We start from the raw sequence: 144,179 nt of genomic DNA on the forward strand, positions 1-144,179 counted from the left end.
TAAGGTCCTAAAAAAAGATGATGTAATCCAAAATCCTTATCAGTAGTCGTTATCCAAAGTCGCTTAAATAAAGCAGGAACTACTCAGTGAGTATCAATGTAGGATAAAATGTCACCACAAAATGGCTGCCAGTATCTGGGCATCCTTTATGTAGGGCTGTGACCTGCATTGTGACATCACAATACATGCAGGCAGCAGCTGGAGATGGCTGTAGCTTAGATCAGCTCTGGGCCCTACCTGCCACATTTATATAACATCAGTAAATGTTTGTGAAGACTGGTGCTTCCTTGGTGACTGCAGTTGCTGCTGCTCATGGAATACATAAATCCTAGCTCTGTTATCCACAACCAGAAGACGATGGGGACTCAGTTACTAAAAATGCAGCGGACAGTTATGACTATTTTAAGGTTTCTACAAGGCCTGGTTTTTGTATTGTATCTCGTCCTGTAACACGTCACACCATCAGTAGCAGCACAAATAAGACATTCACTAAGGATAAAGCTACTGCATTATAATAACACGCTTTCACATATATCTGCTATCATTGTTATAAATATACACTAAAATTAATAATAATAATTCCCTTTGTTGTGTATCAGATGTTCCCCACACCCATTGGGGCATGGCCAAATTAAACTTTTGTTTCACTTCATTGCATGTAATTTGTTAATGTCATAATCTCTTCAGTGTTCAGTGCTGTGTAATATGTCAGCACATTATATTTATCTTTTATTTATAAACACCTGATTAAGGCTTATTTATCTAATTAATGGACATATACAGGTAGGGAGTCTGATGTGGTATAATTCACTGTGTAGCCTGATAGCAGAACCTATGCTCAGGACCGGATTAAGGACTGTGGTGACCACTAGCTGAAAAGCTGAGGGAGCCCTCCAGTCTGCTGCCAGTGAGGGGTAACTGGCCCCATAAATGGGAACGTTATCCTTATATAAGCCAACTCATTATACATTGGGGATATATGTATATTGTCACCAAGATAGAATTGAGAAATGCTTGGTTTTGATCCTTTTTTTTCTACTTTTGAATGTGCACTCATATGTAGCTATTCACTGTAATATTTTTAGATTTTTTTATAGCATAATATATATTTATATACTGTAACCTTCCCCCCTCGTTTCTTTCTAACCTTATAACCCCAGCTCATTTAAACAAATGTGTAAAGGGAGGTATTTGTGTTTCTTGTGGGGGGGGCATTTGTGTTTCCAAGTTTGTACCCTTTTTATTTAACTTGTAAAGTAATTATAAACTTGGGAAAATAATTTGTAGTTACTTAAGAACTAATCATCAAATCTGTCTAATAGTACTGCAAGTTGCAATTGTGCAATTGGGGTGCTTTAGTTCTGTATTAATCCTTTACATGTTATCAATAAGCTCTACAGACCCCACATGGTTATCTCAAACACTATTATATATAATTTAATTATATAGGGCTATTTTTCTGAAAAAAATAGGTTTAGGAACAGTGGGTGGAACTACTGGGGGGAAGCTATAGAAAAACATATATATTAGCTATACATATATTAGTATTTAGAAAAGAAGGCACTCAAAAGGGACTTTAAAATGACACTTATCTTATAAAAAATTGTCTCAGGACATTATGTCATGGTTAATAAGAGGTTCAGAAACAGAGTTCGTTCTTGATCCTGCTGAAAAATATCACTGTCACAATCAGGGGTGTATCTAGGGATCCAAGCTCCCCTGGCAATGTAATGGACTGACTCCCCCCTGCCCCCCTCCTATGCAGTGCCCCCAGTAGTAATCCCCCCCATGCTGCATTGCCCCCAGTAGTAGTCCCCCCTATGCAACATTGCCCCCAGTAGTAGTCCCCACTATACAGTGGCCCCAGTAGTAGTCCTCCCAATGCTGCATTGGCCCCAGTAGTAGTCCCCCCTATACAGTGCCCCCCGTAGTAGTCCCCCCTATGCAGCATTGCCCCCAGTAGTAGTCCCCCTTATACAGTGGCCCCAGTAGTAGTCCTCCCAATGCTGCATTGCCCCCAGTAGTAGTCCCCCAATGCTGCATTGCCCCCAGTAGTAGTCCCCCCTATATAGTGTCCCCAGTAGTAGTAGTCCCCACTATACAGTGCCCCCAGTAGTGGCCACCCCCCCTGAATTTCCCCCAGTAGTGGCCACACCTGTACAGTCCCCCCAGTCATGGGCACCCCCCCATAAAGTGCCCCCAGTAGCGGCCACCCTCTATTTCATTGCCTCCCCCTACAGTGCCAGGCTTACACACACACAGAAAAAAAATACAACTTACCTGATCCCCGCTCCTGACGCGATCGCCGCTGTCCGCTCTGAGTCCGGCCTGCTCTTCTCCTGCATGGGAGAGACGTGCCCGAAGACGGAGCTCATTAGTGAGCTCCAGCTGGCTCCCTCCTCGGATGACGCAGCAGCAAAAGAGAGTCTGTCTGACTCTCATTGGCTGGCTGCTATTACAAACACACAGGCGCGGCTGGCGGCTATCTGTTTGTAAACTGTGTAGGGCAGACCGCTATCACTGCGGTCTGCCCTACACTTGTGGGGCCGGGGGACTTGTCCACCCCTTGGCTGTAGGTGGCACTGCCGGACGGCGCCCCCCGTTTGGTCGGAGCCCCTGGCGAGTGCCATCCTGGCCAATGGGTAGATATACGCCCCTGGTCACAATGTCAGATTAGATGAATAATCTGCTATATCTATTGTGGTGAGAGGGGTTGTCACTCACCTGAATTGCCCACATTCTAGTGGGATGAGCTCTCTCCAAGGGAGAGGAAAATTTAACCAGCACATTGTACAGTCACAATAGAAGTTTGGAATTCTGGGTTTTCTGGGCTGCACAGCTCAAAGTGGAGATATGGAACGCCTTGTTTTCCAGGTCACCCAGAGCCAGCAGGAAGTCAGCAAAACAGGAAGGGTTTAAAACTCTCACACCCCTGTTGCTCATTGCTCCTGATGCCGGACAAAATGGCCAGGCAATAGGCCAGGGGTGGTGGTTATCAATAGGGTGCCAGGACCTGGAAGGTCCACAGACATTAGCACAAAGAGTGCTGGGACATTTACTTTTATTTGCTTGTTTTCTGTTATGTGCCTGTGTGTATCCAGGCCTATGCTCACGTATGCTACGGTGCAGTGTCTGCTACCATAAAAAGAATGAACGATCAAGACGCCAATCAATTTAGTTAGTAAATCAGTTTATAATATATATAAAAAATTTAACAATAGCAGCAATAACATTAAAACAAAACTTCATATAGATTCATCTCCTATTGTTAGTAGCATATTTAATAATAGCAAACCACTTGGATATAGTTCCTGTATATTGCGTGACCTGAGAAATCCTCCTCAGTCTAGACTCTCCGTGCTGAATAGTTTAATGCACATGTATAAATTGTCCGCATGGGGACCTCACCATATCATCTGTAAGGAGAAAACAAAGTCTGCTTCCTGGTCTCCAGACCTGTAGTAAATAGCGTCGCCTTGGATATAATACTAATACAGAGAGGAGAGGGGTGGTGATAGAAGCCAATAAGAAAAGCAAAGGAGAGGGGTGGTGACAGAAACCAAAAAGAAATGTAGAAACGGATCGTAGATCCGTAACTTATTTAGGATAGAGAGCAAACAAGCCGAGATAAAATAAACAGGCGGCCGACGGTCATACTGTGCAGCGCTGCATGAATTCCGGAAACCAGAATGGCGCCCTCTGTTCATTTTGGCGCCCGAAGCTCATGCTCCACTGGAACCACCCTTGCTACTCCCCTGTATACAAGTGTCACCTATCAAATTAGGTGATAATTGTGTACAGGAGATATTAGCTGTCATCATATTGCGACAAACACATTTTGGGCAAAAAAAAATGCCTGGCGCTAGTCTCACAGGACCTAGTGACTAACTCACAGCAGGCAAGTCATGCTGTGTGGTGTATTGAGGCTATATGTAATATATGTATGAACACACAGCTGTACATTTTGCTCCCCCACCCAAAACAAACAAAGAACAGCTGTCATGCCTTCAGCATAGTGTTTGTTAATCCATCTCACTTCTGTTACACTAATTCATATTAGCAGCCCCACCTAGTGGTCAGGACAGCAGCAGCTTAATTCGGATCGATTTTGTCTTTCCTAAGATGCCTTAGCAGTCTAGCAATTCATTCTGGGCTAAAGGAGCTGTAAGCAGCCCTTTCCTATTCTCACATGGTCCCAGGCAGACATCACCTCATGTGCTCAACCTGGTATAGGTGAGTTTCTAAGCTTTAACTGTGCCATCATAGATCTGCTTAGCCAGTTACGTATGTTAGCTGTACTATGTCACACTGCAGCCTACACTTTGCATACTGTATAATTTCATGCTGTTTGCATATTCCATGTTATGTATATGTTTGCCTTGCATTTCCATGTGCATATTGTAGTTGCCTTTTATTGTTTATATTTACAGTTTTATCACACTTGTTCATACGCACGTATCTGTGTACATTCATACAAGTTCCTCTATTGAATAATAAACTCCATACTTCAGATCACATCTGACTGGATTATTGGAAGATAGAGTATTGGTTATGCTGTCTGCACCAAATTTGTCAGACACTTAGTGAGGGGCACAACAACAGCTGTCTTCAAAATTCTTGCCAAGGCCTTTAGAAACCTTTAAATTTGGAGAACCCACGTCTGACAACACTGTAGTCAGGCGCCACTGCACACACTCTCAGTCAGTGACTGAACGGGACAGCTGACATGACCAAGACAAGAAGGATCACGTGAGCCTCAGTGGACCATGTGGCAGTTTACCAGTTACCAGATTCTAATTTTGTTGTATTCCCAAGATTAATGTATATAATTAACATATATTTTTACTGTTTTATTATTGTATATAGACCCTTTTGGTGGAACCTGGTTCAACTGCACCAATTGCAGTATTGCACCAAATTGGTCCATGGTAATTCCGGCAATGAAAAATTTCGGTGGTGCCTCCCATCCCCTGATGCCCGAAGCATGTGCTTATTTTGTTTAATGGTTAATTCAACCCTGTAAAGAGATAAGGTTTTCATGCCAATTGCTGTTTATAGTCCTTACGTGAAGATGCTATTCACATTTTTTTTTTTGAAGATGTTGTTGTTTAGGACCTTATTGGAAGATGTGATCCAAAGTCCTTAGTGGTAGTCATTATTCAAAGTTGCTTAAATCAAGCAGGAACTCCTCAGAGAGTATCAATAACAGATGGTATTGTCAACAAAATGTCACCACAAAATAGCTGCCAGTAGCTGGGAATCCTTTAACCACTTGCCTGGCATGGTTGCAGCAGATGCGACCAGTCAGAAACGCCCAGTGGACAGCTGCTGGAATATAATCTTCCAGCACCTGCCCATCTTAAAGGGACCTCTGTACCTCCAGATGTGCCGATCACTGATCGGCAGCCCGGTGGCACCCCTTCACCCGGTGGCTGCAGACAGAAGCAGCCGCCGGTAAATCCAGTCTGTCCCGTCACTGTAACCAGTGGCTGCAGAAACAAGCAGCTGCTGGGTTGAAGTACTTGCAGTGGAGCCTCTCCACATCTAGCCGGCCCCCTAGTGTGTATACTCAGTGGCTTCAGTGGATCAGCCGCGGGTAAAATCAGCCATCCCTCTAGTGTGTATACCCCCGCTGGCTACAATGGAGCAGCCGCCGGGAAATATTGGCCAGCCGCCTAGAGTGTTTAACCAGTGGCTACACTAGAGCAGCCGCCGAGGAAATGTGATGAAGGATCAGCTCTGCTCCTGGGTATGCCCGGCTGCTGCTCTTCTATGCAGCCGCTGGTATAAGGGTAATGTAATGTGACAGGGAACCGGGGGTTCAGTGGTGGGTGGTTGAGCCGGGCTGGATGATCACTGCAGCAGTGATTGGCACACACTGACAAACTGGCAGGGAGAAATGTCAATACAGTTACAGTAGGGATTGCCATCAGTGTTATAACCATCGATAGTTACCATCAATGTGTGTAACCAGTAGCCTGAAACCATCAATGGTTTTGCTCATCGACGGTCAGCTCTACTATATTAGTCAGTGGGTAGTGCTGGTGAAAAATAATTATATAATTATATATATATATATATATATATATATATATATATATATATATATATATATATATACACACACACACACACACACACACAGTGTATATATATATATATATATATATATATATATACATATATATATATTTTCTTTATTTTATTTCAATCGATATTAGTATCGATGGTACCATTTATCCTTTGATTATGGTGAACCCCTAGCGATCAAGAATATCGATACAGGACCGCCGATTCAGAATGGTTAGATAGTTGAAAGTTCAAGTTCATGCACAGTATACCAGTTATAGTATACTATTTTTATTATATATTGCGCTTAAAAAAATATTTTTTTTTATAAAATTGTGTTGGATAAGTGTTTAAATAGATGTTCTGGACCTAATTCAATAATAAAAATACCCCCGACAATTTCCGAGCGGTTTTTGTTAAAAAATATTAGCCAGTTAAGTCGTTAAATAGGGCTGTAACCTGCACTGTGACATCACCACTACTAGGGGCACTGTATAAGGGTGCACTACTGGGGGCACTGCATAAGGGGCACTACTACAGTGGGCACTGTATAGGGGCACTGCATAAGGGGCACTTCTACAGTGGGCATTGGAAGAGGGGCACTACTACTTGGCGCATTAAGCTGCATGTGGAATGGAAAGGAATGTTCCCAGAGTGATGAGAAACAGTGGTGTATCCTATTTCCGTGCCCCCATTTTCCAGTGGCCATGCCCACTTTTTTGTCGTGCACATCTACTTAGGGGAGGCTCCATTTTTTTTACTTGCCCTGGGCGCCAAATACCCTAGTTACGCCACTTGTGTAGTTACCGTGCGTGTGGTTGGTATGGTGCATGGAGAGCATTTAGGGCCTGCCTCCCCTCTGCAGACAGTGACAAGGTGGTACTGAGGGGACACATGTACCGGTGTCCCAAGCTCCTGAGGGGCCCAGCACACCTTGCCTCCCCCATGCAGTCAGTGGCCGAATAGCCAGTAGGCTGATCAGGATGGGCCGGGATTGAGTGGCACTGCGGCGACAGTAGAGGTGACATCTCCCAGTAGTCCCTTCTACTAGAACTCACCAGGCAAGCAAGACTGCTGAGAAGGAGAGGGCCCACAAGTGATGAAACCGTGCACCCACAAGTGATGAATAAGAAAAATGAAATTCAGGAGGCTGTAGAGCAGTGGCTGCCTGTGTGTGTCCCTTTGTACAGCCCACCCTCCACAATGGTACTCCTCTCTGACGGCACTTTTCTCTTAAATATGGCAATGTTTTAGATGCAACAATTTTTTAATTTACAGTAGATATATGATTTTCTGCACCACATAAAAACCTCACAGTGAAAATTATGTTTTTCCTCAATAAGTACATACCAAAGAGTAACAATGACACGCGATAATGTATGACTCTAATATATAATAATAATAATGCTTTACAGTGATGCATAACATTGGATAACTGTTAAGGTGCCTACACACGGAACGATGTGCTCAACGATGCCATATCGTGAGCAATTTACCTTGAACTCTCCCTGGCAGCTTCTCGGCACTCCAGGACATGATGTGCAGCAAAAGCTACATGATGTGACACAAGATCTATCGTGCACGATCTAATGATTTGCATATAATTAGATTGTGCACAATAGCAGACAGATGCATGCATGGATCAAAGAGATCCGTGATGCATGCATCTGTTTGGAAAAAAAAATAATACATAGATGCATGGACGGTTCAGTGAGAACCGCCCGTGCATCTGTGTAAAATAAAAACAAGTAAAAGTGAAAATAAAAAAAATGGCGTGCCCCCCTCCCCCCTCCAAAGCTCAACCAGCTATGAGCTTTGGAGACCCAGTACTGATTGTGCTAAATACAGGGGACAAATGATGTAGGGGCCCCCTGTGTTTAGCACAACCCGCACCGGCTTTTCAGAGCTAGCCCTGGTTGTCAAATTACAGGGGACAAACAATTTAGGGGTCCCCTGTCTTTAGCACTACCAGCACTGGGCTCTGAGCTGGTCCCAGTTATGGAAATATAGGGGACAGAAAGTGTAGGGGTCCCTTGTATTATCCACAACCAGCACCAAACTCTTTCTAGAGGGGGAGTAATGCCACAGCTAGTGGAACTCTTTCACCGGGTTCCCCGGCTAAAGAATTACCCCTTCCATGGGGAACTGGGGACCCTCCCAATAAAAGGGTCCCCCTCTCCAGGGCACCCCAGGTCTAGGCTGATAGCCTGGGGCTACCCCCTGGCACCCTTGGAGCGGTGGGTGCCGGACAGATAGTGTTATTGTAGTTGAAAGTTAAATTTATTGTCATTTGCAGTAAAACTACAAGTCCCAGCAAGCCTCCCCCACATGCTGGTATTTGGAGAACCACAAGTACCAGCATATGGGGCATTACGGGATCGCTGGTACCTGTAGTTCCACTGCAAAAGTAATATTAAAATAAGAGTTATAGTAGACTTACCTTTGTTAACTTTTTTTCTTCGAGGTCCATAGGGCCCCGCAGGGATACCATGGGGAAAATGTAGTTGGAGTGATCCAGGCACCAAACAGTTAAGCTTTCAGCTCCCACGATGCCTCAGGTCCTCCTCCACATATACCTCGCACCTGGCCATGGGCATTCAGTTTTGTAGACAAACCCAAGGCAGGAGCAGAAAGAGGAGAAGGAAGGACAATGTACACCAGAAACACTGTCAAAGAAGAGGGAATTAATGATCATGAGAAAAAAAATTAAGCCAGGTGCGTCAGTGTGGTTGACCTGTGGATCCTATGGACCTGGAAGAAAGAGATTTAACAAAGGTAAGTCTACCATAACTCTTATTTTCTTCTTCAAGGTCCATAGGGATCCACTAGGATACCATGGGGAATGTTCTAAATCAGTTCCCCTAAGGGTGGGGACACTCCTGAGCAGAAAGGAGAACCTGCTGCCCAATAGAAACATCCTGAGAGTCAAAGGTGTCAAAAGCGTAAATCCTGAGAAAGGTGTGGACAGAAGACCACGTGGCCAGTTTGCACAATTGTTCAGCAGAGGCACCACACTGAAATGCCCACGATGGTCCCACATACAGAGTAGAATGTGCTGTCACAGTGTGTGGAACAGGGAGATCAGCTTGCATGTAAGCCTGAGAGATAGTTACACGCAGCCATCGAGCCAGAGTCTGTTTGTTCGCTGGCCAGCCTCGTTTGTGAAATCCATACCACACAAAAAGAGAGTCTGATTTTCTAAAGGAGTTTGTACGATCCACATAAATATCGAAAGCACGAATAACATCCAGGGAGGCTTCACCTGCTGAGAGGTCTGAAGACTGGAAGGCTGGAACCACAATCTCTTCATTCACATTAAAATGGGATACCACCTTCGGAAGGTAACCCGCTCGTGTACGGAGGACAGCTCTATCCGGGTGAAAAAAAATCAAAAAGGGGAGCGACAAGAGACTGCTGCCAAATCAGAGATTCTGCACGCAGAAGAGATATCATGGAGAAAAAGCGGCTTTGCTGTCAACCACTTAAGGTCTACTGAGTCCAGAGGTTCAAATGGAGAAGCCTGTAGAGCCTTGAGGACCAAAGACAAATCCCACGGTGTCACCGGAGGGACAAAAAGGTGGCTAAACTAGGAGAACACCCTGAAAGAAAGTTCTAACATCCAGCAGAGAAGCGATCCTTCATTGGAACCAAACTGACAGTGCAGAAACCTGTACTCTCAGGGTGGCCAGGTAGAGAGCAAGGTCTTACCCAACCTGGAGAAATGCAAGTACCCGGAAAACCCTAAAAACCTTAGGGTCATACTTTCTATGGGAACACCACTAACAGAAGGAGTGCCAAATTCTGTAATAGATGCGGGCAGAGGATGGCTTTTGTGCCCTAAGCATCGTCTGAATCACAGAGCTAGTGAAACCTTTGGCTCTCAAGATGGAAGACTAAAGAGCCTTTCCGTCAAAGACAGACAAGGTAGGTCTGGATGCAAGCAGGGACCCTGCGCTAACCGATATGGCAATAGAGGAAGAGGAAACAGAGTGTCTATGGATAGACTACATAGGTCGGTGAACCAATGGTGCCTGGGCCAAGCAGGAGCTACCAGTATTACTCTGCCTGAGGCCCCTTTGCAGGAGGGAAATCAGAGGAAAGAGGTACGCCAGTTTGAAGTCCCACCTCGCTGCTAGTGTGTCCATGAAGGCAGCTGAGGGAGTCTCTGGTCCTGGACCCATACCTGGGGACCTTGTAGTTGTGACATGAGGTCATGAGGTCTATGTCTGGTAGGCCCCATCTGTTCTCCAAGAGTTAAAAGACTCCGGGATGGAGAGCCCACTCTTCGGCGTGTATGTCCTGACGACTTAGGAAGTCTGCTTCCCAGTTGATGACTCCAAGGATGAATATTGTGGAGACAAGATCGAGGAAGATGACGTTCTTCCTAAACCAGAATGTTTGTCACTTCCCTCATGGCTGCCTGACTTCGAGTGCCTCCCTGATGATTGAGGTTAGGCTAATGTGGTTGCGTTGTTGGGCTGGATCTGGACCAGCCTACCATGGAGGAGCTCCTGTGCCTGAATGAGCGCTTTGTATACTGCACGAAGCTTCAGGATTTTTAAGGGCAGTTGACTTTCCCGAGTCGTCCATCTTCCCTGAAAGGTATGATGACCTGTCACTGCACCTCATCTGCGAAGACTGGCGTCTGTGGTGAGGAGCACCCAAATTTAGGATCCAGAAGGTGTGACCCTTGTCCTGAGACCTTTGTAGCCACCATGAGAGAGACAGCCGAACCTCCAGAGCTGAGCATATTCCACCATGTTAAAGATGGACACCATGGACCTCAGGACCTGTATCGCTGAGTGGATAGATAACCTTTGATTGCGAAGTAATTTGCGCACTTGCAATTGTAGGGCCGAAATTTAGTCTCCTGGCAGAAATACCCTTTGGGCCTGAAAATATGATTGCACCCCAGCTGTACCATCCGCTGTATTGGAGAATGGGAAGACCTTCTAATTGTTGATCCAGCCGTGCATCCTTAGGCAGGCAATGGTCAGTTGGAATTAGTGTTCTAAAACAGCTGGAGACTGTGCCAATATCAGGAGGTCATCCAAGTATGGCAGTATACTGACTCCCTGATGCCTGAGGTAGGCTGTCATAACTGCCATTATTTTGGTAAAGACCTTAGGGGCCGTTGAGAGACCAAAAGGTAGTGCCTGAAATTTGTAATGTTGCTGCAAGACAGCAAACCATAGAAATAATTGTTGAGATGGCGTAATAGGCATATCCTGAATGTCCAGGAAAACCTAAAATCCCCAGGTTCTATTGCCAGCACAATTGACCAGAGAGTCTCCCTACGAAACCAGGGCACAGGTTAAATGTGTTGAGGGTTTTCAGATTCAGAATAGGGCGATAAGATCCATTTGGTTTCGGAATTAAAAAACAGATTGGAATAACCACCCCTTCCTTGCTGTGCCAAAGGAACTGGGATTATCAGCCCTGAACACAGCAGGGAGTGACTGGCCTCCTGAATGGCCAAGGCCCTGATAGAGTCTGATGGGGGAGTTGTACAGAAAAACTTCTGGGGAGGACGCCTCAGGAAGGTGAGGGCAAAGTCTTGAGAGACCATTTCTCGGACCCAGGCATCTGTTGCAGTTTGACACCAGGTTTTAGCAAACTAAAGAGGTCAGCCTCCCACCGAGATCCCCCAGGAGGAGGCCGGTCCCATTAGGCAGGAGGTTTGTCATCTGGCTTGGAAGCAGGACATCTGACCGACCAAGGCTTCTTGGTTTGTAGCTTGGTAGTCCTGTGAGTAATAGATTGTCTGGAAAAAAGCTGTCCTTTTGTGCTTCCCTGAGGGAAAAAGGACCGAAAAGAGGACTGCCTAGGCTTAAAGGTAGCTATTGATGGCTGCCAAGTAGATTTGAGGCTGCCGGAGCAGCCACTATCTTATCCAATTCTGCCCCAAATAGTATGTTTCAAGAGAAAGGCAGGGCTTCCAGAGCCTTCTTGGATCCCGCATCTGCTTTCCAGGACCTTAACCAACGGACTCTATGAGCAATTTAACCGAAGTTGCTGATACCTTAGAAACCAGAATTCCCATCTCTATTGCAGCTTCTCCCAAATAATAAGCCGCATCCCGTATATGGAAGATATAGGTCAGCTGTTCTCTGCCAGCATCTGGTATAGTATCTTCCAGTGCCCTTGTAAATTCCTCAATGGTTTTGGATACCTAGGCTGCAGCCATAGCCGGTCGGGTAACAGCTCCTGACAAAGAAAACACTGATTTAAGACAGAATTCAAGTTTTCTATCTGTGGGATCCTTAAGGAAGGATGCAGACGGTATAGGCAATGTAGAGTTCCTGACTAAATGTGCCCCCTGAGTATCCACAGTAGGAGGGACTTCCCAGGTGGGAGAGGGTACAAAGATGCCAACCTTTTGTAACATGGAACCATTTATCAGGAGTATTCCATGCTTCCCCTATGAGTTCAGAAAGCTGCTCAGACTTGGGAAACGCAGCCTTAACCATTTACTGGTGTTTAAACACCGGAGCCTTAGATGTAATTTAGTGGCTACCGGTCTATTTGCCTGCAAATTTTGCTGACAGACAGCCGACAACTGAGCCGTACTCTGACTTGAGTGGCCATAAATATCCATCCAGGAAGGATGTATCAGGGGAATAAACATAGCAGGCTGTAACTGCTGTGGATACCCAATAGCGGGAGGCAGCATGGGAGAAGCCAACCAGTCCACTAGCTGCATCATGATACAAGGAGGACGCCCAGGGTGGCTCCTGTACAGGGGCTTGTAGACTGGACTGGAGAGGTGGTATTTTATAACAAATAGCATCCAAACCATCCTGTATGAAATTCTGAGGGGACAAGTCTGCCAAACAGGATCTATATGTAACCAGCACAGAGACATCAGTCTCTGTTTAGCCTTACCTTTAAACATAAATTAGTAGGTATAATGGTAGCAAATGCAAATGTGACAGCCTTCACAAGTAAATGAGAAGTACAAAAGGAAATAAAAATACCACCACACACCTGTAGCAAAGAGTTGAGGAGAAATAGCAGTGACAGTTATAACTGACAGTACAGAAAATAAAGGCAGTATATCAATACAGCAGAGCCAGCAGAAGTCACATACAAATCATATACAATATACTTGCAATGGGCTCTGAATCAACTTCTCAAAACACAAGGTTTGGTAGGATTTGAGTGCTGTATAACCTGTCCTCTGGGGAGAGGTATACAGGGAGACTAGACTCAAAACCTCCTAATACCAGCAGCTTCAGCAGAGCACCGATAATGGTCGCTGGGCGATACAGAGGAGGGTAGTAGAAGCAACCCAGACACGCAAAAACCTCAGCTGGATCGGCGTCTGGACTGGGGGAAGGGCTGCCGGGGAAAGCTCATCTCCCCTATGCTGTATTAACCCCCCGGGTGCACCTGGCTTTATAAACATGGCCGCCAACACTTTCCCCGGCGCCCAACTCACTTGCCCCAGTGGTATAGTGTGGGGAGCGGATGCACCGGTCGCCCCACTACAGCAACCTCTGGCAGGTCTCCAAATGCTGGAGGTATGGACTGCCACATAGTTCCCCTCGATTGGGGAATCACCTCTCCTGCGTCCGCGTGCTTCCGGCTGCAGTCCAAGGTGCCAGCATTGTCTCTAACCAAGCTCCACTGGTGCCCGCCGAAATCACCAGTCCAGTTACTGGTGTTGCAGCAGCACAGGTGTCCATTAAGACACTTGGCGCTGCTTACTCTGAAGTAAATATAAACTAAATAAAACCTAAAGTCCCCCTCTTGTAGAGCTGTGTCTCATTCTGCCACACCAAACGAAAAAATGAATGCCTGTGGCCAGGGCGGAGTTTATGTGGAGGAGGTTGAAAGCTTAACTGTTTGGTGCCTGGATCACTCCAACCACATTTCCCCCATGGTGTCCCTGTGAATGAAAAAAAATGACTGGTGCGCTGTCGATAACTCCCAATACCAACTGTGTCTGTAGCAGCTCACAAGTGGGTTCTGCACCTCACAGGAAAATGGAAAAAAGTAAAAAGATGTAGATCGCTAAATACTAACACTGTTGATGAGTCCAATAATGCTCTTTTAATTAGTACAAATGAAATTCTAAACACATATATAATATAAAATACAACCAATGGCTAAAATCTAAGCCTAAATATAAAACAGATCAATGTGGGGTTATATTCTTATCCTTAATAGCGGCAAATCTCAGTTCACTGGAAATTAATTTGTGCAGCAGCCAAAGTGAATCACAGAGCAACATATGTCCTTAAGGACATATGCTGCTCTGCGAACTGGGATTTGCCGCTATTAAGGACTTGTAACATCCTCTGAGCTGTTCATTAAGCCGCTGGCATTATCCACCGCTACTGCCGACTGAGAAGCTGTAGCTTGCCGTGGCCCGTCAGCTACGGGTGAGTGGTGAACATCCGGCTTCCTTTGAGGCTCTCCCCATCCGTGTGATCCTCCGTGGTTGCCGGCACCGCAAGACACTGGGCGGCCACATCACCAGAACGAGTTCTGTCAATACGGCCCCACCACTAATGGATGGTTGCAATTAAGGACCCACACTTTAATCACCATACAGAGTGCACACTCTGCTGCTCTGGAGATAACGAATTTACCTCTCCAGCAGATGATAACAAACATACAAGTGGAACCAGCACCCTATGGGACCCACCACAAGCGTTAATTGTCAAAGAGCGGTAAGAGACTATACATTGTATTTTCTATACCATCACCGAGGATTTGTATTCTTGTGACTCAGTTCCTATTGCTTATAGACTGCACACTGGACACTTATATCACATTGGGGTAGATGTATTATAGTGGCACGTTAAGTGCCGCTATAACGCTTCCTGCTTCGCCTCTTTACCGAGGCGAAGCAGGAAGCACTACCGGTGAGATGTGTGAACATCTCACCGGCCGGAGAGGAGGAGCGTTAACTCCCCCCTCCGGCGCTACCCGCTGCAGACCACATCGCATCAGCCTAGCGCTGATGCGATGTGTGTCAGGCCCGGCCGGCTCCAATGACCATGCGTGGGATCTCGCAAGTATCGCGAGATCCCTGCGTGCAGCCCTGGAGCCGGTAGCCACCACAGCAGGGACAGCGCTGTCCCTGCTGTGGGTATAGGCTAACGCCAGGCTGTAGCTGTCGATAACGACAGCTACAGCCGGCCGAACGGTCAGACGATCTGACCGTTCGTACATAGCCCAGGCTGTCGGCGCTGCTATCTTGTAGATAGCAGCGCCGATAATGACAGGGGCGCATAGCGCCCCTGTCATTTACCGCCCAGACCCCCGATCATACATCGGGGAGAAACGGTATCAGCGCACTTAACGTGCGCTGATACAGTTTCTGGGCTTCATACATCTACCCCATTGTGTCAGCCTAAGGATATCAACCCACATTGATCTGTTTTATATTTAGGCTTAGTATTTAGGCTTAGATTTTAGCCATTGGTTGTATTTTATATTGCATATATTTGTTTATAAATTTCATTTGTACTAATTAAAAGAGCATTATTGGACTCATCAACGTTGTCAGAATTTAGCGCTCTACATCTTTTTACTTGTATCCCTGTGGACCCTGAAGAAGAAAAACACAGTACACACACACTGTGAAAGTACAAGTATATTAACACATACATACACAGTCACTATCTCACATATTCACCTAGTATCCCTGAAGCCATTCATGTTCACTTCTCCAAGTAGTAATCCACGTGTACCTGTAAAAAAACAAATTCCATAGTCACCTCTCCCTATGCATGGATCACGTTCTCTTCTTTCCATGTAGGCATCCATAGGCTTGGCAAAACAAAAAGTAAGTAGGGTACTACCTAAATGACGGCTCAGTAGCAGGATTTCACTATAGAGGCAAGCCTTCTGCCTCTCAGCCAATGACTTGTTCCCACCTTTGACTTCAATGGTGAGAACCGCTAAGGTAACTTAAGGTTACTTACGCGGTTCTTACCATTGAAGTCAATGGTGGGAACCGCTCATTGGCTGAGAGGCTTAAGGCTCGCCTCGCTCAGCCAATGAACGCTCAGGACCGGGATGTCTATAGTAAAATCCTGCCGCTGAGCAGTCATTCGGGTAGTACTGCACTATGGATCACATATAAAATTATTGTTATTAAGAATACAAAGTTTGAGACAGATACACCCTGCTGCCGTCCTAAAAGTAGTAGACAAAAAAATAAAGAAATAAGACAGCGTGGTAAGAGTAACTATTAGTCCCTTAATAAATAAATATGAATATAATCCAATTCAAAAATTCACAGAAAAAATAAAATGCGGATGCGCTAATATAGCAATTAAAACAATAGTATAAAATAAAAATAATAATAACAAAGTCCAATAAGCAATAATATGTTGTCGTGTTAGAAGGCAAAGTAATAGCCAAGCTGGAAGGAGTACCGTATATACTCGAGTATAAGCCGAGTTTTTCAGCACAAAAAATGTGCTGAAAAAGTACCCCCTCGGCTTATATTCGAGTCAAGTGTAGCGCTGACAGGACGGAGTTCGGTCAGCGCTACACACTGCCAAACACAGAGCCGCCGGAGCCGGCTCTCCCATGCAAAGCGGCCGGAGGAACGGACAGCGGCGGGACCAGGAGCGGGAGTTTAAGGTAAGTGTTTATTTTTTTTTATTCTGTTCACGTCTCTCTCTACTAGGGGGGGGGGGGGGGGGGACTACCGGGGGCACTACCAGGGGGCGATGACTACAGGGGGCACTACCAGGGGGCATTATCAGGGGGCACTACCAGGGGGCGATTACTACAGGGGGCACTACCAAGGGGCATTATCAGGGGGCGATTACTACAGGGGGCACTAAAAGGGGGGATTACCACTGGGGGAACTACAAGGGGGGATTACTACAGGGGGCACTACCAGGGGGGGGATTACTACAGGGGGCACTAAAAGGGGGGATTACCACTGGGGGAACTACCAGGGGAGGATTACTACAGGGGGCACTACCAGTGGGGGATTACTACAGGGGGCACTAAAAGGGGGGATTACTGGGGGTACTACCAGGGGGGGGATTACTACTGGAGGCACTGAAAGGGGGGATTACCACAGGGGGCACTACCAGGAGGGATTACTACTGGGGGCACAACCAGGGGGAATTACTACTGGGGGCACTACCAGCTGCTGCCATTTCCCACACTAGGCTTATACTCGAGTCAGTAAGTTTTCCCAGTTTTTTTGGGTAAAAGTAGGTACCCCGGCTTATATTCGGGTCGACTTATACTCGAGTATATACGGTATCTGTGCTGCTGCACCCAGTTTAAAAGTCCAATAAGTATAGTTTTCTAACACTTTTCTTCCTTAGAGGGATTTAATAGGGAATACCCACTGCAGGCGATGGGTATTACTAACCATCGAGAAACACGTGCAGCAGGACCGGACTCACCCTCAGCATAAGGCAGTGTGTCTTTTCTCCGCAGTGGGGGAGTAATATAGGAACTTGGAGCAGTCTGAATCCCATATCTACAGCGGTGAGTGCTCGCTATCAGTGAGCCTATCGGGGTTCCCAATTTATTAATAATAAAGGAACATTCTCCTCCTATACTCAATACCGGAGTAGCGATATTAACACTTGTTCAGCCGGATGCAACACACTCCATACACCACTGATTGGGCAGCACAGACGGTGTAATGGTTAGCATTACTGCCTCACAACACTCAGGTCATGGGTTAAATTCCCACCACAGCCCTACCTGTGTGGAGTTTGTATATTCTTCCTGTGCTTGCGTGGGTTTCCTCCGGGTACTCCGGTTTCCTCCCACACTCCAAAAATATACTGGCAGGTTAATTGGCCCCCAACAAAAAATTAACCCTAGTGTGTATGTATGCGTATGTGGTAGGGAACAAAGATTGTAAGCTCCACTGTGAATGGCCAAATATTCTCGGTCAAGCGCTGCGAAATATGTGTGCGCTATATAAATAACTGGTAAGAAATAAATACACCCTGCTATATAGCCCAGAGCTTTAACAATGGACAATAAGTGATTCAAAATTACTATACATACTTGCTCCTTTTAACAAAACTGGAAGAATTATTTGCTACTCTTTATATTTGAACTCTTGTGGATACAAATTAATGTTACACAAGTCGATACATCATTGCGGCTGTAACCCAGGACATTATGAGCTATTTTCTTGCATGGGACTATCAGGAGCCGCCACAGCGAGCCTTTTTCAGCTCACTGCATAATAGCTCTGCCTCTTCGCTCCAGCTTGTAATACACTCTCTATGGTGCTATTCCTAAACTGAACTCCCTGCTTGGGGAGATTTTTCTTTTTAGCTTCTTTGTACTTATTTTCCTGCAGTTTTAGTGGCCTATATGGAACATTATAATTTTTTAACTTGATATTTAAATTTTGTTTAAATTATGCTAGTGATAAACTCCTGTCATGACCATTGTGTATACTGTAAGGGACATCTGTATATTATATATTTGTTAACATATTTTATTAACGGATTTCAACAATATAACAAGTACTAAAAACATGACTTGTAGATCAATATCATAAATATCACAATACAGCAAAACGTTGCAATTAGGAATTAAGAGATAAATGAGATGATCAGAAAGTCATATGAGATGAACAAATATGAGATCCATAGGGGCATATTCATTTAGCCGCAGGGTTTTCCCTGCGACTAATTGCCGTCCAAAATCCCTGCGGGACAGGGAAAAGCTATTCAATGAAATAGCCTTTTTCGTAAAATCAGGACTCTTGCACATAAACACATTGATTCCGCGTAAACTGCGGACTCAATGGGTTTTTTCCCCGAACGCCGAGGTCGATTTGGTTGTTTTAACGTGGATTTTACCTCGCACCTCCATGAGCTGCGAGGTAAAGTCCGACTGCAGGGACTCGTGCGCAGGGTTTCGGGGACTCCCGCACGAGGAACACTTTCTAGGAAATCAGATATTTTTACAACCACGCTGGAAAAACTTGTAAGATGTAAATTGCTCTGAATGCAAGTTAGTCCTTTTCTATTAAGCATAGGCAAAAATAGGAGTTAATACTGATATTCTGTTTTCTCAAACTTTGTAAAATTTAAAAACTGTTGCTAAATACATTGCTGACCTTGCTTGTTATATTATTACTAGTCTATAATAAAAATAAGAACCACTTACCCACCACTAATTCAGAAAAATAGCTGTAGCTGCACAGAGATGTCAGGGTTACGGTGACTGAACCTACTACTGATATGGAAGGGGATGAAGTTGAATTACCAACCCGCACAAAACCGGCGCTCACAAGCCCAGCGCAAAAATCCCAACAAGGGTCAGGATCCTGGCTGCAGAATCTCAGCGGGTGTGATAACGAAAGGCTGGGTGGGTACACACCTAAAGATTTTCTGTCCAACCATCCAACTAGTTGATTGGTTGGAATGAAAATCTGGTAAGGTATGACAGCAAATGACAATCAGCAATTTGCTCTCAAACGCCGGAAAATGGGCAAAAACTGTTTGAACAAATTGTTTAGACCAAACATTTAAAAAACTTTTCTGAACGACTATTTTCATCTGTTTTCTGGCATTTAGGAGCAAATTGCTGATCATCAGTCCCACTCCCATACATTACCAGATTTTCATTCCAACCAATCAACTAGTTGGATGGTTGGACAGAAAATCTTTAGGTGTGTACCCAGCTTAAGTATTAGGCACTAAGGGGAGGGTTAGGGTTAGACTGTGGTGGGGGGGAGGTTTGGCTGTTGGTTGAGGAGAGTGTTAGGGTTAAACTGCAGGACCAGAGGGCTAGGGTAGGGTTACCTTATTAACCTGCAGGCGTCAGCATTTCAAAAGTCGGCATACCGTCGTCGGTATTGTATGCACTCGGGTTACCTACCCAACCCATATGGAAGTATACTGCCAAGCTGAAACAGTATGTCCCCTCCAACAACAAAACAGTGATCATATGCCTTGGGCTCTCCGAATTTTGAAAATTACACATAAAATTCCACCACACTTCTTTTTAGGTCCAAAATTAAGTAAAAATGGTTATAATGGCTGTCAAGTATCACAAATATTTGGGCTTCTCCTACTCTTGACCTCTTTCTATTTTATCCCCCAATAATCCCCTGGATTTCTTGGGAGTCAAGAGTCCAGATTTATTTTACCCACAAAAAGATGTGTGCGCGCCAGGAAGTCCTACACAGCTCCGGGCACTCTGATTAGTGAACGGATGGCGCTGTCAAATTGCCTGCGCTATTCAGAGTCCCTCAGCTGTAAAGAAATTATAACTACTGCAGGACAAAAGGTAAGTAAATATATGTATAGAATATACAACTCCAGCCAAAGGGTCAGCGAATAAACAAATGTCCACAGGAATTTATTCAAGAATCTGGCAGGCAGGAAAGAAGCTACCCACCCTTCTATTTATACAATACTTGCTACCACACTGCATTGAACAATGCGGACACTTATTTCTGAGGAGCTCAATGACTGCAAATTCCTTCAATAAGCCCGCAGGCAGGATCGGTGAGGTAGGGTCTACTCTTCCTGGAATCCATGAGAAAGAACTCAAGTGGTTATAAGTTCCTATCAAATCAATTGGCTGCATTTCCATAAAATATGGTTGTATCAATTGTGAGCAGTGATGGGTTCACCATCTCATTTGTACAAAGAAAAAGAGTAAAAATCATTTTATAGATGTGACAGCAGAACTGTAGAATGGTTTTAGATTTTTTTTATTTTTAGCTTAAAAGAAAGTGAGGCAGAAATAACAGTCACAATAACTTATATAAATAAGAGAAAATGAGAGAACGGTATAAAAAAAAAATATATAATAAAAAAAGGGAATAGAGGAAGAAACCCAACAAAGATTATTTTTCCTGGTTAGCACCATCTTAAAGAGCAAGAGCATTGAAATAAAAAACAAAAACACCACAAAGCATGAAAACGGAAAGTAAAACTAATCATTTTACACAAATAAAAATATATATATTTATATAAAACAGCACAAGTATAAACCAAAATTAAAACAAAGGAAAAAAAAATACATCAAGGGGCCACGGTCACATCTAGTCAAACTTGTCAATACTCCCCTATCACAAAGACTTCCAGATATGCAGGTGAAATAAATTTACTTTTTCCCCCAATAAAAACTTTATCCCTAATAAAAAGGAAAAGATATAAGAGTTGGTTTTCTGCTTCTGGATCAGTGCATTAACACATTGCTAGAATATTGATTAGTGAGACAGGGATGTGAGGTATTTTCGTAACCTGTGAGTCCCCCCTCACCAGTCTTCCTGCTGTAAAGGACATTAAATCTGCTGGTGGTATAGATGCATAGTAAAGGGGCAGCCCAAACAAGACAAATAAAACAAAACATAAGAACAATTGCAAAAGGGTAGCAACAGAGGAAGAGCAAGTTTAGGACCCTCCACAGCCAGGGAGAGAATGAGGCAGAGAATGAGGCAACAGTTCTGCAGTATTTGATGACCTTTACCTCTAAAGTCATAGGCATCAAGACTAGTATGTTGCTAATACTTGGGAATTTTGAGGCTCAAGTGGAGAGTTCAATGTCATTCTAGAGGAGCAACCAACAAGGTGATGGAAAAGACAAGGACCCCACATAGAATAGCACCCACAAGCAACCGGCACTGTCCATCTACTTCTGCAGAATTGGTAAAGGTGTCCGGTAGCGTGAAACATTAAGGGGATGTAGGAATGTTCTATTAGCCTTGGCTACCACAGGATGACAGGCTGTCATATAATGAATCACTCAGGGATTCAGAGTTCTCCAGTCCAGTCTGACTCTGCTCATTGTCTCGAGATTTGGCTTCACTTGTACCCTCATCACCAACTTCAGAGGTGCTAGGCGTACGGCTGCTCACGCTGCCTGGGAAACAGAGGGAGGGATGTGGATAACCAGACATGTCACAGTCCCTGTCACCTTCTGAAGGGATCTACAAGACAAGAAAAAGTAAGCAATAAATTGTTAAGTATGAAGTAAATAAACATACATTTTACTTCTTTCCATTACATAAATTATATCCAGATACAACTTCCAGTTTTAACAGAAGTCTCTCCTACCTCCCTCTTTTTCAGATTTGATCCTAAATTTTTGTTTTAAGAACTTTATTTCAATACATAGCACCCATACGGTATGCTTATATGACCTGGTTTGTGGCTATTAAACATTTGTATTTTGAAATGTACTGTACAATGGTGCACAAATATTTTCAATATGAAAAAAAAAACAACATATGTAGCTTGAAGGACTTTGAACACAGAGTAATGTGTTACTACTGCTCTCCCTTCCATGTACTGTGATTTTCCGTACCTTGCTGTTCCTCTAAGCTGCTTGACCATCTTCCTCCTTTCATCACCTTTACCTGTACCTCTTCACCTTTTGTTCCTCCCCAAATCCTCTACATTTTCCCTCCTCATCCCAATAACTGCCCCCACCATATCATACTACCTCTTCCATTACCTCCCCCTCACGTACCCCACATCCCATAGTATGCCTTCCTCATCCTACCTCACTGCCCACAATATGTTCTTCTCTCAGCCCTGTCCCCACTCAATACTCACTCTCTGCCTCTGCCCTTTTTTCCTTCTTAAATCTTGCCCCCTACTTGTGTACCTTTAAATCATGTGAATCTTATCTACATCTCCCCATTTCGCTTTCTCCTGTGCTCGCTACAATATTAGATATGGCTGCAATAAACTGGTCTCCATTTACTATCTCTTCACCTCCAATTCTCTTAACTCTCTTACCAGCACCAAGACCTCTCTCTTACTGGGGGGTCTCACCATTCACCCAAACAGACATGGAGGCCAGCAAAGCAGCAATATAACATCCTACTCTCTCTCCACTGCTGATTCTCCTGGAGCACTCTTTCCTTCACCTCCTTTTGGGCCCACTCAGTTTGCCTCTTCTATCCAGTCAGTGTTGCAGTCATCTACATTCCCCTTGACAGGTCTCATCTTCTTACACTTCTGCGATAGTACAGATTTTTCAGACTGAGCCTTCCAGTTATCTGGCCACAAGCTTCTTTCCTTTAACCTCTTCTAACTTCCTGCACCACTCCCAGCACCTAAATCCTCCCACATACACTAAAGCTTCATTTTGGTGACCTTGATCATGCAATCTAGAGTAATCTTCCTCACTTGAACTGCTCCTTCATCCTATAACTGCTCTGAAATGCACCAAACAGAGGGTCTCCCAGTATAATTTCATTCTTACAATAGCTCTTGACCAAGATTTCCATGACACCACTCACTCTCTGGTGATCTAACTGAAACCATGAGATTCCAAACAGATTTGTTGATCGCACTAACCACCTTGCGCCACTAGAGGAAATACCACTGTAATACTGACTCCCTTCTGTTCAAATTAATTCCATCATTTTACAACAAACAAACCTATTTCGAGTCTCTAATTTCACCTAGCCTTAGATTATGACCACATGTCATCTAGAAAATTGACACCTTGCCCTACAAGACCCACCGGCTTTACTCCCCCTCCCTCCTCAACACACCATGTGTTCTTTAAACTTGTCTCTGGGATCAAGGTCCATGCTCTCCTGTTACCTTCTTGCTCCACTTCTTGACCCCTATCACCTCCTATTGTACTCCAAATTATATAAGCACCTCTTCTACAACCACCTCACAAGCTTCCACTTCATTCACTCCTACCTTCACCCACTCATATCTGGGTCTGTAAATTTCGTTCCACAGAAACTATGTTTACTAAAGTCCCCAATGATCTTCTGACAAATCTAAGGGTCAGTTCTCTTCAACTTCCTGGATCTCGCTACAGTTTTTGACACTCCATTGGCCTTCATGATGTCATTTTCTCCTGGTTCACTACGTTTCAATGTAACCATTCCTACTCTGTTCCCTCCTATCCAATCTACCTGTGGGGCCCTGTAAAGCTGTCATGTGCCATCTGCTCTTTTTTCTTTGTGCATCTCCTCTCTAGGTGAACATCTTTGGTCTCCATCCCAACTTCTATGCTGATGACACTCAAGATTACCTCACCTCTCCCTGATCATTTCCCCTTTTCTCTTGTGTATCAAGCCATCTCTTTTTCTAGAGTCTCCAAACCTCCCCACATTTCTTTACATGAACAAAACTACTGTACTGGACCGGATCTGAGTTGGACGTATTAATAGATACAGATGCATCTGACAAATTTCAGCATACTGCGCATGCACCAAAGAAAGAAATCAATGACTGCGCAGGATCAGCCATATGCTTACTGATGGAGATTGCTACTACTAATAAAGTGAACAGTTTGTCTACAGACCACACTTTCCTAAACTGGGCGGTGACTGCGCATTGCACGGAACTCTTCTGTCTCGTGGGAGTGTTGTGGGCATGGAAGCAGGCTTCCTTCCTTGAACATACTGTATAGTGTGTAGATGCAGATTACACATCTCTTTCAGATGGATCTTTTGCACCCAGCATGGGGCTGTTGCAAGTCCCAATAATAATGCTGATAGAGGCGGCTTTGGATGCAAGAACCGTGGACGAGATAGGCTTCCACGTGCAGCTGCACAGATCTTTAGTATACAAAAGAAGATTCTGGCATTAGCTAAACTAATGCACAGACTGCCATTATACGGCAAAGCAAGCACAGTTGTGCCAGACTCCGAATCAGGCCCTCCTATGTCCTTCATGTCTGGGGGTAATCCTCTGATAATTCCTCTCAATCTCTTCCCACTCCAGTCTCTAGCCCAAGATTGCTGCAGCTGCTTTCAAAACATCGCCAGTTTTAAACACATCTTCACTCATCACACTACAATCATCTGGACATTTCACCTCCTGCTCTAACATTGTTTTTAAAAGAGTTTTAAACATTGGAGTCTCTCTTTTTACCTATCCTAATACCTTCTCCCCCTCCCTGCTTGTCTTGCTGGTGCATACTGTTATTAATTTATATATATATATATATATATATATATATATATATATATATATATATATATATATATATATATTTATTTTAAGTTTTTTTTTTTTTCCAAGTTTTAAATATTATTTTACTTAGCGCACAGTCACCTTAATACCTTGTTTAGATCGAACTACACTGAGCTGCTTACATATACACAGTGTAGCATACTAATATCTACATCACACTACAAAAACCTTTTTTCGCTTTCGTCTGGGCTGGGGGACACTGGACCATGGGTTGTATATGTAGGCTGGAAGGCGTGGATTTGGCACGAACACTGAAATCTAACACTCCTCCCCTCTGCTACCCCTGACTTCAGTGTAAGTTTAGTGCCTGTGGAGAGAGGCCCGTTGTTTCAGGGCTGCTATGCAGCCCTGTTTTAGCTTAGGGATGTTTTTCTTTATTTGTAATGTTATGTTTATTTTTTACTCTAGATACTGTGCGCTGCTTATAGCAGGACACGGCTGGAGTGTAAAGCGGCGGTGAGAGCCGCATCTAAAGGGGGGATGGCGCTGAGGGCTTCCCCCATTCCACACACTTCGGTCTCTGTAGAGACCGTCTGGGTCTGGGGATAGCGCGCTGCTGTTACCTGGTTGAAGTGTAGGCAGTCAGCATGGTCCTGGATGGCGGGTGCCATCTTGCCGGCAGCTCCTGTGGGGAGAGCGCCGACTACAAACTGACTGCAGGTGAGACCTACAGCAACACCACACTGGACAAGCTGATCTTGGACCTGATTAGTGCTTGGATGGAAAACCACCTGGGATACCAGGTGCTGTAGGTAAATGCGAGTCAGTCCTTTCCCCACTGAAAGGAAGGAGCAGTGAGGCTCGCTTCAGTATGACGAGGGGGGAGGAGACATGGCTGCTGTTTCCCCCGGCTCTTCAGCGGCAAAATGCAGGCTCCCAGGCATAGGCCTGAACAGTATGGAGGGAGGACAGAGCAAGCTCCTTCCCCTCTGCAGCATACAGCTAAGTAGTTTGCAGTATTACTGTAATCTGTTCTGCTTGGAATGTTTGCATATTTATTGCCACTGGTTATATTTATTAAAAAAAAAAAATGTATGTATGTATGAATGTATGTGTGTGTGTGTATATATATATATATATATATATATATATATATATATATATATATATTTTTTTTTTTTCCTTTTGTTGTTTTTTTTTTTGCGGGCTGACTGCTGTGCCAGGACAGCACAGGAAGGGGGGTGCTCTAATGACGGACAAAGTCCACAAAGGGCCAGAACCCCAATGTGGCTATATTTTTTACATGTGCCCAGTGTCAGGCTAAATTGCCGTGAGGACAACTAGATGCAGGAGCTTTGTTTATGGACTGTCAGTTGGGGCCTACGTGTGCGCAGCCAGCTGGGGGAGCCACTCCGCTTACGGAGGAGCCGGCATGGGCTCAGACTATGAGCCGTTCACTCTCTGACCTGGTGACGTTGCTCCGCCATAGAGCGGAATTAGCCCAAGTAGCGCCAGCGCCTGTTTTGCCCTCACCGCCTGCTGTTGCAGGGGGTGGTAACCAGGGTCCTGATCCTCCTTGGGTCCGTACCATGAAGCACTCGGCGGTAGGGTTGAGAAAGTATTGGCCTTTATGGAACGCTTCTTTGAGGAGTCTAAACTACGCACTACGCATAAGCGGCCTCCTCCATCCAGTGTCTTGTTGGAGTCAGATCCCGAGGGGGAGGAAAAAGAGGCGGAGGGTGAACTCCAAGAGGAGGTTCTGCCCGACGAGGAAGGTTCAGACTCTGCGTCAAGTCAGGGCGTAGAGGACCTTATTATGGCAGTACGACAGTCTTTGGACTGTCCGGACCTTGACGCCTCAGCTAGGGCGGAAGGGCCGTTTAAGCGGAGGCGTAAGAGGGTCGTTTGTTTGCCAGTGTCTCAGAATCTTTCAGATCTGGTAGAGGAAGCCTGGAAGACCCTGGATAAAAAGTATGCTACTTCTCGTAAATTTGGAGCCCTTTATCCCTTTCCACAGGAGCAGGTCGCTAAGTGGGAGCTGCCTCCAAGACTGGATGCGGCTGTGGCTCGTTTAGCAAAGCACACGGCTCTGCCAGTCCAAGAGGCGGCCTCCTTTAAGGTTCCACTGGACAAAAAATTTATAGGGATACCTTAGGAGTATTTTTATGGGCGCCGTAGTGGTTATTTGCCCATTATTGGCATCTGCATGGGTCTCTCGAGCCATGGAGAAATTGGCTGACAAATTACAGGCAGGCCTTGCAGATGACTCATCCAGAGAGGACTTACTGGTACTGGCAGAACAGATACGTGCGGCTGCAGACTGTGTGTGTGAGGCCGCACAAGATGGTGCGCAAATTTCCTCTAGAGTCTCAGCCACGGCAGTCGCGGCACGCAGAGCACTCTGGCTTCACGCCTGGGAGGTGGACGCCGAATCTAAACGCACTTTAGAGTCTCTGCCTTTTTGTGGAAACATCCTGTTCGGTTCTGAGCTTGATATTATTATATCCCAGGTGACAGGTGGAAAGAGCACTTTTCTGCCTGTGGTGCCCCAGAAGCTAAAGGGCTCACGTTTCCGAGACTTCCATTCTTCCTTTCGAGGAAGGGGAACAATTAGAGGTCAGGGGGACCGAGGACACTTTTCCCAGTAGGGGTTCTGCCCCCAGGTTAGATTCTCCGGCACATTCAGGCGCCCGGGTGCTAGGGCATCTGAGAAGTCAACTACCTGACAGGATCTCAGCCCATTCGGTCTCAGGGAAGGTAGGGGGCAGTCTCCTTTTCCGAGACAGGTGAGAAGCTTCGGGAGTAGATGCCTGGGTAAGGGACACTGTCTCCTGAGGTTATGTGATCGACCTAAGGGGGCAGCTGCCACAACGTTTCTTCGCTACAGCATTACCCAGGGAGCCGGAGAAGAAACGGGCCTTAAACTAGGCTACCAGTTCCCTCTGTTCAGAAGGGGTTATAGTAGTTCCTGTTCCACAATCTCAACAGGAACAGGAGTTTTACTCCAACTTGTTCCTAGTCCAGAAATCCAACGGCACTTATCAGCCGATTTTGAATCTACGTGCCTTGAATGCCAGCCTGTGGTTGGATCGGTTTCACATGGAGTCGCTCCAATCAGTGATCCAGGGTATGTCGGCAAACGAGTTTCTGACGTCTATCGACATCAGAGATGCATATCTCCACATACCGATTTGGGCGGGGCATCAGTCTCTACTCAGGTTCGTGGTCGGAAGAGCCCATTACCAGTTTCAGGCTCTGCCGTTCGGTTTGGCTACAGCTCCGCGGGTCTTCACAAAGATCATGGCAGCAATGGCAAGCTTACTGCATTCCGAGGGAATAACGGTGATTCCCTATTTGGACGATTTGCTAGTAAAGGCGGATTCCGCTGCCAAACTTCAGCTCCACCTGGATCACACGGTGCAGGTGTTACAGCATCATGGGTGGATACTGAATCTCGAGAAGAGTCACCTCAGGCCGTGCCAATGTCTGATGTTTTTGGAGGTGATCTTCGATACAGCACTAGAAAGTGTTTTCTTGCCTGATCCCAAAGCCCGGGCCCTTCAGGACCTTGTCAGGAAAGTGCTGTCTGCCCCTCGGCCATCAGTTTGGCTGGGCATGAGGTTATTGGGCACGATGGTCTCTACCTTCGAGACCATCCAGTACGGCCGCTTCCATTCACGGATTCTCCAGTGGGAGATTCTCCGGAGTGGACAGGCCGCTCAGACGACCTTTCTTCTCAGTTGCTGGTTCTGTCAGACAGCACTCGTCAGTCACTTCGCTGGTGGCTGATTACCGGTCACCTTCTCCAGGGTCAGTCCCTGGTGACTCCCAACTAGATTATTGTCACCACAGACGCAAGTCTCAGAGGTTGGGGAGCGGTGATGGAGAACCTCTGTCTCCAGGGGACCTGGTCGTCATCAGAAATAGGTTTCCCAATAAATATGCTGGAGCTCCGGGCCATTTATCGGGCACTGTGCGGGGTTCAGGCCCTCCTGGCGGGCCTACCAGTGAGGATCCAATCAGACAATGCCACGGCATTGGCATATGTAAACCAACAGGGCGGAACCAAAAGCACACTTGCCATGGCAGAGGCAAGTCTCATTCTCTCTTGGGCGGAGACGTTCCTCCCGGCAATTTCAGCAGTCTTCATACTGGGGGTGGAGAATTAGGAGGCAGACTACCTCAGAAGGACTACATTCCTGCCAGGGGAGTGCTCTCTCCACCCGGAGGTTTTCCAGCAGCTGATCCAGAGATGGGGGCTGCCGAAGGTGGACCTGATGGCGTCTCGCCACAATTGCAAGGTCCCTCGATTTTGTGCAAGGTCCAGAGATCCTTTGGCATTTGCAGTAGATGCCATGACAGTTCCCTGGAGCTTCCGTCTGGCATACATTTTTCCTCCAATTCCCATGTTACCAAGAGTACTCCGTCGAGTCAGGGAGTAGCAGGTTTAAGTCATCCTAGTGGCTCCAAACTGGTCGCGCCGGTCGTGGTTCACCACGGTTCTCAGGCTAGCCGCAGGGCCGGGTTGGAGTCTGCCTCTGCATCCAGATCTTCTGCTACAGGGACCATTTTGTCACGAGGGCCTACCTCAGTTGACTTTAATGGCCTGGTTGTTGAGCCCGGGCTCTTGAAGGCCAGGGGTTTTTCCCCTTCAGTCATCAGGACCATGCTCCGGCTGCGGAAGCAGGTTTCCGCGCAGAACTACCACAGGGTTTGAAAAACCTATATTGTGTGGTGTGAGCAGCGCGGACTACATACTGCCCAGTTCCGCCTGCCAAGGTTTTTAGCATTTCTGCATGGCGGTCTTATGGCTTCAATCTTTGAAGGTACAGATTTCAGCTCTTTCCATTTACTTTCAGCTGCGTCTGGCTCTCCTCCCAGAGGTGCAGACTTTATTTTACAGGGGGTCTTGCGAATACAGCCTCCGGTTCAACCACCAGTAGCGCCATGGAATTTGCCCGTGGTTCTGTCGGCTCTGGAATCCGTGGACCTTCGGTTCGTAACGTGGAAAGTGGTTTTTCTGATGGCCATTGCCTCGGCGGGTCTCTGAGTTGGGGGCCTTGTCCTGCAAACTACCTTTTCTTGTTTTCCATGACGATAACGCTGTGCTCAGGACGGTTCCTTCTTTTCAACCGAAAGTGGTTTCATCTTTCCACTTAAACCAGGAGATTTATTTCTCATCTTCAGAGTCCTCAGGGGACAAGGACGATCTGTCACTGTTGGATGTTGTCAGGCCCTACGCATTTATTTAGACAGAACTTCGTTCTTACGTAAGACGGACTTTATTGGTTCTCTATGACGCCCACAAATGGGGCTGGCCAGCCACAAAACAGACCATTGCAAAATGTCTCCGCTCAGTGATTTCAAGGGCTTACTCAGAGGTGGGGCGCCCGGCACCAGCTAGGGTGTTGACTCATTCCACTAGGGCCGTGGCGGCCTCCTGGGGGGCGCGTCACGGGGCCTCGGCTGAACAGGTTTGTCGCGCAACTAACTGGTCCTCTGTCCACATTTGTGCGGTTCTACAGGTTTCATGTTTTTGCCTCCGGGGACGCCCATTTTGTGAGTACAGTTCTCCGGTCGGGCAATCTGAGCATACCCTCCCATGGGGGCGGCTTTTGAACATCCCATGGTCCAGTGTCCCCCAGCCCAGATGAAAGAGAAAATAGGATTTTTGGGTACTAACCGTTGAATCCTTTTCTCTGAGTCAGGCTGGGGGACAGTGTCTTCCTTCCCTCACGTTCAGCGGTATTGAGTATGAATTATAATTTTGGGTCATATTGACCATCAATTTCATTTTTATTTTTCAGAGTGACAGTGTCACTGAGTATTGCTTCTCCTTATCAGGCACTTTTGAAGTTGTACTGAAGTCAGGGGTTGCAGAGGGGAGGAGTTATAGATTTCAGTGTTAGTGCCAAATCCACGCCTTCCCAACTACAACTCCATGGTCCAGTGTACCCCAGCCTGACTCAGAGAAAAGGATTCAACGGTAAGTACCCAAAAATCCTATTATTCTCTATCTCCACTCTGACTTCCAATACTGCAGCATACTCCTGCTTAGACTCCCTTTCACTCTACTCTCACTACTTCAATTATTCCACAAGACAAGACTATTCCTCTCTCACCTCACTACTGCCTCCCAGCTTGACCAATAACTTCATTGGCTCCCTATCCCTAAGGAATCCAATTCAAACTACTCACCATTACCTACAAACCTCAGTCTCTCCTTCCCCCTCTACAAATATTAACTTAATCCATTCCACATTCTCCAACACCCTCTCTGCCTTTCAATGACTGATGTCTCAATTCCCTACTGATAACTACATCACAATCCCACTTCTCCCATGCCTCCACAAACCTTTGGGATGCACATTTAATCCAATAAGACACTCCAAAACCACCTAAAGCTTTAAACACTGCTTAAAGTCCATCAGTCTTCCTTCTAACTCCAACCCTACCAGTCTTCCTCATAACTTCAACCCCGATGGCCCAGACTACTCACATTCTCACTTTGTGTCACCCAGTCATGTCTTGATATTGCTCTTCCACAATAGAATGTAAGCCTTCCTTATGTTGTCTTGTCTGCTCCCATCATGTCCACCTGTGTGCCCTTGTCTGGCTCGTGCATGTTCAATAAGACATCTGATAAATACCCTACCTGTTACTTCTTTTGCACAGTTTTATGCTTCCTGTATGTCCAGTACTGTGTCTGTTAGTCCTCTAGGTCTTTGTTATAAGCTCTACTTCCCCACTGTATGGCGCTGCAAATCTTTGTAGCACCTTATATGTAAAGGATTCTAATGGTCTGTATTACACAGTTAGGGGAAGGGGTGATTCAAATCAGTGTGATGTGCCACCAGACATCACCATAATGTCTGTCGGGTCACACGGCACGCAAATTGCGCTCAGTTAGCAAATATACTGTTTCCAAAGTGCCTTTATAGTTCTGGAGGCACTTTGTGGCTATTGTATAGAATTGAGTTCAGTGGCAACGCAGGATTTTGAAAGGGGGGTTTCCAAATCCTTGGTTACCGGAACCAATGAAAAAACATCTGGCCACAATAAATAGACAGACAGATAGAAACAGCTTACACAGGATTTAGGACCACTACAGTAAAATATACCACTCAGCCTATGACGGGGTACACACACACACACATACACACACTGACTGACACAGACACACACCTCTATCACTAAAAAACATGATTACAGCAGGCAAATAAATACAGCCAGAATGATTTATTAAAGACCTTCCTCCCCCAGTAGTGGTTACCCCTTTGCAGTGCCCCCAGTAGTAGTCCCCCCTATGCAGTGCCCCCAGTAGTGACCCTTATATAGTGCCCCCAGTAGTCCCCCCTTTGCAGTGCCCCCAGTAGTAGTCCCCCCTATGCAGTACCCCTTATATAGTGCCCCAGTAGTAGTCCCCCTTGCAGTGCCCCCAGTAGTAGTCCACCCAGTAGTGTCCCCAGTAGTAGTCTCCCTATTCAGTGCCCCCAGAAAAAGCCACCCCCCTATAGTGTGCCACCAGTAGCGACCCCCCCTATACAGTGCCACCAGTAACGGCCACCCCTCTATACAGTGTCCCCAGTAGCAGCCCCCCTATACAGTGCCCCTAGTAGCGCTCACTCCCCTATACAGTGCTCAAAGTAGCGGCCACCCCCCTATACAGTGCCCCCAGTAGCGCCCCCCCTATGCAGTGCCAGTGCCCCTTACACATACACACACAAAAACCAAAACACAACTTACCTGAATCCCCGCTCCTGCCGCGACCACCGATATTCGCTCCTCCCGGCCCACTCTGCACTATTGGAGAGACGTCATGATGTCTCCCTCATCAACCGCTGCAGGAGAGCCAGAAGAGCGGAGCGCATGAGTGAGCTCCAGTCGGCTCCTTCCGTGGAAACAGCAGCCAATGAGAGTGTGTCTGACACTCATCGGCTGCTAAAATAAATACATCGCCGAGTAGTACGAGCGTACTACCCGGTGCCGGAGGCGGTGTGCTTGTTTGTGTGTAGTGCGGACCACACTCACTGCGGTCCGCACTACACTTAGTGATCGGCGGGAAGGGGGGGGGGGGGGATTATGGAAACAAAGAAACACCCCCTCTGACGCGTCTAGAGTTGCCCAGCTTAATGTTTGTTTTTTTTTACATTTAAATTCAAATCAGTTTTACGAAAAACGGCGGTAAATCATTATATAAAAAGGCAGAGTATATTGCAATATCTGTCACTACAAGTTCCATTTAAGAAATCACTTAAACCCAATATGGTTGTAGATTCAGAAACATCAACAGATTGCACTCAGGGTTGAGTATGAAATCCTGGCACTTGGGATGCCACCTGTCAATAAACCGACAGAGGCTTGCTGATGCAGACAATCCTGACAGAGGAACCCTGCCCTGTTCACCCCCTAACCCTGACCCTCCTTTCCTGTATCTTAACACTAACCTTCCCTACCCCGCCCCCTAACCCTCCCAGTTACTGTCTAAACCTAACCCTCTCCCTTTACTGCCTAACCCTAACCTAACCCCCTTAATGCCTAACGCTAACCTTCTCCCCCAGGGGTGCCAAACCCGCCCCTGTCCACAGCCTAACCCTAACCTCCCCCCTCTCGCAGCCTAACCCTAAGTCCCCTCGTGGTGCCTAAACCTAACCCTCCCCCCCTGCAGCTAACAGGTAACCCGCCCCGCTATACTTACCATCGGGATGCCGGCTGTCGGGATTCTGGCATCAGCATTTCCACTCATGTCAGGATTCCAGCGCCGGTCTTATGCCCGTGATTCAGGATTTTGGCATCCCGGCCATAGGTTTCTTAACTACATCCCCTCATATACATTGCTACACATGCTCATTAATTTGTAAAATCAGGTATTATAATACTTTATTTAGATGGTTCCACAAGGGGTGCACAGTGCCTTAGAATGTACATAAACAAAAACTGTATGAACAAAACAAGAAAAAAGTGACTTACAGTATAGAACATTGCGGGACATGGACATGGGGTATAAACATTGCTGCATCAGCAGTCATAATACAGAAAAAAGAAGCAGGGCGGCATAAACCCAAGGGTTTGGTGCCGTTGTAGGCAGTGGTGAGGAGATGATGGTATAAGTGATGGAGAGAAAAACACATGAGGGACAAGGACACTACTTGTGAGAGGTTACAATTTAAAAAGGAAAATGCAGACAGACGGGGGTTTCACAGGGGGGAGAGACAGTAGGCATGGGGCAGTGGGTTAGGATGAGTCCTCGAAGGCTTTGTTGAAGAAATGGGTCTTGAGAGCCAGTATGAAGTTTTGTAGAGAGGCGGAGAGAGAGAGAGTTCCAGTGGTATGGAGCAGCAGGGGCAAAAAGTCAGAGGCAGGAGAGGGAGCAAGTAATCAGTTGAAAGGAGAGGCAATATTCATTTGAGGAGCGAAGAAGCCGGTTCGGGAGTGTAAAGGGAGATAAGATCAGAGATGTAAATAGGAGAGGAGTTAGCAAGGGCTTTGTACTTTACGGCCGTATTCAATTAGCGGCGAAAAGTCGGAATCCGTGGAAAAGTATCCGGATGACGTCATTTCGCCAGGTGGAAAAGTATTGCCATATTCAATTGCAAACACTTTTTGTGTACGCAAAAACGCAAAGCAATGTAATAGGCAAAAAAGATATGCCTATGAATAGGAGGGCGAGAAGAAGTGCAAAATCTCTATTTTGGGATGCAAAGGTGGGGAAACCACTCTGCATCCTTGGGACAGCCCCCCCAAAGGATAACTGCGTCAAAAAATCCCTGTAATAAAATGTGGAATACCCCAAAAAATGACTTTGTACCCTAACTTTGTACTTTTTGCCCCCATTTTCAAACTTAAACAAATAGCTAAATAGACTTTTGGGGGGTCTGCAAGTATGGAGGTGGTGTTTTTTGATTGCAGGTGCTTACAACTGTTATGTTTTTCACAATTTTTTAAACTTCACTTTTGAGACTTTAAAATATGCTAGCACCCATTTTCACGTACCCCAAATTTGACAGGACAACTTATTTTCACGAAAAAAACCTGCTTAATGCTATTCTTCACCATTTGTGCAAAAATGTAAAATTTAAGCAAATGACTGCCAAAAAAAACCCCCAAATAGCTTCAGTAGGGCTAATCGGGGACTTCTATATTGAACCCCAATGTTAGTGCATCTTTTGGGGGGCCTCAGGCTTAAATCTCCATATTTGACAGCACTTTCTGTAGGTTTGTGTTTCTCTGGCCCGACTTTTCGCTTCCTTTGGAATTGAATACAGCGAATAGCGGGGATGCGCCCGATAAGTTTCCGCGGCCAAAACACGCGATATAGGCGGAAAGTACTTTCCACCATCAGCGGCGAAATTATCGCGGCTAATTGAAAATGGGCCTTAGTGTTAGAAGTTTGAATTGGTTTCTGAAAGGGAAGGCGAGCCAGTGTAAGGCTTGTAGGAGAGGCGAGGCAGATGTAGTAAATTTGGAGAAGACGACGAGCCGGGTAGCTGCATTGAGGACAGATTGCAGTGGAGAAAGATGGGAGACAGGGAGGCCAGAAAAAAAGGTTACAATAGTCCAGTCAGGAAATTATCAGTGAGTTGATGAGGGTCTGATCCTGGATATATGTTTGAGGTGGAAACTGCTCGACTGTAAAAGGTACTAGGTGTGTGGTTTGAAGGAGACGGAGCAATCAAGAATGAATTTCAATATATCATACTTGCAGGCTAGAGGAAATGGTGGTGCTGTCAATAGATAATGAAATTGAGGTTATTCGGAAGGATGGGAATATTATCAGCTCAGTCTTAGACATGTTAAGTTTAGAAAAGAGCTAGGACATCCAGGAGGAAATAGAGAGACAGCTGGAGATATGAGTGAGGAGAGAGTGGGAAAGGTCAGGGGAGGAGAGGTCTGAATGTCATCAGTATAGAGATGATATTTGGAGGTCAAAAGAGCTGTTGAGCTCACCTGAAAAGTATGTATAAAGGGAGAATAGAAGAGATCCAAGATCATAACCTTGGTCGACACCTACTGGTAGAGGAAGTGAATGAGAAGTGGAATCATGAAAGAAGACATAGAAAGAACATTCAGAGAGGTAGGTAGGCAGCCAGGGAAGTGCAGTATCAGGCAAACCGAGGAAGTAAAGGTTTCAGGTGGAGAGGGTGGTCCAAGTATAACAGGATGGTTATAAAGGTGCCAGAAACCATGGTTGGCTGAGGATGTTGGGGGAAGATGGTGGAGTGGGCGTGAATGGAGTTGTGGTGACAGTTCTAGTACTATATTACATTAAAACCTTATTATGGTAGCACCTGGGATTAAGGTCAATTTCCTGTGTGCATTCTGATACGACTTTACAAGGCTGCACTTAAGCCCATCTGAAAGCTATCCCTCTGCATCTCCACCACCTAGTAAGTCTTAATGCAAAGTTTGTTTTTGCGACTCAATAAATTTATGTACCGCCATGGCCAAAAGTTGAGAATGACAGAAGTATTGTTTTTCACAAAGTCTGCTGCTTCAGTTTTTATGATGGCAATTTGCATATACTCCAGAATGTCATGAATAGTGATCAGGTGAATGGCAATTAATTGCAAAGTTCCTCTTTGCCATGACAATGAACTTAATCCCAAAAAAACAAAAACATTTCCAATGCATTTCAGCCCTGCCACAAAAGGACTAGCTGAACTCACGTCAGTAATTCTTTCGTTAAACACAGGTGAGAGTGTTGACAAGGACAAGGCTGGAGATCACTCTGTCATGCTGACTGAGTAATGGTGCGTACACACGGGACGATCGTCAACAATTACGATATCGTTGTTCGATCTCCTGAGTGTGCTGGATGATCGATATCGATCACCATGTACCTACCAACAACTATGACGACCCGCAATCAACGATTGTGGATACCTATAGTAACTTGCTCGATATCAAGCAAGTTGACATGCATGCACGGGCGATGGTCGATATCGACCATACGTGCCCGCGCATCGCAGGTCGTTGGTGAGTTTGTAGAGTCCTAAAAATTAAAGATTTAAATGATAGCGATATCGTTATCATTCAAATCGCTCATTTATATCGCTCCGTGGGTCTGCACCATTAGAACAACAGACTGGAAGCTTTAAAAGGAGGGTGGAGCTTGAAATCATTGTTCTTCCTCTGTCAACCATGGTCAACTGAATGGAAACATGTGCAGTCATCATTGCTTTGCACAAAAAGGGCTTCACAGGCAACAAGGCTATTGCTGCTAGTAAGATTACATCTAAATCAACCATTTATAGGATCACCAAAACTTCAAGGAGAGCTGTTCTATAGTTGTGAAGGCGGCTACAGGGCGCCCAAGAACATCCGGAAAGGACCATCTCCTAAAGTTGAGTCAGCTGCGGGATCGGGGCACCACCAGTGCAGAGCTTGCTCAGGAATGGCAGCAGGCAGGTGTGAGTGCATCTTCCCGCACAGTGAGGCGAAGACTTTTGGAGGATTGCCTGGTGTCAAGAAGGGCAGCAAAGAAGCCTCTTCTCTCCAGGAAAAACTTCAGGGACAGTCTGATATTCTGCAAAAGGTACAGGGATTGCACTGCTGAGGACTGGGGTAAAGTTATTTTCTCTGATGAATCCCCTTTCAGCTTGTTTGGGGCATCTGGAAAAATGCCTGCCCAGAGAAGGAAAGGTGAGTGCTACAATCAGTCCTGTGTCATGCCAACAGTAAAGCATCCTGAGGCCATTTATATGTGGGGTTGCTTCTCAGCCAAGAGAGTGAGCTCACTCACAATTTTGCCTAAGAACACAGCCATGAATAAAGAATGATACCAAAACATCCTCCATGAGCAACTTTTCCCAACCATCCAAGAACAGTTTGGTGATGAACAATGCCTTTTCTACCATGATAGATCACCTTGCCATAAGGCAAAAGTGATAACCAAGTGGCTCGGGGAACAAAACATCGAAATTTTGAGTCCATGGCCAGGCAACTCCCCAGACCTTAATCCCATTGAGAATTTATGGTCAATCCTCAAGAGGCGAGTGGACAAACAAAAACCGACAAATTCTGACAAACTCCAAGCATTGATTAGGCAAGAATTGGGCGCCCATCAGTCAGTATGTGGCCCAGAAGTTGATTGACAGCATGCCAGGGTGAATTGTAGAGGTCTTGAAAAAGAAGGGTCAACACAGCAAATATTGACTGTTTGCATAAACCTAATGTAATTGTCAATAAAATCCTTTGACACTTATGAAATCCTTGTAATTTTACTTCAGTCTACCATAGTAACACCTGACAAAAAGGTATAAAAACACTGAAGCAGCAAACTTTGTAAAAACCAATACTTTTGTCATTCTCAAAACTTTTGGCCATGGCTGTATACTGTAGTAGTAGTTGCAAAGTGAAGAGGCTGTGGAACCATGGTTAAAGTGAAAAGTTACTGAAGCAATGCTACCTCTACTTTATCAAATGGCCTTTTAAATGTTCAGAGGTATGTAGATACATTTGCTGCAACCCATTTATTCATGGAAGGTTTTTAAAATAAACACAATATTTTATCAATTTGTCCATCCAGTAAAGGGGGGAGATAATTTCTTTGGGATTTGCGTTAGTCAAAACTATTTGGAGCAGGTCCGTATAAAAACCTTCTACTGTGTGGGTAAGGTGTGGCATCTCACTGGAGAAGGACATGGTAGTTGAAGTAGTGCAAGGGAACGGGGACTGGGTTGGAGCGAAAATATGCTACAAGTTGTTAATTCTAAACCATGGTTCAAACCTAGAAAAACTACTCTGTAACTTGAACACTCCTTGCAGACATTGGTTAAAACGGCAGTTTCATGTCCAGGAAGAACAGAAGGGGTTGTTACTGCGGGAACTGGGACATTGAAAATCATAAAACATTCTATAACTATTGTGAAAGTAACGGCTAGAAACTGCACTTTATGGGGCATATTCAACTGGGTGCGAGGTTTACACGAGGTAAATAACCTTGCACCCAATTTTGGATTACCACAGGTATGCACGCTCCCGATACCCTATAAAAAAAAAAATGGTGTTTTCAGCTCTGAAAAGCCAGCGCCGAGTAAAAAATAATAAATTACACTAAGCTGCCCCAGGGTCTCCATGGCTCCCGGTGGCCTATCCTCCATCTTGTCACTGGGGAGGGAGTTGCTGGGAGTCCCAGGGGCTGCTGGGAGATTTAGGTCTCCCTGCGCCCATTGCAGGGGGGGAGCATACGGGCACACACACACTTGACATACTCACCGCTGCTACAGGAGACTGGATCTCGACGTTGGAGGGAGAAGACAGCTCTTTGGAAGGGGAGTATGACTGACTAATTAAGCAAATTGGAAACTTCCCAAGTAGACATTAGGAGGGGTGCCGCTGGCGTCCCAGAGCATTTTCCTACCATTTTTGCTAAAACTGTGGATTTTAGGAAAAATTGGTCGTGCTCTGGAGGTGCGCAAAAAAACCTCCCGATGCTCCAAAAAATCAAATACCCCGCAATAATTGAATAGCAAAAATCTTGCACCTTCAGGCAAAACTCTGCGGGTGCTGATTTTTGCTATTCTCGCCCCTAATTGAATATGTCCCTGAATGTAGCAAGGAAAATTAATCAAGTGTCAAGGCAAGTTATTGTTCTCATGCCTCCCATATTGGATTTGTATTTATTCTGGGTGCAGGCAGGCGGTGGTGCATTCAGAGCATATGGTCACTCCTGCCGTACCAATTTCTTTTCTACTCAGCTGTGAGTCTAACTAAACCTGTTTGAATTTTAAGGGGGTGATATGGATGGAGAGGGGTTGGGTATGAGATGCCGCCGGTCAGAATACAGACAGCGGCATCCACGCAGTCAGAATCCCAACACTACAGGGTAAGGTCCCTAATGTTAACCCTTATCCCTAAACCTCTTTCTTTGGTGCCGAACCCTAACCTCCCTCTTCCCGCACCCTAAACCTATCCCTTCCCTCCTTAGAAAAAACCCTAACAAGTTCAATTATAGCTTTTTCTCATAGGTTTTCTTAAAAAAAAAAAGTCGGTAATACTGGGTTTGGGATGCGCTTCGGGGTGGTGGTGGTGTTGTGGGATATAGGAGAGAGAGAGGGGGAGGGAGAGAGAGAAAGAGAGAGGGAGAGGGAGAGCCTCCATTATTTCTGTTCTACCACAACACACAGCCATCTGCTCCCCCCAACCTCCCCCCGTTTTTTTCCCTCCTCCCTCTCCCCACCAATACACACACACACAACCAAGGAGCGCACGTACCCTCCAATCTTAACATATCTTTCTTAAAAAATAACCCAGGGTCTTAATACAATTAGTTCAGTTGACCTATCAAGTAGAAGTTTCCTTTATGTCCCGTACGTGACATGGAATGTTCCTTTTATAATGGGTCCCGATGAATTTGACCTTTTTTTTGGGGGGGGGGGGGGGGAATTTGTCAGTTAAGTGGTTAAACACATGACATGCCATTGTAATAACTTCCATGTAGATATATTTATGGCATACTTGCCAACTCTCCCTGATTGTCAGGGAGACTACCAGAAATAGTAGCAATCTCCCTGACTCCCTGAAGAGTCTAGTAATCTCCCTGATTGCACCTTGCCCCCATTATGAAGCGGTTATATAACAAAAAAAACAGAGATCTATACATTCAAATGGCATCATTAGTATCATTTCCCTGCATTGGTTATAAGGCATAATGATTCCTATGGCTACATGCATTTTTTGAAAAGTATCAGTGTGTTTTCATTAACATGTAGATCTTTCCAACTGCTTTGGGGCTCATTTACATTTGTATGTAAATTAATTTTATGACACGCCCCTCAGATGTATCAGTACACGCCCACTTTAGCGCCGCACTCATGGGTGGTGCTTTCCCAATCTCCCTGAAATGCTTTTTCTAAGGTAGGCAAGTATGATTTATGACAGCCCATATATTCTGGGAAAGTTTAAAAAAATAAAGCATCAATAAAAATAATTACTTTTTAATTGAAACGGTTTTCCCTGATTAGAACAGACAAGGTTCTCTGCGGTAACAGAATGCTCCCTTATTTCCCGAAGGTAAATTGGAGATGTGATTATCTCTGCATTAACACTCCGAGAGAGTAATCTTGCTCACTTCAATGTACAGCCCCCCCCCCCCCCCCCCACCACCCCCACCTGTCTCACTTATTAATATAGGTAGTGAAGCAAACACAGAGCTAAATTGATTTGTTAGAAGATTTCTAACAAGGTGATTGAATATACAGTGATAATCTCATTATTGCCACCAAGTGGCAAACAATCCAGAAACGGCAAATCACAATACAGTACTGTAAGTACAACATTGTGCAACATGGAAAAAAACAACAACATATTACACAATTTTTTGATTATTAATGGTATAGGCCTTATTTATCAACGAGTTGTATCACTCAAAAGGAGTGATAAAACTCTCTGCATATGATAAATGGTGCTCCAGCCAATCAGCTCCCAACTGTCATTTTCCAAACAGATGACAGTTGGGAGCCAATTGGCTGGAGCACCATTATCATACACAGCAAATGGTATCACTCGTTTTTAGTGATAAAACTTGTTGATAAATAGAGAGAGTGTCGTATTTTCCTATTACTAATTGCATGCTGCAATTTCCTGCCCAACCTAACAGGGGCACTTTACTTAAGTTTTACTATAGCATCAGCCACAGTAGGTCGACAAAAGTGAAAGTAGCTCTTCGAATGAGTCATTACTAGTGTTGCCTGGAAAGTTTGTCTGTAATACAGAAGACAAATTGCTACGTAAATTACAAAGGCAGGAGTAGCACGGCTGCAGGAATTATGCTTGATATAGGTTTACAAAGCTTTCCTTGTAACTGTTATGCTGACCACTACTTAACTCTTTGAAATAAGTATCTCTAAACACAGTTATATTGTTCCAGAGTATCTGTTTTTAATATAATAGATGTCTAATGTTATCAAACTGTCAATATTGGCATTAACCACATAAAATGATGGAATTAATTTAATGATTATGTGCATAGTGCTACTTATTTATAAAGGATAGCCTATGAATATGGAAAAGGCAGTGATGCAGCAGCTCTGACAGTTAAGGGGGGGCCGCGAATCCAGGCCCAGGCAATTAGTACCCGCCCCCTCCCTCCTTTCTGCGCCTCTGGGTATGTAATTGTAATGTATTATGTGTAGTCTGATAGCAAAAGTGGAACCCTGGCCCCATGCTGGGTGTCTCTGATGGGTGATAGCATATAAAGGATCAAAAGGGGGCTCTGACTATGTATAAGAGGGCATAAGGGGGGCTCTTTATCACAGTGGAAAGAAACTGGACTAAGATCTGACAGAAAAATGGTTATAGGACTGCAGCGGTTTTGGCCACGCACCCAACCACTCCCCCTGGTCACGCTCCCTGTCCTGAATTTAAAAATGGTAATCCTAGTGCAGACTTGACAATGGTTGTCTCAACAGTGTGCAGACGATGGGTACATTTTAATCTTTGGCCCTGTGGAACCGTTGTGGTATCAGTGGTTTGTCTGGCCACCTTCCAATTCAGCTAACTAAATGTATAGTATTATTTGTCTCAGAATATGAAAACAGACACAAACAATAGGCAAGTAAAAGCCACCAAACATAGCGACTAGTTTAATTATTTGCGGTTTAACATGGTAGAGCAGTGTGCGGGGTACCTTACCTCTACCAGCTCATGTGCTCTAGACCGGAAATTCTCTGTAGAGCCAGTGCTGACCTTGGCATTGGGAAAGGTCCAATTTTTGCCTTGTTGGGGCAAACTACGATCCCTATTGGAATCTGCATGAGAGGCAAACAAACAGTTAACAAAATATCTTTAAGTTGATGGATAAAAATCTACAAATATATTACTGCCTAATAGTTTAATAAGGGTAGAAGGGGGTATTTATGGATGAGGCTGGCATTCCTATCATTGACTTAATTCCTATTTTGCTCTAAATGAACTACCTAATCAGGAGTTAACTCTTATTGGTACTATAACTCTTAAATTCACTCCCATCACTGAAAAAGCTACACTACTAATACCACTACTACCAACTGTGAAAGCCAATAACTGCAACTACGTTTAGACACTTTAGAACACATACCATCTCTATACACCCGATGACCTATAGTCGGCTCAGGCTCCAATAGTGCATGGAATGCTGGAACGCTCTGGTGCTGTCCAGACTGCAACATGTCTTCCACACCTCGCATGTCCCTCTCCAATGTCCGTGCCCTTCTGGGTACCTTGGGAAAAGCAGAAAACCTTCCCACTGGAAGGACAGATGGGGAGTCTAGCTTAGGTTTTAACTTTGGGGTGCTTTTGTTTGGAGTCCCACCACAGTAATCCGGTGGAGGAAATGTCCCAATGCCACTGTCCAGAGTCCGAGTGAGCGAGTCACAAGCTGCAAAAGCGAAGTGGGGGGGTTAACAGAATAAAAATTAATGTAAGGGACATAAAAATTGCATTAAGGAAAGTGTACACTGATCATACAAAATGTATAAAGATGGAAGGAACAAAAAAAAATATCATCATCCCTTACGCCTGATATAGGAAAGGTTTTTAAAGGACAATGAAGCCCATAATTTAACATGTTCATATACAGCGTATAAAATACATTGCTAATTTCTGCCCCAGCTTTCTACAGCTATGTAAAATGACCACTAAAATGTAAATATCCAGATATAAACCATGAAGGTAAACAAAAAATACACTGTACAGAGTAAACCTACCATTCCATAGAATCTCTTTTATACATCAGTCATCACTGTATAAGACATTTCTGTTATATAGGAAACTTTAAGGAAGTGAGACCTACACCAAACTTATAATTCAAACAGCAAGCAAAACAGATGAGTATAAACCACTATTTTCTATATATTATTAAGCTTTGAAACACACATCCTTTTATACACAGTCCGTATGAGAAACAAGGAGGCCAGTGGCAGAACGTCAGAACTTCCTTAAAATGCCAATTATAAGGTAAACACTTTGTTTAAATAAACAAAGTTGATGAGGCAATAACATCTCCAGGTCCATCGGACGAAAGCCATTACAGAAAATCATTTGTGTCTTTAAAAGCATAAAAAGACCAAAATGGTATTTATCACTGAAAGTGAATTTGTATACAAAGCTTGTATTATTGTATATGCTAGATATGAAATGGACTTGCACATTGTATTAAAATAAACAAAATTCTAGGGTGGATCCAGAGAAGGCCCAAAAGTTATAAATATTAATCTGTGGAATCCGGCACTTACAAAGAATATAAAACAGTAAATGAGAAAATAAAAAGATACCTGCAAAGTGCTGGGAAGTAATAGATTCAGAAATTCGTTCATCAGAAGGGAGAACCACTTCCCTGTTCTGTTGGGAGAAGGTAAAAGGTTTGGCAAGTTGTAGGGCATCCACATCAGTACTCTACAAACACCTAATAGAAGCGTCTTCTAATTCATGCACTTACCTGATCCATACTCTTCTGCTCACAGCGCTGCACATGCGTGACCATCCCATTCCTTGGGGAGCGAAACGGACGCGCTTCCTTGTTCTCCGGTGATAACCTAGGAAAGTCCCGCAGAGGTGGTGCCTTCCCTTCTAGACGCACTTCTAAAGGAGGATCTTTGCCATCCACCCTAAATAGGAGGATTATGGAGTTACATAAGATGTAAAGAATGTGTTGATATTTAGACCTCGTTATCCTTATTTAGTGACTATTCCTTCATACGTGGTTATCATGGTTCTGGGGTGTCTCTAGGACTACTTTATTTGTGCCAATGTAACCCCAAATATTTGCAGTTCCTCAACCTGAATGATCAAAGACGCAGGGAGTCCAGCTGTGGTGAAAACAGTTTGACCCACCACAAGTAGCATGCTGGAACTTTTAAAAGTAATGATATTGCCAGAATGAAAAATGGAAACAATAAGGCATCGCTCCATTATACGGACAGCGCTCCACATGCCGGTAGAGAGAAAGTCATCTGTAACTGTAGAATACCTTTCAGTCTAACATTTGCTTTGCTTAATTGTACCTAGGACAACATGGTCAAACATATACCAGATCAGGGTTCCAAAACAGTGTTCAAGACGCCTAAAATGATCATGTTTTGATTAGCTCCTCAATAAGGCGTGAATTCATATATTTTTAGTCCTTAATAATCATACAATCACACATGGGGAAAATCCTCAAAACATAACCATCTGGGGTAACTTGATAAACCCCATGATGGACAGTATAATAACAATCTAGTCCCACTAATTAAGTAAACGCAAATGGCCATGTTTTAAGGCCATATATATCTGTAGAAGCATGTTGGATAACTCATTGACCCAGTCATATAGCTAAATACTGTATTTTAAAAATCTAATTGAAAAGATTTTTATTAAAGTTACATTATATTTTTTATATAAAGTAAATACAAAGAGAAAATTAAAAAGTCAGCATACGGCACAGAGATTTTTGTTGTTTTATTGGTGTATAATAATTTAGATTGAATTCTAAATGCTCGTCAACAGGGGAGACCTTAATAAGTTATTAAGTAAGCCATGTCACACTATGGAGGTCTGCTGTGTGATTTAGTGTAAATCAGTATTATAACGTGGCATGGTTTACAATTAAATTGCTAGAAGTGCACAAGTCAGTACATTTGAGTTCAAAAACATCTATATAATTAAATCTAAATAATTCTTCAATTGTGCCTTGCTGGGTAGAATCACTTTCACTATATAAAAATATTTGTAGTCTTTTTTTGTAAACAACATTTTTGTACAAACTGAGAGCACTCACCTATTCAAGAGCTGTTGCATAAAGTTGTCAGCAGTCAGGGGTCTTGTAGTTTGTGTCTGATCTACAGACACACCTGTACGACTCTTGTCATGAGAGAGACCATTGATGTAGGCCCTTTCCTCTTGAAGAGCTTTCCGCAGATCCTCCGCTTTTTCCATCAACATGGAAATATTCAGGCTCTCACCTTTGCCATCCCTAGTCCGAGGGGAGCCACTTGCAGCTCTCTCCCTCTTTTCCTCTTTCACACGTCCAGCCTCAGGCCTACGGCTAAGAGCCGGGAGCTTACTTTTCTTTAAGCCAAACCAGCTTGCAATACCACTGGAATTGCGTTGCTTTGGATCAGGGGCAGGTGTACGATGTTGTTCCTGCAACCTTAACATGTTCTCTTTAATGCCCTTCATCACTTTTTCTTCAATGGCAGAGTGCAAGACACTCAGTGGAAGACTTTCTGTACCCTGTGGGCCTGCACTGCGGGGACAGGCATACTCTTGGCATGTGCTATTTTTCTTTCCTGCACCAGCAGACTGCATCCTCTGTTTGTCCTCAGGCAGCATGGGTTGACGGGGACTTGGTCTCAGCTCTTCACTTAGGGGTCGAGATACAAGAGGTTTTGCAGTTGCCTTACTTGGAGACTTAGCAGGTAGTTTTGTTGGGCTGCCATGAGGGCTACGTGGAGACTTGTTTGGAACTGTTGGTGCTCGAGATAGATTACGTGGACCATGAGGAGAGCCTGGTGGACAGTTTGAGGTGGGCTGTCGAGTTCTAGCAGAGTCAGATTTTTGGCCATGGTATCTTGGTGGATAACTCTCAGTGGAGCCAGGCTCAGGAGTCCTTAAACTACTCACACCTAGGGATCTTTTCATAGATGGCCGTAGGTCAGGGCCATCAGTTATTACTCTAGTATTCTCTATCCCTGCAGCTGTGATCTCAGTTTGTTGGTTATCTGGGCCCCTTAGCTTTCCTAATCTTTCTTTGAATGGGATATGTCCAATAGACTCTGGAGGTTTTCTGGAAGTTACATGCTTTCTAGTGAAAGGTGTGCTCATCTGACTGTGATGATCACCAGAACAATTTATTTGGGAATGAACATAAATTCCAGGGGAACAACTAGATGAGCACACTGCCCCAACCGCTTTGGGAGAATCCTCCAAATCATCAACAGTTTGGCTGTCAGTGGGAAGCTCTGAATTTTTAGCAGGTATATTTTCATAGTCATGTGACTTTTTGGTACAACACTGTAGCCCAGGTCTTATTATTACGTTTTCAGACCTTTCACTTTGTCCTTGCCTATTGGCTTCAGAAGGTATTAATTCAGAAGGAGAAGGCGGAGCAGTGTCTGCTTCTGGAACAGGCAACTCCTCAGCTGCTTTCCTACTGAGACGTGGAGAGGGAAATACCTCGTAATTATTGCTCCTACAAGGAATTTTGGAGGTTTGAGTGAGCTGAGGACTGAGCCTCAGGGAGTTTGGACTCTGTAACTTATCCCCTGAGCTTGGCATCTTCAAAAACTTGAGAAATTTTGCTGGAGACGGGATTTGAGGTGTCCGTGGCTCAGAAGAAGGAATAAGTGCATCATTTGGATCAGGACAGGAGGGATTAGAAACCACTAATGAGGACTGAGAATAATCGTTTTGTAACTCATGGGATGCACTCTTGTGGGTTAATCCACTTGTATCTCTTGGTAAACTGGCAGAGCCAGCAGGAGGAGGAGGACAAGGAGAGGCAGAGGCATCAGAGCCACTTTCTGAAACCAATGGTTTCCCCGGAGAACAAGATACAGAGTCCGCTCTCTCTGAAACTGCTGGTGGGGTCACTGGAATATGCTGACTATCTACCATATCATGAAGATTTCTGCTATAACAGGTTAATGCGTGAAGATGCCCAATGTGTCCCCTACTAAAACCAGTTCCATCAGAATGGCCCTCAATAGGGCCCCTTTTATCACCTGCTCCACGGGAGCACATACAAGGTCCCAAGCCCTTTGATAAGTCTGTTAACGGCAAATGCTGCCTAATTTCACTCAGTGGAGGAGGCGGTTCTCCAATATCCTCATCTGAAGAGGAAGAACTTCCCTCAGCCTGCCGTGTTGTTTGCGGTGTGTCCTCCCCTGCTCCAAAACCAAGGTGTTCTCCTCCTCCCTCCCCAGGGCTACCTGCTGGTGGCTCCCGCTGTATTGGCTTCCACTTGAGCAACTCCTCCCAGCCACTCTGGGCCAGGAGTAGGCAAGAGGCCCAAGGTTCATCTCCACCATGTTCTGGAAGAGTCAGGCTCTCACCATTCACGTAGTCCAAGCTTTGGTCTGATCTAACTCGCAAGCCATTCCCACTAGTTGATGGAAACCCCCCAAGCAACATTGGTGGTGCAGTGCAGGTTGATCCAGACTGAGAGCCTGTGGCCTCTAGCCTCCGTAAAACTTCCAAGATTTGAGCCTTTTTCCTGAGGAATGGAGACATGGCATCCAGAGGGCGACAAGATGTCTGAGCTCGTCCAGAGCGCAGTTTTTCCTGTAAATCAAAACTAAACTAATTACAGAACACTTGTAACCCATATGCAAAATGTTTCTTACCTAAGTACAAACTATATGTTTATATTTCTGTATTTTTAGACATATATATACTCAAACTAATGCCATGATTTGCAAATGTTTCAGTTGCCTTAGGTACACCAGTGTTGCATTTGTTTAATAAAATTAATTAAAAAAACTTCATGTGAAAATAAATAAAAATGTTTTGAGATTGTACATGCATTTGATAAACCTATGAAATGAGATATACATGTGAGGGATGTGCACTTGGCATATAAGCAAGCTTTTGCATTAAGCCCTCAAGACTGTCAACTTCACTTTGCTCCAGGTGGCCGAGCTACTATTACAAAAATCTGCTAAAACTCAAAATTAGAGTCTCCTGGACATTGCGGAAGAATAGTCATTTATGAGTAAAACATGCTTAGGCTGTGAATTCCACAATCCGTCTTAAACTCCACTCTGTTCATAGGAACGATGTAAGGAAAAGTGCACCTCTCCTGCTTACCTCTCTCTGTACAGCACATTGCCCCAGAGGAAGGGAGACTGAAACCCTTTCTAGATCACCTCCTTGAGAGTCAGAAAGGGCCTGCAGTGGATGGAGCTGAATAGAAAGGAAAATAAAAAAAAACACAACCCATTTACTATCCATAAGTAGACTCAAAAATAGAGCGAGAGTAAGCAAGAGCACTAACGTACCAACAGCACACATGTACGTGAGAGCTAGAGTATGTGATTGTATCCCGAGCTCTACAATAACACAAAATGGTTCGTTCTCATTCTCTTTCTACAATTCTAAATTGTTAAAATAGTTCACTTAACCTTTCAATGACACTGACGGAATTACATATTGAATTTTGAATACCCATAAAATTATGTGTCTACATTCTGGTGACAGGAAAATGTAAAATGCTAGGATATACAATAAGGAAAGAAAAGACACTGGAGGAGATGCTGTATTACCACACATGTACGCTACATGAAAAGAACTCTCTGTGCCTTGTACGTATCCTGTTTCCCATGGTTACAGTTCCTACCTCAGGGGATGATCCCGAGGAACGCTGCAGCTTCTGGTGAAAGAGGTCATTTAATGCTCTGTTCTGACGCTCAAGGTCAAACACTCTTTTTTTCAACTTAATACATTCTTCCCGGAGATCCTGGAGAGAAATTAGATTTTATGGTTTACAAAACAGGGAACTTCAAGTTGCAGAACAAACCAACAGACAAAAAGGAAAACTAAATAGATTTGAATGAAATAAGTATCTGTAAAAAGAGTTAGGAATAGAAGTCAATTGGCATATTCAGCTTGACCTTAAAAGGGATCGGGCACACTCATACATATTAAATGGACAAACAGAAAAATGGAGATTAGTGTAAGTAGACACTAGTTCTGCAAAAATGCAATCTGGCAAACAAGTGCAAACTACACCATGCAGCAAACATGGAAAGGCAATAATGGAAAATACATGTGTACCAATTGGAACCACCATAATTGATTATGGTGTAATATTTTTTTTTTTGGGGGGGGGGTTTATATAAGAATGCATTGATCAAGAATAATTAAAGACACAAGCAGGATTGTCCACTGGGTCAATTTGAGATGAGTAACAACTTCCTAACTATAATAGGCACGTCCAATCAGGTGTAATTCCTTGACTTCTGCATTCTTAGCAAAAAAGATCAGTGGGCCTGATTCAGCATGGATCGCTATTCTGCTTATACGCACACAACCGCGTTGCTATTATCAGCGGTGATATTTAAATGTTTGCAATCACATTGCGATCGCAGCCTAACATAAGGACGCCCACTTCCCCTTACTCACATCCGTATACTAGGGCAACATAGCGAAAATCAATTAAATCAGACCCAGACGCACAGTTAAGACAGGTCAGACCGCACTCAGGAATTGCTAACTTCAGCGCATGCTATGAGACTTCAGGAGGCGTCTGGTATCGCAGTGGCTAATTTATGCATGCCCATGCAACGGTGTTGCAACGCAGTGGCACATCTGCGTTCGCCCGACCACCCACCCCGTCATCACTCACAACGGCACTTCCTGTCACTCTGCGCAGCCTCTGCAATCGCAGTTCCCATCGCAATTGCTAGTTTGCGCACTTCGATGCATATGCATGCGCAGAACGCAGCAATAGACAGATTGGGTGCGTATTAGCAACTGCGTTCCTTGCTGAATCAGGCTCAGTAACAGCAAAACGGCAATAAATGTGTGTACTCATCAACTATGCAATAAAGAACAGGTTCGGAACATGTGATATAAAGAGGTCTTTCCTACGTTCCCCAGTTACTTAGGGGACCCCAGCACCTAGAAGAAAAATAGTGCCCTTCAACTTAACTGCATATTGATACTTGTTCAGGGATCAATCACAGTTTTCAGCTACAGTAAAAAAAGAAACTAATGCATATATACATTAAACAACAGTGTCAGATTGGGGGCAATTCAATTAAATGCTATGTTGAATAGCGCCGGGTTCCTGGAGCTATTCAATTGGCCGCGCTATTAACCTGCGACTAGAGGATTTCTGCTCGCACCCTCCTGAAATCCAAATAAACTAGTGCTGCGATGCTATTAGTGGGTTTAGTGCGTGCGCTAACAGCATCTCGGCCGGCATTTTTGATGGAGAATGCCGTTTACTACGACTAAACACCCATCATTAGGCGATGTAAACAGCATCTCTCAACTTAATTCAGCGTGCGATGGGGACAACTAAATAACTGTGGGTACTCATTCTCTGCGCTTTTCAACATCTAATTTAATTGATTTGCCCCCAATTGATGAAGATATACAGTAGTTAGTACACTATAGTGTGGGGCAAGGTTATTAGATACTGTATGTAACCCTGATAGTTGTTTGTGACTTGGGCAATGGCGTAGAGCTGGCAGAGGACACGTTGGTCTAATAAATACTTTGCTTTTTGGGCTCAGTAATTTTTACTTACATTTAGTCAATAGTACCAGGTAAAACCCTCATTATACTTGTGAGTATTCTGCGTTATACGGTTCTCAATTATTTTACAAAATGGCGACTAGACGAACAATGAGAAACATTTTGTCGGGTAATTGCGTAATAAGTGCTTGGACAAAGACAGTGAAATCAGTTACTCACCTTTTGATTTAAAAGTGCCTGAACAACGTGGTTTGCAACCTATAAAATGCAATATTATTATTGTTATTAAAGCATTATTTAAATAAAATGGAAAAAAACAGATCAAGAAACGGTCACATAGTAATCAGTATCTTATATTCCCAAAGGCACTTATTAGAATATATACAGTGACTGTTTTTTGCCCACATACCCAAATGTAGATGTTCTGTCTAAGTGCCTTTCCACGTCTAAATCTTCATTAGCCATAAAACAAATCTCATTTGGATTATACATCATATACTCAATCATAAAACAAACAACTTCCCAAATTAGTTTACCATATTAATGGTAAAAAAGCATTGAATTGTCAACTATTCAAACAGTCAGGCTACCCATTTATTACGTCTGACTGACTATGGTAGGTGGGTTACTATCAACTGAAAGGGAATACCTACCGAGCCAATTAAAAATGAAGGTTAAACTCAAAAATGTCAGTTCAATGTCCATTATGAAAAAAGGATTTCACATGCAACTTAAGACCATGAAGGTTTCAACGTCTACATCCCCAAGTTTATTTAAGCTGTTCTTTCATCATTACGTCATGGGACAATCTTGTGTTCGTCTCCAAAGACTTAATACACATAACTAGGCACACAGCTCTTAAGTCTTATCTACAAGATTTGAATACCGAACGAGATTTCTGACATTCCACATGGGTGACACAATAATTGAAGCCAGCCGTGGGCTGTGAAATATTTGCATTCTCGCAGCTGTCGGTACAGAGCTATTTCAGTGTAGACCTCTGATTGAAAGATAGACCCTCACGTTTTATAGGCAATCCATTGTAAGGATTGCCCCCCTGGCAGCACTCACTGCTGGGCTTCATTTCACCGCAATACAGTAACAGTCACTTCCGTTACAAAGGAATTAAAGAAACGTCTCCTAAGGTTTGTCTACCGTCATCCTACAACAGGCCGGGTGTGTGAGAGATGTTTCTATAGGACATGCATGGCTGTCGTATTACAATGAATATTCAATCAAGTAGTGTATTCAATCATTAAAAAAAGAGATCACTGATCCAGAACAAGCACAACAACAAGACTCACCTCATCAAGGCAACGCTCATACGTTTCCCGCTGGGTTTCATTGGCTTGGGCAAGAGTGGTGTTTTCAGCCTGAAACAGCCAATAGTAAGCATTTATAACATACAGTAAGTCAGGTAAAGAGAGACCTGCACCTATGTTGCGAGATAATTGTATTTGATCAGTAAATTCTAAAGCTGCATACACACACAATGATTTTGTTACCAACGATTTTATGAACGATTTTCTGTCAGATTATCTGTCAGATTTTTTAAAGTGTAATGAACGATTTTTTTGAACTACAAACGATTTTTACATATTCCCTTAATGAAAATTGTTGAGTTGACAAGTCTGACTGAACTACAAACGTGAACGCGCATGAATGATAATCGTTCATCGTTTGACTCAGAAAGTGAACGATTTTTCAAACGATTATCGTAAAACTGTATCGCTTAACGATAATCGTTCAAAAAAATCGTGTGTGTATGCAGCTTAACTTTTCAGCGAACAGATAGCATAAAACACAGTTGGACGAGACGCACTGCGCATGGGTCCTGATGGTTATCGCAGGGGAACACAGATGAAAATTATTGCACGGATCTCCACACAATATCGAGGCGTTTATGGTTGGTAATTGGGGGGGGGAACTAACATGAGAGGGCATGCCAGAGTCGGCGACTGCGTCTAAAGATGCAGTTCCACTGAGACCAGTAGCCATGACATTCTGCAATGTCCGATGGTCGCCCGATGGATCACAGATAGGTGTGCCTATGCATGCACATCCGCTTCTGGAGGACGTGTCAATAGGACGCCCATCTGACACGGCATTAACATAAAAAATTGTCGCAGTCTCTACTGCAAATGCGTCCACACACGGAATCTACCATATACAGCCCTAAGAGACACTTTATTTAAAAAGTTTTCGCCCAGGGGAATGTGCAACAATAAATTCAGACAACATACCAGCAATCTGAGTGTGATAATACAAAGGTAACTCAATAACATGGACAGTAAGTAATATTACATTGGAATGTAATCCAGCATGCAGCACTCATTTTTGACTCTAGCTAATGGTGACATAGATCTGCATTACTGCCACTCCTCCAATAGGCTGGCATGACAAGATGCCTAAATCTCTAAAGCTTAGTACCCTCCTCTGTCTGTAACTACACGCATAGAGAATTTCCCATTTTTTCTATTTTCTATTTAAAAATAAGCACATTGTGGACGAATTTGGTGTTACGGTCACAATCGGATTCAAACGCTATCAGACATTAATATGTAATGTTTATACTATGATACATTCCTCTGTGTTTCGCTGGTGAGGTTGTTTGTTATAATTGGCTAGGATGTAACATTATCACACCTATTATACACTTCTTCATTGGGAACGCTGCTAATAATGTGAATAAACAAAATCTAGTGTGACTTTTTGGAACTTCTGAAGTAACCTTTTAAATTGGAGGGGTGGGGCAGAATCCTTAGCACAGGGGTACAATTTGGAAGATATCTCCTAAGGATTACAGGTTCCCTGTAATCTAAATGTTTTTAGTAACTGCAGCTTGTGGCATATATATAGGCAAGTTCAGCCCTGATCCCAGCATCGCTCTCACCTCAAGTTCCCGCAATCTCTCCAGAAGCTCCTGAATGACCAGCGGCTCAGACACCCCTCCACTAAGAAGACGGATTTCTTCCTCAACCTCTGACGTCATTCTCTACAAGGAGGAGTATACCCAAAGCTGAGAAGTGACTGACATTTGACATATGGCAAGCACAACATCATGAGCAGACTCCAAAACAAAGGCAGCAGACATTTAATACAGTCAGAAATAGAAAACAGTAGACACACACCCATTAGGACACAGACACAAACGCTGGTCTAAGAATACTAAAGACCAAATACTACACTGTGTTTACACTTCTTGGGTATAAATTTCCTGCCATCTGCAGTCTGGCGTCTACAATCAGTGGGAATAAAAATGAAGGAAACATTATATATAACTGCTATTTAACAGTAAGACAAATTCCTGGGCCTTGTCTGTAGTGGAGTGGGCTACAGGGCCTTAAAAGCAGATAATACAATATTACAACGTGTTTGCTATTAAATAATTAGGCCATCAAGGAGACACAAGAGGTGGGCGGTATGGGGTGCAGTGAATTGCTTCTTCCCAGCGTCCCCATGCCCCTGCTGTACACTGTCGCGATTCCCAGCATTGTACAGCAGGCGGCAGCACCATATCATATCTGGGGAAGTGGCCTGAGAACCCCAGAAAATTACAAGTCTCACGTCAATAAGGGAAAAAGTGGAGAAAATAATAGTTTCAGCACTGGAACCCCAATGTGCTGACTAATGGCTAATGGCACAACAAGATGTTACTTAGATGATAAAAGACACAACACTACTAGATTGTTGATGATATCCATAGTTAGCAGTTTTGAAAGTATCAACTCCCGAAACAATCAACTTGCACCCATGTATCAAACTGCAGCTTCTACCCTTGAATTTGAAACAAAAAAACTATCTGCATGCCAATAGCATACTGAAGGAATACATTTATAATTTCAACTTGCATGATCTCATCAAGGACAGCGAGAGAATCATCTGGTTATTGTTCCTAGTGCTTATAAAGCCATGTGATTCTAGTTATAATAACACTGCGTTTCTGCCGCTCTGTGTATGTGATGTATATAAGATTACAGCTAGAGGAGTGCTGTGTGCAGAAAAAAAGTGTGCACAAAAGTGTCCATTTATATAGCATTAGAATAAAAGTCACTGCATTGCAATACTGCAGTAAGTATAACTTGTCATTGGGTTCATAGGTAACAATTCTTTCATAGAACCAAAGAAAAGCATCGTGTTGGCAAGAAGATACAGTAAGTGCAGAGACTTTGCTGCACTAAGCGCACAATAAAGTTGACATTTTGGATATATTTAACAAAATAGCAAAACAAAGAGTTTGATTATGAAATGATTTGCAACTAGTAGGTCTAAAAAATACACTTCTGGCACAACATGGTTATCTTCTTAGTGACAGTAGGTGACTAGACATCCCCCATCTGGTCTGGATTATGGAGATTAGGTTATTCCCAGTACGCCCAGTATACTATATATGTATGGCGTGTACATCTGGGGGACTTTATCTGAAGCTCAGAGACTGAAACATGTCACCCTGCGTGTTTTCAAAAACACAACATCTGGGGGTAAAACTTTTTATTGCTCTCATGGTCTCACCTCATTTGTGATCTCATACCCGGGAGCTGGATATGTAGCAGGTCCACAGCATGTCACCCCACCTGCACAAAAAGAACAGACAATAACATAAGCACTCACTTATTCTCCCAAGAGAATCATTAATTAGATGGTGTAGTCTTTATCTCGGATCCTCAGCAGATCTCACAACCTCTGTTGGTAGAAAACCATTAATTCAGGAGCCAGAGGTCTAACCCTAGTACATTACTCCTTAGAGAACCTAATCACATCTGCTAGGCAGTGGTTATGACCTCCTTATTGATGGGTGAGCTTTACGCTCTCTGCACAGCACACTGCACAGTATTACAGATCTCTGCTTCTGGGTCATTCAGTAATTAAGTATTTGTCTCTGTATAGTGTATAACAACTTGACCAGTACAGCCAAACAGGTTATCTCGCTTCACCCTTGTGCTCAGAAGGGACACTGCCTGTATAGACTGATTTAAATCCAGCATATAGAAGAAGAAAAAAATGTAAACCCAGTTTATACTTTGCCATTTAAAAGGCAACAGCAGATATGAAATCCACAGCGGTGCTGCACTCCAGGCATAATAACAGATTGCACTCCACCAGCATCAGGTCAATGTTTCAGTGCACTGTCATATAAGCACTGTCATGTTGATGGTGGAGTGCAATTTGTTAATATGCCTGGAGTGCCGCAACGCAGTGGATTGCATCTATGATATTCCTGTGACGGTACCCGGCCAAGTACTGCTTGTGTATGGAGATTGGCAGACCTTGTGGATTGTATATGTATATATATATATATATATATATATATATATACACACACACACATATACATACATATACACACACACACACATACATACATATACACGCACACATACATACATGTACACACAATGTTCCAGTTAGGCTGTTCTAGAGGGGCACCGTGCCCTGACCGATTTTAAAGTGGCAAAATGTGCTCTGCCCTTATAGCGGCACCCCGCTAAAAGAGACTGCCCTGTGCCGTCCCCATATGCGGGGTTCAGTATCCTGTGGCTGGAAAAAGTTGCAGGTGAATAGAAGCCATGAAATGTGCACGGCATCTATTCACAGTCAGGGGAGAGTTTGGGGGAAGCCCAGCACCTCTGGAAGTGCTGGGCATGCCCCAAAGACTGACAAATTGGGGGACGTGTCACGAGGACACGCCCCCTCTCTGGTCAGCCATGCTCTCTTTTTGGGAGCATGTGCACCTTTGGCGCTCACAGGGAAGCCCTACCTTCAACTCAGTGTCTGCCCTGCCTTCGATCGTGAACACTAATATACATATACATTTCAATTTTCTTTTTTTTTTTTGCATATCTGTACCTGAAACCCCGAGATGAGGCATCTAGTGCAGTGCTCCTGTGACACCAATGCTGTGTCACGCATGAGCAAAAGGTACACCACCTGGCAGGTTGAGCGGTTAGCCACTGCTTGCTGCTGCCGGACAGTACTGACCTAAGCAATGTTCAGCTATTTTGGGAATTTTTTTTTTTTTTTTGTTAAACAGGCCCCCAAAAAGATTCTCTAAAGCAGTTATGAGCAGCAATAAATCTGACTTTTCCCCCCTATTGGATGAATTGGTCCAACACTGTTTCACAGGCTCCCAAAAGGTTTTCTTATTGTTATGCCAATAAGTATGTATGTACTGTTTTTACGATGGAGTGCCTTACTGCTTTATGGAATACCTCTCAACTACCTATCCTTCTTCAATGTACTATGACCCTATTTTATCTGTCCTCTACAAATCCGTATACAGTATATAAAGCCCTCTCAAAAATATATTAGGGTCCTAAATGCATAATATTATAAACACATGAACATACTTGCATCAGGGTTGCCGACATTTGGCTCCCTCCTTCCGGGAGGGAGTTGTTGGGCAACCACACGGGGGGCGTGTCGTGCCGAAAAGGGGGCGTGTCCTGGAGCATACCACGTGGTTTTGGCGTGGCATAAGGCGTGACAGCGCGATCGCTTCAGCGTGGCGCTGCCCCCTCTTCACAGTGCCGGCATTATGATGATGCGATTTGGCATGGTTTTATACAGCCAGCTCGCTGGGGGCCTGGGGCCGGGAGGCTTGCCTGCCTTTCCGGGGGGTCGGGAGTGGCACCCAATTTTCGAGAGGCTCCCAGCCGAATCGGGAGGTTAGGCAAGTTTGACTTGTATACCTAGCAACAACGGCTGAAAGTAATTAAGGATGTGGCATGTTGCTATGACCATGCCCAGGATAGTGTTTTTCACATAAAAACACCCCGTAAATTGGGATGGCGGTCCTTGAAATCCGAACAGTCCCGCTAATAAATGGAGGTCAGCTGCTTACCTCACAAACACTATATAGGGCCTCATTTACCAACAAGTGATAAAATTTGTTGCGTATGATAAATGGTGCCCCAGCCAATCAGCTCCCAAATGTCAATGTCAGGTGACAGTTAGGAGCTGATTGACTGAACACCATTATCATACACAACGAGTTTTATCACTTGTTGTGTATGATAAAACTAATTACTAAAAGAGGCCCACAGAGTTTGTGGAATGTTATTGCATGTGAAACTATATTGGGCCTATTTATGAAGACCGTTCTACAAAAGTAGCTTATGTGTTCTGCTGCTGCAGCCGGTGCTCTGACTTACTACACAAGACAACTAAGGATATGATTTCCTGCTGCATTAACAGACTATCTCAAGGTGACGAGGGAAGAGAATCATATATACAATGCCTTGCAAAAGTATTCACCCCCTTGGCTTTTTACCTTTTTTGTTACATTACAACCTATAATTTATTTTTTTATCTGAATTTTATGTGATGGATCTGCACAAAATAGTCTAATTTGGTGAAGTGAAATGAGAATAATATATACAAAAAAGAATCTTTATAAATAAAATACTGAAAATTGGCATGTGCATATGTAATCACCCCCTTTGCGATGAAGCCCCTCAAAATTTCTGGTGCAACCAATTGCCTTCAGAAGTCACATAATTAGTGAAATGAAGTCCACCTGTGTGAAATTTAAGTGTCACATGATGTCAGTATAAACACCTTTTCTGAAAGGCCCCAGAGGCTGCAACACCACTAAGCAAGAGGCATCACACCATGAAGACCAAGGAGCTCTCCAAACAAGTCAGGGACAAAGTTGTTGAGAAGTACAATTCTGGGTTGGGTATAAAAAAATATCCAAATCTTTGATGATCTCCCTGAGCACCATCAAATCCATCATCATCAAATGGAAAGAACATGGTACCACAACAAACCTGCCAAAAGAGGGCCGCTCACCAAAACTCACAGACCGGGCAAGGAGGGCATTAATCAGAGAGGCAGCACAGAGTACAAAAGGGTACCCTGAAGGAGCTGCAGAGTTCCACAGCAGAGACTGGTGTATCTGTGCATGTGACCACAATAAGCCGTACACTCCATAAACCCCAGCTCTATGGAGCGTGTGGCCAGAAAAAAAAGCCATTACTTAGTGATAAAAATAAAAAGACACTATTTGAGTTTGCCAAAAGGCATGTGGGCGACTCCCCAAATGTATGCAGGAAGGTGCTCTGGTCAGATGAGACTAAAATTTAACTTTTCATCCACCAAGGAAAACGCTATGTCTGGCGCACACGCAACACATCCCATCACCCCAAGAACACCATCCCTACAGTGAAGCATGGTGGTGGCAGCATCATGCTGTGGGGATGTTTTTCAGCAGCAGGGACCGGGAAACTGATTCGAGTCGAGTGAAAGATGGATGGTGCTAAATACAGGGATATTCTTGAGCAAAACCTGTTTCAGCCTGCCTGTGATTTGAGACTGGGATGGAGGTTCACCTTCCAGCAGGACAATGACCCGAGGGCATACTGCTAAAGCAACACTCGAGTGGTTTAAGGGGATACATTTAAATGTGTTGGAATGACCTAGTCAAAGCCCAGATCTCAATCCAATTGAGAATCTGTGGTCAGACTTGAAGATTGCTGGAACAGTTTTGCCTTGAGGAATGGGCAAAAATCCCAGGGGCAAGATGTGGCAAGCTCATAAATGATAATAATAATAGAGACTTATCCAAAGCGACTTGCAGCTGTAATTGCCGCAAAAGGTGACAAGACAGTACTGACTTTAGGGGGTGAATAGTTATGCACGCTGACATTTTCCGTTATGTTGTCCTAAATGTTGTTTGATTCACAATATAAAAAAAACACAACTTCACAGTTGTAGGCATGTTCTGTGAATGAAATAATGCACACCTTCAAACAATCCATTGTAATTCCAGGTTGTGAGGCAACAAAACATGAAAAAGGCAAATTGGGTGTGAATACTTTTACAAGGCACTGTAAATGTTCAAAAATGTATTCTATGTCCCTGTTCCCTAATCTAAATGTGGGGAACTCTGTTCCGCTGTTTTCCGGCTGAAAGGAGAAAGAAAAGCAGCATATAACTGAATTTAGTTGTGTGTTATGATAACGTCTGATGAGGAGTGGGAATGCAAGAAACCACAAGAATGCATATCTTCTCTAAACAATCTAGTGTCCCTCTTTGCTCATTTGAAATGTTAGATCACTGTACATTATGTGGCTGTGCATAGTATGCAATGTTTTTGTTAAGATGCCTGTAGAAGTCTGACAATTTTACAGGTGCAAAATTGAAAGTGGCGTGGAGGGCCACATCCAGCCCTTGAGCAACCATATGGATATCCCTTTAAGTTGCACGAATGTGGAAATAACCTTTCATTTTAAATAGAGAGAAAAAAACTGCTATGACAAACACATGAATGTGCACGGAGTAAGTAGCCAGCCTGTGAAACATTGATTCCTCTAGCTGCTAGGAGGTTAAAGGAAAGCAGAACTGTCACTTGATGACCTGGCTCTGCCCTTCCATCAATTGGTGCAATTAAGAAATAGAACACTGCATTGCAGACACCCTCAGCACATACAGTGCTACACATCACAGGCCAGCTTCGGGGAATTGCTGCTGTGCATATTGGAGTAATGCAGCGTGCCGGTAACATGAGGACATTCAGAGGAATTGCATTTCTACTGGATCCGAAAACTGCATGCAAGAAGGGGTATCACAGGATCCCCACCCATAACAGTAACCAACTTCTGTGCCTATGGATATAAGCATAGGAACAATATCTATGGTAGCGCAATTACATTATCTAGACAGGGATGTAATTATTTAGATTGACAAAGCACTTATGAAGAAAACTCTAATCTGTCCTTGCCTTCATTTCTCATAGTTAAGTGAATTGATATCCACTGTACCCTTTAACACTGGTTATGAACACAGCAATTTAGTCACCCATTAGTATGGTCTTTAAACAATTTATTCTGATTTAGGAGTATGCATACTTTCCCACTCTCCCAGAATGTCTGTGAGGGTTGGGTACGGGATGCCAACACTCAGGATTCTGGCGGTGAGAATCCAGTCACCAGCATCCCAACAGGTTTAGGCAAAAAAGACACCTGCCGGTAGACTAACCCTACCCATAAAAAAACCTACCCCTCCCTGCAGCCTAACCCCAATGCTTACCGTTGAGATGTTAGCGTTTGGGATGCCGACGTCGGCATTTTGACTGGTGTCGAGAATCCGGTGCCAGCATTCTGAGCGCCAGGATATCAACTACATCCCATCTGTGAAACTCATGAATTTCAGGGAGCTCTCCCTGGAGAGTAGACCAGTATCCCCAGAGAAAAGGACAGTATGGAGGCTCAATTAAGCGATTTGTAGTTACTGTCGTCATCGTGGCCCCACCACCCGCAGCCAGCAGAATGCTACAAATCACCTCTTTCACCTTAATATCACCTTCCGTGATCTTCTGGAGAGAACATTACAAGAAGCAGGTAGGTATATGACCTACTATCAAACAATTATCAAATCTGGTAGAGAAAATTAGTTTGTGTTTTGCAACTGCCCTATTAACATTTTAAGACAACAGAGGTACTTTATGAAGTCAAAATTTGGGTGGTTCAGAGGAAAAACCAGCCAGTAGTACCAGTAGCGTAAGTTCATCCCAGACGTCCGGAGGCAAGTTACAATTTGGTGCGCCCCCCCCACTAAAAAAATTAAAATACCATGTATTGGGCAGCCATGATGGTACACTCTGGGTACATATTTACAGCCCTAAGTGGGGTGAATATATTTTGGGCAATGGAGGAGGTGCCTGGGCAAACATTTGTGGAAGACAGAGGCTTTGGCAGCAGGCAGGGACTGAGAGTAACTGCAAGCTTATATAGTGTCTAAAGACTAAAAGAAAAATTGTCCAATATTTGCACCATCATGTGTGGCATAATGATAAAATCAGATTTCCAGCGTTTTAGAAAGTAACTAAATCTTCACACATAAAGATGACCACATTTTATAAAGACCATTAAGGAGAAAATAAAAGCCAGTTTATTGAATGGTGCAGCACAGCAATAGTCTAAGGCTGGATTATGACTGAACAGTACACTTGGCAATGCTAGTATCTTCCGAGAGCAGAGGGTACCTTGAAGAACCCTGGGCACAGCAAATAGGTGCACAACAAAGGTGCATCATGTGTGCTTTGTAATGCTGGCCATACACTGACGCGACCTATCAGATCAGATTCACGATCTGACTCCCCAGAGCTCCCTGGCAGTCCCAGCAGCAAATTTGTTGTTTACTTAGCACACGATCTGTTGTATGATCGATCCTGCGCATCACGTGCTCATCAGGGAAAAAGTCATTGAAATGACTTGAATGGACGCACGGTGCATCGCATGCACAAAATAAACGGTACGATCTGCATACGATAGGATGGAACATATGTGCTGCACATCTGATCATACGATCTGTTTATAGGAGCTGTGGGATCGTATCTTACTCCAAAAATACACGATTTCCACAGGATCCATCGTAAGCCAGCATAAGCCGCTTCTGTCATGCATGTGTTTCTGGATTCATACAACTATTCCCACCTACAAATTAGAAACTGCAATATTATTCGTCTAGTCAGATAGCAGGAAATATTGGATTTTGAATGCAACACAAACAATGAATACATACATATTTTACAATATAATAGCAACAGAATTAATGAATATAAAAAAAATCGGAGCATATATTAAGTAATCATGCATTGACAACCTGTGGATTTCAGCAAAGAGTTGGCTAGTGACAGGTTGTCTAGCACTTAGGAGCTGAGCGGAGGGAAGCGGCGATCTGGCGTGACATGCAGGTATCTCAGCCAATCACCAGAGAGCAACAGAATGTGGATGGGGCTTCGGTGACAGTGCGTGATGTTTATGTGAAGGAGATAAGATGATTAGAGTGGGGGCCAGGCACAAGGTATCTTGATTACACTTGAAATAAAGATAGGTCATATATATTTTACACTAAATTATATGGACCATATATATGTTTATATTTGTTGTTGCCTACTGATAGTATATATGTGTCAAATGTAATTTAATATTATTATGGAAATTATATATTCACTGCTCAGCTTTGGATGCAAGACTTTTTAGATGCCATGACATGATGTTTGTTGTTGTATTTTTATTTAATAAATTTTAAATAAAAAGACATGGATTTAAAAATGATAGAATTGAGGTGTGGCTATAAATGCTATACTGCAATGGTTACCTATAATTATGGCTAGCATGGCTGCAAAGAGGAAACCTCAGTGACTACGAAATACAGGTCGAGTCTCCCATATCCAAATTTCCGAAATATAGAAGAATTTTGGCATGACAGATAATGAAACCTTTGATTTTTGATGATTCAATGTACACAAACTTTGTCTAAGGCACAAATTATACAAAAATAATGTATAAAATGACCTTCAGGCTGTGTGTATAAGGTGTATATGAAACAAATGAATTTCATGTATGTACACAAACTTTGCTTGAGCCACAAAATTATTGAAACTATTGTATAAAATTACCTGCACGTGTGTGTATAAGGTGTATATAACACAAATGCATTCTGTGTGTATATTGGGCTCCCATTCCCAAGATATTTTATTATGATATGTAAATATTCCAAACTACGGAATATTCCGTTATCCAAAATACCCCTGTTCCCAAGTATTTTGGATATGGGAAACTCAACCTGTAATGGCAATCGTTAGGGCTTGGTTGGCAGGAGCCTCAGTGACCAATACAACTCAGCTTCATGAGCAGCCAAACACAGAGCTTTTTTTCCTATGAAAAAAGAAATATACCGGCAATAACGGTAGAACAACTTCCAGTTTCAAGGAAAAAAAAAAGAAACCACTACTACTGGATACCATTGTGTACCATCATATAATGAAGGGGAAAAAAAAGAGCGGACTATTGACTGAAAGTAATGTCACATGGAAATTTGAGGTAAAGTCATGAAAAGGGAAATGGAGAGATGAAGTAAATACTCCACAGCACACGTGAATTACTACAGATCAATTGACAAAGTTTCAGCCTGTAGCACAAGTGGCCAGTTTTATTAAAGAGCAGTCTAACATAGTAATGGGGCTCATACATCAGCAATCAATGTGGGCAATTCCCCGTTTTGCAGGGGACTGTAAAAATATCTTCAATGTATGGGGTTTACCGATTGCCGATTCAGAAGTGATCAGAATCAGTAAATCAGATTGTGCAACACGTTGGATTTCACTTGCTGTAGATTGCCAGTGTATCTTAGCAATCAGCCAATTTGCAGACCGTTACTAATAAAATGATGATCCTTTCACGATTGGCAGATCTGTTATTTGCTGAAAATGATCTGCGAATCACTGAAAACTATCTGTGATGTATGGGCGCAGATTGGTGGATTAGGGAAACAACGCAGAATAGTTTAATCGTTATTTTCTGATTGCTGATGTATGGGCCCCATTAGGTGGCAGTGGATGACACAATTAGACCTGGCAATGCACATTTGCAAATGCAGCGGTGCAGAGAGCACAGGCAATGTACTACAGAGCAGTGGAGGAAGGGATAGTATTAATAAAAGTGATGCATCTTTTAGCTAACAGATGAGTGCTTTATAGTCACCTAATTTTGCAGCATTTATTTCGCAACAGGAATGCCAGTGCCACCTATCCATAGAACATGTGTGGTCACCCAATGGTTCGATGAACATGACCGTAATGTTATCCATACATCATAGGCTTTTCAGTCACTAGACCCAAACTCAATCCAGCATTCTGGAATGATGCCAGAAACCGTATTTTCCTCCATCATCAACCAAGTGACAATGGATGTCTCGTCCCTCCTGCCCAATGCCAGGACACATACAGGATGCACATGGTGGCAGCAACAACTTAGTGATTTCCCGTTGGGGTTTCCAAATTTGTTAGCTACTTGTACGTTCACGTAAGTCATGAAAGGTTTCCAATGCCAGTTTTAAAGTGCAAAGACACTACTGATACATTAATCTAAATTGAGCAGTATTTTAGGAGAGAAACTGAAGTGTATATATTGGAAGGGCAGGTAACTAAGGGAGGATGTTTGACTTTGATGTGACATTAACACTTTTGCCCCATTGCATTCTGCATAGCCCAGAGTTTCCCAAACTAAAGACGCACATTCACTTGCCAATTTCTATTTGCGACTGAACGAGAACAATATCGTTATCATTCAATCGCACGTGAATCGTGCATGAATCAAGCACATTAATGTCGGAAACAACCAGCGATGCGCGCTCCCGCTGAATCATTGTCCGAACATGCTGTACAAACTGACGATAAAGTCAGGTTGAGCATGGCAGGGGATGATTGATGTGCCTGCACTGAACGTTCAGTCACATCAATTCACGTACGCACATCACCGACTGTGAAACGACTGCACGATTACAATGTCGTAATCGTGCAGTAGTTTTTTGGTCTGCTAGTGCATGTGTGCCTTAAGGGGTTTATTTACTAACCCTTGGATGGAGATAAAGTGAACGGAGATAAAGTACCAGCCAATCAGCTCCTAACTGCCATGTCACAGGCTGTGTTTGAAAAATTACAATTAGAAGCGGATTGGTTGGTACTTTAGCTACGTCCACTTTATCTCTATCCAAAGTTTAGTAAATAGACCTCTCAGGCCTCAAGGCACCCTAATAGTTCAGGATTTAAGGATATCAATGCTTGTGCACAGATGGTATAATTAATGTTCATTCTAGCACCCTGCAGTTTATCTGTCCTGTCTGGAGTGTCGCTCAATGCTCTGGTGCTTCTAGCACACTCTGAACTGTATCTCAGTCTGCATCAGCTAAGTATGCTAGAAGCACCAGAGCAGAGAGCGACACCCAGAGTAGGAAAGAGGAACTGCACGGGTTGTGAGAGGTGAAGGGTGCTAGAATGAACACTAGTATAATCAAACTAACCTAGGTACTAATTAGAAATCGCCTGTGCTTAAGCATGAATATCCTTAAAATCTGGACTGCTAGGGTGCCTTAAGGACTGAGTTTGGGTACTACTTGCACAGCCTGATTAAACAATGTTAAATATATGACCTACCAGCTATCAGTCACGGAGTGTAGTTACTATGCCTACAACCGGGACGCCGTGTTGAGATGCTGATGCCAGAATCCCAATCGTAAGTATAGTGGGGCCGGTTAGGTCTTAGCCGTAGGGGGGGGTAGGTGTCACGGGGGGGTGTTAGGGTTAGGCTATGGGAGGAGGTTAGGGTTAGGCACCACTGGGGGGGGGGGGGTTAGGCACCAAGAGAGGAGGGTTTGGTTTAGACACCAACGGGGATGGTTAGAATACAGCAACAGTGGGTTAGGGGGACAAGGGGGGGGGTGACCATACTTACATCGGGATGCTGATGTCGGTATACTAACAGCTCACATCTCGAATGCCCGGTATTTCATACTCAACCCATCAGTCACATGCATTGTATGCAGGGGTGCTATTCTGGTGTGAAAGCTGGAGCACAAAGTGATTCTCGTATCACTGCCACAATGAAACAGGATAATCCAGGAGTTAAACCTTCCATCCCCAGTACATTCATAGCTGAAAACATTTGTAGGACGTTCCCACCCAACGCTCCTGGGTAGGTGAACCTATACATGTAACTGCTCAGCACTGCACCGCTCAACATGACTTTCTACTGTTAAGCACCAACTAATTTGCTGGTGTTACATAAATGGAAAGATGAGGACAACTGCACATGGACACACTATATTTCAACTACAATAAACATTTCTCCTTAAGTTTTAAAATCCTATAATTATATATATACACATACATACACATACATACATATACACACATACACACATGAGAACAAAAAATGCCAATTCTATTCAACATAGAAAAGAAAATAAACTGTACTGTGCAGTTGTTCAATATTTTAACACAATAAAAAACCAGGACATTTCCAAAGATAAATAATCTAATAATGTACATGTACAAATCCTTAAAAGCTGGGACTAGAAGTCAAGGGCAATATGTACACGAAGGGCTTAGTTTACTGCAGTGTCCTCAAAGGACAGACTTTTCAGACACTGCTAGATACCAGTCACAAGATGCTAGGTTAGTGCCATCAGTGAGACTCAGAAACAACTATACTTAACTAAACAACTGGTTTAAAACAGCAATCACCAACTGCACGGTCTGCAACCTCTGTAGAGCATCTCTGTAACTGCTGCAGAACTGCCACCAACCCTATGCAGCACACTACCCTGGGAAAGCCTTTGCACCATTAATCAAAGTAAAGTTGTTACATTCTCCTGTGAAATGGTCCTGTAGTTACTTCCAGCTGCATGCTGCTGTGAGACTCTCTGCAAGGCAGGAGACAGGGATGCTGGTTACTGGGAGGCGGAATATGTGCTACATTGCTGTGACACCATTACTGCTGACATAATCATAGTATTGCTTAGGCACTAACACATTAAATCACTGTCTGAAATGTGCAAAGCTCTGCAACAGATGTGCAGCTCATACCGAACACCCTAAAGTAGTACATTCAGCACAGTAAATTATCACACAGAACAGATCCACTAGCCCATTCTTCCCTGAACACTGCAGATCTCTAAACACAGTAATAGTCATAGTATTTTACAGAGACCTCAGCTTTATAATCAGTAGTAGCAAATGTACATGAGGGCAAAGGAGAAGGAAAACCCTGTCAAAGTCAATAGGCAGACTGCTTAATGAACAAAAGTACCAAAATGCTACCTTTTCGGTCATTTGGACACCAGCAACATGAACAGAATGAAAAATAGTCTGTAAACAGACACATACACTAACAACTGACCATGTGCATGCTGCATTGTAATTCAGCCAACCAGCAAGTGGGCACCTGATCTGTTACCAGGCACTGCCAGCCTCTCCATCCTGCTATACTGGAGACGTGGAGCAGGTACAGTCTGTAAGGTCATAACCACAATGGTTGGATAGTTATATAAAATACATTTAATAAAATTATCCACATACAATAAACAGACCCTATAGCAAATTACAGGAACCAAAACCCAGGAGAGAAAGCATAATGTGATATTCAAGCATTTTCTACATTTTAGATATTCTCTCCCCCTTTGGCACTTCAAAAAAACATACAAATAAAAAGAAAATGAAGAAAATTAAACACAGCAACCAAGTAGTGACTGCAGGGAAGACTTCAATTATAGTCAAACTTTTCATGTTTACAGAATCTGGCATACCCTAGAGACAGAATATAAAAACCACACACAGTATAGCATTGTACTGTATACTATAGGATATAGATTATTTGCTCCAAACCAAAAGGCTTCTTTTTGCTGCAACATTTCAGTCTTATCCCGTCAGCAAGATTGTGCATAGATTAGGTAATAAACGTTTACACTGAGACAGCCAGTAAGAAGATATGGTTCTCTATTACAGGCAATCTTTCAGCACCACAGACTACACAGGGTTCTGCATACACAAAACACATCTATCTGCTAGTTGCTCCGATTTATCGGGATAGATTCATCCAATAACAAAGCCTACAAGGCCGACAATACACAAAAGAAAGTTTTTTTACAATAAATGATAGTCCCTTTTGTAAAGTATAGCAACGTAATCGCTCTAGAAGCATCATTACAGCACAAATATCCACCACAGAAGTTGGTAAGACAACACTTGTATACACAGAATTCAGAGCTGACAGATCTGTACTGAGGAGATGATGCAATGATAATCCTGTGCTGCTGATGGTCTTGTAAAGCCACAAACAACCTAAAGGAAGCAAATAGGCCGAAAGGCCATTGCCAACTCACCTATTCTCTGCCGCCTCCTTTGCTCTCACTTCATGGAAGCTCTTAGATAGCCGGCTGCCTTGGTTATTGTGCTGCATTGTTAGCTAGCACAGGCGCAGCGGGGAATTAGGGAGGGGGATGTGGTGGCAGGGGGGGGCCAAGGCTGAATCCCTGCCAGGATCAGCGTGTGCTCATCCCGGCCTCTAGCTCCTGTCCCCCTTCTCCTCTTCTATGATGTAAAAGGAGGCCCACGTCACATACACACATGCACTGCAGCCTGCACTCCCCCTGAGGGAGAATCCTTATTACCTACTCTCATAATAGCAAGTGCTTTCCCTTCTGTCACACAACAAAGAATAGGGGAGGCCGGCCACATCAGGAAGAGTTTTCCTGGTCAAGGTCAGGCCCTTAACATGGCTCTGTAACATAATCCTGCAAATCTTCAGTATTATATGCACTTGAAGATAGCTGCCTGCTTTTAAGACCGAAAAGTATTCAGGTATTAAAAAAAAAAAAATTATATATTTTTTTAATAATGTGTTTCATAGAAATCACGTCACCATTGTTGCATACACAGCTCTATTACTATTCCGTGCAACTTAACTTTTTATCATACATTTGCCGCAATAATTTCTAATACAGCCTAGGTTAATAATAATTGGGGGGCAATTCAAAAATGTGCAGTGCGCCCATCACCTGCACATGGCGCAACAGCTTTCCACGCACTCTTATGGGGGCATGGAGTAAAATTCACTGTGTAGGGGCGATGATGGGTACCGTTGCTGGCATTTCCACAACATCCCAATGGACCATTCCCTGTATCCTAACTACATATACCATAATTGATGAAACAAAGGGGCAATTCAATGTAGTGAGAATCTATGGGCACTTGAGGGCTACAAATGCCTGTTACTTGACAGCTAAATAAAGAAACCATAATAATCTCATAAGATTCACAATGCAAATCTCAAAAATATCATTAAGTGTTTATATAAACGAGAATTAAAATAAATATCAGAAAATAGTATTTAGATATATTTAAAAGAAACAAAAAATATTAGAATCAAGAAAAAGGATACGTGTTATGTATACAACAAAATACATGCATCAAAATATTATTTAAACTCAACACCATAATGCTCAGAAGGGGTTTTCCGTTTGATTTTCATACAAGAGGATACTTGGGGGAAAACTGCAGCTGGGACTAACTTTTCCATTGTGTAGTTCCAATTATTGTCCTTTGTCTCCTTTCCCATGAAATAATGTAAACAACCCCAACAAACCCGAAGAATGTATTTTACCATAATCTAACCCTGGGTGAGGAGGTCTTTATCTGACCTACATCAACATGATCACATTTCGTCTTTTAATAAAATATACAGTGAGCATGACACATACAACTGCTAGTCCTAAACATCCAGCAATGACAACAATACTCAAAACGTATTTACTTGAATGAATACAGACTGGTGTAATTATATACAGAAGTGCTCATTTTACACTATGCCGCTTATAAGGACAGGTACTCTGGTTACAGCCTAGGGACACCACCACCCCATCACTGCTGTGGAGTATAAGAAACAGTTACAGTTCTCTCAATTACCATTAACAGGTTTGCATACAATTCATTTCCCCACTTATATCAAGGTTGGTAAATGTTTTCTTTCCGGTAAATGCAAATTTTATCCACTAATTGGAAATCTAGAGGCAGCTTCTTAAGGCTTTTCAGCAATGAACGTGTTAAACAAAAAAAAAAATAGTTCTCTTAGTTTTCAGTTTTAATAGAAGATTCCTTGGCACCATAGTAAAAATTACACCATAGTAAAAATGACATTACACTCAATACGTAGTATACCAGCTAGAAATGTGCAGCCTCTAACAATACAGGGGTCAATGCGATGTCCACTTCACTGTGCACTGGAAGCCAATAAGGGACAGAGCCTTCACCTCATTCATTTCACCCTGCGGCCTGGATGTACTCACAGGCAGCAGCTGTGCATCAGTTATGTAAGGCAATACACCCCTCCTCCTTTACCTCCAACTGAGCTGAAGGATTCTTCATTACATATAGGACATGTGGGGACCCAGCTGTACATCTGGAAACTACCAATCCCACTGCACCTTTGCTTAGCATCCATGTGTCTCACGGTTAGAACTCAGGCAAACACACGTGAATAGTCATTCAGGCACTAACCATTATTTATGCAGACATGAATCTGACAAAATATGTGTAGATTTGTAGAGACCAAAACCTGCATGATCACCGAATAGTGTTGCACGCAAGTCTGCTGCAACTGCACACATAGCGCATCTACAGAACTAAATGCGGTTATGCAGAATTGTATGCCACTGTGTGACTACACCACCACTATCCATAGCTTGGTTTTATAGCCATTATCATAACCAGCTCCCTTGCACTTGCCCTAGCCCAGGGTGCAAGAAATCTGTCTGACCGCTGCGTACGCACAGCAGGGGATACGATACACGCACAGCAGGGGATACGATACAGGGGTCTATCCATGAAGTTCTGCAGTAAAGGATTGTTACTTATCACTATAGATCGCATCATTTTGATGCAATCTATAGTTTTTAGATGTAGCAATTCATGTACCCTTACCTGTTCTGCGATGAGATGCGGTATCTTGAGGTACGGCGATCAAGTCTTCTCTGTGGTAGAGATGGCTAGTGAGTGAATGTCTCGACACAATGACTCAAATCATTTAGATGTTTGAATCACTCAAGTTTGGTCGTCAAGACAGCCGCCTCTCTAGTCACTATAATGTCAGTCAGTATCAGTCTCCCTCAGGAACGCGTGATTGGGCGGCGGCGCTCCGGGTGACACCCCTCTGGGAGGGAGCAGTGAATGATGCTGCTCAGGGTTGCTGATACAGAATGAGGCCCCCATTTATCAACGATGCATAACCCCTTTAGTGCTTGCCAGGTTTCCGGATTTAACAAACAGTCGTAATCTAAGATTACCGCTGTTTGTCAAGCATCGCTCTCGCCATCTTTTAGATGGCGAGAGCGATGTGGGCCCTTGCCTGCAATGGAGACCCAGTGGGGCCTTTCCAGCTTCAGCAAAGCTTTCCAGGCACTGCCGGGTCCCCGTGTCATACACATGTGCAGATGGGCCGTCGCACATGGGCATAACACTGGAGCCCCGTAGAGGACCTCGCTGGAGGGGTAAGTATTGTTAAATACCAGTAAATTTTTCATTTGTATCACAGCGACACTAAACGAAAAATTTCACTGGTGTTTAATATCGTTGATAAATGGGGGCCTGAGGGCCTGATTTATCAACAAGTTTTGATAAACATGTTACTTATGATAAATGGTGCTCCAGCCAATCAGCTCCCAACTGTCATTTTTCAAACAGATGACCGTTAGGAGCTGATTGGCTGGAGCACCGTTATCATACGCAACGAGTTTTAAAACTCAATCACTGAAAAGAAGGTACTGAGACTAAAGAGCCGACCCACTCCCAGCGGTCTGAGTCAGTCCCTCCCCGAGTCCCAGCCCTGCCCGCAGTCTCTGCACTCATGCACTGCAGTGTGTAGTCTGCAATCCAAAAGAGCCACTCCACTGAGCCGAGTCATGTGGCTCAACTCAGCTCAGTGTATGGCTTTACCCAATGACTACTCTGTGGTTACTGTTGTCATCTGCATACTGTGAATGCTCTGGCAGCTCCTAGGAATATTCATTGCACCTGCTTGCAATGGGTGATGGGATACAAAGTGGCGGAACCTAACGCAGAGGTCGGCCTCAAGGACAGGTAAGTAAACCACTTCCATGTCCCTTTCAAGTGAAGATACGCACACTCTGCCTTCCTCAGGTGGTGAACGCGGTACAAGCTCTTTTATGAATTGCACTAACCATATAACTGTATGGTGATGCGATACACACATGAGCAGGTGCCCCGGCCGCTGGAGAAGTAATAAGCTTCTCCAACATGCACAAAGCATAGTAGTGTCCTGTGTTCAGATTAAACAGGACACGTCACTGATACATGAATAGACCCCACAGCATACTTGCCTACTTCTCACGGGAGTCGCGGGAGCTTCCCGTTTTTTGGGTAACCCCCCGCTCCCCCTGAAGAGTAGGCAGATCTCCTGCATTGCGCCCACTTCCTAGTGAAGTGGACAGGATGGGGAGACTTTCCAAGAAATTCGCAGGTCCGTAGGGAGGGGGGGACTAAATGGCACGAAACCCCCTCCTCACTGACCCACGAATTGCAGGGTTTTCCTATAAATGGGGCGGAGCCTAATGATGGCAATAATATGGCCCCGCCCCCTCCCGGAAAGGAGTCCTTAACTGTCGGTAAATATGCCCCACAATGCACAAACGTGCAATGTCCATCTGCACAATGGATTTGGGCACAACTGTGCATCAGCCCCCTTGTGTCTACTCTGTGTTATCACTAGTGATCTAAGATTACCGCTGTTTGTCAAGCATCGCTCTCGCCATCTTTTAGATGGCGAGAGCGATGTGGGCCCTTGCCTGCAATGGAGACCCAGCGGGGCCTTTCCAGCTTCAGCAAAGCTTTCCAGGCACTGCCAGGTCCCCGTGTCATACACATGTGCAGATGGGCCGTCGCACATGGGCATAACATGGGAGTCCTTAACTGTCGGTAAGTATGCCCCACAATGCACAAACGTGCAATGTCCGTCTGCACAATGGATTTGGGCACAACTGTGCATCAGCCCCCTTGTGTCTACTCTGTGTTATCACTAGTGAGCTCGGAGTCTGCAGCTGGCCCTCTCCACCATGTCAAACACTTCTCATTCTTTTAAATAAATGTATCCAAATTAAATTTTAGGCTACTCTGTTCAGATCATATCATGTCAGCAAACTAATGTAGCAGTTGGGACCACACATGTACAAAATACTTTATATAGCTGCCCCCTCAGAATAGCAGGATCATTTCACCTCCTACCTGCGTCCCACCAAAAGAGAAATCCACAAAAGTAGACTAAACATTCAGTGTACCTACTTGTGTTATTAACAAATAGATATGTTATAATATTCTTAGGACTTAACCACACAAAGTGGATTATTTTTATTTATTTTTTTTACATTCGCCTCCAAGCCCTGTATATTATTGGTGTTTCTATGAGCAGCAGTCATGGATCTGCATGGAGCTATACCTTTTATCCTTCTCATGGAAGTTGAAACTTTACATCACACTGGGCAGTGTTTAGGTTACCATCTGGCCGGTAAACCTGGAGTTACCCAATTTTTAAGTGACAAATTAATCTGCCAGGACACATTTCTCTGCCAGCAGATGGAAGTTTCCTCTACTAATGCATTACTGCAGTTATATTAATAAGGAAGCAGTTTGCCATTAACCAATCGCAGGCTGCATCCAATTGGTTATTAGGACAGAAATCACAGCTGGATCTCTAGACAGAGCTCCTGGCAGCCAAACCAGGTAAGTGAGGATAGCAGTGTAAGCAGAAGAGCCCTAGGGGTATATTTAGTAAAATGCGGGGTTTTAGAAGTGAAGATGTTACCCATAGCAACCAATCAGATTCTAGCTATTCTATTTTAGAAGGTGCTAGATACAGGTTAAGTAGAATCTGAGTGGTTCCTATGGGCAACATCTCCACTTCTAAAAACACTAACTTCAGTAAATATACGACCTAATCTGGCAAAATGACATCTATATTTATCAGGCCCCACTGATAGCTGTGGCTACCACAGCAGGGCCCAATTTAAGTCTACATGGGCCTGGAGCTGAAAATAATCAAGAGCATATAGCACAGGTTCTCAAACTCGGTCCACAGGACCCCAAACAGTGCATGTTTTCCATGTCTCCTCACAGAACCATAAGTCAAATAATCAGCTCCACCTGTGGCTCTTTTAAAATGTGTCAGTGAGTAATGATTACACCTGTGGAGCGGCTGGGTGACCTGAAAAATATGACCTGTGTGGGGTCCTGAGGACCGAGTTTGAGAACCAATGGCCTATAGTGAGAAGTGGAGGAGTTGTGATCGATGCTGTGTAGGTGTGGTACGTGCCATCTGGGTGCATACACCCTCTGGAGGGCCATTTATTGCCCACCCCTGCTCTACACTGTCAACCCCAATGTCTCCCTAAATATAGTGCCTTGCAAAAGTATTCACCCCCCTTTGCATTTTTCATGTTTTGTTGCCTCACAACCTGGAATTAAAATGGATTGTTTGAAGGTGTGCATCATTTCATTCACAGAACATGCCTACAACTGTGAAGTTGTGTTTTTTTTTATATTGTGAATCAAACAACATTTAGGACAACATAACAGAAAACTTCAGCGTGCATATCTATTCACCCCCCTAAAGTCAGTACTTTGTCGAGCCACCTTTTGCAGCAATTACAGCTGCAAGTCGCTTTGGATAAGTCTCTATGAGCTTGCCACATCTTGCCCCTGGGATTTTTGCCCATTCCTCAAGGCAAAACTGCTCCAGCTACTTCATGTTGGATGGTTTCCGCTTGTGAACAGCAATCTTCAAGTCTGACCACAGATTCTCAATTGGATTGAGATCTGGGCTTTGACTAGGCCATTCCAACACATTTAAATGTTTCCCCTTAAACCATTTGAGTGTTGCTTTAGCAGTATGCTTCAGGTCATTGTCCTGCTGGAAGGTGAACCTCCATCCCAGTCTCAAATCACAGGCAGACTGAAACAGGTTTTGCTCAAGAATATCCCTGTATTTAGCACCATCCATCTTTCACTCGACTCAAATCAGTTTCCCAGTCCTTGCTGCTGAAAAACATCCCCACAGCATGATGCTGCCACCACCATGTTTCACTGTGGAGATAGTGTTCTTGGGGTGATGGGATTGGGATGTGTTGGGTTTGCGCCAGACATAGCGTTTTCCTTGGTGGCCGAAAAGTTAAATTTTAGTCTCATCTGACCAGAGCACCTTCCTCCATACATTTGGGGAGTCGCCCACATGCCTTTTGGCAAACTCAAAATCGGGTCTTCTTACTTTTATCACTAAGCAATGGCTTTTTTCTGCCCACTCTTCCATAAAGCCCAGCTCTATGGAGAGTACGGCTTATTGTGGTCATATGCACAGATATACCAGTCTCTGCTGTGGAACTCTCCAGCTTCTTCAGGGTTCCCTTTGGTCTCTGTGCTACCTCTCTGATTAATGCCCTCCTTGCCCGGTCTGTCAGTTTTGGTGGGCGGTCCTCTCTTGGCAGGTTTGTTGTGATACCAAGTTCTTTCCATTTGATGATGATGGATTTGATAGTGCTCCGGGGGATCATCAAAGATTTGGATATTTTATAACCCAACCCAGAATTGTACTTCTCAACAACTTTGTCCCCGATTTGTTTGGAGAGCTCCTTGGGTCTTCATGGTGTGATGCCTCTTGCTTATTGGTTTTGCAGTCTCTGGGGCCTTTCAGAAAAGGTGTGTTTATACTGACAGATCATGTGACACTTAGATTTCACACAGGTGGACTTCATTTCACTAATTATGTGACATCTAAAAGGTAAATGGTTGCACCAGAACTTTTGAGGGGCTTCATAGCAAGGGGGGTGATTACATATGCACATCCCAATTTTCAGTATTTTATTTATAAAGATTCTTTTTTATATATTTTTTTCTCATTTTACTTCACCAAAATAGACTATTTTGTGCAGATCCATCACATAAAATTCAGATAAAAACCCAATTAAAAAGCCAAGGGGGTGAATACTTTTGCAAAGAACTGTAAGTAATAGCAGAAAAACTGCATCATTTTGTCAGGAAAATATAAACACAAATTTAAGATTATGATTTAATGTGGACTGTGGGGCAAGCTGGGCGGCTGGTCATCTTGACATCATGATGATGGACCTATTTTTATGTGCAGGCCTGGAGCTGTAGTCCCGTCTGCCCAATTGTGAATCTGGCCCTGCCCTCGTGCCTAGCATGGAGAAGCTAGTTATCAAATATTTAAGAAAGAAAATGGCGGTACATGTACCACCAGTTGTCCCGCTATGCTAAAGACATCTAAAGATAACCACAGCAAAATACAGTACAAAGGAAAATTTGCTTCATTAAAATTATTTTTTATTTAAAAACAATTTTCTTAAAAATGTATTTGTATTTTATCATGAAAGTGCAAGTGGAAGTCCAAGACCAGGCTTCCAGTGGAGTGTGCATGTATGACCTGGCAATGACCGTTCACACATGTACAGAAGGTATCCCCACCAGTATCGCTCATCTGCCGCAGTGATTTTATTTTGATAAATTGGTCTGAAAAGGTATTTTTTTTTCAGCCCATAATAATAAATAGGCCATAAAAAGAGGTTATGTACTGTGCACTGGTCAGATTTAAAGGACCTGCAAAGCCACTAAAAGTTTAAAGTGTAAAGATGTATCTTTGGTAGCGGATAGATCCCCATCAGTAGATGTACCCCAACGTCATCAGTTACTGTCAAACGTCATTAGTAACTATCCACGTGGACATAGAGGGGGAATATAAACCATACCCAAAGCATGGCAAGCCAGTGAGGGGACAAATTTCTTCTATGGGTGGCCTTTATGGGCATGGAACCGCACTTCCACCCTCACTCCATGTCACTTCCAGGTACATCTACTGAAGGGGATCTATACACTACCAGTTATCTTCTCTCCACTACAGATAGCCGATACACCTCTCAAACCATTATGGCCTTATCCAGGTCAAATAGCACAGAATACAGTCATCATAGTGACTGACTTGACTCCCAGTTTGAATCCACCAATCTACTCAAATGCCCAGTGATACAGACAGGCAGCTGTAAGAGGAGATTTACCACTTTGCCGGTCAGTCTTGGATTGACCTGCGCACATGTTTCCAGACTTTGGGCCTGATTCAGAGCCGTTCGCTATTTGTGGTCGTTAGTTCAAAAACAAGGGGTGGCTATTCAAATGATCCGTTCGCAAATTGCAGTCTGTTCCCACCTCTAAGTCTGAACGAGCGAGCAAAACATACGCTCGTTTATTTGATAAAAACGCCCCCTGGCCGCACGCACCATACGTCATGTCCGCTATTTATTAGATTAATCGAGTACATCGTATGAACTGCTCGCTATTCTTGTGGTTGGTGTTTTCAACCGCTATTTTGCGAGCAGTTCTGAGTTAAAAAAAACCAAGTGACGTGGTCAATGACGCTGCTGTATTAATTATGCACTCCCTTAAAACGCCCGTTTTGACCTTTAAGCACGCCTGCGTTCGGATCTCCACTCCCCGTTTTCAAGCACCTTCCCCTGTTACCACCCACATACGCCTCATTCTGTCACTCAAAATAGCAGGCCCTCGCTATATTGCGTACCAACGATTTTCGGCCGCACTGACTGGTTCGCGCATGCGTACTAAAAACCGTACGCATGCGCAGATGTGCGAACATCGCTCGGAACGAGCGTACTGCCGCTAGCGAGTGGCTCTGAATGAGGGCCTTTGTTCCTACATAAATGTGCAGTGTAACCTGAAGCCCCTGACTATGGCTTCCAGATGCAATTTTCAGATAGACTTCTCTATGCTTTTGCATGGGGAAGCTCTTGCTGCAGAAATATCTTCACTAGCGATAGTAGGTGACAGGTCTTCTCCCTATCCTTGAAAGGTTATTTCCAGTGATAACAACCGTTTTCCCTGGAGAATGGGGTTTTCTCCTATTCAACTATAGGCACAACAAACACAAAGCTGTAACAGTTAGTCGCATACATTGTGTCCTATTTATCCCTAGACCATCAAAAGAGATTGATTACAGACCTCTTATTCATGGATCTTTATTTTCTAACAAAACATATAAATGGGGAACGCACTGTGTGTAGATGGAAACCGTTAACAACGGTTTAGTGAAATCAGAATTTAAAGTGCAGGATGTGTGCGATTTGGACGGAAGTTAAAATATAAAGAGGGATACTATTGTCTGCCAACATCCGCTACATGAAGAAGATATCCTTTGTGTTACAATATACCAAATGAAAAGTGGCTGAAGAATAACATGTGACGTTTTACTACAACCGGCATTCAGGTATTAATAGATCGGTTTACAGGACAATGAAATACTTCCTTTTTTGGATCATGTAATGTCCTAATGGTCTATTAAATTTCTTCCTTATGCTGCAGTGCAAAACTTATTTACTACCTACTTTTATTTTGTTTTTAGACTTTTTTTCTGCTAATTTAAAATTAATTTTCATCTCGACAATAGGCTCTCCATGTTGTCTTCACAGGGCAGGGAGCATAGTAATATGCCAGCCATGTTCAAAGCAGACCATTCTGGACTCCTGGATTAGGGAGGTACTTTGAGATGCATACAATTCTAACAATTAGCTTGTGCTAAAATTGGCTTATTTTCATTGTATAAAGCACATATGTATTAAAAATCGCAGAAGTTGCAGATTCTGCTATACTTCCAACAGGATATTACATTGTGTAGAGAATTGGATCTAAATTGAATCTAATGGGTCAATTTATCAAATGGAGAGAAGTCCTTTTTTTTTTACCACAAAAAGGGCTCATTATCACTGCTTTAAATTTACCAAGAGGCATACTGTAGAGCAGTGGTTCTCAAACTCGGTCCTCAGGACCCCATACAGGTCACGTTTTCCAGGTCACTCAACAGGTACACAGGTGTATTCATTACTCACTGACATTTTAAAAGATCCACAGGTGGAGCTAATTCTTTCACTAGTGATTCTGTGAGGAGACCTAGAAAACATGCACTGTTTGGGGTCCTGAGGACAGAGTTTGAGAACCTGTCCTGTAGACAAATTCTGAGTTTTCACTGTAAAAAAAAAAGCCTCCATAATGCCATCTCAGGATGAAGTTATGCAGTCTTACCTGCTGCCGGAGAGGAGAATCAGCAAGGAAAATAATCTTCCTCCTTCATCTCCTAGAGGCTGCAGTCTCGCTCCTCCTCTGGTTTTGTGGCCTTTCTGACTTGCTGGTGGTGTATATTCCAGCACCCTGCACCTGTCACAACCCATGCAGTTCCTCTTTCCTGCCTGGGGTGTCGCTCTCTACTTTGGTACTTCCATCACACTCTGTCTGTATCTTAGCAGTTTGTTGCATCAGCTGAATGTGCTAGAAGCACCAGAGCAGACAGCGACACCTCAGGTAGGAAAGAGGAACTGCACAGGATGTGAAAAGTGCAGGGTGCTAGAATGAACACTAACATGCGGAAACTAAAACAAATCGCCTAAGGGGCGACTTAGCACAACACCTCTCTGGAGGTTGAAATATTGATATAGGCTATATAGGGAATGTGATGCTGCAAAAAGTGGTGAAATTAGCAGTCCATTACTGCAGAAAAATAGCGAATAAAGTAAACCCAAAATACTAAAGATCTCTCTACACAATAACCAAACCCAGGTTACATTTAAAGTAGTTTTCCTATGACAACTGAATTATATAGAGAGCCCATGCAGTCATTCACTAATATCCAATATACCAAAGTCATAAAATAATTTTTTCCATAATTATTCAGGCATTATGCTGCAATTATTAGCTAAACACAACAGAAAGAACATTAGATGTTTGTTTATAGATGTAGATCGTCCTTGTAAACCGGCACTGCTTTAGAAAAAACAACACAAATTACAATTCCACAGTGAACAAAGAAGGACAAATTAAGTTGAAATGACTGTCCTATGCATGTGACTATTTACTGGCAAGTCATACACCAAACTTTCTTTTGCAAGGAGTTCACAACTATTTGAAAGGCAGCAAGTCCTTTCATACAGCACATGTTTGGAAGAATGCACGATAAAGCAATTATAGAGATTAGGCAGCTTTCCCTGCTTATTTTGGTTTTATTTATCCAATTGTTAAATGTAATATTTATTAAGATATTTGGGGAGATGTACTAAGCCTTGAAAAGTGATAAAGTGGAGAGTCATAAAGTTCCAACTAATCAACTCCTAACTGTCACTTTACAGGCTGTGTGTAGAAAATGACAGGAGCTGAGTGGTTGGTACTTTATCACTCTCCACTTTATCACTTTTCAAGGCTTAGTAGATCTGCTCTATTATATTTTTCCATAAAATTCAGCCGGACATTTTTAACTATCATATGAATGGATATATGAGAAGCTTATCTATGCTACCCTTGGCATGTACCAAACTGGCATACATGATAAATACAGAACTGCACGTCAAACTGTACCCATTCCACGTGGCAACATGCCACCAGCACAGCCTGCAGTATATTACAAATTATATTGTGCCAATACCGGACTATAACAAGCTGTAGGTGTGCACCCTGATTCTACAATTCAAGCAAAAATAAAACAATTTATATGGATGATGGGATGTAGGCAGGTAACCAGATCACCAGCCTGGATTGGGTATAATGTAAAATTCTTTTTACAGTTTCTTGGAAAGTTTTTCATTGTTATTTTAATTTGATCTCACAACTACAATAAAATAACCCAGGTTTCTGTAGTGAATCTATGCTATCAGACGTGTGAAGAGACTCTTTCTCCTGCATTTGGTAATGAAGGTTCAGGCTGGCAGTACAGAACCTGAGTCTGCAGTGGACTGCAGGGCAACAGACAATCTCAGCCGCATCCACTCTCAGCTGCATTGCGTGCCTTCACTGACTGTATTGCTGTATTCGCTCAGGCATTTACAATTAATAGGGACTTCCCATAGCAAGGATGAGGCACAGGCAGTGGGGGGTGCGGGTGAGAGTAGTCACTGCCAACACAGGCTATTTTTAGCTGCAGTTTTTTTCTTATTTTTAATAAGAAGCAGCGCTCCCTGTCCATTATACAAAAATAAACAGGCTTGCTGATTAAACTTTTCAGCACATTTTTTTCTTTTATTTGTTTAGTTTCCATTCCTAATGGTCTATTGTATCACTTCTTTATGCTGCAGTGTGAGACTTGTTTACTACTTTTTTTTTTGTTTGTTTTGTTTTTATAAGTTTCAGTCTTTTTCTGCTAATTAAAGTTAATATTCATCTTGACAGTAGGCTCTCCATGTTGTTTTCACAGTGCAGGGAGCACAGTAATATGCCAGCCATGTTCAAAGCAGACTATTCTGGGCTCCTGGATTAGGGATGTATTTTGAAATACATACAATTATAACTGATCGGCTTGTTCTAAAAAGGGCTTATTTTCATTTTATAAAGTACATGGGGGCGATTCAATTGTTTTTTTTAGTAGGCGCGTGAATTAATAGGCGCCCAATGTAGCAATTCAATTGTTTTGAGAGCCCATTAATTATAATGCTTGTCGTACCTAATTAGACCGAGTTTAGCCGTGTAAAACGGCTGGTTAGGTAGCCCAAACAGCGGTTAGGCCACCCAAACCACAGACTTATTGCACATTTCTGCTCACCACCTCAGGAGGTACGAGCAAATATACCAGCGCTGGGGGCTATCGCACATGCACGGATCACCAATTTTATTGCTCTGTCGGGCGCCCATTAGTCAGAGTAACTGGCAAAAACAATTGGATCGCCCCATTAAAAGCTTTGAATTCTAAGTGTAAAGAACAGAAGCCATCTTTTCAACCACCAACACACAAGACTTCCATCAGCTTTCATGTGAATCAGGGGTAGATGCATTAAGCCTCGGAGAGTGATAAAGTGGAAAAAGGTAAAGTACCAACCAATCAGCTCCTGTCCTTTTACAAACACAGCCTGTAAACTGATAGTTAAATATATCTTTCTGGTGTGTACCCCAGCTTAAGGGATCATCATTTAGTAGAAATAGACAAATGCCCAGTATTTAACCCCACACACTTCATGCTTCTTTGTAACCTCCTCTACCCCAGAAATCCCCTTTAAACACCTCCTGCCTTGGCCGCAGATTTTCCACCTCAGTCCCAATTCTTAAACATTGGGTGTCCTAAAATTCCCACAGAGTGTGCATCGAGGACTAGAAGTCACGCTATATAAGTTACTATTATGTATCCAGTAATACCTGAATTATCCATTAGGCAACATACACTCATGCCTAGGACCCAATGAGGATTGGCTTGAATACTCCAAATATTTTTCACTTTTGGAGGAGGAGGAAAAGGGGGTTCAAAACGGTATCATGCCTAGGTCCCAATAGCATTTGAATGCTCTGCTAGCTGCCACTTGGGGTGCAGTGTACAATGTGGGTCCACAGAAGAATTACCACAGGTGAACTGTAAAAGATGTAGCTCTATAAAGACATTAGGCAGTAAACATGGCTTCATTAAAAATGGAAGTATATCCACTCACAATGGAATCTGCCATATTGCAGTGCGAACCAATATTACACAGTGCAGCTCGCTGCAGCACATATGGGGACCATTACACAGGCAGACCACAATTTCCAGCAGTCTCTGCAGCTACTGAAGAGGTCAGCAGCAGGTCACATGACCAGTGTCAGATGGTCAGACACGTGACAGCTGGAAAGGAGGAGCAGTTACTCAGGGAGACTCTGAGGTGATGGGTCAGAGAGGAAGATGGATTCCGTATAGCTCTGCCTACCTGAGACAGCCAGGATGGTATAAAGTGGAGCCGCAGTGACAGGAGATGCAGCAGGAGCAGCGCATCCGCAGAGTGAGGAGGCGGTCCTAAGTGTCGGGGCAGCCTGACAGAAGGTGGAGAGCCATGAGGCAGCCTGTAAGGTGCCAGAGACAGTCCCCTGATGTGATAGGTACCCAGGCAGCTGGTTATAGCGCTGCAGACTCTGTGTTCAGCATATAGAGCAGGGATGGGGAACCTCAGGCCAGGGGCCATGTAAGGTCCGAGGAATAATTTGGTCTGGTTTTGAGCTTTTTTCTGCTAGCCTCATCTGGCTAGCAGGGTGCCTAGAATGGCACCCTGCAGCCAGATTCTATGCAGCAGTGCCGCCTGGAGCGACATTAGGCTGCCCTTACAGCTCCCCATTGCTGTAATCACCGACTGTGAACCCGCCCCGTGTGGCATCACACGGAGGGGACGTGGCCTGCAAATAATGTTATATATATCAAAATGATATAGAGCATATGAAGGGACTAGTTACACTTGCACAGAACAATATATGAAGCACACTAAGAAGATAAAATATAAATATATGTAACTGCCACATGTGAGGATCGAACCGATCCTGGGAAGATAAGTATATGCTCGTTTGGGGTGCTCGAGGGTGGTTACCTCCAATACCTTTAGCAGCTCCCGCAGCCAGAATAATTGGTTCTAGAAGCGCTTATGGACACATAATACCGGGAAGATAATACCTACCTGGAAACTAAGATTAAATAAGGTGACTACAATAGATATATATATTTTCTACTGCAGTATAAAAACCATTATTAAAGTTATTTGGTTCCACTGGCAAATGATAGAAGTGGTTCTGTATAGCATATTGAAGAATAGTGTCATGTATGTTATATTATTGTTTTGCATAAATTGGTGAACATGCAATGTAATTAAATAGTAAAGATACATTTATTTGTGTTGAATTCTAAATTTGCGTAATACCTGTGACTGACTTAAATCTAGAGACTAAGATCTAGTAGGGGAACTTGCCTCTCTGAAGAGAATTACCGCTGTTAGGAACCTGTAAAGTCACTAGAGATAGTGTGGGTTCTTGGGGATTACCACATAACAAATACATCACACAGAAAATGCAGCCTCAATAGTGTGCAGATGACAAGCAATTGTTTTTGCATGTCCTACTGTATCTGTATTTTGTGTCCTGTTGCGCTTAAAAGGGGCCTATTTATCATTAAATATTTGCAGTATATTCCCAGAAAACACTGGTTTTCAAGGGATACCCACAAACATTTAGTATCACCCCAATGTATGAAGAAGGGACCGCAGCAGATATCTCCGATATTTGCTGTGGTCCCCCCATTTCCGTCAGCATTTGCAAACCCCATAGGTTTCCATGGGGTATGGGATGCGATGCAGTCAGATTAACCAGGCTCCCGCAGCAGCACCTAACGCCACCTGACGACGGGGTTGTGCTGCTATAGCTTATTGGCTACACTTAGTAACATTTTCCAGAACCCTCCCCAGCAATGGCCACCATGAATGAGTGGACAGTAGACCATGTATGCACAAAAGTCCAGGCACAGGAATGAGGAGACAGCTGATGTGGCCTCTTCACTCTGAGCACGTTGCAGAGATGGGCTCCTTCCAGAACCCCTTTCCCTGCATGTGCTATTTCATACATCTGGGCTGTATAATTGCACCCTGCAATTCGATTGTGGGCGCTAATATTGCTCCCAGATTGCATTGCAAATGCGATTATTGATAAATGGCCCCTAAACAAAAAATAGTGCACTAAGAGAGCAGAGTTGCACCCATTTTGTTCTGCTACCTGGGGGAGTTTCTCATATAATATTTATATATATACATACATATACACACACACATATACATATATATACATACATACACACATACACAAGACAATCAGTGCGCTTCAATAAAATGAGTGCCAAATGTCCTTGAGACAAGAGAAATGTTCTGTTTCAAACAAATTATTGCGTAATAGTCACTCAGAATTCCTTCTATATAGTGGAATAAAGCAAAGATGATATGAATCGGCGTCTTCCCCAAAAAACCCGCATCCTTCCGGGGGTAAACACTAACAGCAAAACAGAGACAGGGAGCGCCACATGGCGCTACCAGAGACATCGGCACTCGAGTAAATAACGTCACATTAATCTATGTAAGTTACAGACATTTCGAAAGCCCATTTATTAAAGGGCCTCGAAACATCGGTAACTTACCTGGATTATTGTGATGTTATTTACTCGAATGCCACACATATATATATATATATATATATATATATATATATATATATACACATACATATATATATACATACACACACATATACACACACAAACACACACAGTACCAGTTAAAAGTTTGGACACACCTTCTCTCATTCAATGGTTTTTGTTTATTTAAATTATTTTCAACATAGTAGATTAATACTGAAGACATCTACACTATGAAAGACCACATATGGAATTATGTTGTAAACAAAAAAAGTGTTAAACAAATCAAAATATGTTTTATATTTTAGATTCCTCAAAGTAGCCCCCTTTTGCTTGGATGACAGCTTTGCACACTCTTGGCATTCTCTCAATCAACTTCATACATACATATATACACACATTAATATACACACTAATCTATATATGTATATATATACATACACACACAAACTATATATATATATTAATTTTACAATGATACTTAAATAAAAACAACTACAGTTACATTGGTGAATTAAATCTACAATGACAAACTTCACAGTCCACAAGAAACAAAATCTGCTTTCAGCAGTGGAGGTGTTAAGAAAACCTGGCATTTCAATAAACATATAGAAAAGTGTTTGATCTATACAGCCCCCTCTTGAAGAAACAGGAAATCAGCCAGGAAAGCTAGTACCATCAGGACAGGAAGTGGGGTGCTGTCTACAGAGGAAATGGGAGCCAGAAGTGCCTTCGAATTTATCCTCTATTAGGAATGCTATAGCAAGCAGGCACGGGGCTTGTAATCCATTGCTTGAGGCTAGAATTCACAAGCCATGTAATACATCAAAGACTACTCTGCAATGGTTTATACAGTTTTTTCCCACATTGTACAGACTATTTTTAGGTGAACATTATTAACAATAGCAAAAGACAAATGTGCTGTTAAGAAAAGAATGAGCCTAGCGTCACAGATCATTTCAATATATTCATACATTTCTACAATTAGGAAATATAGATGCTGACAAAACTATTTTATAGCCGGATTTATACTCCTATTTTATAAATTAGGGCTGCTTACTCGTTTTCATCAGCAATTTATTTTTTTTTTATTAATTTTTAGTGATTAAACCTTTAATTTTGCCAAAACAAAGTGTAATATTTTCTACTGTGAAGGACTTTGGATATCAGCAGATTATACAAAACAACCAAAAACAAAACCATAAAACAATGATTAGGATGGCATATTTTACTACTTACAAAACCTTAGATTTTTATTCCTGCTATATTTAAAAAGGCAATAAGAGTAAATGCAAAATCAGGCTTGTATTACATTATTATTGCCCTTTTCAATTTGGCTGAGAAAATCAAGGGTTTTGTAAATCCACTGCTTAGTAAATATGCCCCTTATTGATGTAAAAGTAGGCGCTACCAATGCAAGCTATGATTAATATAGCTGTATAATAGACACGTAGAAAACATTATTTTCAAAATTGGCCTCAAGGGGAGAATAAGCTCAACATGTACATACATCTTACATTGCTTCATCTAAATACACACGTGACGTTTGTACTACATTTATAAATATAATGGGCAGCCTAAACAGTCTCTTACATCGACACATCCATGTAAACATATTAATACAATAATAACGTTTCAACGGGTCTGAAAAAGATACAATTTCACAGAGGATTGTGACTTCAAAGGATGTGTTTTCTTTGATGTTTATGAGCCAGTTAATGGCAGGAGCCAAGCAGACTGTTGTTCCCTGGTCGACGATGACAGTTTGTATGAGTTTCTTGCTCTATAGAATACATGCTCTAACTTTCCATTCACTAGCTACAATGATCAGGACAAAGACAAACAAAAACAAACCCACACAAAAGTTTTATTCACCAATTTAAAAATAAATACATTGCAAAATAGAAAAAGCTGCAACATGTTATAGAAAGACTATTTGCTATTAAAAAGAAACCATACTAAGGGGTCGATCCAATTAGTTGCAATGATGTCGCCCACGCGAGTCATTGCGGCAAAGGGCGCACTTTACGGCAGCCCGAATTCACAGAATTTTGTTCGCAGCCCCGTAGGGCTGAGAGCAAAATTCCGCGAATTTGGGCTCAGAGCGGGCCGTGAAGGGTGCGAGATGCTGGTCCGTTGCCGGCGTTTTAACGCCGTTGCAACGGCAACTCGCACCCTTCGCAGCTAATTGGATTGACCCCTAGATGTCTTGCTAATTTGTTCGTGATTATGCCTCCATAAATAAAAAAAATATATACTGTATATATTATACATACACACACACACATATATATTTTTATTTATTTATTAAGTTTCTTATATAGCGCAGCATATTCCGTTGCGCTTTACAATTGTCAACATTGATAGAACAAAACTGGGTAATAACAGACAGATATATAGGTAGGAAGGCCCTGCTCGCAAGCTTACAATCTATCTATATCTATCTATCTATCTATATATATAGCGTTCCCGCTAGGCTGTTTTAGCGGGGCGCGGCGCCCTGCCCTCTTTCTGGAAGGCAAAAAGCGCCCTGCCCTAACAGCCTGCGGGAACCGTCTTCAACCGCGGGTCGCAGTGTCCCGCGGGTGAAGAAATGTGCGTTGACCTGGTCACCGCCGGAGAATAGACGCCCCCGGGCGCATGCGCCCGGCATGTATTCTCCCTGTCTGCAGGGCTTGGGGGCTGCCTGGCGTGTCCGTAAGTGCCGGGCACGCCCCCAAGAGTGACGAAAAGGGGACGTGTCTTATAGACACGCCCCCTTTTCGATGACCACGCCGCCTTCGGCGCGCACACGGACATGCCCTCTCTAGCTCAGGCGCCCTGCCTCCCACCGGGGCTAGAGGGAACACACATATATATATATATATATATATATATATATATATATATATATATATGGAACCATACATTTGCTATGTTAGCAACATTAAAAGGTAAATTTGATAATCACTCTAGATGTACAAAAATACAGAGGATATAAGTTGTAGGGTTACTGTTAAGCTGGGTACACACTGGAGCGATGTCGGGTCAATATGCCGTTTCGTAACGACATATTGCCTACATCGCTCAGTGTGCACGCATGATTGCGCGCTCCCACTTGTCGCTAGTGATGGTCAATGGTCATCCGTGCTGCACATCAAACATAGCGAATTTGCTAGCAATTTTGTGCAGTGTGTACGGCAAATCGGATGACAATGATATGTCAAACCGATTTGGCATCATGTCTTCATCCCAATGACAATTGTTCTAGTGTGTAGAGGAGCAACGATAAATCACTAGCGACCAAACAATACGCTATATAATTTGGTCGTTCACAAGATTGCAGTGTGTGTACGCTCAATATCGCTTGTTCTGGGCTCAAGTAAAATGGTCGGTAAAGTCGGAACAATTGCGGACCGCTCCATTGCAGCCACTGTTAACCCATGTTTCCTGTGCATAATGGGCACAAATAATCAAATTCAGGCTCTACAATACATTTCCAAGAGATAGCAGCTCATTTTCAATTATTTTGTAATGATCTTGTCCGTGGTTTACAGAAGTCTGGACAAAGGCGACGTGTCCTGTCACATACAGTTTAAAATAAAAAATACTAAAAAGATGGGTAATTTTAGTGAATGAAGTCATTGATCAGAAAATCATTGTAGGGCACAAACCATAACACAAGTATAATCTCATGTAAATTGTATAGAATTAGATCACTGCAACTGTGAAATTATTAGCCTCTTCTATCTGATCTGAAAGGCATAACTTCTACCTTTTTGAAGACAAATAAGTGTTGCTAAACCTTGTGAGTAATGTTCACCTTTACAAACATTTAATTAAATGGCAATCAAAATTAATATTTATTTTTATTTATTTTTTATCTCTATTTTTCAAAAGGTAGATAAACAAATAAAAAAAGCTAATAACATACAGCATTGAAAAGAAAAACATTTAAAGACATCAAACTACCTTGTTTTCTTGAATTTGGTTTTAGATAATTTATTTTTTAAAGGACACATTATTTGATTATAAATATATTAGAAACGGACTGTCACAGCACCTAAAGGTCAAAGACAGGTTACAAATGAAAAGCATTATTTGCTCTACACAGACCACAAATCATTGATGCGGCAAATGTTATTTTTAATTAGGTTAAATAACATCATTACTGCAGATGTGCGATTTAAGGAGGGTATTCGTCAAAGGTTGGAGAGAGATAAAATTGTGATAGATAAAGGGGTAGATGTACTGCCTTGGAGAAAGAGAAGTACCAATCAGCTCCTAACTGCCATTTTTGAAACAGTCTCTAACATGATAGGAGCTGATTGGTCTGTACTTTCTCTCTCTCCAAGACTTAGTACATCTCCCCCACAGTACCAACCAATCAGCTCCCAACTGTCATCCAGCGGATCCGCCGCCCTATCCGATGATTCGTAAGTACAGTACATACACACTTACCAATCGTCGGCCCGATGTTTTGTACCTAACGCCACAACTGGGCGGGCATTTACATATGCCCGTCCAGTTGTGATATCAGTCACCGCCGACCTGTACAGCAAATGTATGGGCGGATGGCTGACCGCCCGTATACACACCATGGTGTGCAGATATAAGTGCCACAACGTTGTTCACAGACATATAGTCAGCCAGTGTTACCCAGCATTCGCAAGAGAAACTTAATTTAAAGTTCCCAGTTCCATTGCACGTGTATCATCCAGCAATGTTATGTCATACATGCCGACTTTCTGGCAGCCCCTTCCAAGAGAGGGGGCTGCCAGGTTGGTGCAGCAAGGAGGGTGGCCGCCCCGGCTGAAGTGGGAGCGGGGGCGTGTCCGCGTGGTCACATCATCGCGGCCCCGCCCCCCACTTTATAATGCCAATATTATTGGCATTACAAAGCAGGGGGCAGGGCTATGATGACATAATTCAGCGCGATCCGCATCATCACCCCCCGAACCGCCCACTTTCATGTGCGGTCGCAGGGGGTCGGCGGATGAGGCGGGAGACTTGCCTCCTCTTGGGGGGTGTCGGGAACGGCACCCGATTTTTGGGAGGCTCCCGACAGTCCCGGGAGAGTAGGCAAGTATGGGTTATGTATGTGTTAAGGCAGCAAGATTGGTGCACGACACAGTAAGACTTCCCCTGCCATCCAGTATCACTCAGTTGCTGTAGCGAAAAGTAAATTGAGTCTTTAACAGATATTCTCCTGCAGTGATAGAAAGTCTATGTCAATGTTACCTTATAGTAAATAAGCCCGTAAACTTTTCTAAAAAATATATAAAACACAAGTTACGGGGCCTATTTATGAAGCACATTTTTTATAAAATTATGCAGAAACAGCAGTTTCTGCATCACAATGTATTTCTGCTATGTACTAACAGCCTAATGCAGGAGATTTAACAGAAGCCTTGTGCAAAAGGCTTTTTAGCGCTGCATTATCATTAATAGGGAACTAAGGCCCTCATTCAGAGCCGTACGCTCTGAGCAGAGCGTACGCTCTGAATGAGGGCCGGGCTCCATGAAAATGGAGCGTCCTCCTGGACGCTCGTATAGCTGTGGGTCACCACCCACAGGCTATACGAGCGTGCCTTGTGATGGCCGCGATGGTCGCGACCATCGCGACCATCGAAATTGCGAGCCGGAGCCTGCGGTTGAGGTTTTCAACCGCAAGCTCCGGAGTGATTTTGGCTCTATCAGAGCCAAAATCACTCCCACTGACATCACTAGTGATGTCAGTGGGCCGGCTTCTGACGGGAGGCGTTCCCGTGGGAACGCCCCCGTCAGGGAGGCACGTCCCCGACACGCCCACCAAAGGGGGCGTGCTGTCAATCAACATTGACAGCACGCCCCCTTTGATCGGACACAACGAGCGAAGGACTTTCCTTCGCTCGTCGCGTCTGGCGCATGCGCACGACGGAGCTCCCTCCGTTGTGCGCATGCTCAGTCCATAACATCGACCCACTTGCGAGCGGACAGCCGCTCGCGAGTGGGTCTGAATCAGGCCCTAAGTTCTGACCCCTATGTACCAAACTTTTCGGAGTTTGTTCCTTTTGATTTACACCATCCTCAGGTGGCGTAAACCGCTTTATGCCTATCGAAGAGTCTTAGGATTCCTCTCCCGCAGCCTTCGACCGGCTCCCAAATCTGACCGTCTGCACACGTGTAGTGTCATGTTCCAGCGGAGGAGTCTTTCACAAAAGCCTTCTTCTATCATGCCGTGGATGGAATTTGCAAGAACACCGATTATTGCTGCTGCTGTCCCTGCGAGTTACAGTTAGTACACAGCCGGGGCATTTTTCTAAAATTTAAAGTCAGTCGTGAGATGGACCATTAATAATCGTGGCAGTGCTGCGTTTATTAATACATAGTCTCCTAAATATGTCACTATGTACATTTTACACTTTTATTTGAAACTGAAATAAACTGAAGCCAGGCGAATTCTGTATATAAGGCCCTTTGAGTTTTTCTTGGCAGCCATCGGTTATCCCTTTCTTTCAGAAAATCATGAGTGCGGACATCTGTGAAGCTTTTAAGTACGATCTGCCCTGTGCATTCACCTTTGGGAGATTAGGTGTCCAGAAATATGGACTAAAGCATGCATGACTCATCAGATTCCCTGAAGGTAAGCAAATAAAATACAGATAACATATAGGAACAGAGCTGTAACAAGACCTTTTGGTGCCCTGGGCCAGAAAGAGCATTGGCGCCCCCCTATTTTTCAAATAGAGGCATAAGACAAGCAACAGAAAAAGGGGTGTGGCCTCAAGGGGTACCCATCCCATTGTACCACTGTTATCCAAGTGTCACACCAATGGGTGCAGTGATGATACACAATAATTACGCAGTATAACTCACCAGCTCTAAATGTAGGAGAGCGCTGGTGAAGCTGCACCTGCAGCAGAATTTGTCCATCAGAACAACCGTGCACAAGCCTGGAGCCGGCAGTGTAGATCACCGACTGAAGGTACAGAAAAATTGCTACTTGTAGTGTATATGCAGCAAATATCAGTGTGGGGAGATCCGTGTATGTACCTTGTGCCGGTAGCTGAACTCACCCACAAAGGTGCTTGAGGTATGCTGGTAACACCTGGGTCGGGAATCAGTGACCATGTTCAGGGCTGCCATCAGAACTTGTGGAGCAGATAACTCCATGTGTAAGGTGGCTGACTGCCATGTGAGAGGTAATGGGTTTGAGTCCCGAGTATGACAGTTACAGTATTTTGAAATGTGTGTGTTAAATAAGAGAGGATTTGACAGAAGGTGCTTGGGGAGGAGACCAGATGGAAGAGGGGTCGGCCAGGGAGTAGATAGGGGCGACCTAGAGATGCCAGGGATAAAAGAAGAGGAAGCTACAAGTGAGAAGGATTATAAATAGAAAATTGACAGGCCCAAGCAGAGCCCCCTGCCCTATGGTGCCCTGTGCCATGGCACGTCGCACCACCCTAGTTACGGCCCTGTATGGAAAGTAACCATAGAGTAAAAAAATCCATTAATAAATTGTGTCCAAAATGTTTATATATTATCGTCTTGGCATTGCCTGCTCTTTGGGCTAAAGTTTGTCACACACAGTGATTTTGATGCCACATTGGAAAAAAAAATCACTTCCTGTGGTTTTCTTGTTGGATGCTGTAGCTTTCATTATTATACCTTCATCATTCAGCCCCAACGCTTTTCACTTCACGCTATGCTGAAAGCAACTTGTAGCTGTTTTATCACTAATTAGCACATAGGCGGTAGGCTTGGCTTACCTATGCTAACGGAGTACATGAAGCACAATATATCACCAGGTGAGACAAACCTGCTGAGTAAGTCTCATCTGGATACACAGTGGACCTATACACTCACAGGCTCCAAAATCCCTCAGAAAGTTATTTTTCATTAGAGCATGTCTTTACGCATAGTATAAACATCAGCATTGAAAGACAAACAAAAAAAGTAAAACACAAATCACTTAATAACCAAACTGCATCATTCTAACATCTGCTGTTCTCTTGGCTCCTTAATAAGTGAGCTCATCCCCCATGTTTTCTTTCCAGTCATTCCTAAGCCGACCACATGACAACACACATTCCCCCACACAGATTGCACCATCCCCTTCAGCACCACACCCTCAAGTTGGATGGAATAATAAAAAATAAATACATTCTATAAACAGTCATCATCTGAATACACAACTAAATTGTGTGTTTTTGGGGGGGTTTTTGTGTCTGAAATAGAATTTGAAAGCTATTTTTTAAAATGTTCTAAATAACATATATAATATAATGCTGGAATTATCCTTCTGCAAGTCTTTACACAATTCATACAGCAATTTCCATACTTTTCTGTTTAGCTGCAGAAAAACAAACAGAAAACCTGGGAAGTATTCCTACTGAACATTTATATACTGCTTCAACCAGCAGCCTGATGCCTACTATCTGACCATTTTAGAACTTTTCTCATTGTATTTATATGCTTTATTAATCTTTACTTTGGATAAAACAAACTGGGTGTTCTATCCTAATGAAAAGGGGAGTTTGAGTCAATTAATTTACATTTAAATATTGTCATGTGTGTCATTCCTTATAATATACAAGTTTTGCTAATGAATGCTAGTCCGTACAGTCTCCCCCATAATCAGCCTGTGAAGACATCCCTGAGGCATGGCTACTATACTAAACAAAAAATGTATATTCATATAAATCTTCATTTAATTTTTTCTAGTGTAGATGTACTGTACATGTTCTCATTTCCACCACCCCAGAGTTTAACTCAGAGCCTCAATAAATTGAACAGCCCACATACTTTGGGCAGTATCCAATTAGCCCCGAAGTCCGCCCCACGCCGACACTTATCGGGTTTTTTTTTTCGGCACCTAATGTGTTCTGTGTAAAAATCCACGAAAAAGTGCCACTTTTTCGCACGTGAAATGGTGACAACACATAGGTCCGTGAACTTAGCACCGATCATGTGTGTTTTTGCGCAAAATAGGATAGGGAGATAAAAAAAAAAACCACATTGCCAAAAAATCCTTGCTTTTCACCATTCACCGCTAATTGGATACCCCCCAATTTGAACTAGAACCAGTGCTGGAAGGTCTGCATTTGTATGCAGATAACCACACACATATACACAGGCCAACAGTGGTTATCAGACGACCATATAAAGAAGCCGGGTGTCGGGATGCCTTCTGTCAAAATACCGACAGCGGCATCCCGATCGTTGGTATCCCAACAGGGCTCGGGTAAGTACATCCTTCAGAAACATCCTTCAACATCAAACTCTAGTTACTATTGTATCTCCCAACACCGGCTTCTCAATGATCACATGAAGTTCGCATTACAGGATCTTTAGATCAATATTACAGCCAATTTAGACACTGCCTCTGGCCTTCCTGTAGGATGTTGTAGACCTTACTTTCATGAACATAAATCCTTACTTTCCAAGAAAAATAAAAAAATGTATGTATAGTAAATGCTTTCCAATTAGGCTTTACTCTGTATTATTGTGGTCAACATTTTTGAAAACGGCATAACAGGCCATCATTAACTGTATCCATCCTGCAGTTCTAAAACTGGAAAACACTAAGATTCCAACAACCATTCACATAAGGGTCCAAACTGAAATACAGCCTAGAACTATCATGTTCTACGCAATGACTGCCAGGAAGGGCCTGTATAGTGCCAAATGCCACATTAGCAAACCTGTCAAGTTTCATTGATAATCAGATTAATTCTAACATCTCCAAACAGTGACTAACTGTGCTCCATTCAATTCCATATCCTACCATATGATATTCAAATGCTACGGTTGACTTCCATCTATTTCAACTGAGTCATCTCCCTTCCACATATAGGAGGCGACAAACTGGCCACACGTTACAATCCGATCATTCAAAGGATGTCGGACTATAGATTTACATGAAAAAGTTAGACACCAAATGTTAGACAGACAATGGGCCAACACTTTTTAATTTTTTAGTGTTCGGGTAAAAGCCGGTACACACTAGATGATGTCTAGTCTGTACCGACATCGTGCGCGACGGGACACGGAGAGTTAGGGTTAGGCACTAGAAGGGACGTTAGGGTCAGGCACCTACCCTGACAGTTAGGCACCAGAAGGGAGGTTTAGGGTGAAGATTAAGGTTAAAAAATAAATAAATCATGTGCCGACCATTTCTGTGTTCACTATTTTCATGTCGACATTTTAAATCTGTTGACGATTTGTACCTGTCAACCTTTCATGTCGACCTTTAGTGTGTCAACCTTTTGTCTGTCTTACATCTGGTGTCGATCTAGACATTGTCAACCTTTTTCATGTAGATCTATTACATCACACCCTCATTCAATCTGATTGACAATTCAATAAGAAACAAAGACCCAACTTGTCTGGATGACAATACATTCAATAAAACAAAATGCAATTGGACAAAATTCAAAAGATCTGATCAATTTAGGTGGAAATGTTAATCTATTACAATCTGATTCAGGTCTGTGCATTACGAAAGCACAATCAGGTGGGAATTCAATTGTTAGCGCCCACGGTTGCTACTAATGGGTGCCTGATTGAGCGATTCTGTTGTTGATCTGTTTGGGTGAGAATAGTCATGGGAGCACACATTTTTGGTGAGCAGAAATGTGCGATAAATCCGTAGTTTGGGTGTGCCAACCTGGACTTTAGATGGGTTTAGCGGTTTTACGTGGCTAAACCCGGTCTAATTGGGCACCACAAGCAAGATATTTAATGGGCGCCCAAAAACAATTGTATTGCTACATCAGGCACCCATTAATTAGCCCAGCAAAAAAAAAAATTATTATTGAACAACCACCCTACATTGTGCATTCACTAAAAATAACTTTATGGACTTTTAGAGAAAATTGTAATTTAGGAAAAAAACAGTGTTACTTACAGTCTGATTAACAATGATCAGATACTAACATGTGTCACAATTGAATATTTATGCTATTGCTAAATACAATCATTGACAATAAATTAAATGACCTCAGTTTTATCTCAACTATAATGTCGGTCTTGTCTTCCTTTGCACAATAACAAAAGTGTCACCATGTATGACACATGTCCTTGCCTACTGAGCCCCACCCCACACATGGTTTCACTTCAGCATCCCTCCACAGGCTTAGCATGGACATGTATTATCAATGTCTATCTGTGGCATAAGCTTGTTTGGCCCATGGTAAACAAATCTATATTTTACTCAAATGTACATTATGTGAATGCGACTATTTCATGTTGCCCTTATACACAGTCTATGAATGTTGATTAGGTCATAATTACTTACTTAATGCTATTATACAATCCTTGGATGATTTTCCTACAACAGAGGGCACAGCCTGATACAAAGCAACCTGGTACCTTTTATAATGTAAATATTAAAATAGAACATGTAAATCTAAAATTTATTTATAGAAAATTATGGTTATCAAAGAATGAAAAATTTTGAAATCACTGAGCTCCCACACAAAAGCTCCTTTTCTAGACATGGGCTTTCTCTGGGTGGCGTTAAACTGTTATGCAGGACTGAAATGGTCAGAGAATGGGATATCCACATCTCACAGGAAATGATACGGGGTACAATACAGGGGACATCCTCTTGATATTTGGTTAGAAGCTATGGAGGGTAGGGGCTGGTTATTGTTGCCTATATCATGGGCTAACAAACTCAGGGCCTGATTCAGACCCGCTCGCGAGCACTGAGTGCCTGCAAGCGGGTCGATGTTGCCCAAGTGCGCATGCGCAAGACGGAGGCGTCTCTGTCGTCCGCATGCCAAGCCGTCGTTATGGGTCGCGCACCAAAGGGGGCGTGCTGTCGATGGTGATTGATTGCACGCCCCCTTTGGTGGGCGTGCCTGCACAGACAGAGGCGTTCCCATGGGAACACCTACCGTCTGGGGTCGGCGTGCTGATAGAGCCAAAAGCACTCCAGGGCTTGCTGCAGAGAGACCCTACCGCAAGGGTCTCGTCGCAAGCCCGATGGTCGCGATGGTCTTTACCATCGCGACCATCATTTTGGCCGCTCGCTATAGCTGTGGGTGGTTACCCACAGCTATGCAAGCGGCCAGGAGGCCGCTCCAAAAAGTAGGAGGGACCGCCCTGATTCAGAACGAGCGCTCTGTCAGAGCGTCCGGCTCTGAATCAGGGCCTCGGTCCTCAAGTCACCTTTACAGTCCAGGTTTTAAGGGTATGCCTTCATAAGCACAGGTGACTTAATACCTCAGTCACTTTGATTACACCATCTGTGCACCTGCATCAATAACCTTAAAACCTGGACTGTTAGGGCACCTCGAGGACTGAGTTTGGGAAATCCTGGCCTGTATGCTGGTTTCCTTTTTCACCATTTACTACAATCAAGGTGCTGTGCATGACCTCTAATATGCACAGGTGTAAGAAACGGACAAGTAAACCAAAGGGAATAAATATAAGGAAATCAAGAGAGTGCTTTTATGTACGGTGCTGGCTCGTACTCGGTCTTTACCCTATTAATAGTTACTGACAAAGCGCCTGTCTGTAATAAGCCAATGATGTGGCAATCAGAGACTCAGCTTCAAAATTTCCATGTAACGATAGAATCTTAGCAACACAATGGGGCACATTCAATTGGGGGCGAGGATACCAAGAATCCTGCACCTGCGAGGTTTATCCTGCAGGGGTGGGATTTTCGGTATTCAATTAGGTGCGCGTTTTTTTCCTATTTTGAGCGCTGGGAGGGTTTTTTTTGCACACCTCTCCTGCAGCAGCGGTGAGTATGTCAGTGTGTGAGTGTTTGTAAGTGTGTGTGTGCGCATGAGTGTGTCCCCCCCCAGTGTGAGTATGCCCCCTGTAATGAGCGCTTGGAGAACTACATCTCCCAGCAGCCCTTGTGCCTCTCTGGAGATTCCCAGCAGCCCCCTCTCCAGTAAGAAGATGGAGGGGAGGCCACCGGCAGCCACAGAGACCACCAGAGACCCCCGGGTAGGTAAGTATTTTTTTTCTTCTTTTTTTTTTTATGCGGTGCGGGGTTTTCAGCTATGAAAACCCCGTAACCACTTTTTTTTTTTTAAATTGGATACCGTGGGTATCAGGAGCGCGCATAACCGCGGTAAAATCCAAAATTGGGTGCAAGGTTTTTTTTCTCGCTAAAACTCAGGCCCAATTGAATATGCCCCAATATATTCAACCTAGACAAATGCTATAACTTGAACACAAACTCATTGTCACAGAACTTGTAGATTCCTATTACCTCTAAGTGTAGCACAACGGACACTAAAGCCGCATATTCACTAAAAGATATGGGTATGCAACGACAGTCAGCAAATGTACAGCCCATCAGCAAATGTATACACACTTAACGATGCCGACCACCGACGTCTGGGGGGGGGGGGGGGGCGGGGACATGCTGCATTCAGCAGCATGGCATCGCTTACAATTTGGGCTGCACGTACAGCCGACTGGGGATATCGTTAACGACCCGCGGGAGCGCGCATCATTCGATGTTCAGTTTATACACTGGACGATTTGAACGATATATTTCGTTGAGCGATATCGTTAATTAAAATCGTCTAGTGTGTATGCGGCTTAAGGCCCCCATGATACTAAACGAAAAATTGCACTGGAGTTTACCATCGTTGATAAAAGGGGGCCCTTAGGTATTTACCAATACTTACTCCTCCTGCGAGGTCCCGCAAAGTAATGCCACGGAATGAGAAACGGACGGCTTTACTAGCCTGGCCTGTACAACCATGACTACTGATTGTGTGTCGGGTCATTTTTTCTAGCATAGTCACAGGCAGAGATGGAGAGTAGTACAGTTTGCAAGTATCTTCTACTTTTAGCTTGAGAAATGGCACTAGCCGATTGTAGTCTATACGTTACTATTTCCAGAGACCGCAGTACAAACACCATTGTTATTTTTCATATTTACTCTGACTAATCTCAATAATAAAGTACACATCTGTTTTAATGCTAAACATTAAGACTTGACAGCCTTTCCATTGTAAGAGTATTCAGCGAGAAGAGATTCCCTGCAGAGAGTGCACATAGTTGTTGCAGGAAGATCACATGATAGCATGGAGTCAAGCATCGCTATTGTTTTTCAGAGGCGCACAACTGTATCTAAACACTCCAAGGAAGCAGTTTATTTTGATATTGTTTATTTTAAGAAAATGCATTTGTTCGTTTAATTCGGAAATTTAAAAAAAGCCATTTTAATTTAAGACGTCTGTCTGAGACTGGTTTTATATTATGCTCACATCACTGCATTGTGGGGACAAGAAACACAATAGTTCTGTTTATAGGAAGAGTATTATATTATTAAGCTGGCCACACACTAGACCAACTTACATCCAACCAGTCAACTTGTTGATTGGTTGGAATGAAAATCTGGTAACGTATGGGAGTAAATGATGATCAGCAATTTGCTCCTAAATGCCAGAAAACAGATGAAAATGGTCGTTCAGACATTTTTGTTAAATGTTTGATCTAAACTATTTGTTCAAACAACAGTTTTGTTCCATTTTCCAGCGTTTGGTTGGAAGGAAAATCTGGTAAGGAATACAATCAGCAATTTGCTTCCAATCAACTAGTTGGCTGGTTGGACAGATAATCTTTAGATGTGTGGCCAGCTTTAGTCTGCATTTATAAAGCACCAACATATTACCTAGCACAGCACAATGTTAAGTGGTATACAGACGCTGCATACTAAAACAAATTGATACAAAGGCCTAAATGTAATAGCTTCCGTGTTTCTGATGCTGGAGGGATTTAGGAGAGTCTCCCTGTTTTTTTAAAGTGCCAATCATTATAAAGGCTAAACCAAGCTGGTTTAGCCTTAAAATGATTGTCACTTAAAAAAAAAAAAATAAAGAAGAAGAAGAGGAGTAGTGGCAAACGTAGGATTTTGAAAAGGGGGTTTCCAAATCCTTGTTTACCGAACCATCTAGCCTAAATAAACGTCTAAACAAATAGACAGACAGAGACAGCTTACACAAGATTTAGGACCACTACAGTAAAATATACCACTCAGGCTATGACGGGGTACAACACACACTGACTGACACAGACACGCACACCTCTATCATTAAAAATCATGAATGCAACAGGCAAATAAATACAGCCAGCATGATTTATTAAAGACCCCCCTCCCCCCAGTAGTAGTCACCCCTATGCAGTACCCCCTTTACAGTGCCAATTATACAGTGCCCTCAGCAGTAGTCCCCCCTTTGCAGTGCTCCCAGTAGTAGTCCCCCCTATGCAATGCCCCTTATATAGTGCCCCCAGTAGTAGTCCCCCTTATATAGTTCCCCCAGTACTAGTCCTCCCAGTAGTAGTCCCCTCAGTAGTGCCCCAAGTAGGAGTCCCCTTTTTCAGTGCCCCCAGTAGCGACCACCCCTCTATACAATGCACCCAGTAGCGGCCACTCCCCCCTATACAGTGCCACCAGTAGCGGCCCCCCGATGCAGTGCCAGTTTCCCTTACATATACAGTACCCCACACACACACAAAAAAAACCCCAAAAATACACAACTTACCTGAATCCCCGCTCCTGCCGCGACCGCCGCTGTCCACTCCTCCCGGCCCGCTCTGCACTATGGGAGAGACGTCAGGACATCTCTCCCATCACCCGTTGTGGGGGGAGCCGGAAAGCAGAGCTCATGAGTGAGCTCCAGCCGACTCCCTCCGTGGAAAAAGCAGCCAGCCAATGAAAATCTGTCTAACTCACATTGGCTGCTAAAATAAACCCAGCTACTGTGGACCGGGTAAGCAGAGGCTGCGGGAAGCCGGCGCTGGGATGGAGTATCTGTTCCCAGCGCCGGTCAAGCTGTGGAAGCGTCCGGTGTTTGGCTCTGGCCACGAGTCAATCACGGCTCGTGAGCCAGGAGCCAATAGCAGGTGGCCGCAACTAGCCAATCGAGACTCACTGCGTCATAGCCCCACCCGCTCGAGAGCAGGAACAGTCAGTCCGGTGGTGGAGAGGAAAGAGAGAAGACATCCCAAAGAGAAGAAGAGGAGTGCTGTGGCAAAAGCTCCAGTGGCCAGAAGACGCCGCGATCAAGAAAGAAGATCGGCGCTATGGCTGGAAGAAGAGCATGTCCATCGAAGATGGTGGCAAAAGCATCCCCGTGCTGGAAGTGTCGGCGGCAGGGACACTTGGCCTGGGAAGATGCAGTGGCACTGTTATGCCCTGAAGAAGAGGCCCCAGTGAAGAAGAATCCTTACCCGCAGAGGACGGATGTGGATGACTGGGAGGTGAAGATGCAGCACTATAAAGGAAGAGCGTGAAGACCAGATGGCAAAGAAGTCCAGGATTTCTCCATGTTGGAAGAGTCTGCGACCTGGATATAATGTGGAACAGGAAACTTCTGGATGCCGGGAGATACCAGCGGAAGAGATGAAGTATGCTGAGGAAGGAAATCGTCATTAGGCAGGCCTGTATCTTCATTAAGAGTCCCTTCTCTATGCCCTGGAATAGGCAGGCTGATAGCCTGAGCCCTTGAGAGTGACTGAGCAGTTGGCCCAGGCCACTAAAATTATAATTGGATAGGTGGGCATATATACACACACATATATATTAGGGATGTGCAGGCTCGGTTCCGTTCGGATTTTTTTACCGAATCTTATTGGGTATCAGCTGTCATGAGTTTTGGATAGCCAATAAGATTCGTTAAAAAAAACCGAACGGTACCGAGTAGATCCGAGCCTGCACATCCCATATATATATATATATATATATATATATATATATATATATATATATATATATATATATATATATATATATATATATGGATGGTAAGCTCTGCGGCTTCCGCCCTCTGGTTGTATACCTTGTGTGGAGGGGTAACCCAGCTCCCCACACTCCTTGGAAGCTGATACCCTGTGGAGAGTTGTCATGCTCCGACTATAGGTGCCCATACAAGGTGTGATATAGCAGCCGATCTGACGGATTGGTACGATATCGCTGCTATTTCGTACCATGTGTGGGCATATCAGCCAGTGCGCGCTCCCGTGGGGTTGTACATCGCACCTCCAGATCTTACTGCTTGTTCACTTCATCTGGGGATGCGATGTACAATCCCATGCAGCGCTATGCGGGTGGGGGAGGGGGGTGCTGGCATATTGGGCGGTCAGCCACCCGATCGCTCAATGTGTGGGGAACGCCCGATATGTCGGCCGGCTTAAAGGAACGGCTTTTGTCATCTAGAAGAGGAGCTGGCCAACTCTAATAGGCAGTGTTAAAAGGGTAGCGCTGAGGTTATTGGTCTGCGGTTCTCTTGGAATTGTATATCTGTTCTTACTATGTATATCGGATTGTTGTGCAATGCAGGGTAGATTGATTTAGCCCTGTTACCAATTGTTGCATTTTGTAGAGGTTACACCACACAGTTTATTAGGCCGGTGAGTTAGGGCCATTATTAATGTAGATATCTGTATTAGTGTGACACAACGTTAGAGTAGGATAGTTCCCTGCATGGCCCTGTGAGGGATCGAGCGGGACAAAGTTTCAAGAGTGTCACTGGTGAGAAGCTCTGTATCTGTCTTTCTCCGGTGCAAGGTCGAGTCTTCACCTGGTGCGCGAGTACCTATAGGTGAAACTCGGGATCTGAGGCCAAATGTTCCAGTGATATTTACTTAAAACCCGAATTCCTGTTTTGTGTGGTCCTCGGTCCGGTAGGGCGTATCGGTCTGCGATGAGGAAGAACGGCTCTCACATCATCATCTCCTTCCTCCTAGGTCATTGTATCCATGCCCAGTTTGGTATACCAGGACTGTCTGTTCACCATACGGCCTGAAGGTGAGAGGGTGCTACGCCAGGTAAGCCACAAGAGTACACCTGCAGGGTAACAGGCACCACACCGCCCCCCCCTTACAGTACACACATGCCACTAACCTCTACACATTGGGTCTAATGCAGCACTGTAAAGAATCAGGCATATATTGTTTCCAGACTACATGCACGGAAAGAATGTGTGTACTAGTTTATATGCAGCTGTTGCAATCCACCCGCCCCCTATGTGTAGACTTGGTTTGCCACTAGTCATCATCAATGCCCGCTTGCACCTACCATGTACTGTTACCCCTGGAAACAGAGGTATTTTCACTACTCAGATTTCTGCAAGTCCATCAGAGACATCTTGCTTAGTACAACAATGAATTGCATTTAAAATCATATGCCCTCACCTCCATATTGGAGATGGATATGCAGAAAGTCTGGCTTGTAAACATTTATATTACCATGCTGCTGGTAACAAGTATAATATGGGATTAACCCAGTGCAGCATTTCTTTTCTGTGCTAGTTTGAAAATACTGCGCAGTGTTCTCTATGCTGCTGTCTATCAAGCTTATACAAGTCCAAGTGGGTGTAGCTTACAAGCCAGCATGGCTGCTGTCAGTCTGTGACAAATCAGAGTTAAACTGATTTAACTGTAATTCATTCTATTTCTTAGTATAGGAGTTGCAGAAATTTGAGGGCCTATGATACAGGATACAACAATAAAAAACATTTTGATCGAAATATGAATACTTCAGACTTTCATTTTGTTAGATATAAACAGATTGTCAAAAGTGAATACAAGCGCTGACAACTGTCTATGTTTTGTATATACAGCGATTGCAAAATACGCGTTCTTACACGGTGCAGGAAGTTGAGGATCCGGTTTTCAAAACTGATCCCATAGGACGCGCTGTGGGCAGCGCTGCAGCAGCCAATCACTGGCGGCAGTGTTTTCTCAACAAGTCAGCGGCATCTCCTTAACCAATCGCTGCAGGCAGCGTCTGATCAAAATGCCACCTATCACAGCCTTCCTTCCTCAAAGCCAGCCAGCCTTCTCAGTCTCCAGAATATTATGCAATGCCAGTAACCCTTTGGAGCCTCGATCCTGCCCCTGCTCTGATTAACATTAGTAGTCTCCTGCTGGCTTGCCCCTGCACCTGTCTCCATGACCACCGGGCTCCACGATTCTGTCACTGTGAGGTAAATCTGACTGCTACTCCCCTTTTCTACAGCCGCTGGGGGGGTAGGGGTAGGGGGGGGGGGGGATACCTACATTTTCCCAGTGTGTTGTCCCCCTTTGTCTTCTCCTTGGTTTTACCCCTTTCTTTGTCACCTGTTTTACCCCCCTCCTTCTCTTTGGCTCTCATTGCATTCTACATGTGGACATTATTTGCCCAGAATCTCCAGTGAAGCTATTTTTATCTCAGCTAGATTGGCCTGCTCTCTGTCTGGACTCTCTGGCCCATTTACAACGTACTATACTACTCTGCTGTTGGGTTGCTATTACGTGTTTAGGCGGGATCGGTATGAAAGAGCGCTGGACCTATGTCCGACAGTTCAAATCCTGACAGCGGAAGACCAGCAGCCGTGAGAATCCCGAAGGTAAGTATTTTAACTATTGCTAACCCTCTCCCCCCCGACCCCCCAACCCTCCTTTTGGGCTGTCTAACCCTAACCTCCTCTCGGGGGTGCCTAATGCTAACCCCCCCCTTCCCCTACCCTAAGCCCTTAAACCTAAATGCAGCTGTCCGCGTCCGGCTTGCCTTCGTTCAGTATGCCGGGCATCAAGCTCCCGGCATAGGTCTAATGACAGACGCCGGGATTTCGACGCCTCTCATTTCTACCCTTCCGGGATTTGACGGTCGGGAAGCCGGCGGTCGGCATTTCGACCATCGACATCCCGACTGCATACCGTGTAAGCATCACTCTCACTGTGCCACATTGGTTGTTCTACCTGCTTCACCTTATGGCTTTACTGTTCATTTAATGCTATTGTGTATTCCCTAAGCCTGCTGTGTTTGTCTTTATCCTGTGGGGGCCAATGTACATACGTACGTACATGTGTGTGTTTTTTCTTTAATAAATACAATACTACTAACAATAATGGGACAGGAGGGAGCTGTAGGTGGACAACAGTGACCCGGCTGGGGGCTCCTAGCAGGAGGAAGGAGGTAGCCATTGTCCCAACTGCTAGCTACCATTGCCCTTTCGCTACCCCCAGTACTGGCTCAGCGTGATCACTGATATACACTTATTTCCAGGTCTGCATAGCCCTCAGTTCTGTCCAGACGCCCTCACTGAACTTTGCCAAAGTGAGAACAGCCCATTCCGTATCTCTAGTGTTCCCACTAGACTGTTTTAGCGGGGTGCCACGCCGTGCCAGATTTTAAAAGGGCAAAATGCACCCTGCCCTTTTAGCGGTGCCCCGCTAACACAGCCTGCCTGTGCCTTCTTTTCCCACCCGCAGTGTCTTACGGGTGGGAAAAGATGCAAACGATCACAGCCAGGTGAATATACGCCGTGCACATGTGCATGACATCTATTCAACGTGAGGGGAGAGCTTTGGGTGGGTACACGCCCCCAAGTGTGACAAATTGGAGGCATGTCACAAGGACACACTCTCCCTGGCTAGCCACTCCCCCTTTTCCCTGCCCTGCCCACAGTCTAGCAGGAACGCTATCTTCAGTCATATGTGCTAAGGCAATAGAAACGTGTAAGTCTGATTTGCCAGTACTTGTGTGCACACTGTTCTGGTGCATGTGCAGGGCAAAAACACGCAAGATGCGCTCCACCAGGTCTATGTTCAACTCGGCATCAGCATATTCACAAATAATTAGGTGTACAGAGTAGGAGGCTCTTCCTACACATCCCACCTCTTCCAGTTTTCTGACCTATCACACTTTCTTTGTATCCTCTTTCTTAATGTTCCCTACTCGGTATCCTCTCTGTGACTCCACTTAAGCATCGCAGGGGCGTAACTAGGTATTTGAAGGCCCCCATAGCAAAAGATTCTAAGGGCCCCTATGTACCACCCAATGGTGAAAAATGTATATAACACAAGTAACTTTGACAAGGAAGATGGGACCCCTCAGCTCTGGGCCCCATAGCAGCTGCACCCCTGCACATATGGTAATTACACCCATGCATTCATACTTTACTTGCGTACAGTAGAATAGGTCTTAATAGGCATGAAACCATAACATAGCTGTAATGACTGGGGATCATTATTCTTCATTGCAAAATGCTGGACACTGAAAATAAACATTAGATTGAAAGTGTACAACAAATGTTTCTTGGTACAGTAACTTGGGCTTTAGCTATTACAAGCTGGGCACATAATAGAAGCTCTGTGTAAAAGAAGGATGTTGCAATTTTATAGTTGCTAAGATTTACACTAAATTTGCCGGGAAACTTTGTTGCTAGGCATGAACATCATGCGTACCATTGGTGGATATAGGACCTTACACTCCCAAATCGGAAATGGCCATGGAAATAGTGTGCAGATTAATATTACTGAATGTTAATAGCATATTAGAAAACTGCGTTTGGGTCTAGTTACTATGGTATTATCAAGACAAGTGCAGGATTTAGTCAGGGAAAAATCCAACTTTGCCTTTCAGGGGAAAAAAAAAAAAAAAATCAATCTGTAAAATACAACATAGAGCATTATATAAAACATTTTATACATCCTGCTCTGGAAATATATAAAAATTGTTGAATGCTGTTAGCAGGAATGCTATAATTAGCAACAGTTTCCTTCATATATTGAGTAGTAAATCTGGCCAAGAGGGTGCATTTTGATCCCTCTTTCCTCCCATTTCATCTAGCCTCTGGATTCATAATTTAATATTCCTAATACAGCACTATAGGCAGTGGTACTGATCAGCAACAGTTACGTGAGACGTTACACATACTGATCAATACAAAAAGTTGGAAACCTGTCTACAAGAGCTGACACTTTAGAGCAGGGGTATTCAAAATGTGGCCCTCCAGCTGCTGTGGGACTACACATGCCTGCATGCCCTGCCACAGTTTTGCTATTAGGGCCTGCTAAAATTATAGCAGGGCATGCTGGGATGTGTAGTTCTACAACAGCTGGAAAGCTGCATGGTGGAACACTTATGAGGCAAACATAAGACACAAGGTCCAGTTTGCTCAACTGTATTTCTTAAAGCCAGAAGCACATTACTATAATTGCATGTTGTGTGTAATACGGTCACTTAGGGGCCTATTTATCAATTAATATTTGCAGCCCCCCCATAAAAACAACACCCATTTGAGGGGGGGGGTCTGCTTTTTTGCTGAATTTAGCAAGTTCTGACCCAATAAATAAGGAATATGCTCCTATGTCATTCTGTGAAATGCAGTGTCTACTATAGTGAAAGCTAAGTGGTTTATAGCATAAATTGCTTACTAAACCCAGGTCCCGGGATATACATGGAAATATCAAATATTTCCTAGAGATTGATACATTGCTACAATAATCAGGAAGGGAGTTACTTTGCATTTCACAAAACTTGTATAAAATGTACAATTCCAAATTGTTTCAGCCGGTCATAGAGCCTAAGAGAAATTCCAATATATTTGACAGAAAGGAACACAGTAGTTGCAGCACAGCTGTTCCCTTTCTGTATACAGCCGGAATTCCATATTTCACAAGCCAAGTACAAAAGTAGAAATCACCCAACAATGCTGCACTGTTACAATGACAACATCTGCTTCTGGGGTAACTTTCATTCTTGTGAAACCTAATGCAAGTATTGTGTAACTTCTCTACATCTGTCACAAGGGCTTGGCTGCCAAAGGACTGACCTCCAGCAGTGGAAATGACAGTAATTACATGAATGGCAGAAATGCAATATCATATGGTAATATCACAATATATGCTTTCAAAAAAGAAATAAAGAAAAGAAACACACAAACAAACACCACCATTAAGTCACAATATACCAGTACAGCCATGCACAGTGAATGTGAATTTTCTAACACAGGGGTTCCCAACCAAGGTCCTCATGGCACATTAACAGCCCAGATTTCAAGGACGGCCATACTTGAGCACAGGTATCTTAATTAGTACCTCAGTTATTTTGATTTAACCATCTGTGCTCAAGCATGGATATCACTAAAACCTGGACTGTTGGTGTGCCTTGGGGACCGAGGTTGGAAAACACTGTCCTAAAACAATGTAAGCAAATATTTCTCAATCATAATAGATTAGGTCATGGAGAGTTAAAATCTGCAGCTATTAATGCTGTTGTACAGCAGATGGCTAGAGATTCCTGAGCTCAGCTGTGTTGTTAACTGGGTGCTGGATCAAAGATTATAGCAGATTCCAGGGCCCAGTGATGGGGATATGTTGTCTGTTGAATTACAGCTTTCAAGAGCCTCCCTGGATGAATTAAATCTTGTATTTTGCATTACTAGATGTTACAGTTCTATGTATGGCCTAGGAAAGATTATATAACCACGGCTTTATCTTTATGGCTCCCAAATGTGTTACCCGGCATAAAATCAGGTGGTCATTTACCTAAACATGGACATACACAATGGGCAGCAGGCCCCCTCCTCTCCTATACATCGTGTCCATCTTCCACCTAACCACTCCCCCCAAACAACATGTCTCTTCTCCAACACATCACTGCCCGTGTCTGGCATTGTGTCTGCTGCTGTGTCTCTAGCTGCTGTGTCTCTAGCCCCTGATCACTGTAACCCCCCCACAGAGCTGCACCTCTCTGCTTCCCCTATAGGAGCCCCCCCAGTGGGCACATCTCCCCGCACTCTCACCTCTCTCAGATGCCCGGCAGCAGCAGCCTCGGGTCTCTCTGCAGCTCTGAGCCCCCAACAAGCAGTGTTTCCACTTTGAAATCTTGGAATTCCCTGGTACGACCCGGTTTTTCCTGGTCAAAATTCCCTGTACATTCTTTTTGGTTAAAACACTGCAATAGAGGCTTTAAAAGCCAAATTTAATCTCAAAGCTTGCAAAACGAAAGACTGTATGATTTTCTTTGTTTTTGCAGTCTGCAAAAAAAAGCTAGAGTGACTAGATTCCTGCTGCTGCTGCTTGCACTGTTCAACTACTCCACCCCCTCCCCTCTCCATCCCCTTCCCCTTTCGTCTCCAGTCTCCTCCCCCTCCCCCCATCTCCTCACCTATGGTATAGGGCCATATAGGCTTCCCACTTTAGAAAACATGAGACCATATAGTAAGTGTATTGATGACACTATGACGTTAGAAAGTAGACAGTAGCTTGCGCTCAGCACTCTAGTGAGGGAATATACAGTCACAGATGTCAGTACAGTGTCCTAGTCACCTACAAACAGATCATACATTCACCGGGAACTAATGAACATCTGGGAGGCACAATGTGCCTCATGTCTTATTGATGTTAAGACTTCCTAGTGAATGTATGGGCTCCATTCTCTTCATCTGATATAGTCCATAAGAAATAGCTACCTCCTTTGGGTAGAAATGCAGTATGATTACCATCTGTATGTAAGTGGGGGCTGACTATTTACAGCTTATTTTTCATGAATTGTTAGGTAAATAATTCTATGAGAAACATGTGTCCTTGTGCATAGTGACCTGTAATAACCTGCTGGGAGTGCAGTTTTCCCTCCCCGTTACCTGATGTGCAAGAAGCTTCCTTCCTCTGAGCTAATGGGGACCTTGTAGGCAGCAGGGAACTGAGCAATACTGTGCGGATCACCTTCAGGCTCCACCTCCCCTCTCTGTCACTCAGGTGATGCAGCTAGGGATTTGCAAACATCGATGGTCTATGGACGATTGCAATTGTTCTTTTTTTATCGATAGTGCAGCACCAATGCTACACATTGCTGGTGGTGCCTCGATGTTAAAGAAAATCGGAGGCACCGGTTGATGCCCGAGGTCTGTGCATGCGCAGCACTCAGTCATTAAAGGCTAAACCATAGATGGTTTCTGCTGATAGTAGAGCCATCGATAGCTATCACTTGGTGCAACTGCCTGCTGGGTCTAAACTGCTCCCCCCCTCCCCATACACATATAAGTCTGTCTGCTTATTCTGAGACAGACTGCCTTACCAATAAGCTGGAGCCAGCGACCATTTTAAGAAAAAACATTTGCTAAATTTAGTTGTTTTATATTTCCTATTTGTTTATATTTTCTGGCCAAGTTTGCGGTGGTTCCGTTTTTGGTAATTTTTCATGGTTTACTGGGTAAAGAAATGGTAGTGGAAACACTGGCAACAAGATGCCCCCAACCTGGGCCAGTCATGGCATGTAACGTCACGTGTTTATAGTTCTGTCTCCAACCCCTTCTGTGCAGCCAATCAGTGTCAGACAGTGCTCCCCAGATGTTTCCCATTAGCAGCCCTGAACATTCCAGTGGAGATGTGCAGCTCACAGGGGGAGGGAAACAGGAAGGGGCTCTTTTTTCACTCCCTCCCAGGGCACAATGCAAAAAGAAGCCCATAGACTTCTATTGGGTAATGCCATCTATAGATGGTGTTGCCCATCGGGTCCAAGCTCCGGAAAGTAACGCATCAATTGCAACCAAAGATGACCAAGGATCTGAATGACTAAGTTTCCAAAGGATCCCTCTCAGTCCCCCGCAGTTTGCGCATGCCCTTGCCAATGGCCAGCAAGTGATACTTTCCTACTTTCTTCTTCTCCTCTCCAGGCTTCTCTCAGAGAGAAGATGTGAATAACCACTCCGGGGGTGGGGACAGGCTCTTCTCATCATTAGACCCTGCCACCATCATCAAATTGTGCTGCAAATTGTGGGTCCGTTGGACGGGGAGGGGCTATAATAATGCAAATCGTGTCATATTGGCCCCTATGGACAGTTTTATCTCTTGATCCTGCCCACTACACTTGGAATGTCGTAGGATTTGGGTGATCCCCCCACTTTTCCAGGGGTCCGGGGGACTACTTGAAATTCGTGAGTCTCCTGCACCTTCCAAGAGCAGTTACGTCCGGTGAGGTAAATGGTTGGAGAAAAACACATGGAGATGGGTCTGAGTGCTGGGAGCCTGTCTAACCCCCCACTCACTGTAACTTTCCCCTCACAATACTAAGCTTCAGTGTCCATTAATTCTCCTACCTGCATCCAGGGCCGGATTAAGGTCTGTGGGGGCCCCTGGGCAACAAAAGTGGGGGCCCCTATTAAATGTGACGAACTGGGGGTATGCACAATGGGGACCCCAGTAGTGTCAGTGCCCACAGTGGTAGTGCCCCATACGCAGAGCCCACAGTAGTGGTGCCCTTTATGCAGTGCACCCAGGAGTGTTGCCCCTTATGCAGTGCCCCCTATGCAATGCTCCCATTAGTAGTGCCCCCAGTAGTAATGTCCCCAATAGTAATACCCCCAGTAGTAATACCCCTGTAGTTGTGCCCCCAATAGTAATGCCCCCAGTAGTCATGCCCCCTGTGTGTGCCCAATAGTAATGCCCTAGTAGTAATGTCCCCTGTATAAATGCCCTCAGTAGTAGTGCCCCCTGTGGTAGTGGCCCCAGTAGTAAAGCCCCCTGTAGTAGTACCCTCTGTATAAATGCCCCCAGTAGTAATGCCCCTCTATTAGTGGCCCTAATAGTAATGCTCCCTCTGTAGTAGTGCCCCAGTAGTAATGCCCTGCCTTCAAGTAGTAGTGCTCCCAATAGTAATGTCCCCAATAGTAATGCCCCCCGAGTAATGCCCCCTGAGCAATGCCCCCAGTAGTAATGCCCCCGAGCAATGCCCTCAGTAGTAATGCCCCCCCGAGTAATGCCCCAAGGAGTAATGCCCCCCCCGAGCAATGCCCCCATTAGTAATGTCCCCCCCGAGCAATGCCCTCAGTAGAAAAGCCACTTGCGCTAAAAAGAAAGAAAAAGTCATACTTACCTTAAGCCCCGTTCCCGCTGCCTTCTGTTCTGCTCGGCTGCTCCTCTGCACTATGGGAGAGACGTCATGACGTCTCTTCCATAGTGCACCGCGTGAGCCAGAAGCCGGAGCTCACGAGTGAGCTCCAGCCTCCGGCTCTGGCTGCCGCTGCAGGGAGGGAGTCGGGTGCCCTCTGGTTACAATCTCAGCGGGCGCCCGGCAAATGGTGTCTCCGTGCAGCGACGGAGTTAAGTTGGCCGGAGGAGGCGGAACTGGTTCCGACTCCTCAGGTTCACTTTAACCCCGATGGCTGGGTGTGGGGGCTCAGGGACGATCGCCCCTGTTGCCCCCCCTTTAATCCGGCCCTCCCTGCGTCACTGTCTTCTATTGCTGCTGCTGACTGAGCTCCGATCTCTAAACACTTCAGTGCACTTCCTGGTCACATGACACATCCAAGGTGTCAATCAGGCTCAAGACACCCCCCCCCCATACTTAGAGGCATGAGTGTGGCCCTGCCCCCAGCTCTGCAAACAGTGTCTGACTATACAAAAGTGAGGCTGAGCTGTTGCTGCCTCATCTCTCATCTCCCTGCAGCCCCAGGGCGCTCCACAGAGCTGGTGAGTGTTAACTATAAAAATGATTACAATAAACAAAGAAGATATTTATAAGTTATAAATATCCTCTTTGTATTATTCTAATCATTTTTATATCAAATCTCAGGAGTACGACAGGGGAGGCTCTGCCTACCCTGACTGCACATCCCTGTCCAAGAGTACAAGTAAACAGCAAGTATTGTTTCATACAGATGTTCAAAAATCCCTGTATGCATGCGAATATGGGCGGGATATATCGCAATGTATTTCCAAATAACGTACATGGGTGATAAAAAGAAAGTAGAGTAGAAACTTACTAGTCACAGATTATACCCCCAAACTTTCTTCAGGTCCAATTCCGAAATTATGGCGGCTTGACCGAAGGGCAATGGGGCGTGGTCTTGTGGGAAATTACGTACCTGTGAGCCACGTTCCCACCTCCGCCCCCCATTTTTGTCCAGCTAGAGGCATGCCCAGTGCTCTGACAGCTGCTGGACATGCCCCCAGTCCCTCTTTCTTCTGTAAATAGAAGCCATGCGCATTCTCACGACACCTATTCACCGCTTGCTCTGCTAAGCAGGGCTGCGGGTGACAGGGGGCCTTCCAACCTCCCCCACCGCGGTACACTGTAACCGCAGCAGTGGTGTACCTATTATGGGTGCAGGATGTGCCCCGCACTGCACACTCTGCACCCAAGACCAACCACTGTGCCTCCCGTGCAGTACGATGGCTCCATTATGCTTCTTGCACGGCGCTATCTTGTTAGTGATGTATTCAGAAAGATGGTGTCGCACAGGAGCTAGCAAAGACTCTGGCATTGTGTAAGAGTCTTTACTCTCTTCTGCACATGATAAATTTGGAAAGATGACGGCGCAATAGAAGCATAAGGGATCCGGTGCATCGCACGTGAGGCACATTTCATAATGTACGGAGGGGGGGACCCACAGCTCAGGAGCCCCAGTTTTTAATATGCCCCTGGGTAGCGGATGGGAAGGCAGCATGGTGCCCAAAAAGTGAGGTCTGGACAGTTGGGTTGTGTGTATAGATCACTATTAGTGTGAGGAGTGATAAATTGATCCTTTCTTCCAGTGGTGAAACTTGCGAGTGGTGGGCCCAGGTGCAAAGAGCCCCCTCTTTTCTAACCCCCACGCTGAGTTCATAATATGCCATACGTTAGTGCGCCACATGACCAGGGCTGCCATTAGAAATTGCGGGGCCCGACCTGACAAAATAGGCAGCCCCCCCCAACAATTACCCGTTCCCCCCCCTCCAACCCCATAGAGCAAGGACAGAGTTTCTCCCATCATGCTGAGTTCACAAAATGACGGAGGCACAGTATAGGTGTCAAATGCCTCAAATAATCTTCCCATACCTTCTGAGGGAGACTCACACAGCCAGAAATAACAAAAAGAACAAGTAGGCAACATAATTAACATAATTACATAACATTGTGAAGACTTAATTTACAGCTAAATAAATAAATATCATAATCAATGAGAGAAAGTAACCAATGAACAAAGCAGCCCTAGCCAGACCCACTCCCCACATCCGCAACATGACATCTGACGTGCAATAATGCAAGAAGAGTAGGATACTTACCTTACCTCCGTCTGTTCTGGCTGCTCCTCACACATCGTGGCTCCTGTTTCACGCACGGTGACTCACAGCAAGAAAACTTTATTGCACAGGCCAGCCATGGCAGTATAGGTAGGAAGCGGTGTGAGAGGGCATGATGGATCGGGAGGGCAGAACGGAGCCGTATGGCGGGCCCTTGCCTGTCACTCAGTGGCGGTCTGGAGCATGAAGGGCCCACAGGGGAAGGCAATAATAGAGGCCCACAAAGGGGTGTGGCCAGTCACTGGAGGGGGTGTGGCCAGCTACAATGGGAATATTTTATAGTTTTCTATTTTTATATACTAAAAATAGATTACTATAAAAATCTCTCTCTCTGTCTCTATTATTGGAAGAGGTCAGTGATCTACTCCTGTGCATGGCAGTCAGCTATGTGGTAAGGAAGATTGTAGCGGGTATCGGGGGTCATGTAGGTAGTGCAGTGTTTGGTATGGAGGGGCCAGGTGGATAGTACAAACAGCAGAGGGATAGTGTTTGGTATGGAGGGGTCAGGGAATAGTGCAGATAGGTAGTGGTGAGTATGGAGGGGTCAGGGAGGTAGTGCAGATAGGTAGTGTTTGGTAAGGAGGGGTCAGGGAGTAGTGCAGATAGGTAGTGGTGAGTATAGAGGGGTCAGGGAGGTAGTGCAGATAGGTAGTGGTGAGTATGGAGGGGTCACGGAGTAGTGCAGATAGGGAGTGGTGAGTATGGAGGGGTCAGGGAGGTAGTGCAGATAGGTAGTGGTGAGTATGGAGGGGTCAGGGGGTAGTGCAGATAGGTAGTGGTGAGTATGGAGGGGTCAGGGAGGTAGTGCAGATAGGTAGTGGTGAGTATGGAGGGGTCATGGGGTAGTGCAGATAGGTAGTGGTGAGTATGGAGGGGTCAGGGAGTAGTGCAGATAGGTAGTGGTGAGTATGAGGTGGTCAGGGAGGTAGTGCAGATAGGTAGTGGTGAGTATGGAGGGGTCAGGGGGTAGTGCAGATAGGTAGTAGTAAGTATGGAGGGGTCAGGGAGGTAGTGCAGATAGATAGTGTTTGGTAAGGAGGGGTCAGGGGGTAGTGCAGATAGGTAGTGGTGAGTATGGAGGGGTCAGGGAGTAGTGCAGATAGGGAGTGGTGAGTATGGAGGGGTCAGGGAGGTAGTGCAGATAGGTAGTGGTGAGTAAGGAGGGGTCAGGGAGGTAGTGCAGATAGGTAGTGGTGAGTAAGGAGGGGTCAGGGGGTAGTGCAGATAGGTAGTAGTAAGTATGGAGGGGTCGGGAGGTAGTGCAGATAGATAGTGTTTGGTAAGGAGGGGTCAGGGGGTAGTGCAGATAGGTAGGGGTGAGTATGGAGGGGTCAGGGAGTAGTGCAGATAGGGAGTGGTGAGTATGGAGGGGTCAGGGAGGTAGTGCAGATAGGTAGTGGTGAGTACGGAGGGGACAGGGAGGTAGTGGTGAGCCACCCAGTTACCCTTGCAATGTTTGTCAGTTGTGGGTAATTGAGACCACTACACATGTACTAACATGCCACACTGTAGTGCCCCCCATAGTATGCCACAGTGTATTGCATTTACTTTATACCACACTGTAGCGCCTCCCACATTATGCCACACTGTAGTACCCCCACATACCACACTGTAGTGCCCACACATTATGCCACACTTAGTGCCCACACATTATGCCGCCTGTATTACCCACACATTATGCTGACTGTAGTTCCCCCACATTAAGCCAACTGTATTTCCCACACATTATGCTATCTGTAGTGCCCACACATTATGCCACTTGTAGTGCCCACACATTATGCCACCTGTAGTGCCCACACATTATGCCACCTGTAGTGCCCACACATGCAAACAGTAGTGCCCACACATTATGCCAACTGTAGTGCCAACACATGCCACCTGTAGTGCCTACACATTGTGCCACCTGTAGTGCCCACACAGTATGCTACACTTTAGTGCCAACACATAATGCCACCTGTAGTGCCCCCACATTATGCCACCTGTAGTGCCCCCTACATTATGCTACACTGTAGTGCCCCCCACATTATGCTACACTGTAGTGCCCACACATAATGCCACCTGTAGTGCCCCCCACATTATGCTACACTGCAGTCCCCACACAGTGTACTCACCAGCAGCATCCTCAGGCAGCCGACAGAGCAGCAGTCACAGCCTCACAATGAGTCACACCCATGAGGCTGCTCTGCTTCTGTGTCAGAGGAGCATGTGATGGGTTCACCCAATCAGAGCTCAGCACATGCTCCTCTGACCCCTCTGCAGAGACTACTGGGAGTTAATACCCAGTAGTGCACTGCAGTGCTGAGTCTTAGTGACTGCACTGTGCTTCCCACTGCGTGTAGCTGCCGGCCGGGTCAGTCACAGACTTGATGACTGCCTGGCAAGCAGCTGCACCTGCTACACACGAATCGCGCCGTAGACCATGCCCTCACGCGAAAAAGAGGGTGAGGCTACAAATCGCCCAGTCCAAGTCTGCTGTCACTTAATTCTATTGTGCAGCCGTGGAGGGGGGGGGAGAGGGCCCCCGGGCCTGTCACAAAGGGATTGTAGTAGCGGCCTGTCGGGCAATGGATGGTAGGAGCGGACGGGCCTTTCGAGTGTCCCGGCAGTTCCCTCCTGATGGCGGCCCTGCACCTGACCACCAAACATTGCATACAGCATTCCAATGTCTAATAATAATATGTGCCCCCTTTATACTCACCAGTGTCTGTTGTCAGCAGCGCTGTTTGGAGGCTCCACAGATGGGTCTGCTGGCAGAGGCAGACAGTGTCAGGCAGTGGGGCAGATGTATTATAGCGGCACGTTGCTTCCTGCTTCGCCTCTTTACCAAGGCAAAGCAGGAAGCGCTAATGATGAGATGTATTAACATCTCATTGGCCAGAGCGAGGGAGTGATAACTCCCATCTCCAACGATCCCTGCTGATGCGCTGTGTCTCAGTCCCAGGCCGGCTCCACTGAGCATGCGCGGGATCTCGCAAGTATTGCAAGGTCCCGTGTGCAGCCCTGGAGCCAGCAGCCCCGCAGCAGGGACAGCGCTGTCCCTGCTGTGGGGATAGGGCATCACCAAGCTGTCAATAGCGGCTACTGCAGCGGACGGACTGTTCATACATAGCCCAGGCTATCAGTGCTGCTATCTTGTAGATAGCAGTGCCGATAATCACATAGCGCCCCTGTCATTTACCGCCCAGCCCCCCAATCATACATGGGGGAGAAGCGGTATCAGCGCACATAACGTGCGCTGATGCCGCTTCAGCGCTTCATACATCTCCCCCAGAGAGTGATGGGTAGAGGCAGAGGGTAATGAGGAGAGGGTGACAGGGAGAGGCGGAGGGTGATGGGCAGATTGATGACAGTCAGGAGGGTAGCAGCCTCTGACAGCCATCAGGCTCATGGCGCTGTGGATCATCAATGATGATGATCCATTCAGTGGCGGGGGCCCGACGGGCCCTTTACTTCCAGGAGCCACAGTGTGATGTACCGGCGGTAATTCCTCCCCTGCACTCCTCCTAGGCAGGGCCGGATTATAGGGAGGGCAACAGGGGCGGTTGTTCCTGTGCCCCCACACCTAGGGGGCCCTCACGCAGCAGCTGCAGCAGAGCAGTTACCATGTTATTTAGCCCCGCCCACCTCAAGGCAAAATGCTGTGATTCACAGGTCAACCGGTTGGAGGCGGAGCCAATATGATGCCATTCCATTCAAATTGTGTCATTTGGCCCGCCCATTTCTGAGTAACCCGCGAATCGCAGGATTTTGCCTTGAGGGCGCGGAGCTTAATAACATGGTGCCTTCCTGCCAGGTCCCGTCCCCATCCCATCCACAACATGAAGTGCAGATGCTGGTGTGTGTGACTTGTATGTGTAGATATGATTATGTATGTATGCCAACTATGTAAATATCCTCCTCATGTGACACATGCATGTGTGGTGTATATTAGAGATGTGCGCCGACCCCCGTGTTTGGTTTTGGTTCTGGATCTGTATCTCTTTGTGTTTTGGATCTGGATCTGGTTTTGGATCTTTTTCCTTGGTGTTTTGTTTTTAGACTTTGGTTTTGGATCTGTATTTTTTCCAACAAATGATGCAAACAGCTAAAACCACATAATTTGGGCCTGTTTTTGTTCCTACAGTATTATTGACCTTAATAACAATTATTTTCAGGCATTTCCATGCATTTTTAACCACCTCACAGCTCACAATATTGATTTCACTATTTTTTATCAATATAGGCCAAAGGCTGCAGCGAGCTGGCTGGCTAAAGTAAGCAACAGTGCAGTGGCACAAACGCACGTCAGTTTAAAAAAATATAGGACATCTATGAAACATTGCCACACAGCAGTGGCAGACAGGATGGCTGTTTAATAAACTATAATAATATCAGTCGGCAATGCCCCATATTGTGCAAAATGTAAAGATGTAAAGATGTAAAGAAAAGAGGTGCAAGTTGGAATTGTCCCTCCCACCCACTCTTATGTGGGATATTAAAATGGACATGCACAGTTTGACAAACCAAGAACTTTAGCGACACTTTCGTGGCTGAACTCCTTGGTTTGTATGGGCCCCCACAAAACATTTTTTGGAAGGACTACCTTCAAATATTAAGGAGGAGGTTGATGATGAGGGTGTTGGTGGTGGGGATTGTATGTGCTGATCCAAACTGCTGGTAGCTGATACTGGACTGCTTGTTATTCATTTACAAATTATTATAATTTTGTTAAACAAATTGCATGAACTCGCTGCAAATAACGTAACAGGGAGGAGGTGCCTAGATGGTTAACGACTCTTCCTCTGCTAGCTTTGGCTTTACAATTGAAACAGATGCCTTCACAACTGTTGTCAAAATTTAGATTCAAATAATTCCACACCCAAGATGTGGCTTTTCTGGATTTCTTTTTATCATGAGCAAGAACTGCTGCCACTGGTGGCTGATTTACGCAAACAACATCCTCATCATCAACATCCTCATTAGCGCAGTTAGGACACAAATTTCCCACTCATCCTCCTTTTGCACTTCCTCCACACTATCATCCTCATTTTCTATTATTTCACCATCTAATACTAGCACAGCCGTCATGGCGTCAGTGATCCACTGTGAAACTGGGTGACAGCTGCTATACTTACTTCCTCTATCAAAGGACTGTTTAATAGTCAATTTTTTTTTAAATTACTACTAGTAGTAGTCTTCTTGGTCCCTTTCTGGGATGAAGATCCATCCCCAGCATCAGCAACAGGCATAGCACTCAAGGATCCTTCTCAGGAATCACGGATAGGAGAGGAGGCAGTCATGCTTATAAAACTGGATGCAGGACTACTTCTGATCACGAATGAGGATGTTGATGATGATGCAGGTGTTGGTGGTGGAGATTGCAGGCACTTGGATCCAGATAAAAGGGAGCAGCTAGGTGACACTGGACTGATTGTTGTTTGGTTTTTGTCCCCAAAGTTCCAGAATTTTAATTACCCTTTATAATTTGATGAATGTACTGCAAGTGAAGTAACAGGGAGGAGGTTTCAAGATGGTCCTTACCTCTACTCACTGTTACATGGCAACAGTTACAAATGGCTTGGCAAAGGTTGTCTGGATTTGGGTGGAAATAATTCCACACATGAGAAGTGGATTTTTTGGTCCTTTGCCAGGCATGGCAATAATGAAATTTTTCCCACCATGGGCAACAACTGTTGCCTGATTTACAGTTTTTGCACAAACATCCTCAGCATCAACATCCTCATCATCATCAACATCCTCATCATCCTTGTTGTTATCGCCAACTACGTAAATATCCTCATCTTCCTGGTGCAATTCCACAGAAGCATCCTCGATTTCTATGTCAGCATGTTGACTTGTGCTGCTCATCCCCACATTTGCAGAGGGCACACAAATGGTGGAAGGAGTATCCTCTTCAAGTACAGTATTAGAAAGGTCAGGCTCACACATGGCAACCGCAGACACACTTGGACTCTCCTCGGGATCTGTGACTTTTTAGAGACAATATACATTTTTTTTGTACCTCTCCTACAAGGAGAGAGCGTATTTAGACCTCATGGGGCCCTAAGCAAGATATCAGTTTGGAGCCCCACTCCCTCAGCTGTGTGCAATTACACACAGACACACATTGCCCCCATAGCCAGATACACACACTGTCCCAAAATCGCACACACACACACACACACACACACACTGGACCTCATTCAGAGTCGGTCGTTGCAGCTGCACGGTCGTAAGGGAAAAGGGTCCGGATATGCAAATGATGCACTCGCAAGTTGCGTCCTTAAGATCGGATCGTTAGCTGGCCGACCAAGGGGAGGATGCGGCCGTAAGACAAAAAATACGCCCCCTTCTCGTACGCATTACGCGTCATCTCCGGCCATATAAGGATTAATCGAGACCATCGGTAACCATCGGAACTGGTCGTAGAGCTTAAGGTTGACCATACCCTCTCTTAAGCACTACGATCAGGTCAGTGTACAAACCACCCATGTCACGTGTGCCATGACACTACTTTGTTAATTATGCTCTCCCATAATTAGGCACGCCTGCGTTCGGATCTCCACTCCCCCGTTTTCAAGCACCTTCCCCTGTTACCACCCACAAATGCCTCATTCTGTCACTCAAACTACCGACCTGGCTGTGTTCAAGGAGAGAGAAATTTCTGATCGTAGCAGCTAGTTTGCGCACACGCATTGCGAACTTTACGCATGCGCAGTTTAGCGAACATCGGTGGCGTACGACCGTGCGGCCGCAACGACCGACTCTGAATGAGGTCCACTGTCCCGGCTCCTGGCAGCAACAGGTAAGAGGGAGCAGGGGGGTGAATGTTCCCATCCAGGCTCCCGGTGTAGGAGACAAGGGAGAGGGAGCAGAGGGGAGAGAAGATGCTGCAGCAGGGGGAGGAAAGAGCCCATACAGCACCGGGGAAAGTATGAGGTGTACGGGAGACAGCAGCAGGAGAAGGAGAGAAGACACGAGGGAGACAGAGCAGACACCATGGAAAGGATGGGGGGGTTTACACACAGTAGCAGGACACTGGCTGCGGCAGGTGTAAGGGGGAAAGGTATTACTTTTCCAAAAAGCTGACTCAGCAAAAAAGAGCAGCTTTTCGGAAGTGATACTTCTGTTAGGGCAGCATGATGAATGCCTACAAAAATTTTTTAAACTCGCAGCGGGTTTAAAACAAAATTATCACAAATGATATAGAGCCCTGACTGACAGGGAAGCAATCGGGAAGCCGACTGCCTAAATACCGGCAGCCACTATGTTAGGGGCAGAGCTGCACATATTTGGGGGCATGTCTAGCATGTGAGAATTCAGTTTAGAGGACTCAGGGGGCGATTCATACCCGGATGCTAGGCTGCATGCACTCACAGCCCTTGAGAAAGTAAATATGCAAATGCCGCAATCGCTCGCTAAGACATAGGACGATCGCCGGGTGAAGTAAGACGCCCACCAGACTAGAGATAAGAGGCCCACTTGCACATGTCATCTCCAGGAAGTGTATGAAAACATTGGTACAATCGGCTGACATTGAACCCACACGCAGTGCTTGAGGTGTAGACCATAGCCTACCACAAGCACTGTGAGCGCCGCAGTGTGTAAGACAGTGAAGTGACGTGTATGCTGACACTGCGTCTTAATACTGCACACCCTTATAATGGTGTTAAAACACACTGACATGCCTGCATTCGCTCATCCACACCCGTTTTCTTTGTCCTTCCCCTGTCACCACCCACAAACGGGCTGTCCTGTCACTCAAGCTAGCGGTCTGGCTGAGTACTAAGAACGAGCACTTTCCAATCGCAGTGACTGGTTTGCGCACGCGCACTGTGGCTTATAAAATCAGCCGGCTACGAACGAACGCAGCCTAGCGAACGGGTCTGAATCGCCCCCTCAGTTCCTCTGTAAATAACTCTAAAGTGCAGAGCGCATTCCCCAGGACCCCATTATTGTGTGTGTGTATATATATATATATATATATATATATACATACAGTAGGATGGCAGCACTCCAGATTAGAAATAAAGACTCATTGCAACATTAAAACCGGTGAGCACCAGACCTTGCATATTATAGATATATTCACTTCTATTTTACACATATATATATATATTACACATGATTAGATATATATATTTATTATATAAATATGATATATCATTATATGCACTTGATGGACAGTCACTCACACAGTGACAGTGACACGCACCGCGGCTGCAGCCTGCAAGTAAGTGACAGCGTCTGTGTGACACTGACATTGACACACAGACAGTGCGATGCGGTGGGAGACTCCTTCCCCGAACTGCCGCCCGCCTCTGCTAGCAGTGGTTTGGTGAGAGTGGCTAATAAAAAAAAAGTTTTTTTTAAAAAAATGGTGTGTTTTCGGCAGCCCGGGCCCCCTGCCATGCCATGGGCTCGGGTAATCTGTAGCTGCTACCCCCCCCCTTCTTGGCGCCCCTGCATGTGACTGTCCTCCATACTTACTGCGGTCTTACAGCAGTGTCACCAAGCAATTATAGCGCAGCTAAGTTGCGGCTAACGCACACAACCACACAAAAGAATATATATTTTTTTAAAATTGGGGAAGAGCACCCCTGAACGAGGCAGGCACGACACAGGCAGCACTCCTGCACAGCTACGTTGCTAATAATAAGTGTGGCTAACGCGCACACACAAAGAAAAAAATAAACACTTTTATTTTTTTTTATTTTTTTTTTTGGTCACTTGCGGGGAGAGCACCCCTGAATGAGGCAGCAGCCCCTTGATAAATGACACAGGCACCACCCCTGCGCAGCTACAATGCTGATAAGTGTGGCTAATGCGCACACACACACACACACACACACACACACAAAAACTTATTTTTTCCACACTGGGGATGAAGAGAACCCCTGATGGACAGAGCATCTCCTGGACAACACAGCAGCACAGCCAGCCAGCCCCTATGGACAGGACAGCAGCCATCCAGCCCCTATGGACAACAGCCAGCCCCTATGGACATTAAGCAGCCAGCCCCTGACAAGTGACAACAGTAGCCAGCCCCTATACACAGCAACCACAGCCCCCTCCTTCCGCTTCACTCTCCACAGCAGGAATTAAAATGGCGGCGATTGCGGGATCTTTTATACAATCCAAAACCAGCGAGAATCCGACAGCGGAATGTTGACGTTTTGCCTCGTTTTGAGATCCGAGTCAGGCGGGAAAACCCAAGCCGACTGGGATCTTGGCTCGGATCACTAAGTTCGGGTGGGTTCGGATCAGTGAGATCCGAACCCGCTCATCTCTAGTGTATATATGTAATTTTCTGTGTGAATATATGTATGTATGTGTATGTAAGTATAGAAATATATGCATGTGTGTGTATGTATGCACAATTGTAGTATATATATATTAGGGGTGTGCACCGGCCACTTTTCGTGTTTTGGTTTTGGATCTGGATCTTTCTTCATGTTTTGGATCTGGATTGGTTTTGCCAAAACCACCCTTCCGTGTTTTGGGTTCTGGGTTTTGTGTTTTGGATCTGTATTTTTTTGAAAAAAAGCATAAAAACAGCTAAAATCACAGAATTTGTAGGTTTTTCTGCTCCTATGCTATTATTAACCTCAATAACCTTAATTTCCACTCATTTCCAGTCTATTCTGAACACCTCACACCTCACAATAGTGTTTTTATGTCCAAAAGGTTGCACCGAGGTAGCTGGATGACTATGCTAAGCGACACGAGTGGGCGGCACAAACACATGACCCATCTAGGCGTGATACTGCAGTGGCAGACAGGATGGCAGTTTGAAAAACTAGGCCCCAAACTGTACATAATGCAAAGAAAAAAAAGAGGTGCAAGATGGAATTGTCCTTGGGCCCTCCCACCCACCCTTATGTTGTATAAACAGGACATGCACACTTTAACAAACCAATCATTTCAGCGCCAGGGTCTGCCACACAACTGTGGCTGAAATGATTGGTTCGTTTGGGCCCCCACAAAACAAGCTGGCAATTAATCTGTCCCTGCACAAACTGGCTCTACGGAGGCAAGATGTCATCCTCATCCTCCTCATCCACCGATTCCTCACCCTCTTCAGTGTGTACATCCTCATCCTCACAAAGTATTAGCTCGTCCCCACTTGAATCCACCACCACAGGTCCCTCTGTACGTTCTGGAGGCTGGTCTCCCTGGAAGAGCTGATAATTCATTTTGATGAACATCATCTTCTCCACATTCTGTGGAAGCAACCTCCTACGCCTTTCGCTGACAAGGTTCCCGGCTGCACTAAACACTCTTTCGGAGTACACAATGGAGGGGGTGCAACTCAGGTAAAATAGAGCCAGTTTGTACAGGGGCCTCCAAATTGCCTCTTTTTCCTGCCAGTACAGGTATGGACTGTCTGACATGCCTACTTGGATGCTGTCACCGATGTAATCCTCCACCATTCTGTCAATGGTGACAGTATCATATGCAGTGACAGTAGACATGTCAGAAATTGTTGCCAGGTCCTTCAGTCCGGACCAGATGTCCAAACTTGGTCCTGCCTGCCCTGCATCACCGCCAGCGGGTTGCTTAGGATACCTAAGTTTTTTCCTGGCAGCCCCAGTTGCGGGAGAAAATGAAGAAGGAGCTGTTGACGTGTCACGTTCCGCTTCAGCTGACAGTGTGTTCACCAGCAGGTCTTTGCACCTCTGCAGGCTTGTGTCGGCCGGAAAGAGAGACACCACATAGGCTTTAAACCTAGGATCGAGCACGGTGGCCAAAATGTAGTGGTCTGATTTCAACAGATTGACCACCCTGGAATCCTGGCAAAGCGAATGAAGGGCTTCATCCACAAGTCCCACATGCCGAGCGGAATCGCTCCGTCTTAGCTCCTCCTTCACTTTCTCCAGCTGCTTCTGCAAAAGCCTGATGAGGGGAATGACCTGACTCAAGCTGGCAGTGTCTGAACTGACTTCACGTGTGGCAAGTTCGAAGGGCTGGAGAACCTTGCACAACACGAAAATCATTCTCCACTGCGCTTGAGTCAGGTGCATACCCCCTCCTTTGCCTATGTCATAGGTGGATGTATAGGCTTGAATGGCCTTTTGCTGCTCCTCCGTCCTCTGAAGCATATAGAGGGTTGAGTTCCACCGCATCACAACCTCTTGCTTCAGGTGATGGCGGGGCAGGTTCAAGAGTGTTTGCTGGCGCTCCAGTCTTCGGCACGCAGTCGCTGAATGGCGAAAGTGGCCAGAAATTTTTCGGGCCACCCAAAGCGTCTCCTGCACGCCCCTGTCGCTTTTCAGAAAATTCTGCACCACCAAGTTTATTGTGTGAGCAAAACATGGGACGTGCTGGAATTTGCCCAGATGTAATGCCCGCACAATATTGGTGGCGTTGTCAGATATCACAAATCCCCAGGAGAGTCTAAGTGGGGTAAGCCACTGGGCGATGATTTCCCTCAGTTTCTCTAAGAGGTTGTCGGCGGTGTGCCTCTTACTGAAACCGGTGATACACAGCGTAGCCTGCCTTGGAACGAGCTGGCGTTTCTGAGATGCTGCGACTGGTGACGCTGCTGCTGTTGCTGCGTAAGGTGATACATCTACCCAGTGGGCTGTCACAGTCATATAGTCCTTAGTCTGCCCTGTTCCACTTGTCCACATGTTCGTGGTTAAGTGGACATTGGGTACAACGGCATTTTTCAGGACACTGAGGACACTTTTTCTGACGTTTCTGTACAGTCTCGGTATCGCCTGCCTAGTGAAGTGGAATCTAGACGGGATTTGGAACCGGGGACACACTACCTCCATCAATTGTCTAAATCCCACTGCACTAATGGCGGATACCGGACGCACGTCTAACACCAACATAGCAGTCAAGGCCTCAGTTATACGTTTTGCTTCAGGATGACTGCTGTCGTACTTCATCCTCCTCGCTAAGGACTGTTGGAGGGTCAATTGTTTAGTAAAAGTAGTGGTGTTCCTACTTCCTCTCTGGGATGATGAACGACTCCCAGCAGCAGCAACAGCAGCAGCGGCAGCAGGAGGCGTAGCAATGCAGGATCCTCCGGAGGAATCCGGGATAGGAGAGTCAGTCAGTGGCCTGCAGGACTACTTCCGATCCTGACTAAGGAGGAAATTGACGAGGAGGGAGTTGACGGTGTGGTTTGCAGGCGCTTGGATACAACAGGACAACGGGATTTAGGTGTCCCTGGACTGCTTACGGTCTTAGCCAAAGTTTCTGAACTTGACAGTAACTTATTATGAACGCGCTGCAGGTGCCGTATAAGGGAGGATGTTCCTAGGTGGTTAACGTCCCTACCCCTACTTATTCCACCTTTACATAAGGTACATATGGCAAGACAGTTGTTGTCCGGATTTGGATAGAAATATTGCCAGACCAAAGAGGTGGAATGTTTGGTCTTCTGCCCAGGCATGACCGTGATGGGCTTTTTCATCCCACGGACAACAACTGTCTCCCCCGGAGCCTGATTTAAACAAACCACATCACCATCAGAATCCTCCTCGCCAACTTCCTCCTCAGCGCCAGCTACACCAGTATCCTCATCCTGTTGTACTTCAACAGTGACATCTTCAATTTGCATATCAGCAAGTGGACTGTGGGTGCTCCTTTCAGCACTTGCAGGGGGCGTGCAAATGGTGGAAAGAGCCACCTCTTCCCGTCCAGTGCTGGGAAGGTCAGGCATCGCAACCACCACCACACTTGGACTCTCCTTGGGGATTTGTGATATCTTCTTAGAAAGCACAGTTCTTCGCTGTGCTTTTGCCAGCTTAACTCTTTTGATTTTTTTAGTGGGAGGAGGGCTTCCATCGTCATGTGAAGCTGAACCACTAGTCATGAACATACTAGGGATCGACCTTAGCCGTTCCTTGACACTCCGTGTCGTAAATGGCATATTGGCAAGTTTACATTTCTCTTCAGCTGATTTAAATGTTTTTTTCAAGGTCATTTTCCTGAACTTTGTCATTTGGGATTGTATGTGCCCTCTATTATGACATTGGGCATCGGCCTTGGCAAACGACGTTGATGGCATGTTATCGTCTATGTCATGACTAGTGGCAGCAGCTTCAGCACTAGGAGGAAGTGGTTCTTGATCTTTCCATATTTTATTTTTATTGGAGAAAGTTTGGTCCTCCATTTATGTTATATTGATATATACGTGCGGCTAAGGCGCACACAAACACAGAAAATAATTTTTTATTTTTGTTGGAGACTAGTGCACTTTGTGGGTTACACCACCCTTTAAGAAATGAGCCAGCTGGCCCTTTACTTATGGGACACAGGCGCACGCTTGGCGCTGCTCCTTTGTTGATGCACGTGCAGCTACAGCCCACACAATTCACAAACACAGAAAATATTTTTTTATTTTGTTTGGAGTGCCCTTTGGGGGTCACAGTACCCTTTAACGGACAAGCCAGCCGGCCTTTTACTTATGGGACACAGGTGCACGCTTGGCGCTGCTCCTTTGTTGATTCACGTGCAGCCACAGTGCACACAATTCACAAACACAGAAAAAAAAAATTTATTTTGTTTGGAGTGCCCTTTGGGGGTTACAGCACCCTTTAGCGGTCAATCCAGCCGGCCCTTTATTTATGGGACACAGGCGCACACTTGGCACTACTTTGTTGATGCACGTGCGGCTACTGCGCACACAATTCACAAACACAAAAAAATATAGTTTTTTATTTTGTTTGGAGTGCCCTTTGGGGGTTACAGCACCCTTTAACGGACAAGCCAGCCGGCCTTTTACTTATGGGACACAGGCACACGCTTGGCTCTGCTCCTTTGTTGATGCACGTGCAGCCACAGTGCACACAATTCACAAACACAGAAAAAATATATATTTTTTTTGCACTTGGGGGGAGCACCCCTGACGGACAGAGCACCCCCTGGACAACACTACAGCACCCCTTTAGGACTGGGACACTGCACAGGACTTTGGAGTGGACACAGCCCCTATGGACAACTGACTGCACAACACAGTCCAGCCAGCCCCTATGGACTTTGAAGTAGTGGACACAGCCCCTATGGACAACAGCAGCACAGCGCACCACAGCACAGCACAACACTACACTGCACTACACTACACTACACTACACTACACAGCCCAGCCAGCCCTAACTCCCACCCTCCCTCTTCACTGTCCACAGCCGAGTGAGAAAATGGCGCCGACGCGGGTACCTTATATAGGATCCAAAACCCGCGAGACCCGGAAGGCGGGATGATGACGTTTTGCCTCGATTTCAGATCCGAGTCAGGCGGGAAAAGTCGAGCCTGACTCGGATCGGCCTCGGATCGGGGGGGCTCGGGGGGGTTCGGATTTCAGAAATCCGAACCCGCTCACCCCTAGTTTTTAGGTGCATATATTAAATAAAGGTTAAGTTTTAACACATGTTTATACATAAGAGTGCCCCGGCAAAGGAGTCTTCTAGGCTATCCTGCTATACAGGATAACAAAAGTGCAAGTGGACTTCTGAATACTCAATGTATATTATCAAGTGCGGAATTCCACCCTCTTAGCGCAGTTGTAGTCAGTTCTGCGCATGTGCCGCTTCTAAACACAGAAGCGGTGCATGCGCAGCATTGATTTCAGCTGCGGTAATTGAATATAAAATCTATTTTTTCAAAGAACTTTTATCCATGTTCCCCCCCCCCCCCCTGCATGTTGCTGCAGACTGAAGCATCTCCCCTCTGTTCCCCGGTGGTACTTGTAAGTGCTCCTTCAATTAACTGTTTACAGTAAATAAATAGTTCATTATTAAGCTTACTTACAAGTGCCAGCGGGGTGCAGAGGGGAGATGCTTCAGTCTGCAGCAACATGCAGCGCCGGGGGGGACACAAGTTGAGCCGGTGGAACCCAAATGAAGAGGTCGCGTGAGGTCCCGCAAAAGACTGCTGTATTCAGCTGAACAGCTGAACAGATCCCAGCAGCAGGAGCCCGACAGCGCTGCCTAAACCTAAGTCCCCCGGGGGGGTGCCCTACCCTAACTCCCCCCTGGGTGTGCCTAACCCTAACCCTCCCGGGGGGGTGCCTAACCCTAAGTCCCCCCGGGTGCCCTAAATCTAACCCTCCCCCCTCGCAGCTGTCCGCTCACGGCGCCCGGCATCACTACGATCAGGATGCCGGGCGCCTGTCTCCCGGCGTCGGGAAAATGACAGGCATCTACATGTAGACGCCTGTCATTTAACCCACGCCAGGATAAAGCAGTTGTGAAGCCGGCTGTCGGGATCACGTCAGCCTGTTTCCCGATTGCATCCTGTATTCAGTAGGCAGCGGCCTGGGTAAGATGTGTCCTGCTACGGGAAAAGAGGGCGGCCGCTGCCAGAAGAGGAGAGGGAGGAAGAGTGCAGAAGCTGGGGGAATATCTGCTACACAAGCTGCCGTGCCGTTTAAACGGCAGCTTGTTAGCGCTTTCGGTGGGCTGTACGCCGTCTGCAGATGGTGTAAATTAACAGCATCAATTACCGAAAATCTAAGATTTTCGGTGTTTGATGAGTACAGTAATTTCAACATCCCCATATTAATATATGGGGAGTGTGGAAATTAACGGAGACTGACTTATCCAGGAGATATTAGTCATATCTCCTGCGTTAAATCTTTTAATGAATACAAGACATATATAAATATGTAAAAAAATACATTTAGGTTTGATGAATAGGCCCCAAAGAGGTAAAAGTACTCTCTTGCAATAAATACAGTCCTGATGCAAAGTAAATGGTAAGGAGCAACCATACCACAGAAGTAAGTGGTTCCAGGTGACAGTGATGGAGTTTGGTGGTGGCAACGTTGTGCAACTGGGAGCTCCATGGTCAGAACCTTAGCTGGGCTATAATCTGCACCTATACCAGGGCACGTGTCCGGAGCATCCTAAGGTTCTATAGGCTGCAGTGTGTCAATCCAGGCATGCTGCAAGCCCATGGGGTCAGTAACGGTGCCACCCCTTAGGCCTTGCACCTTGGGTGGCAGCACTATGGTACTGTGAAATTGTCACTTATAGTCAGTGAGTGGCTGGTGGCTGAGTAGTACCAATAAAAGTGATCACTATCAGTAAGTTATGGACGGTAAGCAAAGTCCTTTCAAATCTGCAAAATAACCTTCCCTAGAAAAGGTGGCAGCAAAAGCCACATAATGTCACATATATGGTAGCTTATAGTAAGGGCGATGATCAAACTAGGTAATACACTCCAGTGATGGCATGGTAATCATCAAGGAAATATGAAATAGATATGGTTCAGCTGTGTAGATGGACAACAGAATGTGGACACCCAAACATCAAACCCATATGTGCTTGTTGAATATCTCATTCCAAAATCATTAAAATGGAGTTGCTGCTATAACAGCCTCCGCTCTTCTGGGAAGGCTTTCCACTAGATGTTGGAAGATGGCTGCAGAATAAATGCATGCAGTCAGCCACAAGAACATTAGTGAGGTGTGGCATTGATGTTGGGCGATAAGACCTGGCTCACAGTTGGCATTCCAATACATACCAAATATTGAGATCAGGACTCGATGCAGGCCAGTCAAGTTCGACACGAAACTCAGCAAACCATTTTTTGATGGACCTCGCTTTGTGCCTGGGGGTATTCTCATGAGGAAAATGCCTTCTTTAAACTGTTGCCATTGTGTGAATACACAATTCTAAAGAATGACATTGTATGTTGGAGAATTAAGATTTCTCTTCATTGGATTTAAGTGGCCCAGGCTAAACCATTTCACCATTATTCGTCCTGCATTTTGGCAGGAAGTGGTATCCTGGCATACACCAAGCCCAGATTCATATATTTGTCATTGAGCTTGGTGACAGCTACTCGTCCATGGAAATCCAATCTAGGAAGCTCCTTGTTGTGCTGACATTGTTTTCAGAGGCAGTCTGGATATCAGTAGTGAGTGTTGCAATCAAGGGCAGATTTTTCTGCTCTTTAACACTCAGCAGTGCTGTTCTGTGAGATTGGGGGCCTGATACAGAGGTGGACACTGCTGCGTCCGCTCTTGCTTCTGTTGCCAGGGTCCTGCCACCGATAATATGCAAATGCTAGTTTCTAACTTCCCCTGGTGTACAGCCTGTGTCTGAATGGGCAAGTCACTTTTAGCAACTTTGCACGCTGTAACACCGCCGGTGGTTCTTGACACGCAACCATCACATGCACCATCGCGTGCTTCATTGACACTTGCACCAGCCCTATGGTCTCTGTGGCTGCTGCTCCACATCTGGGAATGCAGCCACTTTCACTGACACAATCGCAACACTCCCATAACACGCCCATGAAACAGATTTTTTTATGCGTTCACTTCAGGCCACCTCCCACACCACCCAGGAGCACCCTCATTTGACCGCCCCGTATCTTATACCGCCTGTCCTACTCAGTGCGTATACTATGTGTAACGCAGGCACCGTATGGGCTTTAAGATTTCATGTGCATGCGCAGTGGCAAATATCTCTGAACTACGTGAACATCGGCAATGCGTACAAACTCCGTGCATCTCTGGGACTCCTATTGCTATGCAGCTGAGCTGTTGTTGATCTTACACATTCCCTCCTCACAATAACAGCACTTACAGTTTATTGGGGCAGCTGTAACTGGGTAGAAATTTGATAAACTGACATGTTGAAAAGGTGGCTTCCTTCCTATAAAAGAGCAACATTATAACTCACTGTGTTCTTCAGTACAACTCATTCCATTGATTATATTTGACTATGGATAGCGCACGTCTGTATGCTAGATTGTATGCATCTGTTACCAATGGGTGGCTGTAATGGCCAAACACACTAATTAGAAGGGGTGGTCCACATATTTCTGAGGGTGTGGCATGATATGTCAACAGTAATAATGTTGACATTCATCATGTCGACATGAGAATGTCAGCATGATCATAATGTCGACATTGGCCATGTAATGAAATGATGATGAAATATTGTGGCCCAGATGTGACTTACCTGCTCCTGACGGCTGCAGCAAGTCCAACGTGGCTTCCAGGTCCCAGCGTTCATGTAACTGTGACCTCCGGATCAGAGTTGTGATCCTCCGGCCTTCCAGTAAGTATTTCTCCCCCATCCCAACCCTAATTCCTACCTCTAACACTCCCTCTGCTGACTAATCCTAACCCCTCCCTGCATCCTAATAACTTCTCCCCGCAACAGAACCCTAACACTCCCTCTACTGCCTAATCCTAAACCCTCCCTGCATCCTAATAACCTCCCCCCGCATCAGAACCCTAACACTCCCTCTACTGCCTAATCCTATCCCCTCCCTACATACTAACTATTCTCTCTCACAGCATAACCCCAACACTCCCTCTCCTGCCTAATCCTATCCCCTCCCTACATCCTAACACTAACCTCCCCCCACAGCATAACCCTAACACTCAGGGCCGGCAACAGAAATCTTGGGGCCCGGTACACTGTTGTCTCTGAGGACTCCACCTTTTCACCACCACCCCCGATGCCGCACATCCCTCCCCTGCATGTGTGATATGTGAAGCATGATAATGTTAACTGAAAGATATGGCAGCCTTTAAATAAAGTAAAAGTATACTATGACTAACCACACTGTCTCTCTGTCACTAACGATGCAGGCTGTAGTTCTTGTCTGCCGTATCGTGCAAGGTCTTCTTGATGACCGTGCCTCAGGGATAGGAGGGATGGTGCCTACAGCCAGCCATCCTCAGTCCTCAGCTCCTCATCACCTTCCTCAAATTCAGACTCTCATCACCATCCTCAGCCCATCACCTTTCTCCATCCCCGGTCACAATCACCTTCCTCTGCCCCAGCCCCTTTCACCTTCTGCCCCCAGCCCCCATCACCTTCCTCTGCCCCCTTAACCTTCTCCCATCCCCAGCCCCCATCACCTTTTCCATCCCCAGCCCCCTTCCTCTGGCCTCTTCACCTTCCTCCAGGCCCCATCACCTTCCTCCGTCCCCAGCCCCTATTCCTTATCATTTATCTCCTAACAGCAGCCTCAACTCCTGACCACCGCAGCGGCATAGCCTGCCAGACGGACAGGAAAGATGTGCGACAAGATGACCTATGATGTCACGCCGCTGCGTTGCTGTCTTAAAGGTCATGCCCAGCCCAAAGGGAGCTGGGGCTTGTCGGCAGCTATTGGTTCCAGCTGCCGCGCCTCACTGGCTGGAACAGTGAGTCCGCCATCTGCGGCCCCGTTTTCTGCTTGTTTTAACCTCGGGGCGCCTCTGGACTTGGAGGCCCGGTACGCTTATCCCCTTATTCCCCCCTTGTCGCCAGGCCTGCTAACATTCCCTCTTCTGCCTAATCCTATCCCTTTCCTGCAATCTAACTGTAATCTCTCCCGCAGCATAACCCAAACACTCCCTCTACATCCTAATCCTAACCCCTCCCTACATCCTAACTCTAACCTCCCCCTGCAGCATAACCCTAACACTCCCTCTACTGCCTAATCCTAACCCCTCCCTATATCCTAACTCTAACCTCCCCCTGCAGCATAACCCTAACACTCCCTCTACTGCCTAATCCTAACCCCTCCCTACATCCTAACTCTAACCTCCCCCTGCAGCATAACCCTAACACTCCCTCTACTGCCTAATCCTATCCCCTCCCTACATACTAACTATTCTCTCTCACAGCATAACCCCAACACTCCCTCTCCTGCCTAATCCTATCCCCTCCCTACATCCTAACACTAACCTCCCCCCGCAGCATAACCCTCTCAGGGCCGGCAACAGAAATCTTGGGGCCCGGTACACTGTTGTCTCTGAGGACTCCACCTTTTCGCCACCACCCCCGATGCCGCACATCCCTCCCCTGCAGGTGTGATATGTGAAGCATGATAATGTTAACTGAAAGATATGGCAGCCTTTAAATAAAGTAAAAGTATACTATGACTAACCACACTGTCTCTCTGTCACTAACGATGCAGGCTGTAGTTCTTGTCTGCCGTATCGTGCAAGGTCTTCTTGATGACCGTGCCTCAGGGATAGGAGGGATGGTGCCTGCAGCCAGCCATCCTCAGTCCTCAGCTCCTCATCACCTTCCTCAAATTCAGACTCTCATCACCATCCTCAGCCCATCACCTTTCTCCATCCCTGGTCACAATCACCTTCCTCTGCCCCAGCCCCTTTCACCTTCTGCCCCCAGCCCCCATCACCTTCCTCTGCCCCCTTAACCTCCCATCCCCAGCCCCCATCACCTTTTCCATCCCCAGCCCCCTTCCTCTGGCCTCTTCACCTTCCACCAGGCCCCATCACCTTCCTCCGTCCCCAGCCCCTATTCCTTATCATCTATCTCCTAACAGCAGCCTCAACTCCTGACCACCGCAGCAGCATAGCCTGCCAGACGGGCAGGAAAGATGTGCGACAAGATTACCTATGATGTCACGCTGCTGCGTTGCTGTCTTAAAGGTCATACCCAGCCCAAAGGGAGCTGGGGCTTGTCGGCAGCTATTGGTTCCAGCTGCCGCGCCTCACTGGCTGGAACAGTGAGTCCGCCATCTGCGGCCCCGTTTTCTGCTTGTTTTAACCTCGGGGCGCCTCTGGACTTGGAGGCCCGGTACGGTTATCCCCTTAGTCCCCCCCTGTCGCCAGGCCTGCTAACACTCCCTCTTCTGCCTAATCCTATCCCTTTCCTGCAATCTAACTGTAATCTCTCCCGCAGCATAACCCAAACACTCCCTCTACAACCTAATCCTAACCCCTCCCTACATCCTAACTCTAACCTCCCCCTGCAGCATAACCCTAACACTCCCTCTACTGCCTAATCCTAACCCCTCCCTATATCCTAACTCTAACCTCCCCCTGCAGCATAACCCTAACACTCCCTCTACTGCATAATCCTAACCCCTCTCTGCATTCTAACTCTAACCTCCCGCTGCAGCATAACCCTAACACTCCCTCTACTGCCTAATCCTAACCCCTCTCTACATCCTAACTCTAACCTCCCCCTGCAGCATAACCCTAACACTCCCTCTACTGCATAATCCTAACCCCTCTCTGCATTCTAACTCTAACCTCCCGCTGCAGCATAACCAAAACACTCCCTCTACTGCCTAATCCTAACCCCTCTCTGCATTCTAACTCTAACCTCCCGCTGCAGCATAACCCTAACACTCCCTCTACTGCCTAATCCTAACCCCTCTCTACATCCTAACTCTAACCTCCCCCTGCAGCATAACCCTAACACTCCCTCTACTGCCTAATCCTAACCCCTCTCTGCATTCTAACTCTAACCTCCCCCTGCAGCATAACCAAAACACTCCCTCTACTGCCTAATCCTAACCCCTCCCTACATCCTAACTCTAACTTCCCCCTGCAGCATAACCCTAACACTCCCTCTACTGCCTAATCCTAACCCCTCCCTACATCCTAACTCTAACCTCCCCCTGCAGCATAACCCTAACACTCCCTCTACTGCCTAATCCTAACCCCTCCCTACATCCTAACTCTAACCTCCCTCTGCAGCATAACCCTAACACTCCCTCTACTGCCTAATCCTAACCCCTCCCTACATCCTAACTCTAACCTCCCTCTGCAGCATAACCCTAACACTCCCTCTACTGCCTAATCCTAACCCCTCCCTACATCCTAACTCTAACCTCCCCCTGCAGCATAACCCTAACACTCCCTCTACTGCCTAATCCTAACCCCTCCCTACATCCTAACTCTAACCTCCCCCTGCAGCATAACCCTAACACTCCCTCTACTGCCTAATCCTAACCCCTCTCTGCATTCTAACTCTAACCCCCCACAGAATAACCCTAACCCTCCTGCCTGCAGCTTTACCCTAATATCGACATTCTGACAATGTTGACATGTTGCCTGTCCTCATTTTAACAATGTCAATATCATAACTGTCAACATTGTTGTGAAGATATTATGAATGTTGACGTCATTGTCGACACTTTTGATTTGATTTAGTAAAGTTTTTTAACTGTGTCTTTCATCTCTTCTGTTTTTTTTTGCTCAGCTTGTTCAACTTTCACCAAGTTTTTTTTTTATGTGGTCTGGGGAAGGATCTAAAAATGCACAATAAGTGTTTCCATAGACTTTAGTATGCATTTTTTACTTTATGTCATATGGCTGGAACAGGAAGTTCAGCAAAAGACATAGGGGAAGATGTACTAAGCCTTGGAGAGAGAGAAAGTGGAGAGAAATAAAGTACTAACTAATCTTCGTACGGGGGTGAAGGGGCTAATCGCCACTGTCATCCTCAACTAGCACAATAATTCAGCCCCTTCGTGTTCAGTGTGTGGTTAGGTAGGGCCATGGGACACTCTTCATCCTGTCTGTATGCTTATGTGTGTGTGTCACACAACAGGGACAGGGGTTGACACTTCTGTGCACTGCGTGCCCTTAGATAAATTGTCACCCCATGGTTTGTTCCCCTAGACAGGCCCCTATTAAAGGTAGCTAGGGGTAAAATAAATAATGGTAATACTGTATTGTTGTACTGCCATTGTTATATAGTGGTAGGAGGATATATTAGTGCCAGGTTAGCTACACTACGCCACTTTGCGAGTTGGTACGATATGGTCAGTCGTTGTTGGGACTTTTTGATGCTGTCCAGTAGATTGACTCAAGTGGGTGGCATACCATACAAGGGTAGTGTCAGGAGCTATAGATAATGTGGGTGGGTTGTATGTTGTCATTCTAGAGACCCGTGAAGAAAGGTAACAAAGGTTATCACGGTGACCTCAATCTTTGTTTGTATATGGTCCAAACCTCTTTCTCTTTGATGGGCATTTCCAGTCAGTTACATCCTGGTGTTTGGCACTGGGGCTTAGCTAAGTCTGAGACCAAAAATGCCAATGATGACCTTCCTCTGATCCCAGTGGCGGTCATCCAGACTTAGCATAGCTGTCATCCCTTGCAGGGTCCGGAGATCGGGTTCTCATCTGTCGAACCTGTGTTCCAGAACCATCACCACATCAGGGGGCCTGAAGGTGAGAGCGGGTGGAGCAAGGTGAGCACCAGGCGACACCTGCATGTCAGCAGACTTGCACCATCACCTAAGCATCTCTCACAGGAATAGCACTTATTCTGTGTATGACATCTTACTGTGCTACATATATGGATGTGGATACGCCTAGTTGCTGTTTCACATGATTAGTTTATACTGTATGAAATGCCAGTACAATTTTCAGCCCCTAGGAAATAAAAAAAAATAGCAGTACTGCAAGCACAGAGCATCTGGGTCTCATTTACCCTTACACAGAGAAGCCAGGACCTGCATTCCCTCTATGTTTACATTAGTGCTGTTTGCTCCAAATCCCACTGGCGGAAACAACCGCCCTGTCCAATAAGTTTTTTTTTTCTTTCCTGAGGCTGCTGCATACTGAGGGGCCCTTGTACTGAAATAAAGACTCACTGAGACCCCTCTGGAACATGCTCCTAAATTCTCCTTCGCCGTAAGATGTAGGTGAACACAACCTCCAGTCTTCCGCATGTGGAACAACACATTGATTTAAACTATCTAATGAACTAGCTATAAGTAGAAGTTAATGACACTGACAGAATGGACAGCTAGCCATTTGTCTTGCTAACTTTTCAGTTCCTATGGAGCCTATAATACAGGATGCCAAAAACAGGACTTGTAAAAAGCCTTGTATACGTACAGTACTGGAAATGTTAATTCCCCCCTTTCTGATTTAACATTTCTACTTGTAATTCTAGATGCAAGCGGTCAGTGGTGCAAACAGTGCACACAATGTTTAGTATGAGGGAACATAAAAAGCAGCAATCACAGTCATTTATTATACATTTGTTAATGAAGGGTTATATCACAAAGTTATACAAATGTTTTCATTTATATTGTATTGGAGAGAAATGTAATCCATTTATTTATTGGTGGGGGGATTTATTTTACAGAATGTCAGAAATTCTCAGATACTGGTGGACAGTCAGTTACTCTTGAGGGCAACTTTAGAGCATACTTGCTTTCTCTCGGACGGCTGGGAGGCTCCCGAAAGTCAGGTGGCGCACCCGGGCATCTGATTACCAGATTCGCACTAAATCGCGTTATCTTAGCTTTGGGCCTGATTAAGAGCCGGACGCTATTTGCTCTCGCTCGTTCAGAAAAAGGGGCCGGCTATATTTAAATTGAGCACTCGCTCTTTGCGGACTGTTGACGCCTCTATGTCTGAACGAGCGAACGAAACATGTGCTCGCTATTTTGTAAAGACGCCCCCTGGCCGCTCGCATCCTACGTCATCTCCGCTATTTATTTGATTAATCGAGTACATCGAAAGGCGTCTGAACTGCTCGCAGTGCTTGTGGTTGGATTTTCCTACCGCAATCATGCGAACAGTTCAGGCTAAGAAACAACCAAGTGACATGGTCGATGACGCTGCTTTGTTAATTATGCACACCCTTAAAACACCCGTTTTGACCGTTTGGCACGCCTGCGTTTAGATCTCCACTCCCCGTTTTCAAGCACCTTCCCCTGTTACCACCCACAAACGCCTCATGCTGTCACTCAAATTAGCAGGCACTCGCAATTTTGCGAACACACGTTTTCTGACTGCACTGACTGGTTGGTGCATGCGCATTACGACCCATACGCATGCGCAGATGTGCGAACATCGCTCGGAGCGAACGAGCGGCCGCTTACGAGCGGCTCTGAATCAGGCCCTAAGTCCCCTGCATCACAATGTTGATAATTATGATATTGTGTAGCAGAGGATGGCACCACAATGACACAATTACTTAATCACATCCACCGGTCCGCCCACTTTGCCACGATACTCCCCTTCCCCCCACTGAGCCAACCCCTCTGGCTGCGGGAGGGGGCAGCCACTAAGTCGGCAATTATGTTTTAGTGCAAGTGAGAGACCTTTCAGGTAGTATGCTAGTAGGGAACAAAAAGCCTGGCTAGCATCCTGCCACTGTGCATTTTGGACATTCTAGGCCTGATTAGGAGCTGAACAAATGTTCATGGTGCAACTAGGTGTCGAAGCTGGATAATTGGCTGAGACAAGATCAGTTTAAAATTGAATCGCGGCGATGCCATCTTGCAATTGGCCGCAAGACGCCATCTTGGAAATGAAATCGCAAGACGCCATTTTGCGAATGGCCGCCCCAGCGCCATTTTAGATAAACTAATAATTAAGTACATATGGCGATATTACTAATAGCATCATGTGATTGCATCGTTCACCGTTTCTCATATACACATTAATACGCACAATTGCGCTGTTAACTAGTCACATATTAGCGAATGCATAAGATCCTACATGAAAATGCTGTTTAGTAGCTAAATGCGCACACATCTGTCCCCAGTTAACTAGCGTCTTTATATCAAACCCTGTATACTCACACATTACATATTCACATACAAGGTTCCATAAGCTTTAAGGTATAAGATTTAAGTTTGTTCATTAAGTATAAATGCTATGAAATAAAGATTGTTTGGTAACTAAGGTTTTATACATGATAAGTAAGCTGTGTTTGGTTTTGTACTGATGCATACTCTTTCCACAGTATTCCAGTATTATCGGTGGGGAGATCGCATCATGCATTCTCGACTTATGGACCACAGAGACTTCAAGCAACAAAATGTATATAATATGAACAACTGTTAGGATGTTGCATGTGGCGGGAATCTAGGGACCCTCAGTTGTTGGAGGCTGGGTTGTGTCTATTTGAATCAGCCTGTTAAATGCTCTGCAACAGATGTATCCCCCTTGGGAACCAATGACATCAGCAACAAACGTCTCTATTGTTTTGTCTATTCCTGGGGGGGTATAAATATGTGTGCTCAAACGCTGGGTTGTTAGTCTTCGTGCTGAATGCTGATAGACGAGGGGTTTCTTGCTGATGCCTAACATCTGGTCCGGAAGCGCTGCGTATGTATACTGTACTTGGGTCTGTATAATTCCTTTGTGCCGAATTGTGTCTGGATCAATAGCGTGTAACTGACTGTACTTTTACCTGAATAATACTTGTGCTTTGGAACCACAGATTCCAGGTCTTAAATCTTTATTTACTGTATGACTGCGTACGCAAATTAGCGTCATCCTTAGAGGTTTATAGGTAGGATATTAGAACGTATAGGCAGGGGTATATAGAGATTCTGATCCAGTATCGTTAGTTGGGGGCTCGTAGTGAAGTCACCTACTCACACGGTACATATGGCTATCGATATCTCAGCAAAGGGTGGAGTGACCACATGCAGGTTTTACCTGCATGTGCTGAAAGATCACTATCCGTTTCCGTGTGAGCCAAGGAAGCTGACTAGAATCCAGGGACAAGAGAGGAAAAAGTTTGTTTTCCTCTGTTGATAGAACCTAACGTTTAAAGGGGTGCCGCAGTATTGAGTACGTGGCTGAGTTGCAGGTTTGCGCACAGCAAAGACGCACTTTTGTGTACGCAGCAAAAGGTTGTCATACGGTTGTGTGGTAGTCACATTATTGTGTATGCGACTGGTCGCACAATAGCGTATATGTACTTCAGGTTGTGCTGCCATGTGTTTAAATAAATCCATTGAGGTTTACATTTTTCAATTGTTATCAATATCTGGGTTAACATGTATTTTTCTGCGCAGGAAAAGTGTGTAACAGTGAGTATTTGTTGAACAAAGTTAAGGGTATTGTATGATCCTTAAGGGCTAGGTGCAAGGGTTAGGCTAGCCGCTCGGTAAGTAGCTTTACCGTTCTATACACAGTAGCAAGTGTACATGTTGTCTTTGTTGTAGAGAGGTGCGTGGAAGTAGCCGACATACAAACTTCCATAGGTGTGGAAGTTGCCTTACTAAATCTTATCCGGGTGTGGAAGATCTTATCTAGGTGTGTGGGCGCCGCCGACTTAAATCGTCCACAGGTAAGTGAAAGTATCTTGATTGTCTTTCACCAGTTTAAATCTTTATTGAAAAGCGTAGGATTTTTGTCTCAGAATGAGTAGAGATGTTAGACAATGATGTAGAGATTTTAGACGCGCAAACAGTAGAGATGTTAGACAATGATGTGCTGCTAATGGAGGCGCCGATCGGATCGGCTCGTCGTATTATGCATAATAAATACGGTACTTATGCGATAAGGTATTGTGATGTATGGTTTAAAATGACGATGAAGAGTGTTAGACCGTTTCCCAGAATTGGTAGTTTTGATAAAAATGTATTAGATAATGTCCGGGATCACATCAGTCTGATGCGTTCCCGAGAGAAAAAGGTTAAATATTATGAATGTTTAAAACTGTGGCAGCATGAAGGGGATGCGTGGCTTAAAAATGTGGAAGCGACGCAAACTAGCGTCGCGAGCACATTGCCAGAGAATACATCCGCGACGCTAATTTGCAATACGGGCGAGCCGCAAAATGGCGCGCACGTGCAGCAAGGTAGCGTTGTGGAGAGTATTGCCAGCAGTTCGAGCTCACCTCCCCCACCTTATGTGGATGGAGGTGCAAGTACAGTTACCAAAAATACCCATAAAAATGTAGCAAGCAATTTGTACCCTCTCTTAAGCAATCATAAAGAAAATGTTTATGATGTGGATGATGAGCCTATTGTAATGTCTGCCATTTCCCATGCTGTGCAAGTGATAGATGCTGCATCACCACAATCACGAGTGGTGCCGCCATCTCCATTGGTAACAGCAAGGGAAGTGTTAACACCCTCTGCACCCGTAGAGGAAGTTGTTCATACCATACGTAGCAGCAGCAGATTAAACCCCCAGCCAGGTAACCAGGTCAAAGGTAGCAGCGCTAGCGGTCTGCATCCCATTCGGACAATAACCGTTCCAAATGGAAATGCAGATGCGAACGGTGTAGTGCCCACGAGGGAAGTAGTAGTGCATTGTCCTTGGACAAGAGCAGAACTAAATTCCATCATAAATGATTTCCCCGATCCCAAAAAGGAACTAGCCAAATGTCAAAGATTTTTGAGAAATTTGGGTAGTTCACATGAGCCCACTACTAAAGATTGGCATGTGGTGTTAAGGGCCTGTCTACCACGCAATACCGACGTGACAAAATTTATCACGGATTGTGTATTGGATGGTGACGTTCCCTTAACAGACCAAGTAAACCAAGGTAACATTTCCCGCATTGTAACTCAATTGGGTATATATTTTCCAGTAGTAGTTAACTGGAACAAAATTTTCACCATTAAGCAAAAGGAGAGTGAATCTGCAGAAGATTATTGCGATCGGGCACTGCAGACTATCACCCAGTACACTGGGATAGAAGATATTAAAGATAGCACTCACCACAGGGGAATGATAGTCACGGTACTCGTGGACGGTCTGTAAGAGAGTTTAAAAACCCGGTTTCAGACCTCACAGCCTGGCTGGCGGGGACTCACAATAGATACCCTCATAGAAACCACCATCGAACATGACAAAAACATCTCAAAGAAGAGAGAAGCCCAGAGTGAAAAGCTAATGGCTGTCAGTATCCAAGCTCTGGAGGGAATGATGGTAACATCACAGCCAACAGACACACTTGCACCTGCACACACACTTACATCTGAACAAGTATATGCCCTCACTAACCCTACGCAAACAACAATCACAGCTATCCTACTAACCCGATACAACCACAGGTCCCATACTACTCACAAACTTCATATCCCCCACAATACCCTTACCCTCCCTATCCTTACCCATATTCACCACCTTTACCCTCTGCTCAAACCTCACAACAACACATGTCTTCACCCGATCCACAAACATGTTTTAACTGTAAACAAACAGGACACTTAAGTAGAAACTGTACAGTAAAAAGAGTAGGAACCCCAAGTCAGGGAAGACCTGGATATCCCCATAAGGGATATGACCAGAGACCAGCAAATGTCCAGCAGGCACCAGCTCCAATTGTGGCCGTAAATGCTTTATTGGAGAATGGTAGCCAACGCTAGGGGTCAGGTCATACCTGTAGTCTACAGATAGTCAGGTTAACGGGAAGTACTAGGGAAGAACCGGTCATGGTGGTTGATGTAGCTGGTACTGAATATCCTTTTCTTGTAGACACAGGGGCGACCAGGTCAGTGATAAAATCTCCCATTAATTTACAGGTGACCAATGAGACAGTACCAACAATGGGTGTAACAGGTAAAGTGGAACATTATCCTTTAACAAAGTCCACAGAGGTTACTATTGGGCCATTGCATACCAGGCATTCTTTCATTCTGGCTGCTGCGGCTCCTACTAACCTGCTGGGTAGATACTTGTTATGTAAGATGGGATGTGTTATATACTGCACCCCTGATGGTGTATTTTTAGATATCCCAGAGAGAGTTGCACACGAGGTGCGGGATATATTGAACACTCCCCAAAGGATAATGTATCACTCTACAAGTTTAAATGAAAATCCATCCCAGGTAGATGAAATGTTGTACCAAATTCCAGATTCCCTTTGGACAAAGGATGGACAGGACACTGGATTAATGGCAAACGTAAGCCCTGTAATGGGAAATTTAAAAGGCGGTAGGCAAGCTCCAAAAATTCCCCAGTACCCACTAAAACAAAAGGTAGAATTAGGGGTTTTTCCAATAATTGAGCGATTATTGCAACAGGGAATTTTAGTTCGTACAGCTAGTATAGCCAACAGTCCCATTTTTCCAGTGAAAAAGAGTGGTGGGAAGGGTTATAGGCTGGTACAAGACCTTAGAGGTGTTAATAAGGTGGTAGAGAGCCAAATCCAGCTGTCATTCTGATGCAGATCCCACCAAATGCAACCAATTTCACTGTCATTGACCTCTGTTCTGCTTTCTTCTCTGTGCCTCTCCACCCTGACTGTCAGTATCTATTCGCATTTACATACAGAGATTTACAATACACATGGACATGGTTACCCCAAGGTTTCATAGACAGCCCCAGTATCTTCTCCCAGGCATTGCATGACTGTTTACAATCTTTTTAACCTGCCAATGGATCTGTTCTAATTCAATATGTGGACGATTTATTGCTATGTTCTGACTCGTTTATGTCATGTTTAAATGATACTAAACTTTTATTACTTCATCTCTCGCATACAGGACACAAAGTAGCTAAGGACAAACTACAGCCGTGCCAATCCAGAGTAAAATATTTGGGACACTGCCTAACCCAGGTTTTACGACATCTTATAACGGATAGAATC

General features: G+C 44.7%; 1 protein-coding gene and 1 pseudogene across 3 annotated transcripts; one reads left to right on the plus strand and one right to left on the minus strand.

Moving 5' to 3' along the window:
- Positions 1 to 20,736: 20,736 nt before the first annotated feature.
- Positions 20,737 to 109,836, minus strand: NCKAP5L (NCK associated protein 5 like). 3 transcript variants are annotated; one of them, XM_088447759.1, is made up of 13 exons: positions 109,750 to 109,836; positions 55,608 to 55,669; positions 53,989 to 54,090; positions 52,400 to 52,468; positions 51,315 to 51,353; positions 49,231 to 49,350; positions 48,702 to 48,797; positions 45,673 to 48,176; positions 44,353 to 44,521; positions 44,189 to 44,255; positions 42,994 to 43,293; positions 42,570 to 42,685; positions 20,737 to 21,973 (listed from the first exon to the last, which is right to left on the minus strand). In XM_088447759.1, exons 3-13 carry the CDS (start codon positions 54,085 to 54,087, stop codon positions 21,743 to 21,745), a joined length of 3,810 nt encoding a protein of 1,269 aa, XP_088303885.1. In that variant the 5' UTR covers positions 54,088 to 54,090; positions 55,608 to 55,669; positions 109,750 to 109,836; the 3' UTR covers positions 20,737 to 21,742. The 3 variants fall into 3 exon arrangements, with proteins under 3 accessions (XP_088303885.1, XP_088303752.1, XP_088303816.1); XM_088447626.1 differs by lacking the exon at positions 109,750 to 109,836 and adding an exon at positions 108,910 to 108,931; XM_088447690.1 differs by lacking the exon at positions 109,750 to 109,836 and adding an exon at positions 68,760 to 68,907.
- LOC148543278 (uncharacterized) lies at positions 28,236 to 29,566 on the plus strand (annotated as a pseudogene).
- Positions 109,837 to 144,179: the final 34,343 nt, after the last annotated feature.

The sequence above is a fragment of the Taudactylus pleione genome, unplaced genomic scaffold, assembly GCF_031769625.1.
Source record: "Taudactylus pleione unplaced genomic scaffold, aTauple2 ptg000005l, whole genome shotgun sequence".
NCBI classification, from domain to species: domain Eukaryota; kingdom Metazoa; phylum Chordata; class Amphibia; order Anura; family Myobatrachidae; genus Taudactylus; species Taudactylus pleione.

What these genes read in the sequence shown, in the direction of transcription:
- NCKAP5L (XM_088447759.1), bottom strand. Translation starts at nt 54,087, where the DNA reads ATGACGTCAGAGGTTGAGGAAGAAATCCGTCTTCTTAGTGGAGGGGTG. An exon ending in ATGAGCGTTGCCTTGATGAG is followed by an intron (nt 51,354 to 52,399) that starts GTGAGTCTTGTT and finishes TGCATTTTATAG; the next exon opens with GTTGCAAACCACGTTGTTCA. An exon ending in AGGCACTTTTAAATCAAAAG is followed by an intron (nt 49,351 to 51,314) that starts GTGAGTAACTGA and finishes ATTTCTCTCCAG; the next exon opens with GATCTCCGGGAAGAATGTAT.